Source organism: Sceloporus occidentalis, unplaced genomic scaffold (assembly GCF_023333645.1).
Source record: "Sceloporus occidentalis isolate IW3139 unplaced genomic scaffold, rSceOcc1.0.p SCAF_34, whole genome shotgun sequence".
NCBI classification, from domain to species: domain Eukaryota; kingdom Metazoa; phylum Chordata; class Lepidosauria; order Squamata; family Phrynosomatidae; genus Sceloporus; species Sceloporus occidentalis.
In genome coordinates, this window is record NW_028317014.1 from 6,095,415 (window position 1) to 6,239,593 (window position 144,179).

Sequence of the window (144,179 nt, forward strand, 5' to 3'; positions counted from 1 at the left end):
TGTGTGTATGAACATGAATGTATAATTATGTGTGTGAACATGGATGTGTACTTGTGTGTGTGTGTGAACATGGATGTGTACTTGTGTGTGAGTGAGCATGGAAGTGTACTTCTTTGTGTATGAGTGAGCATGGATATGTAATTCTGTGTGTGTGTGAGTATGGATGTGTACTTGTGTGTGAGCATGGATGTGTACTTCCGTCTGTGTGTGTGTGAGAATGGATGTGTACTTCTGTCCGTGTGTGTGAGCGTGTGTACTTCTGTGTGTGTTTGAGCATAGATGTATATGTGTGTGCGCTTCAGCATGGATGTGTACCTGTGTGTGTGTGTGTATGTGTTTGAGCATAGATGTATATGTGTGTGCGCTTCAGCATGGATGTGTACCTGTGTGTGTGTGTGTATGTGTTTGAGCATGGATGTGTACTTGTGTGTGCATGTATTTGAGCATGGATGTGTACTTGTGTGTATGTGTTTGAGCATGGATGTGTACTTGTGTGTGTATGTGTTTGAGCATGGATGTGTACTTTTGTGTGTGAGTATGGATGTGTATGCATTTAAGCATAGAGGTGTACTTGTGTGTGTATGAGCATGTATATGTACTTGTGTGTGTGAGTATGGATGTGTACTTGTGTGTGTGTGAGTATGGATGTGTACTTGTGTGTGTGAGAGCATGGATGTGTACTTGTGTGTGAGCATGGATGTGTACTTGTGTGTGAGCATGGATGTGTACTTCTGTGTGTGTGTGAGCATGGATGTGTAATTGTATAAGTGGGGTGAGATGGAGTGTGTGTGTTCATGAGTATGAGTGTGTGTAATTTGTGTAAGTGTGCCTACAAATGTTGGAAGTGGGGACAAGGGGCATAGAAGGCACATACTAGTTGTGTGGGGGCAGGCCAGCTGTTGAAGTTGGGGGCTCCATGGGTAATTTCCCCCCCCAGCGCCCAGTGGTTTCTAGTTATGCCCCTGGTCATAAAACCACCAAAAATCTGCTAGATCTCTCCTGAAACTATATAAAAAAAAAAAATGGAAGTGGGAGTTCCACACTATGCATGGTTAATTTAAGGCAAATCATTTTTTCCAGCAATTTAAAAGCCAAGATTTTTGAATAATGAATACTTATCTCCTTGTTATGTAAGTTTAATAACATAATACAAATTGTTGCCATTTTTGTAGAAATCAGTGTGTTTCTTTCTCCTGTTGATTAGTAGGTGAAAATCTTCTGTACTGCCCTATATTGCTTCATAGAGAGTTACAGGTCTTGTAGCACAGCTGTTCCTGACACTAGAGACCATAGACAAATCAATCAAACATTGTCAACCTTAGTAAAGCATTACAAACCTCTATGGTATTTCTCAGCAACGGAAAGCCGAAGGAAGCAGAACCATGTAATAGTTTTATAATATATCTTGTGAAATGTGCCAAATGTACATGGTAATATGATGTATTTAGGAAGATGAATACCCCACCCGTACTTCACCTTTTAACCTGGCTCACACCCAGCCTTTTCTGTGGGGTACTAAATAATACCATGGTGGGTATACAGCCCACATACTGTATAGCCCCTGGCATCCACTGCCATGCATTAGTAAAGCAAACACCCCCAGGGAGGCACATGTTCCATCCTGTACCCCCCAGCTAGTGGAGTGATACGGAACCATCATGTCTTCTTCTTTTCTTTTAGGTAAAGTTAAATCAGTCCACTTCCCCTGGTAACTAGCTTATGGACTGGCACACCTATTTACTTACACTCCCACTCAAACAACTTACACATACACATTCATGCTAACACACACATACTTACCCATACACATTCATGCTAAAAAACAAATACACACTCACACTAACATAATACATATTCCCTCCCTTTCTTACCTCCCAGCGTACAGAGGCCTCATTAACATTTCATATTGACTTACCCATGTACTGGGCAGCAGAGAATCTTACAACAAAAGAACCACAAAGATATGTAATACAGGATCAAATACAATATAAAGAAGAGCATGCGCCTAATTTAGTCAACACAACCAGAACTGTTAGTACAGCACAAAGTTCACACTAGTACCAGATAGTACTTTCTAGAAATTTGGTTTACATGGTGAAACGAGTAAACACTCTTTGCTGCAGGTTAAATACAATGACACCATAACTCTCTAACAGCTGCAGAAGAGCTACTTGATCAATGAAGATGCAGTACTATTTTGCCTAGTTAGCTAGCCATCTAGATAAGGATTTATTATGGGCAGGATGCAGCTGCAGTATCCCCTGTAAGAGAAAAAGAATATTTTATTGTTGTTATAGAATAAAAACATTTGTAATATAGGCGATCTGAACACATAAAGTCCCTCTAAATAAATATGTATATGTAACCTTTAAATAATCCTGCAATAAGTAAAACCCAGAATATTTATTTTCAATTTTCATTTACATACGGACATTGCATGCTTAGTGATATTTACAATTAAATTTACATATAGAACAACTGGATATTTTTAACAAATGTCCGAAAAAAATGTGAGTAAATAGACCATTTGTTGTCTGAACCCGCCAATCATAATAAAATGGCTAAACTCTAATCTGATATAGAAGGTCCTGTTTCGGAAGGTTGAATAATGTATGTTATGCTATGTTGAGAAATTGACAATCCTAAACAAAAGCTCAGGTTATAAAAAACACAGATTGTGGGAGCAGATGATGTGATGGAATTCTGTAAACTGGTAACATATTGTATCCCATCATATAAACATATTGCTAAATGATGAGGAAAAATCTTAAAACTTTAAATCGGTCCATTCTTTTAATTCCAGTGCAATCTCTATAGAAGGAAAGGTCCTTTATAAAACCCAGTTATGACAATGTTTAAGATTTGATATTTAAAACATCGATTCAAGGTGTATATAACATATGGATGGCATAAACGATATGCTGGCTCATGAGAAACATCATCAATACACACACTCAGTAGTTGCGTCAAGTTTCAGCAGTGTCATAGATCAGTCCTCTTGCATCACTTGTGTCGCTAATGGATTCTCCCAGTATGTTAAATACTTAAAAATGATGCTGTTAACTTAATTTCCCTGTAAGTAGGCCAATTTAAAATGTCTCATTGACTTTGTAGCCTATATAGATGGTTACTTAGCACAAGGATCAAAAAATATTAAGGATCCTGATAATGAACTGGCAGTTAAGCCATGGTTACCATCATATATATATGAAACATTTCCAATAGCTCACACTCTCAAGGATTATGAAGAAGGGACCTCTGGGGTCCCAAATGTAACATTAGATTGTTTTATATGTTTCCCTGATAAAATATTTCAACTTCAACTAAAGACTCCAAAGAGTATACATTTTTATTAAGATATAAAAATGCAATATAAATATTATATTGGCCCAAACATAGGCCACTCTTGCTTACAGTTTGTTATAAATAAATTGATACATTTTGTGCAATTTTATACCCTACTACTTAGCTTCTTTTATACCATTACTACCACTTATACGTACACTGTATGTGTAAAGCTATATCTATGTGCAAATCAGACTTATTTTATTTCTCAGTTTTCAGGAACAAAACCTGATTTACGAAAACCTGATATTTGCTTTTTAATTGGAAAGTGAAATATAAGATAAAAAAATAAGAATAGCAATCAGAATTATTTTATACTTCTCAAATATATTTCAAATGCAAGAAATAACTTGATTTTTAAACCTCGGCTTTCGATAATTTGTAAATTGGATTTTTGGTTAACTCTTCAAACTAGCTTGCTTACTCACATTTTTTTTGTCAACTCATAAGCACCCATGGTTTAGTGAATAGACCTCTATGTGTTAGTTTAGGTCAAAAAGTTGAGAATGGGAGGTGTCTTAAAACTGCTATACCAAGGAAAACTGGTGTGGAATTACAAGTTAAAAAACTTAGGAATGGTGGTCTGTACCCTTTACAATAAGGACACTGGACAACCACGTCATGCTGGACATTGTCCACAATTTTATAAACATAAACCTACCCAATACAGTATTTCAGCCGTAACAACCTGTCAGCTGCTGTATCAATATGTCTACCAAAATACTTACAAGAAGTTACCTCCCAACAAGTGGTGGTTCACAGAGGTGCCATAAGATGTGCCAGAAATTATGTCTACAAACCACAACAGCATGTGAAGCGGTACAGAATCCTAATCCAATGCTATCCAACTTCTGCTGTTGTGACATTTAATAAGACAAAATAAAAAAAATATATGTTTTAATATAATAAAAAAAAGAAAAAATGCAATCCACCCATGGAAAAGTCATGTCTGATTTGAAATGTCTATTTTTTTTTATTTTTATTTTTTTAAAGATGCAAAAACCTTCTTTGAGAGTGCCTTAATGTCTAGTCTTAATAGGCTAGGCTGGCCTATTTCTGTCAGGACCATGATTTCCCATAAGAATATTAGACGTTGGTACAACAAATGTTTTCAGCATTCCACGGGAGGTAAGTAGATCAGGCTTAATGTTCACTCCATGGAATCCTGTCCATGATATGCCTTTGTTTCAACTATTTTCATCCACTGTTATCCCTGGTGTATTTACTTTCCTTGCTTCTTGGCTTTTTTCTTTTTTTCTTTTTAGAATTAGGATCATCACTGTTCTTTTGCCTTAATGGACCTTGGGTGTGAACTGCTACTTATAGCAACTCCACTCCACTTTAACATGCAGGATCCCAACAAACAAAAGGGGCAAAGGTACAGAGTAGATAGAGAACAGAATCCTTACCAAACTATCTGTGTCAGGAGCCATGGTTTCCATTGCTATCCTTGCTCTTAAGGACTGGTGATATAAGTTTCATGCTCATATATTCTTTGACTCCTGAGTTGCCCTAACATTTACCCTTTACTGTTCCTTAATTGTTTGTTTCTGTGTAACGTTTCCTGTTATTTCCAGTTTTATTTTCTTCCTTCATTTCTAGTTGGCTAGGCAACTATGTGCATAATACAGAATACCAGAGTATACAGAGACAATTACAGTTTTTGATCTAATTGGACTAGTTGAAACAAGTTGGTTCCAAAAGTAGCCATAGGTAGTAAAAATGTATGTAAACTACAAGTAATAGTCTTCAGTAATCTCCCTTTGCGTTGATAGTATTATCTAGCATGTAGTCTGACGCACATTAAAGGTGTAATAACACATTATCCCGATGCTTTTGGTTTTACAGTGAAACTGTACAATCATAACTAAGACTCTATAAGTCTTAAGTCTAAGTCTATAACACATTTAATGAGCTTGCCATTAGAACACTAAATTTATCATCCACAGTCCCACTAGTAAAGAATTTACAAAATGAAATTTATAAGAGGAATTGTTCCATAATTTTGACACACTGAGAGATTTCATGCACTTTAATTGTGCTTATTCCTGGCTAATAACATGTTTTTTCCCAGCTGAGAATAAAATATTTTTCAAAGACTTAAAATAAGCTCTAGTGTTCCCTAGTATTAATATCATTAAGCTATGTACAATATATACATTTCGTTTGTGAATGGGAATCTAGGTGGGGATCAAGGGAAGGTGGTCTGGGAGTAGGCAGAACATGTGGAGTGGACATGGCCACCTAATGTTCCCATGGCCAGATGAAGAAAAAACTGATTCACAGAACCAGGGAAGCAGGGCTTTTAAAGACTTAATAGGTTGATAGCATTTTCAGTGTATTTTCTGTCTAGTTCTTGGTCAAACCACTAATTTTATAAGTGGTTTCACCACTCCATCCTCATAAATTGTAATGAAGTGAAATGCGGACACTAGATTTCTATTCTTCAATGTTCCAAAGTATGACAGCCATGGTGTTCATTGGCCGCTGACATGTGCTTGTGTGTTTGTCTAGATTCACTGAATATAATAAACAGGTGTGTGTCCCACATGCTAATGGTCCTCAATCCACAGACATGCTTTTAAATACTTGAGAGATTTTACTTGTCAGTTTTAAATACATATGCAGCTAAATTAAATGATTGATAAATAATATGCTAAATTACAAGTGGCGTCAAGAAATGTATTAAACCAATTAAGTTAACTTCATTAATAACTTCTTTGCTTAATAGTCAGCATTTTTTGTAATTAGGAGGACATTTTGAGGTTTATGCATTCATCATTTTGACACACACTAATAAGCAAAACTGTCTCCAAGACCTCTGTGGTTGAATAGTGTCTTTAAAGCTTTATAGTCTGTTTTTATTATTAAACAGCATTTTCAGTTTTAAATAAGTACTAAGTCTTTATTTTTTTTACATACTCTTTTAACATTGATAAACATCTGATTTTTATTTTCATTTTATATAGAATTACAGTATATCAAACATTGATAAGGATGATTTTTGAGGACCTTTTATTTTGCACAAATGTTTGGCCACCTCCACATGTTCCTACTGTGAAATGCAGGGGTATGATGTCATATCCAGCATGTTATAGTTTGGCATAACATAGTCCTCTGTAGTGTAAAAGAATCAGTTGGAGGGATCACAGATCTCCCTTGTAACCAGCTTTTTGATCAGCAGCGCACTGGGGAGCCTGATTCTCCTGTAAGGAACTGCCATAAGGTCTAGGTCTTGTTGACCAAGGCCAGAAAACGCCACTGAGAGACGAAGCTTATGATTGTGATTATCAATCGAATAGGTACAAGGCAGTAAGATTTTTTTTTGCAATATTTTGTTGTCCAGGTAGAGTTGAGAGTTGGGTCAAAACCTTTAGATAATTGGAAGTGTGGAACATAAAGGGCATGTAAACTTCCCAACCTAATTAGCTATATAATCATTTATGTACACAGTCAACTAGCCGTGTGGTTTAGTAAATAAGCACATTTCTGTCATTAAGGCTGCAGGGAAGCTGCTATGCTAATAGAGGTGTTCTAGAACAGCATGAGAGAAAAAGCCTTTGGTATCACAAGTTATGCAAATGTGCCTTTTATTGGCCGACCAAAGACCAGTGGCATCAAACATACAGCTGGTATGGCCTTATTATCTGTGTAAATGATCAAAATATATATTCAAGGCACAGAAACCAAAGTGTTACAGAACCTTTCTGATTTCTAGTCTCTAGAGAACACCTGCAATTGCACAACAGTTGTCCTGGTGTTGTTTTGATCATTAACATTTAATCATTTGCTTGCTAGTTATCTAAGCTTCTGTGTGTATAAGTGAAATAAGCCAGTTCTAGCAGTGTCTTCTTCATACACAATCATACATCATTCCTAAATATACTAATTAGCTTAAAAAATTGGCTAGAATACCTAACATCACATAGATATGTCCAATATGCTGCCAAATATTCGGATAACAATACAGAGGAGACATACAACTCAAAAACCCAAATGCCACCATATTTCTGCATATGTTTGGAGCGGAACCTGTGTGCACAAACATTTCTGGGCGCTCTGCCCCTATGTTAATGCCCCCAGCCTCTTAAAGCATCCTAACAGAGGTTAAGATATTCACACTGGGCATTAGAGTGCACGTCTTCTCTGTATTTTCTTTTGATTTCAAAAGACCCCAACTGAAATCCTAAATGTGGTGGATTATTCATGAGCTTTTACAAAGCTACATGCACAGATTTCACATCAGGCAATGGATGGCGGCGTTGGAGGTATTGGTGGGTTCTAGATCCCAAAAATGACATCTGGTCGAGGGTTACCTTATTTGTTGAACAGTACACCCATAATAAATTCAGTTTTTAAGCTCCAACTGTATAAAGAGAACAATATCAGGCACTTTGCCTTGCACGTAAAGGACAGCACATATAATGATATTGTATCTGTTGAATGTACTGGCTTGATAATGTAATTTATGTTCTATTTTAAAACTTATAAAAATGTTCGACGCATTCCGTCCTTCACAGAATTCTCTAGACATATTTTATCTTTGGTGGATTAGAGGTCATATATACTTTATTTTTCTATTTTATTTTTTTTTTTTTTTCTTTATGACTAGGATTCCAATTAGAGCTCCTGGAGTAGAGGAGAAAGGAGGCACAAGAAGTAAAAAAAGGTTGGCTATATATCAGTGATAACATGATACGCTATGTACTTTAATGGGATAGATGAAGTCTATAGTTCATTGCAAAACATAACCTCAGAAAGATTAGCATATTGAACACGTTTAAGCATGTTTAAGATGTTTTTTTTGTAGAAGAAAACATAATTATGGCAATCGTTATGTTGAAGCTACATAATCTATTCAAAAAGTTGATTAAGGTTTACTTGACTGACCAGCAACTTGCGTATTTACTAATCCATGAATAAGTGCAAGAGTATGCATCTTCAAAGTTTGTGAGTTGCGGAATATACCAAGAAAATCAGCAAAGATAAAAAATAAAAATAGGGCTGCCCTGGGTGACCCTTTTAATGAAGTTCATCAAATTACACCATCAATCAAGCGAGAATATAATAACATTGAGTATATCAGCTGTGACCAGAGTCCCGTGTCATATCAGTAGCAATGTTATCACCTATGAAGAGCGGGTTCTGGAAATAGAAGTAAAGCAGAATCGGCTTTGCTTCACTATCGCTATTCTGGAACATATTGTAAACTGCTTGGTTCCTGGTATTAGACCAAGAAGTTCTGCAATATTAGCATTTTAACAGCTCTGAAGTTTTCCTGATCTTAATAATCTGTCACTATGGCATGTAACTATGTTAACAAATTTGTGTTTTAACAGCTCTTAAAGTGAATTTCCATAGGCTACTCTATGTCTTAAAGTCACACAGCACCTTTTAGTACACTCTATAGAGGTTGTGCACAGCCTCCATTGTATAAATGCTGTGGTCTGGGAGATCAGAAATCTCCCCTGTAACTTTGGGCCTGATCACCCAAGACCTTGACCTGCAGCCTGGAGCTACCTCATGCATTTTCTTTTTAGTGAATAGAACTTAATGTTAAAAAACCCATACATGATAATGAAAGAAAATGAACTATGCCGTTTTGAAACTACGGCTCATGAAGAAATCTCATAGATAAATTGTTTTCTTTTTCCACAGCAGTTATACAACCTAGATTTCCGTAACCTGTTTCATCAATCATATAGCACTCAAAACAAAGTGTTTGGGATTTACAGAACAGATGAGAAATAGAATATGTAACATTCAAGGTCCACTCAAGGTCTTCTTCTGTCCTTCAAAGAAAATCATGCACATTGTGATGCATTCAGTATTGTGAGTGACACAACCTTAATGGGAAGGACACCGCACAGTACTTACAAACAGAAATTAATATACCAAGCAAAATAAATAAACCAACAAAAATTAAATAAAAATACAAATAAGTACCAATAAAGCAGAAATTTGTATCTATGAAGTCAGTGGTAAGATTGGTAGATTGAAGATTCTCAGGTTGTTTTAAGACAGGGAATTAGTCAGTTATTTTTGCACCTGTTAAATGTAGATTTATATTCATATGTGTTTTATGAATGAGTCTACTTTTTATTACATAAATACACTTTTTTTTGCAAACCTCAGGAGAAAAGGATATTGACAAAGATTCCAAAACAAGGAAACGATTGGAAAAGACCAACTGAATAAGGTATAACAAAAGGGACACGGATTTTGGGTGTACCCTTGGCTAGTGCACCTAATCTCTGACTGTGTAAGTACAAATATTTCACTTCATGCATATACCTAGCACAATAATTCCATGTATTCAATAGATTAGCGAGATCACCGGTTCATTTTTAACCCTTTATGGACCATGTAAAAGAAGCATAATATACACGTATCACATGAATATATATGCTGATGCATAAAGTTGAGCATGACATGAGAGTACAATATGTTAATCTATGTGGTTATAATTTTATCTACTGAGTTGGCTAAGCCCTTTATTGGTTATGTTACACTTTTTTGTTTATGATTAAAACAATGACTTTTTATTTGCAAACTTTCATTTTATTTAAAGACTTTCTTGCTAATAGAATGGTGTTATCTAATAACAACTATCTTTGTTGTGACATACGGGACAGGGCTGGCATCTTCTGGACTGTGGGCAAGTAAAGTGGCCGAACAACCTCTCCTCCCTTTCTGTAACTAAAAGAAAGACAGTAACACACATAAACACTGAATAACACACTAATACATATACTAACTCCATACTCTAACGTACTTACACACCTGCTCTAACACCACAGTCTGCAATTGCATGGCACCTGTCTTCAGAGAAGCTTGCTACTACCATGGGGCTGCGTAAAGTGGCATTATGTGACCCTACTAACTCTTGTTTGTAGAATTAGGACAGGCTCGGGTGGCACTTGTTCCCCTGCCCCTGGGGCTAGCCGTCTCTGGTCACATACATAGTTCTAAATCTGATTTCATACTGTTACTTTAATTAGCTTGTAGTAATATAGTATACTGACAGTTTAATGTAGACTAACCCATGTATTTCCAAGACCAAATGAGTCCCAGACCATGAGCATCCTTCCCAAAACATTTCCTTAAATATGTCAAACATCAGACTTAAAAAGCGTTATCTGGTTTGGCAGATTGTATTTCTCATTAATTATGAAAAAATAATTTGCGCTCGCTAATTCTATTTTCCTACTGAAACTCACATTTTGTCATAAAGGTCAAACAAAGTCTAATTTATTTGTGCTGTCATACTGTCATGATGTACTTTATACTTTCAGCTTTAAGAAAAACAATTCTCAGTTGTCTGGTGGTAACTATATTAATAAATATTTCATTTACTGCATGTATCTCGCACATACTGTATAATTACATGTATTTCATAGATTAGGGAGATAATGGGTTTATTTTTAAAGGGCAATTCTGGTGCAATTATTTTAATGGGATTGTATCACTATAGAAACCATTTGAATGTTAAGTCCTTATTAAATCTGTGAGTCAGGATGGCTCAGGCTTACGTCCTCCAATAAGTCACTATACAGAGTATGGAGCTGCACAGTTATAAACACAAGTCAATCTCCGGCTGTTTTAGAGGAAAAGACTGTCAGGTCTGTTCACAAATGTAAGTAGGGTTGAATTAAAAGTTGAATAGAGTTTGCAGGTGCACCTCCCATATTCCACTACTTTACTGTTGAGTTATTGTCGAGTTACAGATGCATATTGTGATGGTGTTCTCCATGAAGTATAGAAAGTAAAAACTTTTAGCTGAAGAGATAACATTTTTAAGGTTTTTTTTTTTTTTTTAGAAGACTGAGTAGCCCTTTAATAATGAAATAACTTTACACAGGTTCTCAGGAGCCCCAGTATTCAGAGTGTTCCTCTATTCTCCTACCCAATTGTACAGCAGAATGGGGAGATTAACAATATTATTTAAAATTATTTATTTAAAATCCCAGGCCAATGCAATGGGGGATTAATTTTAGAGGGATTGAACTCAATATCCAACTTGTATATTTTAAGCTTGAAAGCTTTTGTATTAACTTGAGATCAGTTTAAATGCTAATTAATTATTTGAGTTCATTGTCGGGTTGTGGCATTATAGTGCATGTAAAGGGTGCTGGGTTTGGGTTAAATGATGACTCCAATTTAAGTCAGAAGACACCAGGTCATGTCCTTCAATGTTAAACCTTGCCATTCTGTTGCCAATGGGACCAAACAGTAGTCTTATTATTACCCCTCTGAAAACTAACCATGCTTATACAAGATGGTGGGCAAATGGGGCACCTTAACAAAGCTTGTAATATTCCAGGAGGGCACAAAGTTAATATACAATTTCATTTCTCTGTATACTTGTCAAGGTAACTGTACAATCAAACATGGTTATGGGGAAATGAAATGAAAATCCTAGTGATGTTTTCTTCTTGCTTTCTCACGCCAGTCTTTTCACTCTTGATGAAGATGTTAATAAGTAGAGATATTATCAGTCTAACCTTGTTCTCTGTTGCCTTTTTCATGTTTGTCTGCCTATCTAAGCATCTGTGCACCAACAACAATTAAATCTCATTGGAAGTATTGGCAGGTACTGTGTTTTTGCTAAGCATAATGCATTGCTGATGGCACAATGATTATGCTAGCAAAAACACTGCTTTGATCCAAAAAATCATTTATCAGACTATATGGTTGATAACATTAATCTCAACAGTGGAATAGTTATCTGTGTATTTTAGTGACAGACCTATATTTTAGATTGTTCTCAATCATTAACATTATGTTCTTGACTATGACACAGAATAGTTTATCATGTCTCAGTTACATTTAATTTGGTTGAATGCTCTTGTATCAATGTCTAGACAAAAGTACCGTATTAGTATTTTAAGAATTCCCCTCATTTATAATTTGGACCATGTTATATTATTTAAATAAGCCAGAAGTATATTAACATAGTTAGAGTCTCTTAGGAAAGATAGTTTGTAATGCTCACTCTTGGCATCTAGGCTTGGCACAATACTGTTATAATCTCGTACTCTGGCTGAACAGGACCCGTCACTGCCAAGTGTTGCAGTTTTGTTTTATAAGTTTCCAAAGTTTCCATTTGAGTTGTTAAAAAACGTGATTTAAAACCAGAACGGTGTATATCCATTAAATAGGCTGGACGTATGATGTGGAAGAGGTAAATGTAGGCCTTAGCTTGCCATCGGTCAAATACCTTGAGCCTTCTGGTCTGAAGGAACTTTCTTTCACCGATGGATATAGAAGGATGTAATGGGTACAGATAATGGACAGGCACATTTTAATAAATGATATAGGACAGCATGTATAAACCAGCAAGTGGTTAAGAAAGTATCTAAAAGAGGGAAGAAAAGAAAAATAGGAAGGTTGATACAGTTATTGTATATGCTGAGACAGTCCCCAAGCGTCCCTTGGGAGATAACACAATAATGAATGTAGTAGTATATCTTAAAGCCAGGGATAGGTAGGGATTTCTATATATCCTTTATTATAGTAAAAAAGAAATCAGACATAAAAAACTCATAGAACAATACAATTATTTTACAGAGTTGATCAGTATTCACAGAAATTCTTCAATACAAATATTCATGTGTTGATAGTGGTTGGTCTGATGCGTTTCGCCTTACAGCTTCATCAGAGATATATAAAATGATTATGAAAGAAAGAAAGAAAGAAAGAAAGAGAGAAAGAAAGAAAGAGGGGAGATGAGTCAACTGGAATGCCAGATGTATAACTTAGCATATGATTATATAAAGTATAATTAATATATAAACATTTTAATAAATTATATGTTTTGATCTTTGTTCTGCACTGAAACAATGAGTCGAATTTCTACAGAAGAATCCCATTCCAAATGCTAAATGTGGAGCATACAATTACCAAGTGTCTATGGTTACTTCTCTCCAGTAAGGATTGTGCTTATGAATATGTTATGAGGAAGAGTAAACACGGGGTTTTTTTTTATAATATGTCCTTCTTCCCTATATTTATTATTTATTGTTTAATTTACCATGCAGGTATTTGCAAACTCTATGCATAACTTGACTTCCTCTCTCCTAATGATGATTCCATTGAGACATAATTGGTATTGAGGTGATGATAGAAAACATGGAAGAGGTAACTCAGTCCCTATTCATACATAATCAGTGGGGCTGGGAAGGATAATTGGTCTTCAGAAGTGTCTAAATTAGTGAAGATGACACTATAATAAGGTGATAATGTCTTCTTATAACATAGTGTCCAATATATATACATACACAGAATTTGATGGCAGATAAGAACAATCCAACCAACCTAGTCTGCCCATTTTTCCTGATGTCTGTCTAGTGTCCCTGCTGCCACAGGAAGATAAAGCGGCATTGATCACGGGTCTATTTCATTAATTTTATCTTTGATACCCTATCAAAGTTTGTGTCAGTGTGAAAACATCGGATGTGGGTACACAATTTAGTTTAGTTATCCTAATTTGTTTTACATGACCATGCCCATGATATTTTTGTGTACAAGAACCACACCAAGCTGAGATGTACAGGGTAGACAAACTATAAAATTTATCGAGACACCACAATAAGTGATCACTGTCATTGGTCCAAGAATGGAGGTTAGTGGTTTGCTTGCACTTGCTTTGGGCAAATAGAAAGGAATATAGGTTAGCCGGATTAGTTTGCATTACAAATGAGGATGGTGTGGGTTATACAAAGCTTCCTTCACAGGCCATCTAAACGATAATAACTCCATAACCCATAATGGTGCTTAGCGCTGAGCCTTTACAGAGTTAAACAGAGCTGAAATGTATTATTTGTATGCCTTAGCTCTCCTTGTGTATATGTACTAAAGGGGCCATCTGGAGTCACAGAGAATTTAATTTCCCCTAGGCAAGCGTTAGCATAATCTGCTGTTGTTGTATTTGAGCGTTTCTATAAGAATTGTCCCCAAAATCCAACATATTTAAGCAATGACGCCAGCAAGACAAGCAATCAGAGTGCTTGCCATAAACAGAATGCTGGGTGGTTATATATTAATGCTTTGCAAACTTCTCTCACAAACAGCACAATCTGGAATCAAGACCCTTTAGGCAGAAGTAACAATAAAATGAAGTAGTAACTGCAGTGCAACTTACGTTAGAGCTATTTCTCAACAGAGGCTCTTTGTTAATCATTTCCATTATTGCAGTCTGGGCTGGTTTGTGTCTTGTGCCTTCTCTTGAATAGACCACATCCAAAAAATCATCATATGTTCCGCTTGAGGCATTGCGGTGCTCTAACCAAATGCTCTATGTCACAGCATGTGTCATCCAACCCCGTAAGTCATAGCAGAAAGATTGCATGTCCTTGACACATTGTGCACACTGTGTATTCATTGTGAGACAATCAGAAGACTGAATACAACCACATAAAAATTATCATTGATGCCCAGAGGTAGATAGTACATTTCACTGATGGTGTTTAGACATCTAATAATCAGCACATTACGCATCACGTCCATACAGTAGCAGATAATTCAGCTATGATAGCTAACAGTCTTTGGGCATTGCACACAAACACAACTTAAGACTGTACAAAGTGTATCACCCTAAAATTCTGCATCATTTTTATGTCAGGAAAAAAAAAACCTAGGTATTAACCAATAAAGCCTTCATCTGTGTCTATGTTGCGTTAAAAGATTTACCCCATATGGTAGTTTGCAACGATTGATTTGCCATTAGAGTTTATTAGTCTATCCACAAGGAAGTCTTCTGCCTCTTGCATTTTTAGTGCTTTGTAAATAGTGTAGCAATAGAAGGAGGTCCAGATGTTTTGGCCAAGTGTTTAAACAGATAAACTCATAGGTTTTTAATACATAACTTAAAACATCTATATGAAGCGTTATACATTGTTGCTCCACATAAAGGCAGTTTATTAAAGTTATAATGATTCATAGCAGATGGTTATTTATATATTTATAGAGTGTGCGTTTATTATTTTTATTATTATACGCAGCCTCATTACTGCTGTTAATTGCAGATTGTGAGTTAATTGCGTTACATTTTCCAATTATACCTGAAAGACAAGATGTTCTATATTAGGCCAACCAGACCAAGTCTATCAGATTGGTGAATTACAATGCAGGACATGTCACAGATTTTCAGAAACAGATTTTCTAGGAAACATTAATATATCAGTAATGACATTTGTTATTTCAGTGTTGACAATTATACTGACCATCCAATTTGGGCTATTACATATTCCTGGGGAGTAGATGCTAATAATCCTTTTAACACCTAATTTTTTTTCTTACTTTGTATTTACTTTTCCCAACAATTTGAAGGTATTAAAGAAACAATATTCCAGGCTTTAATAATCTATTTCTTATATTGCAAAAAACACAAAACATTTGTATTATATATATTTATTTTAATAATATATTTATTGAATTAACACATGAAAGATATTTTTCTATAAATGTCTATAGAATGTTAGAGACAAGACCAGTGGTATCAGGGCCGGCCCAAGACAAAATGCCGCCTGGGGCAAAGTTTAAAATGCCGCCCCCCCCATTATCTACCCATCCTCTCCCTGCCCCTCCCCATTATCTACCCTTCCTCTCCCCCCCCGTACTTACCTTTCAGCAGTCCTGCGGTGAGTCTCCCTGCTCGGTCTCGGTGCCGGCTTGTAATGCTGAGCACCGGAAATTACGTCATCTTCCGGCGCTCAACATTACAAGCCGGCACCGAGACTGAGCTAGAGGGCTCGCAGAGGAGAGAGGGGCGCCGAGCGGGTACTGACAACTTGGTAAGTGAAAACCACTCAGCACCTCTCTCTCTCTCTCTCTCTCTCTCTCTCTCTCTCTCTCTCTCTCTCAATAAATAAATAAATAAAATAAAAAATATGCCTTGGAGCGGCAAAGTGCCGCCCCTTCAAAAGTGCCGCCTGGAGCGGTTGCCCCACTCGGCTCCATTGTCGGGCCAGCCCTGAGTGGTATCCCTTATTGTGAGGGTGAATCCCATGAAAAGCCCCTGAAATGACAGAAGGTGTAAATGGAGTTGATGTGTTACCTTATGGTGTAGGAATCCACACATTGAAAAGATGGATCGCAGTTGAGCTCAGGCATGACAGCAACATGACAAGATAAAAACTGATGGTATAGCCTCAAATACAAGTTAATAGACAGCAAATTGTTACAAAGATGCTCAATTTTCTGAAATGTGATCTGCCACTAAATCTTCATCTTACAAAGATTTGTTTTAGCTTGTGGTACATGTTTTCAGTGCAAAAATACGAGCTTGGGTTTCGGGGTTCTGTGGCAATCTTTACCAGACTCCAGGGGATGTTGAACCTAATTTCTTCCCTCCCAGTCAGAAGGTTCATACTTTCAACATTAATAAGTTCTGTACAATAAATAAATGAAAAGGGGAAGGCTAGATGGACCGAATCCATGTTGTATTTTTCTGATTCTAGTAGTAAAGGGAGTGTGTTGACGACACATCACAATCCTCAGCTATGCCCAGACTGCAAAATAAGTGGTTCAAGTTGTGTTAAGATGTTAAGTTTAGCCAATGACCAATGAGATAAAAGCCTTGATGTGGGATGACCCATTTAGAACAAAACTGCAAAACCAAGCTCTCCAAGTTGAGGCATACAGACTCCCCAAGCCAAAGTAAGTTCCTCAAGCAACACTGAATAGACCTTGATGTTGTGGACATATTGACTAACGTAGGAGATGTTTTACTATAGGGTATTCAGAGGAAACCCATCACTAAAGTAAATGTATAGTAAATATAATGTAAATAAAGTGTGTTATGTAGTGTCCAACACAACATATAGAACACAATTATGAAACTCATCTCTCTGAGTTTTCTATCAGTCAATCCAGCATATTCACCTAGTGACTTTAAGTTAAATGATGAGATTAGTGGCTACAAGTAGCTATATTTTTTCAGGTTTTGTATGTTTACTAAAACCGGACAAATAAAAATGTTGAAAATAACTGTTGTTACTTTTTCCTATATGACACATGGTGTTTCTTATCTTAAACTGCCAGTCCAAACATTAAACGAGTGTAACCTTCTGCCCTTTCGACGTTTTTTTCTATCATTATATAGTGGATGGGAAACCCTAAAATTATTTATTATTTTATATAAAAACAGAGAATAGTCGCAGACCATAAGCATATTTTACAGAAGCACTGGCACAAGTACGTACATTTATGTTAATCGTGATTGAGAATAAGACACCAAGGATATAAAAAGAATGATTGTTGTGAATTACTCTATCCAAAAAATAAAGAATCACATAAAATTCATGTATAATACATTAGAGATGTCAGACTTTTTATGGGTTATATTTTTTTAATTTAAACCAAGATGTTGCCGAAGAGTTAAAACATGAAGAAATATCCTCTGGTTTCTTAATAATACAGAAGTGTTACAATACATTAATGAATTTCAATTTATTGTGAAATAAAGAGCAAAGTAGTGAATCTGAACAGACGTTACTTTTTTGTCTCTTCTAAAGAGAGTGCTGATTTGAAGAGATATGCATTGTTAAAAGTAGAAAGAGGCCAGCAAAATTCCCATAAATTAGATTTAAGGCTTTTGTTTAATTCCATTATACATCCATAATACCATTAAAATACCATGCCTTGTCTCATGTTAGTAATCTTTAAACTTTGTAATTATTACCCGCAGCTATTGAAAGAAAACAGCACAACCCGTAATCATGGCTCTAATGCATAATTGCATATACATTGTTTCTTTAAATTTTAATTCAATTTTATTGTCAAAGTTTAAAAGAAAATTTAGTGATATATAGATCTCTCCTTTCTGTATTATTTTAAAAATTACATTACTCAATTTATGAAAACAATAAACTTCTCTCAACAGTTTTTCGATTGGAAATGAGCTTTCAATAACATAAAAGTAGTTGCACAAATGGTATGTAGTACATAATAAAAATTCTATTTATTTATGTTATTTATTAATTCAGCTGGAACTAGCAAAATCCGATTGAACAATCAAAATGATCTGATGGTAAAGATGAAGGTATCACATTATCCCATATTAAGGATGATTGAAATTCCAATATTTGTCTTAAAAGTCGCACAATAACTGCATGCTCATTAGCACATGAAGTAATTGCTATTTATTATATAGATGTGGAACGTTTATTACAAACAACTTGATGTATCACAAAGTAATCCCCTATAATGGCTAAAATCACAAATTTCTTCTACAAAAATGTATTTTTCACAATAATGATTTGTGGATGCTGATTGGGTAACATTGTAGGTGGCTGTTGGAGATTAATTATCAATCTCCCTCAAAAACGTAAACATTTAACGCTAAGGTACTTTCCAGTAATCCATGTCCTTAGTCTGCTTGTCTTCAGCAAACTGTTTGCGGGCTTTCTTGCGCATCTTCTTTAGACGAGGCTTCCTCCTGGGACGACAGCCATGCAGACTAATTTCATGCAGTGTGCGGCGTATGGTCTGAGCACTGACAGGCTGACCCCCCACCCCTTCAACCTCTGCAGCAATGCTGGCAGCACTCATACGTCTATTTCTCAAAGGCAACTTCTGGATATGACGCTGAGCACTTGCACTCAACTTCTTTGGTCGACCATGGCGAGGCCTGTTCTGAGTGGAACCTGTCCTGTGAAACCGCTGTATGGTCTTGCCCACTGTGCTGTAGCTCGGTTTCAGGGTCTTGGCAATCTTCTTATAGCCAAGGCCATCTTTTTGTAGAGCAACATTTTTTTTTTTTTCCAGATCCTCAGAGAGTTCTTTGCCATGAGGTGCCATGTTGGACTTCCACTGACCAGTATGAGAGAGTGTGAGAGCGATACCACCAAATTTAACACACCTGCTCCCCAGTCATACCTGAGACCTTGTAACACTAACGAGTCACATGACACCTGGGAGGGAAAATGGCTAACTGGGCCCAATTTGGACTCACTTTTGTTGCCAAGGTTTAGACATTAATGGCTGTGTGTTGTTATTTTGAGGGGACAGCAAATTTACACAGTTATACAGGCTGTACACTCACTACTTTACATTGTAGCAGAGTGTCAGAGTGTACTCACTTTTGTGAGATACCGTACCTTTATACAGTATATTAATCTTACTTTCCACATCTATCTTATCTGAACTAAGATAGTTCTTAAGTCTTCTTCTTGTTGCATGGGCCAAAGCTGAACACTTACTTATGAGGATGGCAAGACCATTAAATCACTCTGTTCATGTCTATTGCTCCACTTAAACCAATTGGCTGATATGATGACATGTACAGTGCTTAAGTTCATAGCAACTGGTGGCGAGGACGTGGGATAATTACATAGTTACTCATGGTGAAAAAAGACATAAAATCAATCAAGGCTATCCCTTCCATGTACATTTATCTGATGATCCAGAAGAAGCCAACCATAAAAAAAACAAATGACACTTTTATCAAATCTTGTTCCTTTGTATCACTAGAGGCAATCGGAATATATCTAGTACTTTATTGCTTATGCTAAACTGGTATAACCCCCTGGATCTCCCTATTTGCTAAAATTACATCAAACTTTTTTAAAACATATTAATTGAATACTCCAAAACATTTCACTTAGCAATGGGTTCCACATCTTAACTGCCCTAGCTGTAATAAAATGTGACACTGTAATGGCAGTGTCGGCTATCTTATTTTTGTAAATTGTTTGGTGCATGTAAATCCCTCCCCCCAAAAAATTTTACATTTTTTTCAGCATATCATGCCTGAATAAAATAAAAGATCCATCTATTACTATCTTTAATTATCCTGAAAAGGTTTGACTGCTGTTCACCACACACTGTTAAAAATTAAACCGGCTGATTTTACTCTCTAGGAGAAGACGTATTTCCCATTAACAGAACATCAAACAATAACAGAAGATACGTGCAGCCTTCCACAGAGTTAGTTTTACTTAGACAGGGTAAAAAAACATATCTTACAACATAAAATAGATAACAATAATGAATCAGAATCTAGAATTTACAAAACAAATGCCTACATAGTAACATAGTAATTTAGGTTTAAAAAAATTCACCTAGTTGCTGTTGATCCAGAAGAAGGCAAAATGAGAAAAATGACAGAAATATTAATCTGAGTTCTTACTGGATCAACAAGCGATAAGTAATGCTGTCCTCATAGGCAATTGTATCTCTGTATGTTCTTTGATAAAAAAATCATCTAGCCCGGCTTGAAAGGTATTGATGGCACCACCTCGGTGGGTAGTGAATTCTGCATGTTCATCGTTCTTACTGTAAAGAAAGAACTCTGGGCTGTCGAGAGGCCTTGCCAAGGAGAATCCAGACCTCACAACACATTCCCTGGCAGACAAGACACTTAGAAACACATAATTTGGCACACTGGGACCCCACATTGCAGCGGAGTCCTCTGTCCAATGAGAGATCCCAATGTCAGCCTTGCTAAACCTTTCCACCCAGGCCTGGGAAAGCCATTGGGCCAGCAGGCCATGATCCTTCAGTCCCAGCACACTTTCTGAATCTGAGTGCTGGCATTTGACATCATTTCCCAGTATTAAGCGGTAAGCAGCGTGTGAGGGTGTAAGGAAGCAGAAGAGCTCTCAACGGCCAGTGGACGACAACCGCCTGAGTCAACAAAGGCTTCTTAAATGTGCTACTGTATGTGTATTACTGTGTGTGTCTGTGTAAATTACATGTGTATGTTATAATGTGTGTAAGTATGTTAGTGTGTGCAATTAAATATGATAGTGTGTGTAAGAATGCTACTGTCTAAGTATCTTAGTGTGTATGTATTATAATATATGTGTAGGTATGTTAGTCTGTGTTTGTTATTATGTGTGTGTAAGTATGTTAGAATCCTAATGTGAGTGTAAGTATGTTATTTTCATAACACTTACTTGGGCATTTTTCACAATTTATATGTTTGTTCTTTGAGTACATGGAAAACATAACGAAATGTTACTTAGAACACTGTCGGTGTAAAACACAGTTATCAGCTTAAAAAGGCATTATGAATCTAGGAGTACTGTGTACATTTTTCACATCATCACTGGTTTTCGAAACTGAATCTCTGTAATTTTGTATTTAGTCAGATAAGTAAACAGACAGCATTTGGACTTTGGATAAATGACCTGTCTCTTACATTCTCCTAATATGCCATTTACGACTCATAGTAGGAAGAGGATGTCTACCCTCCTTAACATTCTCACTATTTGGCTACTGGGTTATTTCTGCAGTGCTGAGAAGACAGGTTTGTTTTTACCTAATTATGTCAAAACATAATCTTTTTCTAAGGGCACAGTGTTTTCTTTATAGTTACTAAAACATTGTAGTTTTTATCGTCTAATAGGTAAGATTCTCTATATTTTTGATCGGCTTCAGTATCTAGCAATCACAGACTAATAATTCTCGTTGTACAGAGCTGAGGAGTGGAGTAAAGATTTTTACTATTATTAATACTATTATTATCATGTCACTCAGAGCTAGTCATGGGTCATGAATTGTAACCACTAGCTCCAATTTTTTTTAATTTACTTTTATTTTTAAGGGGGGCTCCTCAATACTAGATATCACTGGATAAGCTGTTACTGTCATACAGTGTCATAGAGATTTTCATATTTTTAGAAAAAATGAGATTTGTCTTTTCACCGTGCAGTTTTACCCACAAAGAGTAGAATTTTGCTGATGTGAAAAAAAAAATCCAAGTATAATGCAATGAACTCTATTTTTAACGATAAAGCTCTAGAAATGACAATTTACGTGCATATATGCTTTTATATTTCCATGACCAAGTCAGCAGAAAGAGAAACTACTGTGAGGGTTTCCAAGTAATTATGTGGCTTTTACCCTGTATTGATTTATTTTGGTGTATTATACATAATAGTATTCTTTACAGGCTTCTGTAAATTCTACCAAACTTGATTTGTAGCTTTTTCAGTCTAGGTTTTCTAGGCACTACTGTTTCAAAATCTAAAGCAGGTTAGTATTTAGCATCTGGAATGTATTTTTACTTGTTTCTCTTTTTTTGCCTTAAAGGGATAATCCAATGCCCTGGTGATGTATTTACATTCGACACTGCCCAGATTGTAAGCTTGCGAGCAGGGCTCTCTCCACCTAATGTATCGGTTTGTCTTAGTCTGTCAATTATTGTCTTGTCAGACCCCTTGAATATATGTATTCTATTAAGAGCTGCGTAAACTGTTGGCGCTACATAAATAAAAGATAATAATAATAGGCCTAACCCAAGGCTGTGCCGACTGTCACCCAACCTCGCCACTGTCCTTCCTTCGGGGAGCTGGGCTATGATGTCATATCCTGGAGCTCTACTTTTAAAGGGAGTGCAGTACAAAAAGAAACTATGGATGACTGTGCCGACTCTGTACAGCTCTCTATAGCCGCATCAGTGATCTCCCTTTTAACCAGTCCATTGAGATCGGGCATTGCATGGAGCCTAAGCCGGGTGGACTAGGCCAGAATATACCACTTAGTGTCCTAGACAGGCTTCTGAACAAAGAATGCATATTACATTATTTGTAAGTACTGCAATGTGCATTCATAATAGCTGAAAGAAATAAAAATGAAATGACCTTTAGGAGAAGCTGCAGTTCCAGAGCTGCAGTACACCATCTCCTCTGTGGTCCACTATTTTAGCAAACAGTGGAAGTAAAGAGTTGCCTCTGAAATCAATGGAAGTGTTTTCTGCGCATGTGCACAGGGTCTTGTTAGACGCCCCTGGTACTCTCTCTGAGCGAACACTAAAGGCATCACATCATTTGCAGGAGAAGTGTTTGGCCGGATACATCTCCGACAACGCAAAAAGGTGGGGAGACAAGGACATTCTGCAGATCGCTGTACCGTTTCGGTATAAAAGCTATTCTTTTCACTAACTATGGATCTGTCTATCTAACTAATTTTACGTGTCATTTTTTTCCTAATGACAGTGTTCCTGTCTGGAAAATCTGCAAGCAGTGTTTTGCTGCGACAGAAGAGATACAATACAGGTCGGCTGGAAGAGTTTATTGCTGGAAACCTTGAGCGGGAATGTTTAGAAGAGAGATGTGATTATGAGGAGGCGAGAGAGGTTTTTGAAAATGATGTGAAAACAGTAAGTACGTTTTCCACTGCTTCCCATTTATTTAATTATTTCAACAATCAGCCATGATCAGAGAATAATGGGTTTTGAGAGTTCGTGCATTGTTTTTGAGGAAATAATTTGTGATAGTGAAGTTTAAAACAAATTTAAAGTGTGAAGAGAAATACATTAAGAATTCAGCCCCACCAACAAAGAATTCCTATTAAAAGGACACGCCGGTGTCCTTGACAGCCTTCAGCCTTAATGTACGTTAGTCAAACTTAGAAAAAAGGCCAGTTTTTGAGCCAACTTTAGCTACTTGAAGAAGCCAGTTATTGGCAGAAGAGGGTAAAATGTAAAAGAATGGTACTGTTTACTGTGTGTGTGAACCAGGGGATCTTATTGGCTACGGTTGTAGAAACATATAATTTGATTGGTCCGTTTAGTCTTTCCAGCTGTCAGAAGGAAAGCTACAGAAAAAGATGTACGTCTCAACAGATGCATGTCTTTTTCTGAGAAATTACTTAAGTGAACAGGTCTCCCCAACTTTACGAGTAGGTGAGAGATAACGCACTGATAAGAGTGCAGAGATGAGATATTAACCATACCTCCTGTACTGAATATTATTGGAAATTCCTCAAAATCTTTTACAAAGGATATGTTGACAACTACAGCACATGCATCTGGCTAAATCACCTACTAACCAACAAAAGAAGAACGCGCTTTAAAACACCTTATATATAATATTATATATATATATATATTATATATACTATATAACCCACATTCATTTTTAATGTTTAGTCCACCTAACAGCTGCCATAGGTTGCCCAAGCAGCCCTTATATCTGTGCTTGTATTTTTATAAGTCTCCAAAGAAAATAAATACATTAAAATACAGAAGAATAAAGTTGCAAGCCAGGTATAGCTGTTCTGGATGTGTTAAAATCCAAACACAAAATGATGATTGAAGAAAAAGGTGATTTACTTTAATTTTAACGCTTGCATCAATTACTTTATTAATAGCTGTCGTTTTTCTTCATTTTTGTGGTGAATTAAGCCTTTAGGCCTAATCGCCTGCACACTGTGTCTGATTAAGAATCTTGCTTTAAGTTTAATCGGCATGCTCTTTTGTAATTGTCACAAATGGTATGTATTTGAGTTTGCAGCTTTTTTTTTTAGGTCAACTAAATTCCTGCAGTATATTTTAAGAATAAGTCAGACATTTTGAGTCCTGGGGTAACAATGAGAAATTGCCGCGACCCCAAGTACACAAGATGTTAAGGATCCATCTTTGCTTTTATACCACAAAATAAATTATTCATAACACTTACAAAACTGCTGCAAAGCCTTAGTAAAAACACTCATGTATACAATTATTAAGTATACAATTATCATTTATACAATTATATATACACACACACAATTCCTAACTGGGAAAACTGTGTGTTTGACTGGGAGTCTCTAGGTGACGTCCTGCTTTCAAGGGTCTTTGGGTCAACTTCTCCTTCTGTTTACGGGCAGGGGAATGGGCAGGGGATTTGCATGTGTCCACCCATGTTCTGCATACTCCCAGCCCAGTTTCCTCCCACTAAATACTTTTTTGGGGTTAGCTACTCCTTTTGTGTGTCTAGTTAGTCCTACTCCAAGCCCTACATAAAACCGCTCCCCCAGAAAACGGAGAGCCCCTGCATAGCCTGCCCTAAAACGTAAAAAAAGTGTTAAAAGTGTAAATATATATTTTTAATAAAATCACAACCCAAGGTATCTGTTAAATTAAAGATTGTAAGTGGTACATAATTACAACAGACAATTTAAGACCTTTTCATTTTTGAACACCCAATTTAATTCCTCTAACTCAATTTTGTCCCAACTCAGCACTTTGAGCATTTAAACAGGTTCTTTCAGTCTCTGGAAAACATTAAGGCAGATTATGTATTAGTAGTTCCTGTATAAAACACATGAACCCCAAATTATAAAATAAAAGCATATGCCATCTAGCGGCGAGCAGCTATCTTAATACTTATATTCTAAAAGAAATTTGATGCTGTTTCAAAATTCTCCTTTTTTCACTACTATATTGGAACAAAATTCGCCATGATGAATTTTTTTTTAATTATAAATATACAAAACATATATCTTGTTATGATAATGTATTTTAGAACATAATTATAACAGTGATGATTAGTGCTAAATAAATTACAAATGAACTGACCTTTATTTTTATTTTCATTTTTAGAATGAATTTTGGAAGCAATATGTTGGTAAGATGTTTATTGCGTTAACAAACATATATTGAAGAAGACGTCACTACATTAAGACAGCTCTGTAAAAAGGAAAATATATTAGTGCAAACTTTAGAGGGACAATGTTAAATGTCATTTAGTACCCAAACATATGACATCTACATAATAATATAAATATATTAATGAAGTCACTGTATAGTAGCGTTATGTATTGGTAAATTTTATTTATGTCAATATTAACAGTCCGCTGGTTTAGTGAGAATGAAAATAAAAGAGGCTTTACACCTGAACAATTCCCTGTTGAAGTGTTGACATTTTAGAAAAATAATGACATCATAAATGAAATTTCAGCATAGACAAAAACCATCAATGCATGTCCATAAATCCATTGGGACAACTTTAGGTTGGGCTTCCATACACATATAAGTCTTTAAGGATAAATTATTTTTATAGATAAATCAGCCTTATATGTCTGATACAAACTTAGTAGTCATATTACGAATTAATTAATACGACTATTGCCTTTGTACGACTATGCCTTTTTCTTTGTATGTTGTTTTATGATTTCAAACCACTTCATGTTTGGTCACTATGACCTTATTATCAAGTATACTTGTAACGTTGTTGATCTTAAGCCAACTTCTGCTAAAATATCAACATATCAATCATTTTTGTTAAAATATATCATTGCATATCACATATTTATTGCATAATATAGAACATACTGAATTGGGGATTAGATGATTTTGCCTGAACAGAGGAGAAACTCATTCCCCGCAGCTAAGGAATATATAAATTCTTTATTGCTCTTTAAGTCTCCAACAGAGAGACTAATACAAAAATCTTACACTATAAGAGGACACAGCACCTCTCCTTTGTTCACAATAAAAAGAACTCTCTGATGTCATAAATCATTTTAATAGAAACAAGAAAACATCAAATAAGTACATGCATAAAGGTTTCTGTAATAATTGAACTGCAAAGACATAAAGAACATAAAGAACATGTGATTAAAATCCCTACTAAAACAAAAGGATTCGAACCACATAATTAATTGAAATTTGGCAAAGCCAGAACCTATTCTTATGAGGAAGTTTAACAATGTAAGTATCTCATATACATTCTAATTTCCATGTCATTATATACAAATTCAAATGTTCAGGTAAAGTAGTCATTTGCCTGCTTGAGGGCTATCAGTGATCTTGGAGTTTGCGGATTCTCAGGTGACGCAGTTTGGCGATGACTTCTCAAAATTCTTTCCTGATTTAATGATACCAAAGCTTTCCAACTGGTCTTGAGAGCAGCAGTAGATCAATTCAGACTACAAACACCTGGACGTGATAGATGAAAATATAATTTAGCGATGGGTCACACTCCATTCCAGAGGGTCAACAATTTGAGTTGTTGACAAATTTGTGCCCAAACAACTTGCCGAGCAGTAAGTCGCCCTGTAAAAATAAGGTGACCCTCAATTCTGCACCTTGATATTCCAGGTATCAAAGCTTCAACGTGTCTTGAAAATATGTTTGTGTTTTTGTTTTGATAATTAATACCGTGTAGATGGAGATCAATGCTTATCAAATCCATGTCGAAATGGCGGCGTGTGTAAAGATGACGTCAGCACTTATGTATGCTGGTGTGCGCACGGATACGCGGGAAAGAATTGTGAATTAGGTAAGTGTAAGAAATCATAGTTTAACCTCATAAGGGACAATGAAAAGGACCCTACGGAGAACTCTAAAAACAAAAAGTGGTGGCAACTTTAGAAAATACAAAGAGTAAAACCAAGTTAGTCAGTTATTTGGCAAAGGTTAAAGTACGTTATAACTATGAATGCTTATTCTTAAATGCCTAATGATCAACTTTTCCCATCTTATTCCGAAAATAACTATATATGAAGCTTGATGCAAAAAACCTGCGGCCCTCCAGCTGCTGCAGGACTACATCTCCCATAGTCCTCTGCCAGCCACTTAGCTGAAAGAGTACTATGGGAGATGTAGTCCTGCAGCAGCTGGAGGGCCGCAGGTTGGACACCCCTGATATAGAACTTCCAAGTGAGTCATATAATAATTTTCATCTTGGTATTTTAGTAGTAGGTAATAATGAAATATTTGGAACACACACCTCAATCATTTTTAAAGAAAATACCGTAATGTTATGCGAGGTGCAAGAGCGAAGGGGATAGCCCTGAACGTGCATGAAAACATGCATATAAAATATAAATATATAATAATAACATAATGGCATAATGTCTGATTTTGACATGTGTTAAATATTTATATTGTGCATGTAGCAACCAGATCATTGATACCTGGACACAATGTTTTTCTGCTTTCTTTATAATTTAAGGAAACTGTCATATTAACACTTAAGTCCTATTTGTCATCTAATGTAGCGCTGCCAATTACTTGTTCCATTTCCAATGGGGGTTGTCAACAAATGTGCAAAGACCATCCTGTAAAAAAGGTTATATGTTCATGTGCAAGTGGATACAGATTGGCTGAAGATGGCAAGACATGTGAAGATGCAGGTATTAAAGATTTTGTTATACTTACAATCATGCATATACTGGCCAACCAGTTCACCAGGCAAATGCCCTGTGGGACGCCGGCCGACAGCGCCCCACACTTCTATCTGCTGCTTCGGGCGGCCACCTGCTAGATATGCCCAGCCGCATACTATGTGTGTATTAAAACGTAGCGTCTGCCTATATCCAGCCTATAGCCAGCCCTCAGCCACACTTAAGTCATTAGCTGGCTGCTGGCCTTAAAGTGCCAGCAGCCCAGCCCTGATAACACGGCAAAAGCCCTTTTTTGAATGAAGTGACAATAATAGCATAAATTCCATGTATATCACTTGTTTTTTAAATAAGTTTCAAGAAAATATTTATTAACCCCTTAAAGACAATGAGCGGTCCCTAAACCCATTGAAAACAATCCATTTTGAGCCCGTACATGTACAGGCTTTGTCATTAACGGGTTAATTTCAAATAGTCAACATTTCTTGTGTATTCGATATCAAAAGACAAAAAGATTATTTTAATGTGAAAGACGCCAGGAAATATAGTAAAATTTTTCTTGATAATTTGCTAATCAGTAGGTAATGTTTCTGTAACCATTTTTATTTTTACAGTACCTTTTCCATGCGGAAAGGTTAGTGCACCTGAAGCTCTTCCAAAGCATGTGACCCGTTCTCTTTTGGACCCAGAACAATTTAATGCGACTGAAACTAACACACAAAATTTAACCGAGTCTCTGGGAAATTCCGAAGAGATTGTGCCTGTAACGGAAGATCCTGACGTACGCATTGTTGGGGGAACCGATAGTCTAAGGGGTGAATTTCCATGGCAGGTACGATACTAAATCGTTGAAAAAAATATATGAAAATAAACATTGTAATAACGTTTTACATGACTTATATAATGAGGATTTCATGCTATCTGTATAATATTAAATTCATTAATTGTATATGTATATTTAAGTGCATTAAAATCCACTTTATAGGTTGTATATAAATAAAGGATTCTGGTGCAAAATTTGAAAAATGGTCTTATACAGCAAACTAAAAAAATGACAGAAAATACAAATTGATACTTTAGATAAAGGGGATCCTCCTTGCAAGCAGACTTTTTACTCTTTACCTCCTTAGTGTTGCGTATCATTTACTTTAAATGCTTTACATTTGTATAATTATTATAAAGCAGACTATTTTATATGTATATATAATATAACTATTGTGCAATACTTTTACCAACATTTACAATTCACTGTACACAAGTCCATTTGCCTGTGACAAGTAAGAAAATCAAGTATATGAACGGAAATAGTCACCTTTTAAGGTTTTTTTATTTATGAAATCAGCTCAGCATTGGACAGTACTGAGTCCAGTGACAGCAGTTTTGATGTTTCAGATCATAGTATGCCCCAAAGTTTGATGCTGTCCCAAATATTGCAGCACTTTAAACAGTGCTGCCCTCTGCTGGTTATATACATGTAGTAGCCTTTAAAACTTCTAAGGATCTGGTTCAATGATCTGTCTAAAAGCCAGACTTTTTCAATATAACATTACATATATATATATATATATATATATATATATATATATATATATATAAGTGCGGAAACTTTTCAAACATCCCTCGTGTATATATATATATATATATATATATATATATGTATATGTATATATATGTATATGTGTGTGTGTACTTTAGTTATAATCATATATTTCCAGAACATACTGTGTGTATGCACTTAAATGCATCTTCTCTGTGCCAGTATTCCTTATGTGTTCATGGTATTGCTAATTTTGTATTCTCCCTCCGTTGCAATAACTACAGACACTGAATGGGTCAGTAGTCATAAATCATAAGGCTACTGCTCCACAGTAGAATAACCTGCAAATACAGGAAATTGATCAAATACAAATATCTTAAGACATTTTACACTTAAGAAATATAAAATATTTATTATATCTAATATATATATATATATATATATATATAACTGTTACAAACTGTTTGGAGGTCATAGTTGAAACTGGAATCATCATCAAAAAAACAATTGCCATATCTCTAAATATATTCTTGTAAATTGTTGGCACTATATAAATAATAATAATAATAATAATTAATAACTATTTATTGATTTATATATAGTGCCATCATATTTTGTACAGCTGTAAAATACAAAATGTATTGAATGTGTTTTAAATTCATTACTGCAATAGTTTTACTATAAGGTATAGATAGGTCATACGAAAGGTTTAGAAGATAGTGTACGGGGAAAAGGAAATTCATTAGGAGTTTGCTGGTATAGATATACAGCATTATTAACATTTGTGATATTTTTAAATGTATAATCCCTCTGTTATTCAGGTATAGGAAAAGAATAACTGAGCAAAATGCATTTTTTATTATTAAATACATCTTTCAATGATTTCCTAATTCTGTTGCTTTTTCTCCACAAAATTGGCTAATGAAAGAACAAACCTAGGGTTGTCGATTTTATTCACCAACTGTATTTATAGTCTTTTTAATCGAAATTCACATTGGGAATTATTTGGTGTTTTATATGGATTTGGTATAATAAATACAGAATTCTTATTTCTATATCAGATAAACATCCTGTAGTCTTTTCTGCCTTTGTTCACTAAATCAGAGATTAGAGACATCTAGGAGAGGACTAGGGAAAAAAAGCAGGGTGAATTTAATACGTTATATTATTAGTAAAAAAAAACCCACCCTGTTGACATTAATGAATGTTCTAGTTTTAAGCTGAATTAACTGGAAATCTGCCAGCTCGAAGTTCTGAACTAGTTGAATGAAAGCAACTCTTGCACACTGTTTGCTCAACTTCACTTGAAACCTGTAGTGGTCAGGTTCCCATGACTTTAAATTATTAATCACCGAACCTATCAATAATTCTTCATGATCGCTGTTCCACTTATCTTGAACTTTCTTTCTCATACATAGAAACTTTTGACCTTGTGGTGTAACCTTCAATCTAATATCAGGATACTGTTACTAAACATTAGCTCTCTTGGGACTTTCCAGAAATCCATAAATGCTAAAATATATTACAACGACATGTCATCATGTTTCAATTGCATATTGCTACAGGCGTTCATCAAGGTATCCACCGATCTAATATACTAGCCAAATGGCTTATGTTCTTTTTTTTTTTTTCTCTCTTACACTTTCTCATATACAGGTTCAGTTAGTCAATAAAGAGAAGGTGGGATTCTGTGGTGGAAGCATTGTCAATGAAAAGTGGATAGTGACTGCAGCCCATTGCTTTATTACTGTTGGTGAATTCACTGTAACTGCAGGTAAATCTTATTTCGCTAGTGTATGGTGTATGGAGGGGGTAGCAATGCTAATGAAAATAAAAATAAATAATATTAAATAATAAATTATAGTAAAGGGTTATTTGTTTTATTATTTTACCCCAAGTCAAGGCCAACCAGATGGGGGTGAGTGGTATGCTTGGGCCTAAATCCCCCTAGTGCATGGGATGGAGGCTGAGGACAACATAGTTTTGGAGCAGTTGACCCTTTTGTTCCGCATTTGTCTCTGTGGTGTTTCTAAGGAATATGGATAACCAAGTCAAACACTTCTTTTGTCTGATTATATTTCAACAGGTGAACATAACACTGAGGTTAATGATGGAACTGAACAATATAGGGAAGTAGCAAAAATAATAGTTTACCCCACATATAATGCCTCAAGGAGCAAGTTCAACAATGACATAGCTCTTCTAGAGCTAGAGAAGCCATTGGAGTTAAATGACTATGTAAGACCGATCTGCATTGGAAACAAGGACTTCACAGAAAGCCTGATGAAAAGTCAGCAGTTTAGTATTGTGACTGGCTGGGGAGATGTGAGATACCGCGGACGGCCAGCCATCATTCTCCAGAAACTGGCAGTGCCATACATTAACCGTGCCGCGTGCAAGAGTTCTAGTCGATCTACTGTCAGCATAAACATGTTCTGTGCGGGTTATCCAGACCAAAGCAGAGATGCATGTGAGGGGGACAGCGGCGGCCCCCATGCAACAGAATACAAGACATTTTGGTTTTTGACAGGTATAACCAGCTGGGGAGAAAAATGTGCAGAGAAAGACAGATATGGAGTATACACCAGACTTTCTAGATATACAGACTGGATTCGTGCTATCACAAAACTCTAGTTATTCATACTGCTTCTCTTTTTATAGGTTGATTAAAAATAAAGCTGAAAACCCAATCACTCACTCTTCTAACAACAAATAAGTAAATTCTAAATATCTAATTTGCATTATTTTATTCTTATTTTTATTACGTCTGTAGCGAAATAGAAGTAAAATAGTCAGATTATCAGGTCATCCAGACATTTCCCTAGGCGTATAACACAATAGATAAATTAATAATTGCTTAAACAGTATACCATACAGTAATAAGCATAGCATCAGTAAGTAAAAGTTTTGGCAGCAAACATTTCTAATGTTGAACTGGAAACCCATATACAAAAAAACAATGCCGCACATGGAAAGGGAAATCAGTCTGGCAATAGCTTATATAGCTGTTGGAAACCTGTAGTGATATAGAAATGAACTAATATGTGTACCATATACTGTACAAAGTGAGAAAGAAGAGAGAAAGTTCGGAAGGAGATAAAAAAAATGGTATTAATGATGATATGTTTTCATTTATTATACTTTGTCATGCAAAATGAATGCATACGCATGCCTTAGTTGCCTTCAATAAATGAATAAACCTATTTGTATTACTACATTGGCATTCTAGTGTGATGTAAGTAGTTGAGTCAAATGAAAATTCTATATCCAAATAGTTGCTCCACTACATTAGCCAGCCTTGTCATCTACCTATGGTACTCCTACCAAATATGAATATGGGACTACCCCGTTCAATCAGTGCTAAGTGCCATGTGGGGAGCATTGCTGTTTGTCCTGCCTACTCCGAACTTGGTTCGGATTTATGGAAAGTATACATGACTAGCACCAGAAGAGCTCCAGCCAGCCCTGAGAAGTTCTCAGGTGTATCACCAATACAATATCTACGTACTCTGGTCATTTGAGCTATAGAATAGATTACAGCACAAACCTCAATCAGAGCTTCCACTACTGAAGAAGAACACCAGGATATGGCATCCTCTCCTGGCTGTCTTCCTCAATAGGTCCTGCAGTTAATGGGAACATAATCTGACAACGTCCCATTTTGACTGCAAGCAAGGTTGGGAGGTATGCCAAGTAGACTGTCAAGGGTGCCATATTCGGCAAAGGGCTTAGCAATTTAACAACTGCAGTAACAGGCCACATGGGAGATGAGGTTCTTATTCAATGTTTTACATTTACATTTAAATACAATATTATTATATATTTAGTATTGATATAGAAACATAAATGCTTGATTACACTCAAAATACAGTTCATTTTATTTTCACCAAAATACCTTGTCTTTGCATATAGCACCTTTAATAAATATAACCATCATTTCTGTACAATGTGCAATGTATAAAAATATATAATCCGCACTCACTCCTTCAGTAATAATAATAATTATACACACATTATTATTAGTATTGGAACTAACCTTTACTGCATGTCCTTTGGGTCACAGCAACATTTAGTTTAGTTTACCAGAATATTTAAAATACCTAAAAGGACAGTCAGTGATGCCAAACATGATAAATTTTTTTGAGGGTCCTTGGTTAAAGGGGACATTTGGTCTCTGTGACTTAAATGAACACTGTCACATCTAACACCTTAGTGTCTTCACTTACGATATGGCGTAAGCAAGTGCTGCAGTGTGAACATCTGTGCTGACGTGAATGTCCTGGCATAGATTTCTAAGATGTTTCTTGGTGAACGCTACATGGACTAAATTCAATGGAGGACTGAGAACATTGCATCGTCCCTGCATACGCCTTTGGGACCACAGAGGTCTCACCTTCAGATGGAATGGCAGGCTAAGGAGTGGGGAGTCTTGGATTTGGGTGTTGATATGTGGGCAGATAGAACATCTGGCTGAATGATGGCTACAGGGGTTTATAGGCGATGGGGAACATTCTGAAAATCCTGTTATTAGTAGAGTATGTTAAGTTGTTTTACTTCCACATTCATATTTTAAATATTTTATTGGCTATATTACAAAAGGTCTTGTAGAGGAGCTGTACAGTATTTTGCTGATGGCATTGATCTGCAAGAGGATGAGCATACCCATGATACAAGATAAATTCCAAATGGTTTAAAAGAATTAGAACAGTGGGTATAGTAAATCCAAAGTAATGCATTCATCGCATATTAAGCCAAAGGCAGAATTTTAGGTATGCTAGCTACAACCTCAAGTGCGGAATGATACTACGTAGTCATCGTTTTGGTGACTTAACTGCCTGTGGAACAAAATATAAAGATAATAAAGATAAACAGACAGCATGTTATGTTGTACAAAAAAGTGTTGGTGTATGGTGCCATTTCACAACAACGGCTGCTATGTACAAAGATCACAATGCTTAAAATTATCCCTTTAAGACCTAAAATTTGTAAAAACAGGCAACCTACATATACAAATGTAAGTGTTTTTCAGTTAAAAGGGTTACTAGCATTCCATCCCTTGGGCACAGATGAATTACGCCAAACCTGCAAATACAATTTACCCATCTTTTTGACTGTAGTCGGTTACTGTGCCCGATATTTTCACAGTACTTCAGATTGAGAGAACAAAAAACTATCACAGCACATTCATTTTATGAAAGGAAACATTGTAGTAAACACTCATACCCTGTAATCAATAAGGGTATTCACAAAGGGCTGGTATCAGAAGGCCTTTAGATATGCGTAATATTCCTCATATGTGAATTTTATGTGAAAATGGTGACTTAAATGCTTTAAAACAGCGACAGAAGTTCGTTTATAACCCCATATGTAGCCAGGTTCTATATCTGAAAATTGTAAACTATCAATGGCTTTATGGCACATTATCCCTACGGAAAACAACAGAATTCATGAATAGTAATGATTGACTTCACAACAATACCAATTCTTTCTGCATAATTTCTGATTTACAATATCCACCTCTTGAATTGCTCATGAAATAATGCTGACTCCTATTGTGGAACATTCCTTATTAAAGGGACATTTTCACACCTTGAAGGGCCACCTGGAGAGCTTACTCTCCTGTTCCTTATATTAGCAGGCTACTCTCTATATAGGCTATCCCTTAATCCCTTCGTAAGGGTGAAGAATAGGTGGAAACTTGGCGGAAAGTGGATGTGGCCAAATGCAGATACCCTATCCATTGATTAAACACTCACGCTCAGGCCACATAATCAGCTCTGGTTTCTGAAGCTTATGTCCACACCTTGGAGTTCTCCAGAGTTCCAAGTTATGAGCATAATTGTATTCCACAGCCAAATTACCAAATTACTTTTCTTTTCTCTTGTCATGTTTATAGCTGCAAAGTTCTCCTTACCTTGATATATATTTGGCTTCACTTAAATGTTTGCCTGCTAAACCTGGTGTCATCAAACTAATTGACGGAACTAGTGGTCAGTCCAGTTGAACTGAATCTTGATTTACTTCCGACTGCACAGAAAAAGGAAATAACCTATTCAGAGCCTTCCTGTCAGACCTTCTTTAGCATCCTAGAAAAAGTGCTTATCTATGTTTAATTGGGCTCATCTCACTAAGTAATTAACACCCCAGATGTATATTTGGACAAACTAAGCCCCAACTGATATTTACAGAGAACATAATTTTCTCAAAGATACATTCTTATGCATTTTACATGGTAGTTACTTTACAGTGTGCAAACTTTTCAAACTCTAAAAGCATGGAGATACATTCAACTAAAGGATGACTAACATTTTAATTGTATGTGTCACATTTTACCACAAAGTGCAGGTTGTGGCAATCAACGTGCAATTTTCAAACTGATGTAAGCTTGCTTTAAATAAAAAAGATAAAATTCAAACAGGCCTACGATATGAATCCTCATCAACGGGCACAAAACAGTCACAAAGTTTCAAGTGTGAAGGTTTGACTCTAAAATGGGTAAAACAAGAATTAGGCCTGGAATGAATTCTCTAGGAATGTCTGCATACCTATTTACACGTTGTTAAAAATATTCAGTTTTCCAATATTAAAAAGAAAAGATGAGCCATGAAGCATGGTAAAATTGGTCCAATCCAAACACTGTTTATATTATAAAATGAGGTTGTTAATGGAATTCATGTCATTATGAAAATGTTCTTGGAAGACCATCACAGATGAGTTTGATGTAGTTGCAATTGCTGTAACATTAATTCATTTTTTTAAATATTTCTTGAGAACACGGTGTTAAATCAGTTTTTCCGCCTATGGAGAACTTAGTTTCCGTGAAGTGCACAGGACAGTATCTAAAAGAGGAAGAGAGAAAAAAAATATCAGAAATAAAATACAAAATTATTTTCATAAATTAAAAAAATATATATTCCTACCATCTTTTATGGTAAATAAAATCCTATTGATACAAGGATCTTTTTTGTATTTTTTTTATCTCAAAGTTCTTTCTGAGCTACCAATTATTACGAGGTCTATTTTTAAAATGTCAGTGTGTTGGACTCCGGCATGGTACTTCTATTATGAGAACTGCGTATATAGCAATACACTATAGAAATGAGAAGAAGTAATAACTTTAGCTTTATTACAGTTCTAAAGGTAGCTGAATAAACATACAGAGAATTCATTATTGGCTTAATATTTAGGCAGTTGCCAAGTTAATATTTAATAAAAATAAATGGTGCAAGTTACACAGTTATAAGTAACCAGCAAGTTCATATATAGTAACAATACATCTGTGTGTATACAAACAGTACATACCACTACATAGTGTTCCAAATATAACATGTTAATATAATATAAGCATGTAAACAGATCCCCTATTGAATTTGTGGCTTTTCAAACCCTAGCACTAGCAATGTGGCCAGTAGATAGAGGAGATCAAGATGATCAACTCTTTAAGGTGCACCTAAGCTGTGTTTGCATGAAACATACTTTATAAATTGGATATAGGGTTATCATAGAAACATAGTAGTTTAGGTTGAAAAAAAGATACAATTCCCTGATTTACTTTCCCTTATAATCTGAGGTCAAATTATAAATAAAGTTTATAGATTATAAATTATAAATAAAACTATAGAGGTGTAGTAGCAGATATTTGGAAGGATATTTGGAACAAGTAATGATGGGTTACCTTGGATTTTCTTCTTAAATGTAAATACAAAAGGGCTGAATGAAACAAAACTGTGGTTTTAGAATGGGATGTCCAACAAGCTCATATGGACGTGATGGTCCCATTTTTTTGGTTATATAGTGTATCTCTACATTGTGAGTCAAATATTGGTTCATCGTGGCAAATCCAGGTCTCTGTATACTGTTCTATTTCTTATACCTGACATTTTTGATGCTCGGATTCTGCATTCTCCAATGACGATCTGTAAGTTGTTTCCATGAATCCAGCCTTCTTTTTTTCTGTTCAAATTCTTTACCAACCTGTTACACCAATAAAAGCTGTGTTTCATTGAATGATATTACCTAATTTACCTTGATGGAAATAAATACTATTATAATGTCAGCAATATTTTAAATAATGTAGTTTAAGTGTTGTTTAAGAATGCTGTCTAATACAAATTATTAGGTCACAATAATGAATGAAAACAATCTGCACAATAACAATAAAAGCTTTATGTTTTCATGCTGTTTTGTTATTTGCTAAGTATACTAAACAAATGGAAAAGACAATCTAGAATTCTTAGAGAAACCTCAGAAAAGAATTTGTTTACGGCTGTATGTATGGAGCAGTTCTGGAGTAAATGACTAAATCTGCAGGAACATTCCAGTGGTTTCTAGGGCAATGGCTTCAAATTTAGCTCCTGGCTTAAAAATGGCCATCAATGCCCATTAATGCAAAAGTCTTTTTTAGTGCAATTTAACTTCAGCTCACAATATTTTAATCATTAGCAATTTGATTAAGCTGCACAGGCCAGAGATAAAATATAGCATTTTGTGAATATTTCTTGTATTCTGAAGCAGAAAATGACCCTCATGAGTTTCCATGAAAAGGAGAACTGGACATTCAAACTGCTTCCTCATATCCTGAAAGGCAAATCCCATTCCCGATTTTTTTTGGGCCAACTCAGCTCTCTTCGAATAGACCACTATGTGGGTTCTATCAATATAAAGATTAAATAAAGTGAAAACTTACCACTGCCCCTCAGAGTCTTCCTGCAAAAGCTGAATAACGTCTCCATTTCTGACCAGAATATCTTCTGAGCCTCTTTTCTTGCAGTCAGCAAGTGCTTTGTATTTACCTGGGGACTGCACAAAGGTGTGAAGAAATACAATCCGGTTAAAAACAAATCCAGTATTCAATATGTTAAAACACCAAAAGCAACAAGCATTGAACTAACCAGCTGAAGTGTATCCTCCTCTTCTGTATCGGAACAGGTACATGAACAGTGATTACTTGACCAACCCTCAAGTCCCTCACAGATTTCCAAAGATTGGGACATTCCTGACCAGTCTGTATACACTGGGATGAAAAAGAAAAACATGGCTATTGAGATGCAGACAACAGTTTCATCAAAACACTCCTACCATGTAGGTCTTCAGGATCTTCTTAAACAAGTATACTTGTCAGTATGTCAGATTAAATTTGAGGCCATTAAAATAATCAGTTCAATATTAAGAAATTGGTATACCCTGAGTAGCTCTTAATTTTCTACTATAGTGGCAAATTCTATAAACTTTCAATCTGTGACAGATATAAGTGGGGTTTAAAAATGGATTCAGTCTTTCTGTAATTTTTAATGTTTGAAGGCATGCTGATGTAACAGGGAGGGTAGAATTTCTGAATTGGACCGAATTGGAATTATATTGGTACCTGTAGATCCGCTTGGGATTTTATACTCACCTCTGGACGATTTGTGTTGAGGTGACAGATTTAAACTTTCTAGCATTAAAGGGCTGGTGTTTTCAGAATCATTTTCTTCTGAACTAACAGAAGTTCTCTGGTACTTCCTAGGAAAAAAAAGTTTATGTTAGTGTTTAATAGTTTACTGCAAGTGCACATGACATATGGAGGATCCCATAGGCTTTTAACACCTAAGGGGGCCCTTCTTTGGACTACGATGGTGGTAGATAAGTAGAACTTTCCGGAAGAAGTGATAGAGTTAATAGATTGAGTGGATTTAATCCTGGATGTCATAGATGTAAATGAGCAACTGATGCACACACTTAATTGTAAACTGTGAGCTCCAAAAACAGATAGGCTGGATATTTTATTACCACTTTAAAGGTTAGAAGAAACTAACGCCAACATAATCAATACGTATTCATTTCAAAATAAAAAAATTTTTTCTTAAAGAACACAAACGATCATCTACATTAAACATACCTAATTAAATGAAGTTTGAAACAGTGAGCACAAAAACGTACCTTTCATTAACTTGTGGGGACAGAAGACTCTGGTCCGAGAATGGACTCTGTTTCAGTTTCTCAACTGCAATAAGGACACAGTAGCAGTTAATAGTTATCATGCACTAAATACAGCTTTTCCTGAGGTCAAATATTCACAATTAGAATGTCTAACCTTTGATGAGTTCTTGCTGCTTGGTCAATATTTTTCTGATTTCATTGAGCCAGGCGATCTTCTGTTCTGCTGTCTGGGCCTTGAGCACATGATTAGAGGTTAATAGATTTTCAAACCGCTGAGTTTCTTTTGTTTTTATTTGTATGATTTGTATTTGGATAAAGAGGAGGAGAAAATGGTGAAATAATGGAAAAATAATCATACAGACTCAGGAAGTTAACCAGGAAGGTAAGGTGACTGTACCGATGGTATATCCCTAAGGTAAGTCTAATACATACTTATTGCTTGTTTTATTCTGTTAACATTACCAAAAAGTCTTATTAAATCTACAGAAATGTAAAATATAGGATTTGGGTACATGTGCACAGTTTAGAGCGTTGTTAGTTTAGAATGTGTAAACATAACTGTGGATCTTGATATAGGAAGTCTTAGTGTCTTTCAGCTGATGAATCTTGTTTATGGCTAAGCTTTTCCACATTGTATCAGACATGAATTCAACGTCATCGAGGTGAGATGCGCACCTGTACAACGTAAACCTCTTCTCTTCCGCTATACCAAATTTCAAACTTTCGGTTATCTCCCTTCACGTTTTCCGTAATTCCAACAGCATTCATCTTAGGAGAAACAAGAAAAGCGTTGCATGCTGCAATACTTTGCTACAAAACTCACCTTCCCTTAAATATTCTTTCTGTTTTTTTAAAAAATAAGCATTGCATGGTTGGACAGATAACATTGGTCCATGGTTTCTTAAAAACAAACCAAATAAAGATAGAAAAATAAAAAAATTTGTTTAGGTTATTAATGATATACTGACAATGTGTTAGCAAATAAGTATATAGTCATTTGGTGGGACCTGATGAGTGAAGATATATTATGAAATATTAGTCATATGCACTATGTATCATTAGGTATACAGTATATTAAATAGACAAAATGGGGGAGCACACATTCTAAAAAGCATAAAAGGCATACACAAATACTCAGATTGCTTACTTTGTTTAGTATACAGGATATTACACATTCAATATTGAAATGAATTCATCACATAATTTCTGCCTGATTCAGAGAAAACTCCCATTCTTGACAAATATGTTTTGTCTGTTACTCATCCACCACAAGGAAATTTGTACATACTTTTAAAATGTGCTTGAAACTATATGAAGGAGTTTTATTATGTCCATCTCCAGGGTCTTCTCTTCTTTTACAAAATACAAGAGCTCTCTCGTAGAGAAAGAGATGTCTTTGCATCGGCTTAAAACGAGTGAGTTCTTTCATTTTTGTGGGACCTTTTTTATGAGAGATCCACACGCTAAAGGAGCCTTGCATTAGTATTCGTCCTAAGTCATTAATGTCCCCCTATAAAAAGATAAAGAAAACCAAGAAATAAATAAATACTGATAATAAACAAAACAGTTATAAATTGTAGTATATGATAATACCCCCTTTAGGAAGAGAAGTCAGACATTTGTGGCAGTGTATGGGTCAAGACAAGCCAAACCAATAAGGTACAGATCATCATGTCCTGATGAAAGTCTAATAAACAGACTGAAACGTTGATTAGAAAACTGCAGTTTCTCGAATGATTATTTAAAGAAGTCCCTGGAGTGCCGGTAACTATTTTTGGATGTTTTATGATTTGCTGTTGCAGCTACTTGGCACCGGGCTAAAAAAGTGGTAATTGGTGTGCAATTGTTAATTTTGGACTTTATATATATATATATATATATATATATAATATGTTATAAAATATGTTACAACATGCAATATCTAAACTCTCATTTCCATCTCTAGAAAATAAATGGTCATATCTCTGGGTGTGCTCCTTGAGGTAGCCAGTGTTCTAAAGAGCTGAAGAACAAAAGCCACTCTCTGAAGTAGTAGCCATAGTTTTTTCATAATTAATAATTAATTATTAATTCATTCATAATTTTCTTTAACTTTGCAGTGATGAATATGTACGGGTAATAAAGTGACAGCTGATGATGGGCAGATAGCCATGGGTCATGGACAAGACATTCAAAGTGTAGGAATAATACAGCTTTCCAATGTTGCGTACCAGGTTTCCATTTGTGAAAACGAGAAGACAAAATCTTAACGAAAAGCAAGGAATTTCTGTAGACCCATGCAAAGGTCTATTTTTAAAGGTTGTTATAGCTGATGAATGTTTTTCATCATTTCTAACTGTAAAATACATAAACTTTGACAGAGATGGAAGAGCGTTATTAGAATGAAGCCATTCATATTTTTATGGTCAGGAAATTAACACAAATTATGAAATACTTACGTTGTACCCAGTTATAGAAATCTGATGCATAGAATCATTCACTGATTTTAATAAATCTAACATAGAAACAAGGGCTTCTTGTAATTCTTCAATTCCATCGGAATTCATACTGTACTTCAGCAATTCCTGTAAATGAAACATTTTAATTTTAGAGGCTCAGCGCCAAATGAAATGCAAATATACCGGCATAAGGATGGGTGTACATAACTGTGTTATGAAATTATCACACATTCTGCATTGCTTCACACTACAACATGTGATAGTGATAAATGGATTTGTGCTTAAACAATTGAAAGCATAAATAAAATAAAGGAAATGTAATAAACATTTGAGAGCAAGAGCTACAGGGTTTAAGTTGATATGAGTTCAACCCTGAGATTGTGTTCCAGTTTCTTTTGGCATTCAAAGTCACATTTTGGGGAAAAAAGATTTTGCATTTGGTATTAGAAGTCACATTATTTCTCAAGTGTAGGTTGTATACGGAGGTGCTTTTTGTTGTCTGAAGTTCTAGGCTAATCCAGGTTCTAGGTTGAAATCACAGGCCTGCGCAGAAGAATGCTTTCTGTTTACTGAGTATTCTGTAAGCACCCCAAATTCCACCGTTTGAGGGTTACATACAGATCTATATGCTACTGCTATAAAATGTATCATTAATAAAGTATCTGTTCTATTTTGAAGCACTTCTGGACTGTGACATATTGTCTCCTTGAAAGAGATACCAAACTTAATGTTTAGCCAATAAAACCCACATCAAAAAAAGGCACAGGAACAGCCGGTGAAAGGTGCTCATCATTAATGTGGCATAATACTATGTACACTGAATAAGAGGCCTACAAGCCCAAGTATAAGTTAAGCAGTTATTTGCATGCAATAAAGTAGGTTTATGTAGATGATTTTTGTGTTTGGGTTATATACTATTTGTTTTATCACATACATCAGTTCAGTAAAGTGAAAGTAACCTCTAGACATGTTTTCAAGATGTCCAACTATAACACAGACAGTTTATAATGATTATATGACAAAATTACCTTTAACAGCAGCTGGTATTTAGTTAAGCGTTGAACTGGTTTAAGTAGATATGAGTCCAACCCTAGTTTGTGTTCCAGTTTCTTTTGGCATTCCTGCAATGGGTACAAAGGCTTCTGAAGTCACATAATATTTATTTGTTTGTCATGCTAGATGAACCTTAATTTCATTATCGATTAGTTGAATCGATTTTATTGAATATAAGATGAGTGTTTTTTCAGAGAAAATGCTCTGAAAAATACCCCTCGTCTTATAATCCGACCTCCAAGGTCGAATAATAACACTAAGATCCAGATCCCCAGCAGCGCTGCAGGGGACCCGGATCCTCCTCTCTGACAGTCTACTGTACTCCACTTCCGCCGGGGCTTCTATGATGGAGCACCAGCGTGACATGACCTTCCGGTGTTCCACCATGGAAGCCACGGCGGAAGTACCGGCCAGAAGCAGCGGAGGTTGTCTGCGCGCAGTGCACAACGTTCGCCAGCTCTCAGAGAGGAGGATCAGCCGCAGTGCTGCAGGAGACCTGGATCCTCCTCTCTGGCAGCCGGTGGGCATCTGTGCGATGCGCACAAACAACCTCCACTACTGCCGGCACTTCCACTGGGGCTTCTATGATGGAGCACCGGCATCACAAGACCTAGTTAAACTTGACTGAACATTGGCTTTAGAATGAATGAATGTATAATACAAATATGTCATACCTGAAAAAAAACACTGTCTGAAAACTGCCTCCAGAGGGAATCTGAACGTGGCTTATTTTGACAGTATTTTTCATACATCTGAAAATCCTCCCTCTGTAATTAAAGGGATAAAAAAAAACACTATAGATTACATAGTACAACATTTTATACCAAGCTCTATAAAATCCAGTAATGACTTGTGTATAAACTAGAAGATTTTTTAATATAATTTTCTTACCCTTTCAAGAAAACAGAACCCAACTTTCTCTGGAGCACCAATGCAGTTTTGAAGACTTTGTAGGAATATCCTGTAGGAAAACAAATAACAGCCAGTTATATTAGTTTAACATTATGAATGTCTTCATATAACAAGACATAAAGAAAAATGGTAAAACTTAAGGAATGTGCTAATTTATATCATGCATATTGTAAAGTCTTACAGATTTGCGGATGTTCTCTTACTTATTGTGAAATTCGTATATCTCTGGCATGTTTCCAAAAAGAATGTTTTTGGTATTTCGCAGCGACTGTGGCATGAAATGCGTCATTGCTGGGTTTTCCATTTCAGATCTGTATCCCTAAAAAGTCAAATGAAAATATTTAAATCATGTACTGGCATCTACTTAGGATAAATCCCACATGGCCACTGATACCTTGCACATCTAAATTCGCAGGTTATGGTTCTTTAAATGTTTTATTTAAGTTTTACTGATAACATTTTATTTTAAAATCAATGTTTAATGTAAAATCATAACAATTCGACACGTAATAGAGTTTTTTCAGACTTTTGGACAGGGTTTAGACTAAATTAACTTATTCTGAATGGACCTCATTACCCCTACCTGGAGGACTTAAGAGGTGCAGGCTATTTTTTTCCATTGTGTTTCTACAAAGGATTTAAAGACATTTAACCACCTCAACCCAGTAGGCAGGTGTGGAGAGCAGCAGAGGGCATTGATGCCTCAAAGGTCTTTAATTAGCTTAATTAGTTAGTCAGTTTAGACATAAGACAGCCATATAGTGCGTAAAATTGTTTAGCAGGTGAACGTACCAATAAAACAGTGTAAAGTTCCTCTACATAAATCCGTTCTGTTTCTATTAATTCATGGATTACATGCCTGAAATAAAAAGGAACAAAAATCCACTCTTAAAAATGCGCACGTTTCCTTTACTTTGTCCATTTAGTACATTAATATTCATTCCTATTCATTCCAGTCGGCACAGCCTTGGTGGTTTACTTCCGCTGAGTGCTGCATGTCTTTAAAAGGCGGAGTGCCGCGATATCATATCCTGGCGCTCAGCAGTTCCGCTGCATGGGAGGAGCAGCTGGTGGCGCTAAACATAAACTTTGCAGTGGCAACTAAGAACCAACCAATATTGACATTTCTCTTTCATTTGTGGAAGAGTATTTTTTAGGAAAGAATGCTTTGCATACCCTTTAAGAGTGTCCAGGCTGTCCTCACTTTCTGAAATAAACAATTGTAGAGAGTTTCGTTTTTCCTGGTAATCATGCATTACTTCGATCTGTAAAAAAAAGAACATATTGCTCAAAAACATGTGAGCCAGCTTTACATTTACTATTAACAGTCAATGAGGTAGCTGTCTGACTGTATATGTTTTAGATTCTGCATTTGCAGCAGGTAGGAAACACATTGCATTATTCTTTTTTACCCTGCTTCGTTTTAAATCATACTGATATTATATATATTACATTTATAGATAATTGCTTATTAAACATTTTGCAAAATGAGTCTAAACAGTTTTGAAAGGAAAGCTACCTTAAAGGCAAAGTCCCAATCGATGTCCAATTCAAAGAGTAAAATTTAAAAATGAATAAAAAAAACCCCAAAAAACTATTTGGGTGTATTAATCAGGGAAAGTACTTGTGAGAGGTTTAGTGGCCTACAGAGAACCAGTGCCACCACTTGCAACACATTAATAGAGAAGAAACAATCTTCTGTACGGAAACCCTTGAATTTTTACATGTTGTCTATCAAGAAATTACAGTGCAATAAACTGTATGTAGGTGGACATGTCAAAAAAAATTTAAAAGAAGTATGTTTTAAGATTTCATTCTTATTATAGCTTACCTTGCGAGTTGTTTGCATTTTTCTTGTTGTTTTCTTTCCTGGCAATGTTATGTCAAAAGAGAACTTCAGAGTAGAATTGAAATCCATACCTTTATTACAAAATTTAGAAAAATATACATTTTTACTTTTTACCAAAAGAGAAGATGTACTCATGAATGCACACTCCAGTGAAAGACATCTCTCTGGGCGCTACATTCATCTACAAAGGTTTTATGCCAACTAGGTAGAACACTTGCAAAGGTTCTAGAGAATAGATTATGTCCATTCAATAGAAAGTTAGAAGTACACCTCCAAAATGAGTCAGAAAAAGTCTAATAACTTCAATATGATAGACTCGCATATGCTTTCAAGACTTCATAAAATGTAAGAAATTATGTAAACTACAGAAAAATAGAATAGACTTCCTGGGGTCTTTTAAGCAGATGTCTAGATTTTACTAAATCAATGTTTGTCTATTAACAGGTATTACTTTGAACTACGGTATCTTCTCAGGGGCCAATACAGTCGTATCCAGTGTTCTCTTAGTTATGATTAAAAAAAGACTAGTAACTTTCTCTACTTTCATGTGTATTTCTGTGTGAATACTAACTTTCCATGAAATTGTGAGGATATATGCCCCCATTTACCATGTTTTGGAGAGAAAAGAGGTGATTTTGCCCTAGGAGGGTTTTCGGGGCGAGGAGCTACCAATTGGACTGGCCTTATTTGTTTGTCAGCCAATTTCTTGAGACACGCTTGCCTGTTATCAAACAGTCCTTGAACATTTTCCATCTTGAGATTAACAACTTGAATCTGGTTCTGTTAACGGAATAAATAGCTCTTTGTTAGCAAACAGCACATGTCATAAGAGAACAGGAATTACGAATCTGTAGGAATATTTCAAATGTACCATTCCCACCATTTAGTTCTAAGTATTAAGTAACAAAAAACAAAATAACAAACATTTAACACAATTAAATAAAAATATAGATTGAAGAATCACATTGAATTACAGAAATAACTTGCTAATTTCAATTTACATGTAAATTGATGCTAAACATGTGTCTACATATAAAAATAACCTTTTTACAGATAGCATATTAATATTAAACATTGTTAAAGTAAAAGTAAGATAAGAGCTATATCGACATTTCAATAATCGGTGTTACTGGTAGCTAAAAAATCAATCTACCTATAGAAATTAATCGTCCTTGTAAAATTGACATTTAGAATTTTTTCTCAAGCTTATGAAAAAGGTTTCAATTGATTGATTTTGTCCTTTTATGCGTGTGTTTCTATTACGGGAAATTCGCTAACATGTTGAAAAAATACAGGCTTCTAAATATAAATCCATTCTGGTAGATGCCTGAAATGTTTTTGGATGTATGCCCTAGGAAATTGGGTCACAAATCAACACATATCTCAAGAGTTTTCATTAAAAATGAACAGCTGCAGTTCTTTGCTGGTCCAGCGGCATGGATCTGCCAAAAAAGGTTTAAATTATAAATGACAATTTGTAATGTCAGTGTATACATCACTTCATTGCACCTGTCATATGCTGGTTTGGCATCACTCCACATATTTTTAGTTCTTGGCATTGTCCAAGAAATCTGTACACAAAAAAACTAATTTTAGGCTTGTCCTTCAACATCATCAAAGCCATAAATGAAACATAGAAATCAATGGCAGATACAAAATCTGTCTAATCTGTTCATTTGTTAATGAACTTGATACATTGCTTTATTTAATAAAATGTTTTAGGGGAAACAATATAGGGAAAGGTACTTCTTTCTGTGTTATTTTAGATTAATATCTGCAAGAGAGAACAGAATTGTGCCTCAAGAGGCACAGATGTCTCCTGATCTACTTGCTTATAATCACGAAGACTTAATAGCCAGATATCTTGCTTTTTCCTATATGCAGTGATGAAACAAATTGCAAGGGATCCATGCGGTACATATCTGCAGCATTGGAGAAGCGGCTTTTAAAGCTTTTGACTCTGTCACAGCTGTAGAAAGAGAGGGTTTCATCCTTAATCACTTCCAATTCATAAGAACAGAAAGGGTCTCTGGACTATTTGGAAAGGGGGATACGATTGCTGGCCCAGGTCAAAACTTCAATTGGTTTAATGGATGCAACAAGGGGTTAAAAAGTGAGGAAAGGGTGACTCCTACCACTTTCCTGCCTGAAGCTTAAGCACATGCACTTCCCACCCTCCCTGTTGCTATTTCAATATGACTGGTTCATGTTTTAGTGTTTTTTTGATGTTCTGTGTATTTATGTTACAGCGGTGGAAGATTCCCCCACCTTGGTCAGCGGAGAAGTGGTGGTACCTGGATTTAGCACCCCTATGGGCTTGGGAAGACGGGCCCACTAGGTGGCTGATGGCACCTGCTAGCCCAGAACTCTTGTTGTTAATGGTTTTAGAAACGCCTGTTGGGTTTAGGCCTAGCAGCTGGTGGGTTGTTATTGGTTAGTGTGTCATGTTATTATGATATGTTGTACTGGCATGGGCAGTTAATAAAGCTGTGGCCAATAGTACCCACGTTGATGGCTCCTGTCATTATTTATTGTAGGTGGGATTTGAGGACTCTGGGCGTAACGGTCATGTAAAATCTTAACATAACCCTTCTTGAATAATACACTTTAATAAATTTTTTATGTAAGCATTTCTAACAATGTAGTCACTGCCATTGTCACTTGTTTCCAATATAGCATTAACATAATTTGCATCGCATTTGCATGAAATTATCCATGAAGTTCATTACTATTCTTTCAAGTCAAGGGTTATCTCAACTGCCTAGATCGACTCCAGTCAAAAGCATGCGACTTTGAAGTTTACGAGTTTCAGGTGAAACTTGCAAAATTACATCCAGTGATACATTAAAACAAGATAAAAATATTAGTGAATAATAAATAAAAATACAAAACAGGGGTCCTCAGGAACCATATTAACCCATTGGTGACAGGGCTGTTTTTGAAATGTTGTATTCTTTGTGAAAATGGCTATTTTAACATTTCTGCAGTGTTTGTGTTTAGCAGTAATTTTCTTCTCATTAACTCTACAAAAACAAAATATATATTATTTTTTCCAGTACAAGGGCTTTCTTTAGACGCTATAGAATTATTTTGATCATATCATATTTTGTATTACAAAAAAATAATAAAATATGGTTAAAAAAGGCTTTTTCTAACTTTTACTCATCTACAAAATGTGACATTATAACAGTGATATCTGTAATGAATCCCTGCATCACCACCGCATGTACATATTTTTCAAATGTAGACAACCCAGGGTATTCAACTTGGGGTATTTTGACACTTTTCATGCAACCATTTTACCACAAAACAGGGGTCCTCAGGAACCATATTAACCCATTGGTGACAGGACTGTTATTGAAATGTTGTATTCTTTGTGAAAATGGCTATTTTAACATTTCTGCAGTGTTTCTGTTTAGCAGTAATTTTCTTCTCATTAACTCTACAAATACAAAATATATATTATTTGTTCCAGTACAAGAAGGGCTTTCTTTAGACACTATAGAATTATTTTGATCATATCATATTTTGTATTACAAAAAAATAATAAAATATGGTTAAAAAAGGCTTTTTCTAACTTTTACTCATCTACAAAATGTGACATTATAACAGTGATATCTGTAATGAATCCCTGCATCACCGCCGCATGTACATATTTTTCAAAAGTAGACAACCCTGGGTATTCAACTTGGGGTATTTTGACACTTTTCATGCAACCATTTTACCACCAATCTTTGTTTGCAGAGGTAAATTTCTTTTGTTGATTTTTTTTCACACAGATTGCAATCCAGCTATAAATTTACTGATAATTTAAATGGTTACTAAAAACAAAAGCCCAATATGTTTTCAGTAACATCCCCTGAGTACAGTGATACCACCCATGCATAGGTTTGTTGGATTGTTAGAGGGCTTTAAGGCCACATTTGAGACATGTGCATTTATGTTTTTCAACTAGGAATTTTGACATCTGTTCATCCTGCACCAACGTCCTATTTGGGAAATGTCTTACCCTATAAAACCATATATTTTTGAAAACTAAACACCCCAGGGTATTTCAGCTAGTAATATTTTAACACTTTCCCATGCACTAATTTTACCACCAGCCTTTGTCGATGTTTGTGGTAGTGTTTTTCACACACATTTTACTTCAGGTACTCCTGAAGAAACCAGAATGGCGAAACACGTGTCGGGTTCTTCTAGTCTGGGCATCATCATTTATTTTATTTATGAATGAAGAATGGTACTTTAGATTGAATATTAATTGTTATTAATTGAAACATCAATTGTTTTAAACCCCCTGCACTTTAGGCAGATAGAAATACTATCTTAACAGACAGAGGAAGGCACAAATGTATACAACTTTCAATTAGAAGTTTTATCAATGAGCTCCTACTCTAATATTAGAAACAATTGCAGCTAGGTTATTGTCATTGGTTAGTGTTACAGCTCTAACAGATCACTAGATACACTAGTAAACCAGGCTGCAACATACTTTATAGAGGATAAGGATCTTTAGGATTTAGTTTGGCAGTACAGTCATTTATTTTTATGGCATAAATGAAAGCTATATTTTACATTTATTATCTCTTGTGTAATTTATCTGTTCATTATTATCTAGGGTTACCCTTTTGGGATAATTTAGGGTAATACATCTGGGATTTCTTCCTTAGTTTTACAGTGAAACAGGGTTTACATGCACGCAATGACCAAGACTTAGATTACACGGGAGTGACGGGACATAATATCATGTCAATGTTTAATATGAACAGTGTGTGACATCATGAATAATGTAGAGTAATCTGCAATAAACTGTTTTGTTTAATTCAAGATACCTTTAGCTCATCTGTTAAAATAGGTTCATATTCATGCAGCAAGGTTTGAGGATTGTAATCTAAGTAGGAGCTGGAGTTGTCTAGGAACTTCTCAACATCATACAGAGCTTTCTGGGCCCCCTCCTTTGACTGACACTTGTCCATTTGTTGATTAGCTAGAAAATATGCACCTTTATTACAGCATTCAAGGGCCTGAAAAGAAAAAAAAGAACAGAACATAGGGAGCTAAGCCTGTGACTATAACATTTTGTATGCATTATACATTATTAGCTGTTACCATTTGAGCAGATCACCCTGCTTCAAATATCAACAAACATGAAAGCAATGCTATTTTGGTTTTATATGTTTGTGTATGAACTTGTTATAACATTGCCTCCATTATTTAATCTACCAGTTAGATTTCACCACAAGGATTTTCTCTGCGCACTGATCAGTAGCAAGACATGAATAGCCATTAAAGACTAGGAAAGGTGTACATATAATGACATCATCATGCTTGCCACTTACCTACAATGCCCCCTGAAAGGGGCTCACGGTAAGTCATATTCGTAAAGATACATTTTAGCCCTACATAGTTGTGTTATTGGCTCACCTATCATGCCTGTGGTGTTTACCATAAAGAACAGCCCTAGATTAAGAATGGCTGCAATGGCTGCATGACAAAGAATGGAATGATCATTAAATATATCTAGCCAGTTATAGTTGTAGGGCAAGAGACATTGCAGTATAGCGTACTACTGTATCAGTGCACAGTAGGATAGACAGTTCAGGGAGCAGTTGGGTAATCTGGTGGTGGGAGCTTAAAACAGGCCAGTAAGCATCACTGAAGGGGCATCAGTTTTCACATAAAACCATTATAGTGCATAAAATCAGACAGTTCATTGTTAATGGAATGGAACATGTTTAACCAAAAATGTAATCCCTCCAGCTGCAGGGCTACCAGGAACAAAAAGTAATGTTTTTTGTGTACTTTACAAATAAACTTTAATGATTAGTAGGTGCTTTCAATGTCTACATTTCATTGTTATTTGGAAGGTTTATGGTGGGCTGTATGCATACCTGCTGCAATTGCATGAGGAGATCAAGGGTTGTAGAAAGTCGAACTTGCTTCTTTTTTATCGACTCCAACAAAGTGTCCGACATGTACCTTAATTCATTGCATTGCTGGCATATTAGATTCAGTGCATAATGGTGATTTGCAGCAAGCTGGTGTCCATGTAAAATTACAATTTGACATCTTGCTATTAAATCCTGTTGGAGAAACACAACCAATAATTGTTGAGAAACACATATACATGTTTGCACTCATCGGCACACCTGCACACTCATTTCTTTCCTAGTGTTATGGAAGGCTGTCTGTTGTATTAGTATAGGATTTCATTCAATTTGAATTTTTAACACACTGGTTTAACCTATGTGATAATATATAAAGAACATATTTTACATACTTCCTACTAATCATGACTTTGACCATTAAAAGCAAATTAAAAACATATCATCATTTTGAATTCAGAAATTAAGGTCCAGATCCAGAGCTTATTGAAGTTGTAGTCATTAGTTTCTAATGTCTCACCTTTTGTGTTCTTTTGAAGTATCCATAACATGTCAAACACAAGTCAAACTTCAATTTTAATTTGTATTATGAGCACTGGTGGACCTTGACAACAAGCTTAAGAAATACTTACAGTTAAAGGATAAAGTCACTCTTACCTGTGAGTTTTCCTCTAGAATATTCAAATCCAATAATCTTTGTCTGACTTCTGAAACATTGTCTCCTGTATCTGGAATGTTCACTTGTTGTGCCACCAAATAATCATTTGTGTTTTTCAGCTGCAAACAAAAAAACATATCTCCTGTTGAATTGTCTAGTCTTCTAAATGTAAAGCCTGAGGATCCTAAAATCAATGATGTTCATGTTCTAAAGTAGGACAATTAAGTTTGATCTTTTAGTTTTGACTAAACAGTAACAATTAGACTTCTGCACATGGATCAAAAATTACCCAGATTTTTTTTTTGTTTCGTTTGTGGCCTACCCATTTTCGGACAAAAAGTGTAGTTTCCAGCCCTTTGATTCAGATGAAACTCAGAGGGCAACACACTCAGTTCACTGGGTGTCCTGAATTGATCCATTTATGTTATTTCTTAATGTTTACTGTTTATTTTTTATGTATTCTTATAACTTTTATGGGGTGGTATGATTTAGCAAGGTTCAGGAATGTCAGTTGTCGGTCAATTTGCATGCCCTGCCTGACACCCGCACAATTTAAAGTTGCATTCACTTACAAATAATTCCTATATTAGTGAATATACAAATTGTTTTCTGAGTGTCAGCATACTTGACATGCAACTGAAGTCAAGTCGGATTAATTAACCCTTAATATTAGAACACGAAGGGTGCGTTTTTGTTGTTCAGCCCGAATACCGAAGAAACGAACATGGCGACGGCAAAACGTAAACGAAGACGAAGACACATAACACAAATAATATTTGTGTTTGTTTATTAATCTCCCTTTATGTGAGATATTTGCAAATATCTCACATAAAGTTGACATAAGAAGCAGAAACACTTATAGTTTTACTTTTCAGAAGGAAATTCAAGATTAGAAGTGAAATATCTCATGTTATTAAATAATTAAATGGCTTTGTTTAATGATAACTCTAGTGTTAATTCATAAGCATAAACTGTAACATAGCTGATCTCCATTAATATTCTTTTAATATAACATGCTTTTTAGTGTACCTCTTGGAAATGTTGTTCAAACTTCAGAAGTTCTGAATATTGCTCCATTTTAAGCTGGTGTTTCTCCCAAAACCCATCAAACGCATTTTCCATTTCATGTAACTGGGCAAGCAACCTTAAAGAAAGACAATTTAAACAGATAAGATTATAAGTAACCAAAGGTGTTTAGCCCTTCTGTGTTTCTTTCAAAATGTTGTCCAAAATAATGTTTATTAAGAAAACATAAAATAGGTGACATAGTAAAGGCTTACAGTGTCTAGAGTGCTTTAAGGGGGATTATATAGTTTGCAGAATAAATTTGTCAACACATCTGTAAATTGGTCTATAACACTTTGTGAAACTGTGGTCTGTTGATCAAAAAGTGCATTATTCTCAACTAGAATATTAGGTGTTGTGTTAGATTTAAGTTATTGTTTAAAGGTTGTTTTTAAATTATAAATATCATATGATAAGACGATTCTCTTTGAAACAAAACATTTTGGTAACAATCCTGAGGAACAAAACATGAAAGCCACTGTTCTTATAGAAAATGAAAACATGTAGCGAATTAAAAGTACAATTGTTACAGGTTAAAGAGTCAACTTCACTGACAAATCTTGACACAACCTCCATGCACATGCATGCTTTAACCCAAATATGTATTGCAGTTCTAGGTGATGCTCGTAAACAAAGGTAGCCATAGGTTCCTTCCTTCACGCACATTACATATGTAAGTTTTAGCCCCTTATTCTACCCTGTATATGGTAGGATTGGAGGATAAAATAACAGACCAGGGAAAACTCACTTCTGTAACAAATGAGAAACATTTTGTGTCATCAATGACCTCATTTTATGTCTCCCTAACAATATTTGCCTTTGTTTTATCATTCTGTTAAATGGTAAGTTATAATTTACCTGTTCACAGTTTCCCAGTCTCCATTCTTTTCACACTCCTTTTCGTCAATAAAGCTGGTGTTTGGCCTTTCAAAACTGTTCAGAAGCAGTCTACCTTCCTTCATCACAGCTGTAATACCATCCTTTTGTCATGGAAAGAGAAGAACTCTGTTACATGTATAATCTTTCTGTAGCACTTACTGCGCTATTTAAAATATAGAAACATTTCATGGTGATAAACAGTGGTACATAAGACCTGTACCAAGAGTAAATTGCCAAAAACAAAATAACTACTGTGTACAAGATCCTTACAAGAGGTGGAGTTGTAATGCATCTGGTGCCACTAAGTTCCAGATGATTAAAGACTAAGAAACACAATTCACATACAGATCAGTTAAAGTATGGTATGAAATGTAAATGTAACATTATTAAAGTCTCAGAGGCATATACATAATAAAAATTGTTCAAACATTAGTAATAATAAACATTTTAAAGAAAATCCTACCCCTCATGTATAAATTCCCCATGTGTGCAGATAGGGGTACATCCAAGCACCTTTTGGGTTCCAAGACGATGAAGAGTGAAAATCACTGTCAACCCCTTTGGCACTCAAAGGGTGCAGTCTTGGCTCATCTAGTAATGATCCACAAAGTCATCACAGTCTTCCCCTTTGCCCCAGAGAAAAAAATAAAAAAAGTCCAATGCCAGTGGATTGTAAAATTACGACTGGATACATGGGGATATGTATATACTCCACCAGTGGTCCTATGTGGCTGGAGTGGTCAGGCCCCATTGAATTCTATGTTCCCCTTAAAATATAATAAGCCTATTCAAGACAATAGAGGATGTAATGCATCATTCAACACAACCGCGTGTTCTAATTACACTTACCTTCAGTTGGCAGTATTTTTCAATGCGATTTGCCAGCATACGCTCAATTGAATACACGTCACTAGGTAACTCTGTCTCAGCCAGTTCAGTGCCGAAAGCCTGTAGCCTCTGGGCAATTTCTTTTACTGTCAGTGCAAAACCCTCAATAGCCTGGTCCATAATATAAAAAAATTTAAAATGTTAGACATTTATTAAACAGAAGCTCCAAATAAACGATTGTAGTTTGGTCAAATCAAATGATACATAAAATAACAGGTCAACTACCTTACATTTTGTTTGCAGACTACTTGAGCAACATAAGCTGAAAAAAATGTCTGTAATATGACAATCCCTCTCCAAATTGTTTATACAGGAGTTCTGTCTCTCACTATATTTATCTATACTAGACTGGCATGCTAGTCAATTATCAGTATTCGGCTAGCATAGATGCAATTGCCTACTGCTACTCGCATTGATTTAAAAAGAGAGAAAAGCTCCCATTGACTTTGCTAGGAGTTCTCCTGAGCAATTACAAGAAGAAACCTTAAGTGCACATACTGGAAGCAGTGGAGGGAGGAACAAGGCAGAACCCTAATTTCTAAGTCCAATAACTGAAGAAATTCTGCACTTATTGACACACAGTATAGGCAAAATGGACTCCAGCGCAGGTCTTGCATGCAAAGATGGTTAAAGTGGCCCTTTAAGTCTAAGATAGTAAGAAAGGAAATAAAACATAGTAACATACTGTTCGGAAGACAATCCAGTCACAGTGGCGATATTGCAATGTTCCTCCAAACTCTGGTGTAAGTTGCTTTTCATCTATATAATTTAGCAAGTCAGAAGCAGAGCTCAGCATAACAACCTGAGAGAGTGAGAAAAAAGCACAGGTTTTCAGACCCTGGATATAAAAAATGTCTGAAATCTATAAAGATTTTATTGCCATGCTAAGGACCCACTCGTGACAGTAAGTGGGCTCCCAATACGCCCCAGATCCCTCCATAGAAAGAACCAGCACCACTATTACCAACATCAAGATCATGTTGTATTATAAAATGTTGCTCTTGTATATCCAAATTCTGGCACTAGTAAGCAGTCAAGTGATGTTTTGGGTTCTTTGCCAAGAGGCGAGCTAATGCAGGTATGGCAGGTGGATAGTACCGAGGTGCGTCATAAGAGAGGTACTCAGCGGAGTTGTGTGTTAGTATGTGTGTTAGTTACATGATGGGGGCAAAGAAATCCTGCACTCTAGTAACCCTTGGTTTTCACTAGTCAAAGATCACAAAGGAATAAGGGTTTATAGTAATGTTGTTTTCAAGCAAATTAACTAATTTTCACTTCGATTAGGTGTCTGTGGTTTATGGTAAGACATTCTGGGCTAAAGATTCATGAAGGATACTTGAAGGTGATATTTAGACATTAGCATTGCATTCTCTACAAACATGACAGATAATAGTACCGGCAGTTTGAGTATGAAATCCTCCTGGCTGAACCGAAATCCAATGTCTGTGAAGGTGCGCTGGAAAAATCCTGTGGGCCGTAGAACCAGAACCAGATGCAAGTTCCCAGGAAATGAATGCTGTGATAAACAATAATACGTATGACACAAAATATTATATGATGTATATATATAAAATGTTGAATACTTTATGATTTTCAGAGACAGCTTAATATATAGGTATCCTGTGGGAGGTCCCTTTAAATTTCTATCCCTCAGCTATTTGTCATGCTGACACTTTCCTGACACTGATTGGCCCCCTTAAGCTCTCAGGAACAGCAAATAGGATTGCCACCTTTTCCTCAAAAAACACCAGCCATGGTTGTGGGCTGGTGAAGGTGGAGCCACAAAGGGGGCTGAGCCACTCAAGCGGAGCCACAAGGGGGGCTGAGTTACTCAATGTTACATGACCCAACGAGATTGAGCTTCAGGATCCTCAGTACAGGTACCGAGTCCCCGCAGCTCAGTTCTCCTAAAGCAAGGTGGATATTCTGAAGCACAGTAGACGTACAAACAGAGGTCTAAGCCATACTTATTTATTACTTGTATTTTTTTCTAAGATCTCGAAAAACACACACTCATAGATGCATAACCCCAAAAAACATGGCTTAGTCCATTGGAAAAAATAAATCTGTTTTAATAGAGGGAGTTTTTGTCATGTTAACAAGGTTATTCCACCATATGCCTCTCTTTTGCAGTCCATAAAGATTGTTAACAGAATACATATGTTTAAACTGTCAGTTTTATATATATATATATATATATATATATATATAGTTGGGCAACTGCCTAATTTATATTGGTAAAATATATGTTCTTATCTAAATTTTATCTAAGCATTTTGTTGCTTTTTCACTCTCTCACACCTCACTCACACTCTCACAAGCTTACTTATTCTCACTCTCTCACACTTTCTCACGCTTACTCACTCTCTCTCAAACATTTTCACTCTCTCTCAATGTCTCCCTATCGTTTCCGCATCCGTCTCCTTTCCCACAGCTCCGCTTCTTCTCTTGCCTTTTATTCTTCGGTCTCCTTTCTTTGTCAGCTTCTCCTTGTTATCAGCTCCATTGACAAGGCCTTCGTGGAGTGCTTCTGCATCAGGGGCTCCTCCAATTGTGGCAGAGGGTGTGCCTGGAGGCTTCACCCTTTTGAAGAAGTGGTCTGGGAGGCCTGGCCACCGATGCTGATACTTGGGAGAAGTGGACAAAGAAAGAAAACAGAAAAAGGAAGACAGGAGAACAAGAAGAGGTAAAAGCGGAAAATGCAGGAAAGGAGACAGGGGCGCAGAAAAGGTCAATGGAGATGGTAGGTGAGCCCCTGCTATTCAGAGCATCCGGGTATGGTAAAATACCGTCCGGGTGGCAACCCTAACAGCAAACCAAAAATTGTGTTAACCATCTCACAAATAACCAAATAAAAAAAGGCCTAGCTTTAGACCATGTTACTCTGCTAAACATGTTTGTATTAAAGCAGGTAGCAACTACTAAGTTTATACAAATATCAGATTAGTAACATAACTAAAATGACAAAAGCCGTTTTATGTACTACAAGGTGTTTATGGACTACAGGTGTCTGTGGTACTACGCTTTCCTGGTTTTCACTGTGGCCTTCCCGCTTTTGGAGCACCAACCCACTTTCTACACTATGATGAGACTGAGAAGCACCAGTTCCTTGGCATCACGATAAAACAAAACAAAAAAATAGTTTTGTAGCAGTGTGACATTGTGGACAGAAATGCTTTAAGATTTAGATAGATAGATAGATAGATAGAATCTAACTTTTAAGATTCTTTTGAAGGCAGGCTCTTTTATGTGCTTGTCTGCCTATGGTTAAGCTAGTCTCTCCATTTTGTATTTGCACATATTCGTTACTAAAGAATAAATAAAACAAACAAAAATATATTTATATATGCTCTTTCCAAATATGTGTTTTGTCAAGAAACACTGATCAATTGTAAAATTGATAATTTACAATAATATTTATCAGTAAACCAAGTGAAGTTGTGCTCCTCTGTTTTCACATATTCTCCTCTGCCACCATGCTTTGACTTTGCTGGAACATTAATGCCTTCAGGAAGAATAATAAAGAACACAACACTGACATTGAATTGCAAGAGCCATTGTTAGTAATATTAGTACAATCTGAAGCACCCTAGGCAATGAAACTACATGTCCTTCTAACATAAATAATTGCTTAAAACTAAACAATGAAATGCAAATTGACAAATTAAACTACACTTACATAAGTCCATATATTAGAGATAAGTCATTAGCTGTCAAGAAAGTCTCTTCTGGTGCCTCAGACAATGTTTTTTTTATATACTCTTATTGTCAAGAATAATGTGGATAATATAAATATGTTTAACTCTAGAGTTTTACTGTAAAAAGGTCTACATGTCATTACATTTCATTGAAATGCATGGGAGTGCTTTCTGCGCATGCAAACAGAGGGGTCTTGTTAGATCCTTCAGCACCAGTGGCCGAGCTGGAGCTCACTGATGGTAGGTATATCACGTGCCAGGGAATGTGTTCAGCCAAAATGGCCAGAAGGCAAAGGGGCAAAGGATGGTTCTTCCAGGGTCCCCCTGAAGAGGAGACCCGATGAGGTCTTCAACGAGAGATGGTTGCCAGAAGCCACAACCCCCCCCACCATGAGAAGGCAAATCCCCAGGGACCCGACTCCATTGGGGTGTTTTTGTGTGATAAAACACAAATCAGTGCAGTATATCAAATCACACGAACAAGCACAAGACATTTTTAAGTGAGGGACTGAAAAGCAAAAAAGTTCGGGTCCAAGGTGGATTTTGTGCTCTTATCTGGCCTGGCTATGCTGTGAGAATCTCCCCCTTCACAACCAAATCACGTGCATAGCCTATTGAAGGCCTAAAGGAGCTCCAATATTAAGACATAATTAATATTAAAGTAGCCACTGTGATGTAGACAGGTGTCACCTTGAATACTTCAAACCCTTTGGTGAGATAGCAATGTGATTTAAGGGGCGACGTGTTTCACAGACTCCTCGTCTGAGAAAACATGTACATTGATCCCCATATCTCACACCCACTCAAATAACTCGTACATATACTACGTATACTACGACACATTACTTACCCAGTAATTATAGTTTTAACTTAAAATTTTGGGGACTTTTAATTCTTTATACGATTTTAGTAAAAAAATTAAGTGCAATGTAAGACTCATTGTAACAACACTATATTTTGTGATCATTGCAATGTACATATAATAGATATTACCAATTTACTTTGCGATGGTGTAGCCAAATGTTTCATTTACAATTTCTTTGTACTTCAGTCAAGTAACTTTATGAGTAGGTCGGTAAATGGTCACATTTCTTCTGCATATCAATGACACACAAGTAACATGCACCTTAAACGTAAAATGATCATTAGATTGCAGCATTATATTCATCTAAACAGGCCAAGCTTTGCTAGGTCAGTAAATACGTAGGACGACTGCATTAGCGGATACCAATGAAATGTATATGCAGCTGATTGTGATGTCGGCACAGAGTGCTGTGATTTATTATTATGGCAGGGCAAACTTGGATTCCCTGCAGCGTAACATATTCCGCATGCTTAGAAGATTCCTATTCAGCAATTTTCTTTGCTAGAGCCCCGAACGGTGCTTTTTGCTGCACTGCTCTGCATTTGAACTGGAGATGTGCAGTTAAGACTGCAGACAGTTTCCTTACCGCATTCCTTTGCAGTCTCATTGTGCCTCTTGGGGGATTTGCTTCTGCCATGTCTTGTACAAGCCGAAATAATGATTTTAGTTGTCCTGTCGTTAGGGATGCATTGGTGATGTCTGCTCTGCTTGCTTGCTCGGTGTTTAAAATTTGCTAATGCAGAGGAGAGCAATGACTGGGCTGCAGCCGTCACTTCCATTACCACAGCACTGCGAAAAGGAACTACTGTATACTACCGAACTGCTCAGACAGCGAGCCCTGCATTGATTCGTCAGTGTGCACGTTACTCTACAGCAGACACACATCTACTGGCTCGCATAACCACACGGGGAAGCTTCCTCCGCACAGAACCACCGAATATACACACACCTGGCTATCAAATGTCTGCATGTGATGGGACAAGGCTTATTTTTAACCTACACACTGCCAGCTGTCCTGTTCAGGAGGGCCAGACAAACCTAGCAGGGAAAGTGTTAAATGAACAGATTTTCTAAAGGACATTTAATATATGGGCAATGCTTAAAGACACTGAAAATATGAAGTGATTAAATAAATCAGGAACAGAACTCTATGGGCTTTATTAAAAAATATTGTGGTTTTCGAGCATTGGCACTCAGCAAGAGATTTATATCTGCGGTTCTCTAATAAAAAAAAATGAAGAGCGCAGTTACTTGAAGAGATGAGTGAGACAGCTGCTAAGGAGCACAAGTCAAATCGGGGCTCAGCTAGCCCCCTGCCTCGGCTTCCGAAGACTGCACATGAACTAAGTCAGACTCACCCTTCCAACACCTTAAAATGGAAGGAACATTGAAAAGAAAGCCCTTTCTGTATTTATTTTGATGCACGCCCAGGTCAATCCGCCAGTCATCCACGAGGACACACAAAATCTAACAGCAACATCTCCATCCCCCCGATCTTTTACAGTACCATTCTTGGAGTTATAACAAAGGGATTAACGTGTTAATAAATGGCTCCCACATATCAAACAATTTTGCACCCTTTTACTTTTTATCTTGTAGTGTTAGGGTCCATTTTCACGGGAGAATAGAGAGTTTTTGTCTTCCAGTGTGCCATGGAAGGGGTTTATTCCAATTGTCTAGAATACTCTTAATCTTCAATAGAATGAGAATTTATTTTTTATTTTTTGTTAAATTAACCACCTCCATCCCACAGGGAAAAATGGAGGTGTACAGGATGGGGTCTGCGCCCTCTTAAAAGGGACTCACCACTATAATCGTCTGGCTTTTCTTTAATTTACGTTTAAATTAACAAAATTTGACATAAGATATGGCTGGGAAGTGTGGTTGCTGTAGATTATTTAGATGATCTATTCTTCCCATTCCCACACAAGCTTCTAAGAATATGGTCAATTATGCCGAGACCTGTCTGGGATGTGTCAAATTGTAGTCCAATAGACCCTTGTTTAATATGTCATTAACACTATGTTTCATACAGAATTAACTTACGGATAATTTCTGCAGTGCTAGTTTTATAGACATCCAGGTATCCAGTCTTCTGTCTAACAGGATAATGAATTTAACATCCCTTTCTTGTTTGCTACAAGGGAAAACATTTAAAATATTACAGAAAAATGTTTCCAAGTGAGATTATTACATTTTTTAAAGAACAGCTACAGCGCCCTCCACAAATATCGGCACCCTTGGTAAATATGAGCAAACAAGGCTGTGAAAAATGTAAATTATTGTTTAACCTTTCGATCTTTTCTTCAAACAATACACAAGAATACCCTGCTCTCATGGATATCAAACAATTGCTAACACAACAGAGGTTTATCAAAAAAGGTTAAATATATGTGTGTCACAGCTATTGGCACCCTTTTAGTCAATACTTTGTGCTACCCCCCCCCCCCCTTGCCAAGATAACAGTCGCTCTGATAACAGCTCTATAATGCCTGATGAGGTTGGAGAATACACAGCAAGGGATCTGAGATACTGGTCGACTCTCCTGTTCAGTTCACCCCACAGGTTTTCTATAGGGTTCAAGTCAGGGGACTCGGGTGGCCATGGTAGGACCTTGATTTTATGGTCAGTAAACCATGTTTTTGGATCAGAGTAGAGGCTTTTTTCTTGAAACCCTTCCAAACAACTTGTGTTGATGTAGGTGACGTCAAATTGTAGTTTTGGAGACTTTCTGACCCCAAGTAACTAACTTCTGCAATTCTCAAGCTGTGGTCCTTGGAAATTTTGTGGCCACTCTAACCGTCCTTGAGACAATATAGACACAAGTCCTTTTCCTGGTTAATTCATAACATTTCCGGTTGATTGGAACTTCTTAATATTGCCCTGACAGTGGAAATTGGCATTTTCAAAGGATCAAAAGTTTAAACAATATAGACAATTTTCACAGCTTCAACTTTCTTTGCTCATATTTACCAAGGGTGCCAATATTTGCGAAGGGCACCATAGTATAAGAATTAGTACAGGTCCCTATTAATTACTTTAAATATTCAGGCGGATATACATGGAATTGTAAAACAAGGCTTCTGGCAGTGGCCCACAATTTTTGGAACTGAGCAGGTCATGATGGAAATGACCATGTCTATCTCTTCTCAGCTCAACTTGCATTAATTACCAGATAACACATTCAAATAACTGTGTGCAATAAATATCCAATTTCAAAATGTTTCTGTTTTCTTTTCCGATAATGATTGTAGAATAAACAAGTTTAAGATAAAGGCTAATATTGATTGTGAAGGTACAGAATAAGGACACAAAAGCATAGGTTTCGCTTTCACTTTATTTAAGTTCTGGGCTTTCTGAGATTACTATTGTAACTTTCTTCATACAGCTAATTTCAGTTTTATCTGAAAGCAGCTAGATTTTATGTCCTGCTTATCACTAGCGGTTTGTGCAAAGGTACCATTTAAACAACAGGTTAATGGACTGGTCGTATAAAAACCTTAGTGGCAACAGAAAATGAAACAGGAAAGGCACAAATGGAAGCCAATAACAGTCGGGAGAATAGAACAGTAAAACTGTAATGCAAGCGATAGAATATTTACCTATAATATATTTGTAAAAGAGTAGCAGTAGGGAACAAATAATCCTGACATGACAGTGGTCTCTCCTAGAAGGGCTAAGGCAGGATCAGCAGGGACATTTACTTGGTTTCCATGATGCCTCGATGTTAAGGAGTTAACTATATAGGCAGTCTTTGGTCATAAGTGATACCTTTGTTGCCTCCCTGGGATCTTGAATACTTAAGTAACTCTACATTTTCTTCTTTGTTGGCCCATATAAAGGTATCATCTACATGGCGCTCAGCTCTCTGACACCGAACCCTTCCCGAGGGAGGCTGGTATGTGTTGAGTCCTCGAAGTGATAACATATTTAAAAAAATGTAAGAAAGGATTTTATAGAAAAGGTCATTTTAAGGAGTATTTTTCCTCCTCCTTAGATATAGGTCAGATCTGTGTGTCACACCTATCACTGCAGTTTTTAATGTTACATAATATTATGTTTACATGTCAGCTAGCATTCTTACCCTGTTTGTGGAAAATTCAAATAAAGCATTGTTATATATAATATATATATATATACCTTGGAATGGAAGTTAAGTAAGTCAGTATATTCTGGAGATCACATTCAGGAACGTCATTGAATGTCAAATTTTCTGGAAGAGTTATGATCCAGTCGTTATCTTTTCCTCGACCGCCTAACAAATCGAAATAAAGGATTTATTAAGTTTATTACATTTTCATGCAGATTAAGTTATCAACATAGTATGGTCTATTCATTGGTAGTCCTGGCTGTCAGTTAAGTTACACTCATTAAACCTTCTAGAAACAATAACTTGATTATGCACTAAAAAGCTCAGATGCTGTTGAATGCTCTCATGTTTCCCATTAAGATTCCCATCAAGATTCTAATGCAGTTGAGTTAACAGTCATCTGCCAGTCTGCTTGATTTATCAAGAGTTTGAACTGTTGACTCATGTCCAGAGGAGTCAAGATGATTATCTTGCTCTACTTTCCACTGCAACTCACATCGTAAATTGAGTTTCAGTTGACTCCACTTGAGTTGGAGTGAGTTTAGTAAATATGGGCGTTGCTTTATTTAAGCCAACTCAGCTGAGTTGGTCTCAGCAGCTGGACTTAACTGCCAACCTAATTTAGCTCAACCTTTAGTGAATGTTTATGGAAAAGTCCAGTATACATAAAAAACTGTGAGTCATAATCATATATTAATAAAACAGGAATAAAATGTCACAGAATAAATATTCTGTAAAAGACTGAACTCTTTGTAGCCCTTGAGGCATTTTATCAAAGCATTTTTTCCTGCGAAATTGGAGCATGACAATTAGATTTAATTCAAGAGTCTAATTATTCTGATAACTCCAATGCCTTTTCCTACTTTTACCTATTAATCGGGAATTAGGAAAGTTCAGTGCTCCAAACCTGCTAGCTAAATGATGACATAAACTATGAGACATACTTATTATGAGAAAATCTGGGGCAGGGTTCTACATTTGGGGCTGTTCCCACGGAAACCAATGGACTGTTCCTGCTAAAAGTGCCACATTTGCAGAATTTCTCCTAATAAATAAATATAAACAGCATTTATATTATCTCTCTAACACTATTAGGTTTGCTAAATTTAAGATAGGAGGGAGAATAAATTGAATAAAAAAAAACACTGCAGTGGGGAAACTATATATGTACGGATGTAATGTTTTATTAAGTACACGTCTCATGGCACTAGTCTCTTAAACATAATGCTGGGGGTATCACTTTGCCAAATAGTTTACGAGTTCATCCTGAGTATTCAGTTACACGGGCAAACAGGGAACCTCGCTGTACTCACCAGACAAAAAGGCAAGGTCTTTCATCAAGAGATCCGTGATGTCTTTAGCGCAGATAGGAGCTGTCGTTTCTGTGAAACAAGCAGAACATTATTAGGTTTGTAAAATAAAAATATTTTGTAGATAACAAAAAAGATAGTACTTTATTAGGAATTAAACAATGTGAGTGTATATGTGTATGTATGTATGTGTTACTGTGAGTGTTTATGTGTAAGTATGTGTGTGTGTTTGTTAATGATAGTGCGTATGTGTTATACTGAGTGTAGTGTAAGTGTGTGCGAGAATGTATGTTACAGGGCAGGGCAAGGGGCCGGTGGTGCCATTCAGCTGGCAAGAAGGTGCCAGCCCTCCCCTCCTAATGTAAAATGAAGTCATGGAGCGGTAACACAGCTCTCCAACAAACTCTCCTGACAACTTTTTTGTGGTTGACAACTGAGTTGTGGTTGGATGCATGACTTTATCAATAATTTCCTTTAAATGATTTCATTCATAAACCAAAAGTATGTAATATACACATTACAATTATTTCTAGGAACCATTCCACCAACCACTCTCAGCTTCTAGGAAAGGGAGGCATCAGGAGGAAAGAGAGTTAGAGAGATTTGGGTTATAAACAAGGATCGTTGGAAGGCATGCCCAGATTTATTTATTTCAGTGCCGTAAAAACGAGTTTTCACTACAGGCTCAGTGCTCGGTTTAAGGGTATTTATAAATATCTAATTTATTTTTATATATCTATATTTATAAATATCTAATACCAGCCTGTCAGTGATTAATGTTAGATTACTACGTAAACACACAATGGCATCCACACCCAGGTATTTCTCTTTTTTAACAGACCAGGTTATTATTTTTAAATCAGCCATGGGTAATATTCAGCAAGACACGGATAAAGATAGGGACACTTTGTGAGCACTGTAAACATGTGTAATAAAGAAGAAGAATTAAACTGAAAAAGGTAACTGATATGTTCATGTAGACCTATTTTTCTTTTGGAATCAGGTGGACTACCCTAGCCTTGCCTTAGTTATGATATTAATATTTTCTTGCTATAAATCCCTGTACAGAAAATAACACACTGACTTCAGCAAACCTCTCTATAAAACAACCTTGAATATTGATAATGGCAGTAGTGTGATGGTCTGGGGTTGCTTCGCTGCTTCAGGACCTGGGTGACTTGCCATAATTGATGAAACCATGAATTCCGATCTTTACTTGAAAATCCTGAAGACAAACGTGTGGCCATCAGCTTGTGACCTAAAGCTCAAATGCAGCTGGGTTACGCAGCAGGATAATGATCCAAAGGACACAAACAAGTCCACCTCTGAATGACTTAAAGACACAAAAAGTCCTGAATTAACACAAATTAAGAAAATGTGCCAAAATTCCTCCACAGCGATATAAAAGAATCATTTAAAAGCTGTATTTTGTGTTTACCCTCATTGTCTTTGTTTTATATTAAAATTAGTTAGATGACCTGAAACATTTAAATGTGACAAGTAAGTAAAATTAGAAGGGAAGGAGCAAATATTTTTGAACAGCACTGTATCTGTTAGTGTATAATATTTGTTCACCTTAATGTTAAGTAATCACCCTTATACTTTAGTTTGCATCAACTATTTTATCTAAGGTCATATACACCATATAACCAAAAGTATGTGATCAGTTGATCACACATAGATAGATAATCTTGTTGGACATCCCATATCAAAACCATAGGCATTAATATGGCGTTGGCCCCACTTTGTGGCTATAACAGCCTCTGCTATTCTTGGAAGCCTTTCAACAAAATCTAGTGTGCCCATCCAGCCAAAATAGTATTTGAGAGATCTGGCACTGATGTTGCATTAGAAAGGGTCACAACTGGTATTTTAATTAATCCCAAATGTGTTCAATTGGTCACGGCTCCATTAAGGCCACTCAAGTTCCTCCACACCAAACGCGTCAAACCATGTCTATATGGACCTTGCCTTCTGCATAATGGCACATTCATGATAGAACAAGAAAGGGTCTTCCACAAACTAGTCACAAAAATTTCTTTGTATGTTGTGCCATTAACATTACCCTTCACTGGAACTAAGGGGGCTATCCCAAACCCTGAAAAACAGCCCCAGACCATTATCCCTCCTCCACCAAACTATGCAGAGCTCTATGTATTCCTGGTAGGTAGGGTTCTCCTGGCATCCACCAAACCCAGATTCATCCATTAGACTACCAGATTGAAGTATGATCCACCTCTCCAGAGAACATGTTTCCACTGTTTCAGAGCCACTCTACAGCTGATGCTTGGTCTACCGCTTCGACCCATTCTACTGCCAATGTTTGTTTATGGACATGGCTGTTTACATGCTCTTTCATCTCATAACAAAGTACAATTTATCATAGGTAATATTGTGGTCTGACTTACCATCAGTGATAGCGTTAAGTATGTTGAGTGCAACGAAGGTGGTTTTTAACAATATCATGTGACGGTATAAGTAGAAAACTTGTGCCACAATAATATGTTAAAACTGAAATCACCAACCTTTACACAACAGATACATCGATAGTGACTGAAGAAAAATTTCAAGAATCAAGTGTGCCGATTTTGAATCACTTTTGACTTCCACTTACCTTCAGTGATCATTAGATCATTTTGTCTTGGGGACAAAGTCATGGCACTTTGTTATACCTACAAGGTGCACTGTTATGGCACGAAGGCATGCTGTCTCATTCTTAGATTAACTTTCTTGGTGTGACTCTCGGTTCCTGGAACATGTTTTCCTGATAAATTGTACATTGGCTAATCATTGGTCAAAAGTAGAGCATGAACTTTACGTAACAGAAGAATTTAAAAAGTGAGTTTAAACTGATACGACTTGTCAAGATCGAGAGAAGCCCTTTTAAAGGAGCTGAGTGTTAAGTGAAGGTTAAAAACGATATATGCCTGTTCAGTTTGCATGGCCTCCACCATCGGCAAACAACAGATCTATATAATACACACCTAGAAGCTCCACATAGTAGACATGACAAATAGGTTCAGGGGAAAAAAACAGACCGCAGCTCTGCTTCGTCTGCCAGAATTCAAACCCTAGCATCCATAGCCGGTCAACAGAATAGTCCGGTAATTCCAATTGAGCAGAGCTAAGATATTATAGTTAAATATTATCAGTACTATCCAGCGCTAAACTGTCCATCCAAGTGGGCAAAACATTGCCTTACTGTCACATTTAGCAGTCACTTGCCATAAAGTGCCAGAGCAATTTTTTATGCCCAGTCCAGACCCGGTACTATCAATAGGCACATTGGACCGTGCATGTCTTTTCATATATGCACAGTTGGCTAATTAATACATTTAGGTTGTAAATAAAGGTTGGTATCATGTAAAAAAAAATTGCTAAATATGTATCGTAGTCGTTGAAAAATCATAATTCACCGTAGCAATACAGCAAATGAATTTAATTTTTTTGAATGCCTTTCAAGAGTTAACTTTGCTGATTTGAATGAAAGGCCTATTTAAAGTAGTATTATCGAAAGGAACAGTCACATTAAAACTCTACTACCTTTCCGTTGTTGCCCTGCAAAGAAAACCACTTGTGCGCCCATTTGCATGTCTCGAGCTGGTCTGAAATGAGCTGTGCCAGGATCACGCAATCATCTACAAATTATCTAAGGGCTCCCTATAGCTTTGGAAAGCATAGCTCATTCTGATCAGCCTCTCGGAACATCATTTGTCTACATTTCCATGATGGCATATGGGGAGAAAATAACACCATGCATATTCCATATAACAAATCTGTTCTCTTTCCAGGATGTAGTTCTGTAATGAGAAGAAATTATCTCAATGTGCTTTATTCACTTAAGCGGGAGTTCACAGCTGCGGTTTCATCTCCCTGACTCCCTATGCAGCATGAAGGGCCAACCCGAGTGCGTCCCCCCCGCCCCACTTACCGGTACTTCTGAGTCCCCGGTGTGTAGCCATCACGCAGACCTTCCCCGGCTGTCAGAGATCAGAGTTCCGCACCGGTGCCGGGAACTCTGATCTCTGACAGTCAAGGAAGGTCTGCGCGACGGACGCAGACAACCCCCGTTGCTCGCCACACCTCCATCCGGCTGCAGCGGAAGTTATCTACGCGGATTGCGTAGACGTCTACACACTGCCCCAGCTATACGACAGGGGACTCAGAAGTACCGGTAAGTTTGGAGGAGGGAGGGGGAGGGAGTGTTAAATGGGGGCCATAAGGCATTTCTGGAGGCAGAGTACTCCGTGAAATGCCTTTTAACCCCCTTAATGCCACTCTGCCTCCAGAAATGCCTTTTAACCCTCTCAATGCCAGAGTGGCATATAGGGGTATAAGGCATTTCTGGAGGCAGAGTGGCACATAGGGGGTCAAAAGGCATATCATGGGGCACAGTGTCATATAGGGTTAAAAGGCATATCATGGGGCACAGTGGCATTTAGAGGGTTAAAAGGCATATCATGGGGCACAGTGGCATATAGGGGGTAAAAGGCATTTCTGGGGCAGATGTGCATAACTGGGGGCAGGTTGGAAAATAGAAGGAAATAAAACCAAAATATTTTTTGTCAATCATAGCTTTTATTGAAAAAAAAAATAGTTTACATGAATTAACATTTACTGGTAAAACTTTTTTCCTATAGGGTCGTCTTATATTCAGGTTTTTTCTTTTTTTCCTAAATTAATATTCAGATTTGTGGGGTCGTCTTATAATCGAGCAAATACGGGGTATATATATATATATATATATATATATATATATATATATATATATATATAGTTCTTCCAATGTACCTGGAATTTCTTTGAGGTGCAAAGTTTAATTATATTCATTAACTTGTGAGTTAATGTGCTGGGATTTTAGGTAATGTATAGTCACTATTAGCCTATTTTTATCAATTACACTGAAAGCTGAAGGTCATTTTAATAATGATATCTAATATTTTTAACACATTTCTCTACTATAACACCACTTCTGCTGATGTCATTAACTGCTTTAGGCATTGAGATTTATCATGGCACATTATAGCTATTTTAGACAACTATCACTTTCTTGTCAAATAAATTGCTTTTCCTAAGAAGCTTTAAATTTAACACAAAGATCTAATAAAACAAGATTACCACACAACAGACAATGGATCCTGCTAAAACCTGTTACCAAACAATGCTATATCTGTTAAAACAAGTAAAAAATCTTATGATTACTTAAAATACAAAAATCTATAAAAGATAATTACTTCATTTTTGTTAAATGAGGTTTACTGCGTAGCGCAGTGACAATTAGACAGAAACGCCAACAGAAATGTTAATTTTTTTTTTTATATTTTTGTGTTTTTTTATAAGATCTGCCGGCAGATGCAGGGAGGAGGCAGCCCTTCTGCCGCATTAATGGAAGACAATTGTCCTTTACCCCTATCAGGGTCCCTGGAGTGCCACTGCTCAATGGGCCGATCAATGACCCCCCCCTACCAGCCCACTCACACCCATCTTGTACAATCCTCCATAGTTCATTTCTGCCCAGTGCTGTTCTTCCCCAAATGGCGAAGCCCCGGTATATAATGCCATATCTTAGTGCTCAGCAATAAGGACTGCCCTCGGTTAAGTCTACGGCAGCATCCAAGGTAGATACATCTCTGTGTGTCAGGTGTGAGAAAACACCACACAACCAGATGAAGTCCATACGATTTTGTAGGCACCACAGCCCATGGAATGGTATAAGAGGACCCATCAGTATTTATGTTGGCAATAAATGGCAATAGATGGATTTACAATACAGGCAGGGATTAGATAGAAATTGAATAGCTTTAACTGAATGTGTATTAATTAAAAAAAGAAACAATTGATAGGTTATGTTTGACATAATAAATCTTTGGGCCCCGTGCATGTTTAATACCTGGGCCACCATGCTCCTTCCATCAACCCACCCCATGCCAATCCCACTGTCCCACCGTCCCACCATTCACTCCACCTTAAGATCCTCCTTTAAACACATCTTATGAAAATAAGTGGAAGCCTAGGGTTATTGGCATATGAGTGCAGTTTTTCTTCAAGGCCACCTTAAAACTAACACGCATACATACATACATGCTCACATACACACACATTCTTGTGTATGTATGCTCCTGCTCTCCTGCTCCTCTCCCCCTCCCAGGCGCCACTCCAACACCATACACTGACACCCATAAACACGTTAACACCAATACTAACACACACTCATGCTAACACCATACACTTACACACTCTAACATCATACTTAACAGACACATGAATGCAAACATCATATGCTCACAACTATTAACACCTTACAGAGTAACTCAAACGCTAACACCATCCACTCATGCTCAGGGATGCTAACCTTGTACATGTCTGTGTATATATACAGTATGTATAGTGTTAGAGTCAGCATGTGTATTTTATACAAAATGTACACACTGACAAATAAATACAGAGCACCCTGCGAGACGTATTGTTAAGACCCCCAAGCTGCTCCTACACGCAGTAACACACAAACATATTTAGATGCACAAACATATGTACTTACATACACAGTAACATACTAACATGCTTATTTTCACGCACACTAACATACATACTCACAAATATATACACAACATACTAACATATTTACATGCACAAACTAACATATGTACTTATATACACAGTAACATACTGACATACTTACAAACATACAGTAACATAAATACACACACATTAACATATTTACGCACATATACATACATACATACATACATACATACACGCATTCCCTTTGTGCCACTTTTGTCTTCTGTGGTTGAGAGGAATGGCACGTGGGCCATGCGTACATCTCTCTGCCTGTACCCTGCCATTTAGGCATATTCTCCATTTTAATATTGCCCAGTCACATAAAAGTAGAAAGGAAGAAGTTCAGTGCCACTGGCATCAGTTTAGTCAATATTAGCCATATGGCATATGTAATAAAGTTGATTCGTTAACATGCAATATTATCCATGAACAAATGACATTACGCATTGAAGTCAGACTACAAAATAAATGAAAGAGGTAGAACACGTGGGATTGACAGCATATGATATCGAAATGCTGTTTTGAGCATTAATAACTGTAATTGGAACTGTATGAAAAAGTGCGGATATACCATGTAAATTACGGTTAATTGCCTCTTTAAGGATGCATTCTACACTGAGCAATGGAAAAATGGTTCCACACATGAGACACGCATTGTTCTTTAATCATTTTAGCTGTGACAAAGAACCAGGTGTTGCCTTTTATCCAAAGATGTATGACAGATGTTTCCATGAGCTTTTCAAAAATGAATTTCGAAGCTACGATTTAATATTTGTCCTCTTGTTCTAGCTGCGTTTTCATTCAACAGGTCCTATCATATCTTAAATTATTGCCAACATTAACTTTAATGAGCCTTAAAACAAGACAAAAGATAAAATAAAATATTGATGAGAGAGAGTCTCATTGTCCTGGCGCTCTGTGATCAACGGCTAGTAGATTTCCTAGTATGTGATTCAGACATACAGTACCGGTTGCTCCTGGGATGTAAAATTAGAATTTCGTTGGTGTTAGTGGGGCAATTAAGTTTCTAGAAGTATCAATGAGGGTTGTCAGGGTTTTTTTTTTTGAGTGGCACCCTTTAAAGATGCTGTTCCACTTAAAAAAAACATAGTATTTTCCTTCATGTTAAGATAATTAATAAATCTCAGTAGAGCTTTCATTTTTTTTTTCCATTGAAAGACCGAATCGCATAATAACCATAACCTTGGGGGATATGTATAGGAGGTCCAGCTGAGGTCGGTGGGCGTTCCTGTTGACGATCATCTTAAATAAAGTGTCATTAAAAAAGATAAGGTATCACCTTATAGTTGGTAATGTTTTACCTATATAGCTCATTTATAGGTTAAAAAATAATGATTGATCTGAGATGTCTCCCTCCCTTTATTCCTATGCCAGCAAAAAACCCACATACAGATAAAAACTATAAATATGGCCCACAGGTACACTGCGTACACACACCCGCACTCCCTCAAACCTCTCTTCTATACGGCCATATTGACCTGTTCTGGATGTTTATTCATTTACATTAAGCAATTTCTTTCCATATGTGAAGGTGCTGTCCCTCTCTTGGGGGGGGGGGGTGCAGCTAATCAGACAGGGTTAAAGAAAAGATAATTATATCTGAACACAAGAATGATTTGGATCTCATCTTCCATAACTTAAAATTGCCCCTTACCTTTAAATCAAATATCTCCAAAAACATGTATGGTTAGCAAAGTTGTAGAAATGACTTTTATTATGCTAAAAGCAGTCAAGGTTCCCTTTTAATTTTCTGACCCACAATCATATCTGGGAGCGCTACGGGTTTATCTTCATAAGAATTGCTATACCTGGGACACATTGTTACATTCGGGTTCTGTGTTGTTTATTTATTTTTTATTATTAGATTACACTGAGTGCACTTTATCACTGTTTTTGGATTGTTTGTATTATTTGGTATATGTGGAAAGGGAAACCACATTGACAAGGTGCAGCTGGTGTTGTGGATAGGTGCTGGGAGAGTCACGTTTGGTGATATTGTGTACTATGCTCACATACATGTTATATGCAGAGATTTTTATTACTCCATGCTGGCATGATATGCAGCACGGATATAACTGCAGTTAGAATGTAATTTATTTTCAAACAGTGAATTCAGTGGTGGCTTTTACTGCGTATATATACAAATGATTATTTATGTTCTCAACTAGTATTTCTATTTCCCATCCATTCATTACTGCAGATAACTATTAATTGATTACATTGTGAACACGAGGTACTCTGATCGTCTGGTGAAAAAGAGGTGAATGGTTTTTTAGCAGAAAGGCCACAGTGGCAATCAGGTCCATAATTCTCTCACGGGGGATATGCGGTCCCATGCTTCACCGCGAAGCCAAAGCCTAGGGAGGGTCAGATCCTCTCCAAGAAGAGAACTCACTGAAGTCTTCAAGGTGGGTGGTAGCCCAAAAAACACAACACCCCCTCCTCCACCAAAAGGCTGTCATTGGAGACCTCGAGTGATGCGCCACTTCTCCGGGTCACTAAGGGGAAACTCTGGGTTGTGGAAGCGGCACATCCCAATCATCCCCTCCTTCTCCATTAAAATCTTATCATAACTGACTGATGTCAGCAGGACCTCCTACCCGCATCCTACAAGGAGAGGTCCGCATAGCTGGAGCCTGAGAGTTTCCAGGTATGCCGATGAGGAGGGAGACCACTGAAGTCTTTAAGGGCATGATGGGACACTGTGGCATTTCCAGCAAGTGCAAGTTCTGTTAATAAACAAACCAAAACCATCTACAAAATAATGACACGTGCATATAAAGCAAGGAGGTGCGGGTAGAAAAAAGTGGCTAAAACCTGGGGCCTCCATGAAGATATTGAGCCAGAATACGGCACATAAAATCACACCATTCACAAGCACTATTTTTTGGTTTTGTGCATGTGTGTTTTTCTTTGAGTCACTGACACGGTTTTTCTCCTGAATTGGGACAAGGGGGGACAAAAGGGCTGATTATCCAACCATGAGGATTCCAGCCTCAGAAAATGATTAGAGACCTGATTTCCAGTGCGATCCTAAACCGTGTTCACTTCTTCGCATCGGAACGGCGGGAAGTGTGAGTCCCCTCAGGCTTCAAAGAAAACTAAACCTGTGAGAGAGGGAAGGCTCAGTCCTCTGGCCTTAAGGCTAAACGGGTCGTGGAGCCCAAGGTTCTCTCAGAGCCCCCTCCTCAGTCTGGTCGTCTGCGGTGGTCAGCACCGATGGTGAGTTGTGTAGGAGTTGTGATCAGAGTGCTGTAGACCCTACAATGCATCTTTTTATTTTTTACCTCACTTAAACATGCCCTAGCGTTTGGTTGATGGGTAGACAGATAAAGCTTTAAAAGACCAACCATGAGCTGACACCACATTCTTCACACATTCACTTTGCTTGTTTTTAGTGCACGGTAGTGTTTTTTGATATTGTCAACTTGGTTTTTCGCTAGAAATGCCACAGTGGAGCTGGATCCCTGATGATTGGTGGGGGTGCCTTTTGGCTACCACTCCTCCTTATAGCCTTGAGTGGCTCCTGCCTTCCGAGGGGGGCACTAGAAGATCCTTAGGCTTTAGCCCTGGAGGGAGGAAAAGGGATGCATGCTGCTCCATGGGGAGTGTCTGACCCAGAAGAGGAGACCTGGTTTCCACTGTAACTCTCTCAGTGAGTGGCAGAAAATGCTCCCGTTTACATCAATGGAAGCACTTTGCACGCATGCGCATGTGGGTCTCAAATTTAAAGGGAGCACTCAGCTACCTTGGTATTAAAGATCATACGATGACTGGAGTGTCCCTTTAATACATGCACTCTTTTTGTATATCGAAATAAGATGTACTAGTTTCCGCAAACTATTACTTCCTGGTTCCATTATTATACTGCTTTTGATGAGAAACACTTTTAAATCTCATGCAATTACTGACGCTGTCAATTGTGGACTGCATAATCAGCCAATGGCTTAGTGTTGCAGGAGTTGCAGTTACAAGTAGCTAGACATGGCGTATCTCTGCTTGTGATGCAACTTAATAGGAGCTGACAGGCTCTTAGTATTGGTGATATCTGGTATTTAACCATTCCAAGCTATACAGCAATCATATTAACCCTTTACCTCCTGTCCACACACTTAACAAACATGTTTTTAAACTGCACACAAAGACAAATGAAAAATAGCAGCGACTTTTCAGTTCCTAGCCCATCGCAGCAGCTGTTAACCATGTGAGAGCCAAATTAAAAGTAAGAAACTGTACTGCATCAGTTTTCATTTGGGGTTCAATGATTATGAGCACAACAAACTTTGGAGCAAAACATGAGCATTTATAAAAATCACCCTAGATAAAAGCATACAAAGACACTAACATATTCACCGAGGTTGGGTGGGCACTGATGCAGTAAGGAGGCAGTGAACAGCACCCACTGGGTTTCATGCAGAACTGGTCATTTGAGGTCAGAGTATGACATGATGTCATAACTTCTATACTGGGTCAGAGCTCGATATAGGGAGGAGAGGCGCTATAGGGGAGTTGAATGCAGCACTGCAGCAGTATGCAATCCACAGGGAAACAGGGTGCCTGTAGCTTTAATGCCACTGCAGAGGATTATCAATCTGGGATGATGGGTGAAGGGTAGGAGGCACTTACGTTCCAGAATGGTTTCCAGGAGGGAGGCTGCCTGCTGGAGGCTGAAGTACTTTTCCATTTCCACCGCAGAGATCCGGGTAGTGTCAGGAGCTGCCATGCCTGTCCAGGGTCACTGAGACTGGGCAGGGTCAGGACCGGGCAGCCCTCATGTAATGTGGCAGCAGCTCCTATGGGACAGGGCATAGAGATAGATCCAGAAGGGTCACCTCCACCAGCCTGGACGTGCAGCGCCCAGGAGAAGCGGTGAGCTGTGGGCACAGCAGCTGACTGCAGGAGGGAGGGCTGAAGTATTTTAGGGTAAGGCTGTAATATCTGGAGGGTGAGAGCTTATTCCAGATGATATGTTGTATGGCTGACACTTGTGGAACCCTGGAAGAAACAGCTCCAGAATGAATTAATCCAGCTCCTTGTTTAGGGATTTCCTTTTAAACATCTTCTGGATACATCTTCTGGATACATCCCTAAGGATGCAGTGAGACTGCAGGTCTGAGAGTGCTCCACTTCACCAGTGACTCTCCAATCCCAACTGCTCCTGCAGCAAATGCAACAAGGTCCTAGGGATTCCCTGCTTTCGGGAACCCTGAATTAGTCCAAGAATGATCAATTCACATAGAGCCTGAGAGGAACATCAACACAGGAGAGAGAACGTATCCACTGGAAGCAGAAAATGCCAACAACACCGCTGTAATAGGAGAGCAACACCAGGTCTCAGTGTTCTCCACGCAGATCTCAGCTAATGAGACAAGCAGGGAGCTCAAGTTTGCAGCCCTCACCCCCTCCCAACATGTACTTCTTTATGAATGCAGTCTCTTCCCTACCCCAGCACCTACTCTCATCTAGATGTTGGCAATACACAACTCCACAACCTGTATGCTTCCTCTGATATTACCCATAATATAACAGCTGTTTTAGACCTCCTAGTCCAAGTCAATTCAGATTAAGTAATCAGGATTACAATATGTCAGTCTCTTCTCTTTGATGTAGGTATTTTTGGGGGTCCTTCATTGATATAATCAGTTTAGACCATCTTGCTCTGCTTTATACAGAGATAGCGAATGCCACAGAAATACATTTTTAGTTAAATACTCATCTATTAACCCTTACAAAACTGTCACACTCAAGGATTTCATAATTCTTGCACTTTAACATTTAATTTTTTTGTTTTCTTTGTCATAGTGTTGCCACATCGTACATTATATATCAGGTTCAGATATTTGTGATCATTTTAAAAAGGTATATATATATATATATATATATATATATAAGATTCTAAAGCAATATTGTGGGGGGGGATGGAGATGAAGCGAGAGAAAGCATAGACTTTGGTGGCAGATAAGAACGATTTGGCCTAAAGACTATTTAAAGGGCACGTAGGAGGACAGTTGTGTGTCTTTAAAGTGTAGGAGAGAGCAGGCACATAGAGGGATACTGTATATATTTGGAGTGTAGAAGAAATCATAGAACCAGAATTTGACCACAGATAATCAGTCCTTGATCTCGCCATAGATCCAGGATACCCATATGCCTGTCCAATGCATGTTTAAGTTTATTTATGTTACAAGTAAGCCTCTGACCTTCTAGGTATTTGCACGTTATGTCTACAGTTGAAGATATGATCAAAGCTGAAACACATGAGACATCAGATTTACATACACGTTACAACATTAAACACAAGTGACTTTCAGGATCTGATGTAACAGTTCCACTTTAAACCATCTATAGGTGTTAAACAAGAGGGGGTCTGCCAAATACAGTATAAAGTGGGCTTCTCTATTTCTTATTGATCTCCTTGTATCCAACAGCCCCTCCCTCAAGGATCTTGTTGGGTCCTCACCGCTGTTGCAGCTTCAGACATTGAGTGATAGTAATGAGACTTTTGCTAAATAAACGTTGCTTTCAATAGAAAAGATCCTAGTGCGCTAAAATGATGTGCTGCCGTGGCACTTGATGGTACATCTCAAGACTAATCAGGAACGTCTGTAGTATCATCTGTGGTAGTCTCATGTGATCCTCATTCCAGGTACTTTTTAAATAGTGACATAAATTGTTGGAAAATTAACTGGACACTCAAACAGGCTAAAGTATAAATACATATATGTGTTAATTTATAGAAATGTATGTGTAGGTGTAAAGACCAGGATGCTTTAGGGTCACCTAAATGGTTAATGCCCATAATCATGGATGTCATTTATATTATTACGTTGAAGAAATGTTATGAGTTTACGTGTATCTCGTGTTTCTCGGTGAAGGATGGATAAAAGAATGATGTAATTGCCACTTTATGTGGCTGAGGAGTGGCTGACGAACAGTCAGACTTATAATTACAGTTGGTTTAATTGCTTTGTGTAATTAGATTAGGAATGCTGTACAAACTGTCTCTTGACGTTACAGTTTCGTGTATTTGTTTATAGTTTTGAACGTAAAACATATGATTCTATTCTGTTGTGTAGAAAAGATTCTATAGAAATTATTGAGATATAAGTATATAGCAGGGAATGCAGCAGAGCAATCAGATGCTCCTCGGGTAAGATCCAATGAAACAAAGATCTAGGTCTTTGGGCAATTGGTGACTGGAACTTTCGCAAGGAAGTGATACCCAATGAAGGTGACGCGTCAGTTTACTGAGATGGTATTATCCATTGAAAATTCCTATTATTCTCTTCGGGTGTGCCCTTATGTCAATATATGGACTATTCCGGAAATCTCCATGCCCCAAGCTCTCCTATTGGTTACTCGTGTACAAAATCTCACATTCATTGGTCACCTCTATGTGCCATTGTTAGATTTCCAAAAAGGCTTGATGAAGCTATGTAAAGGGCACATAGGAGAGGCCAGGAACATACAGGGATACTGTATATATTTGAAGCATAAAAGAGGTTGTAGAATCAGAATTTGACCAGATAAGAACATTTCAGCCCATTTAAAAGAGTCAACCCTTAATCAGTCCTTGGTCTGGTCTTTTATCGAGGTCAGTAGGCTACCCACATACCTGGGAATACGGCTACCTGGCGCCCCCCTTGCAGAATGCACACAGGAAGTCCCGCTGACGTCAGTGGGTGTTCCCGCTAATTAAAGGGGAAATGGGCGGGGAGTGGGCCATATAAGAACGCCACTCCCGCAGCCAAAAGTTTTCTGGTGGTACGATGGAGAAGCGCTTCTCGCGGAGAATTCCCTAGTATGGATACCCAGTAAATCCAGCATAAGCCGACCATTTGCCTTTATGTACTCAGGCGTCACGAAAGCTTCCGTGCCATGGGCTCCTGGAGGGCATGGAGTGCCAGTCTCCTTCCTACAGACTATGGGCCCTGGTAAGGAGCGCCACGTTATCCAAATCATAAGAGACTCTAAAGACTGTGAAGCTCGGAACCAGATTTGGGGTTCCTGCATTTTGGGACTGTGACGGTTCCTAGAGTCACCCTACCCCTCAGTTAATTTTACCCAGTGACATGAACCCTTTTTGTGCGTTATTAATAAAAGTGTATTTTATTATTGCCTTAGTTCCTAACCGCTTACACACAGCACACTAAGGTCTGGGAGATAATCTAATCCAGACAATGTGTATTCCTTATTTTAGTGGGGTCTGTGCCCTTTTGTATTGTTAGTCCCTTTACTGCCCCTGTTGTCTCTGGGAGGCAGATTAAGGGGGTGGTTTGTATCCCAGTATCTTGTTTTATGTTTATGTGTGTTTTGCTGGATATATCCAGCCATCTGTGTGTAAAATAAATCAGTTATTCCTTTTGTTGTACCTAAATACTAGTCTTGTCTGGATATTGGGGTACTGGATAGCGATATCCCTTTACTTTGCTTGGGGATATTGCCTACGGATTGTGGGTAATTATTGTCCTGAAGGGAGAAGTCGCTCTTGGCAGAGAGGGACAACCTGAGGCTCCTGGTCGGTCCGTCACATCAGGCACAGCCATAACCCTGATCACAACTTAATAGTCCCTTTCTAGTGCAAAAAAAATAGAAAGACATAGTAAAGACATGAACAGTTGTAAAATTCTGCATTTTTATTGCAACAAACATATATATAAAAAGACCTCAAAGAATGGGATGAAAATTGAAAAAAAAAAAAACCATGTATGAATGGGTGAGCAATTTAAAAAAATAATAACCTGTTGGAAATACACTGTGTGATTGCAGCATATTACAGAGCAACAAAATATTCCATTTTTAACTAACATTAGAATTAACGATTAACGTTGCTTTGCGGGCTACTTGGCATGTAAACAAGTCCAGTGTCAGGCTGATGTTTTCAACAAACTAAAAAAAAAACCAAAAAACACATTTACGCATACAGCAAATATCAGGCATAATTTGGCTTTAGCTATGACATCCCACAAGATTATCAAAGCATCTGATTAACGCAAACATTGTATTAATGATCCCCATGCAGTCTGGAAACGGTCAATTTAAACAGAAACGAGTTCTAACATTAGTTTCACACAAATCCGTTCATGCTTGTTTATTTAGCGGTTTCCAATTTTCAAAGCCAGAAATACAATTTGCAACGGGCAGTTGGGAATAAAAACTCATAATAAAGTGTTGACAATGTGTGAAATGTCTCACTTTGAAAGACGTGAAATAAGAGGTAAAATTGACCATTCTTTATTCCATCACCATCACTCACTAAATACTTACAACAATGACAGGGTACCTACATACGGAGGGTGAATAATTTGGGGTTAAATACTCACGTATCGGGGGAGATGGATAAAGGGACGGCAAGAGCATGTGGCACAACGACATGTATAAATGGAACTACCAGCTTTAATACATACTTTGTTTTTGGATGCAATGCCTCTACTCAGGATGTGGCAGTTCATTTTGCGATGTTCTTTTGGCATAAAAACTCTTTTTGGCATTAAAACTGGTAAAATATACATTAGATGTGCCACTTAACACATTGTGCCCAGATCACAGGTGTACTTTTTTTTGGCGTGACTCTTGCATTCTGGGAAATTTGGGCACTTAATCGTTTATACATTGCTGCGATCGCCGTGTTTTAATAACACGTTTTACATTTGCGGCACCTTTACAAATGTGTCTGTGCACAAGCATACATAGAATCCAACCAGCTTCAACATAAGCTATTCATTTAAATTACTAAGAAAAAAGGTACTATCATTTTATTCCTTGGCTAGCAGAACTTTTTAATCTTTCCCTGCTTTTGGCATAAAGTTCTTGAATGAACAGTTACATTTAGCACAGGTTAGCCATTGCAACATGAAACAACTTGGAACTCAAACATACTGTTCTGTAGAATCTTTGCATCTTTTTGGGGAAATTCAAATATCACTACTACCGGATAATAATTCAATTTTTACACTTTAAATCTAGGTTTAGATTCCGATGCACATATTTTATTCTCTAACAAAGTGCATTAAACTTTGTGCTGGAGTCATTTTTATGCCGCTTAAAACTGTACATAGGCTCGATCTGTACACAGGCTTCATTAAATACAAAATGTATGAAAACACTGTGCTGGTAAACGCATTAAGTAAGGTGCTGCAATTTACCAAAATGGTGTTAGCACCGGATTGGGCACAAACACAAAATATATATATATACAATTTTCAAAAGACCTTTACGGCAATGTTATCACTAAGATCCTGACTATAAACCATACTGGGTTATTGTAGCCTTTACCAACATACGGTATTTGTAATGCCCTTGCCTATACTTTAGAATAGAACTTAAACTGGTAGCTGAAGACAATTTTAGAATTCACATAGGAGGTGTATTTTAAGTTCGCCATTAGATTATGCTTTAAACAAATATGGGTCATTCTGCGAACTTCAATAAAGGTGCAAAAGAATGCACATAAAAAGCATGTCATTTTCTTACAACTAGAAAAGGCAAAAATATACAATAAAATGAATATTTCACATGGAATATTCAAATTGGAATGATTCTGAAGAGTATTCTTTATTCACTTTTTTTGTATTGTGACTGAAAACTGGTGTGCGTTCAATGAAATCAGTGTTTTTTTCCCCCATTGCATATGACACCCGGTAGAAAAATATACCTTGCCATCTTAAATAAATATAATTTACAATTGTGCACAATGTCATCACAATTAACTAAATGCCATCTTTGTTATTAAAGCTCCGGCATAACTTGGCGGAGTCTTGTTTATTCAAACTTAACCCAGGCCACTATCCTTTTTTCCTTCTGTATTCTAAAGCAGAATACTCATGAGAGTAGTAACTTTTTATACAGGTGAAAATATGTATTAACAAATAAAAAGAAAATTGAGCAAACACCCATAGCTTTAAAAATGCAATTTGAACAAAAAAAAAAGAAAAAATTTCAGTAAGAAATGTTTTGCAGAAATTTCTCGTTTCAAAAAAATTTAAGAAATGTATAAATGTTTCAAAGGCAAAAACTTATGGATAAAAAAGAACAAAACCGATTTTAAACAATAACATTTTTGATTTTACAATTTTAGTAAGCCTTTATGAAAATATGCTTATTAAAGTGTATGAAAATGTGTTAAGATCTGTTAGAAAATTATATGCGTTATATGATTTGGTTGTTATGGAACCAGAATATTTTGTTTTGAGAGCTGAATACAGTGATCTTCTAAATTCCAAAGACGTGAAAGTGCCCTGGAAAAGGTTGCTGGACACAGCACATGCACCAAGATATTTATTCTTATAAAGCCTCATTCCTTGCGCATCCATTGCTTTGTTGGCAGCAAGACCACTAAGCTCAATATAAAAGTATATTGTTCTTTTTAAAGTATTGTGTACAATCAGAAGACCATGACTTGTTGGACATATTCATCTGGTTTCACCTTGTCATGCAAACGCGTGTTCTTGGTTTATTTGCCAGGGCAAAGTTAGACTTTTTTTTTCTTGTAAAGGAGTGTTGCAAAGATGTGCTTTGGAACAAGTCTTCTAATAAATCCACTGACGTAACATATCTTTAGTGGTTGAACTTGCACAGCGTAATGATGACGATCATTCATAAAGTTCTAATGATGACAATAGTGGGTTTAGGTTGTATTCTTCACTATTGAGTCCAGAGAGATAACCATTCTCCAACTCTCTGTAGGATATCAGCATTGGTAACTGTAATTGCACCTTCTGAAAAACAAATACATCATTAACAAAGGATAGCCCAAATTAAGTCACAAAACTTTTTTAAACGTTCTAAGATATTTAGCTATTGGGCACCTAGATAGTGTGGATGGCCCATACAAAATCGGCTTGTCGGAGATCAAAGATACTTTGAAGCTCTTTGAAGCTCCCGATAACTGATCATCTGCTGCTTCTGAACATAAAAAAGCTTATAACACAAACAATATAGGAGCTCATATTCAGACTCTGCACAGCCAATATGATTGTTTGAATCACAAAAATAACGTGAAGTATCATGATTTGTTAGAAAAAAAGAGTAGGATATAGAATGTGATACTCAAATAGTGTAACATGACTTGTTTCCAAATGTGTCATTGTATTGTACGTACATAAAAGGTATAGTAAAACCTTGTGATAAATAACACATTAGTGGTGTGGGTAAAATTCTATCGTTAATCTGCATTCAAGGAAGGGATATGCTACGTGGAATTTTTCAAGGATGCCTCTTAAATCCAGATCTGTTCAGATTTTATAAAATCTGTGTACATTTATAGAGCTGCCTTCGCTTTATAGAACACTGGCAGTTTTGAAACTCAGTTAAGGAGATCAGCACAATGAAAATGAGCACTCTTGGGAATGCTCTTGATTTCACCTAGAGGTTGCGGGGGGAGGGGTTGGGGGTTCAAGAGAGAACCGATAACCAGGCATCCATCAATTTGTTTGACAGCATTTGTCTGTGCACACTATCCATTGAGCTTCCTCATTATTGTTCAGTCTTTTGGTATGCACAGCTAGCCCCACCACTTATCCCAGCCACAGCGGTTTCTATAAGGAACAGGAAAGACCGAAGAAGTAGGAGAGGGGTTTCACATCTGGAAAGTATACTAACGGGGAATTATTTGTCATGAGACTTTACTGATCCCTGTATTCGCGTACAACACCAATTGGTATTACATCTCTAGAATTTAAAGTAGGACTGCGAACAACATTGACTTAAGCTACCAAATCCTGGTCCAAATGAGGCACCCCAAGCAAAAATGATCTAAAGGATTAAAAAGTCTTCAACAACTTCACAAAACATCGGCTTGATAAAATATTGGCTAGCAAGGCATATTAAAAATTTGGTTATGCTTTAAAATGTACTTAATTGAACCCGATGTTATGTTGACATTACTGGAATCACAACAATCGGGGTTTTCCCAAGTCAGGTCTATTATTTATTCCATTTACGATCTTTATATCAGTTCAACACTGCCAAAGGATGTAAAGATACATAAGATTTCTGGACCTCTGATCTGGAGAAGAAGCACCTGAGGCCCCTAAAGCTTTAGTAACTCTACACCTTTTTCTATGTTGGCCACCAAAAAAGGCATCAAGTTCAACTACAGCCCTGTTTAGTGTTGAGTAGTGTAATGTTGACTTACAACACACATCTTATCTTATCCTGTGCCAAATATTTGTCTTTTGAATATCTACTTTTAGATTTGCAACTCAGTCATTTGGTAGCTTTAGTCTACTGTACAGATCACAAACTGGTCTAAAAACTACCATTATAGAGTTTCAGCATAAAATAAATTTGAAACCAGTTAGTGATTTCCCTTTGCCCAGAATCAAATGAAGCATGAGTCAGTAATAGCGGGTGATTTGATCTAATTTGATCTCTTTAATGACAGCATTGGCTTTACAACTTTGTACCTCTTATACTACATTAGCCTCGTCTGAGAATGTTCTTAAAAGTAGCGGCCTGATAGTCGAACGGGAAGACTCTGAAACCCCTGTACTGGTGTTCATTTTCTTCTGTAACAGCGAGGCAAACGAGAAATATTAAAAGTTCACAAAATGATGAGTGCTCCTACACATGTACAACCCAGACTCTATTTATCAACACTTTTTTTGTTCAGAAGTGATATCGAAATAATTATAAGATTTAGAAGGTACCACACAGAAACCATTTGAATTGTAGTAATCTTCTACTGTGAGAAGGCAATTTGTCTGCTGAAGGGTTTCAGCGTGCCAATAGTTTTAGCTTAAGAGAGAAAATATTTGAAATTCATACATAAAGACTTATGCACATCAAGACAAGATCCCAATGCTTGACACATTATTACCACAAATAGCATGATGGCTGTGTTAATTGGACAAAACAAAGAAATAATGCTGTGATGGCATAATATACATAGAAAAAAAAAATGGACCCAGATGTGGGGTAAAGAAGGTCTACCATACCCAAAGACACACATCAGCGTTTAAAGCTAGAATCCAAATAAATGTTAACAAATAACATCTGCATTCAAATCTGACGGCAAAGATGTAATTAGTGTTCACCCAAAAAAACACTCTCTGGGGGAATTTGCTAAAAACCCATCATACCGACACATTGTATTAGTACAAATGGCAATTGATTAAATTTATATAATTATATTTAACATTATTTATTTTTTTTTTTTTTTACACAAAGTAGGGTGACTATGGCTCATGGGTTGTTGGGGACGCACCACCCATGACGCTCTGGAGGATTGCGTTTAAGTTATAAGTAAATTCCCCCTTGAGTGCTTAACTTTGAGAACCAAGGTGACTGCAAGGAGCAGAGGTAAAGGCATTTCAGTCACCTTAATCACTCCAAGGGAAAGTGTGATGGCTGGAGGTTTGAGAGAGCATGAAGATAGTGGATGTTCCTGAGGAAGGGAGGCGATTCGTTACCTGTTTTACGACAGCAGAAAAGGCCAGGACAGGTTAGCAGAAATTAAGGGGAGAAAGAAGAGAGAGAGGTTTAGGAAGCACAGTGAGGAGAGAACATTAAGTCAACGAAAAAGAAATCACCAAGACAAATGAACCAATGCATACAGAGTTCCTAAAGCAAAGGGCTTAGAAGTTACTTTTGTGCGGCCGGCTAATAAGGCTGGCCATTTCAACCTAGACATATATTTAATGCATGTGTTGGAAGCCTTCAGAAAATAACATAACAGCATACTACACTTTAAAGAGGATCAAAGCTCGTTTGCATATTATTAGTGCCCCTGGGCATCAGTCAAAGGATTAAAGTGTATACACTTTAACGTGATATGATTTAAGAACATACACAGAATGCTTTGCAGTCATGCTGTTAAAGGGAAGATGCTTCTTACCTTTTGGTTTGCAGCCTTAATGTTTTTTGTAAGTCTCAGCAGGATTTCGGGATAAAGGCTGACAAGTATCAGAAGGATTATCGCAAGCCAGACAGATACGGAAGTCAGCATATGAGAAAATACAAAATACATTCGTTGCTGTTTGAGAAATGGCCTAAAACAGATTAAAAAGAGGGAGATTAAAGGTCAGCAATACATCATGTCTTCTCATAATGCAGATACAAGTCTATCAAGGTAACAGTTTGGACTACTTACCAATACCTGTGGGATAAGCTATTAGTTATGTTTCACATGTTACTGCACTATAACTCCCATGATCCTTAAAGCCTCTTAAAAAATGTACAGCCCATATCACTTAGAGAGATGAGTGACATATGGCGGTCATTTAAAGCAGCACGCCATTCTTTAAAGAAAAAAAGGTGAATTTTGGAACTACTATTTTTATGTGTTTCACTTTTTTATATTAACAATGCAATATATCAGGACAGGTAACACCAGGAGCGAGGGTGCTATGGCGTCTCAAAATTCTAAGGTCTGACTGTACCGAATGCGTTATGTGCCTCTTTCCTGGTTTTCTATTAATACAGAGTTCAATCCTATGCTATATAAAGAATATTTTCCTTCCAGCAGATGCCACTTTATAAAATATGTAGATCCTGACCTGTTTCTGACTTGGACTGAGGATCTGTCAGCAGAGAACGCAGACACACTAGCAATTGTCTGTTATTGCCAAATCAAGACAGTTTTCACTAAATAATGAGTTTCACCGAGTACAGCTCCAAAGTCAATGCCCCTGGAGACTCAGTTCTGGGTTCCGTGTTAAAGAATCGCTGTATAAGGGATATAGCTCTTTGTAGGTTTGGCAATATAACGTTTATTAGAGACTTTGAGCAAGCATAACTTTTATAACATTTCTGTGGTATTGTAACATTATTTACTACCTTCAAACCCCACAAGCACTGCACAATGGCACCATTACATAAGCCACAACCTTTCGTATGAAGTCTCGGACCCATCACAACATCCTTAACTAACTCACATTATTTAAATGTAAATGATATTTAAACAGGAATCCCCTTAAAATCCTATAAATAAGCCCACATATGTAAATATGCATAGTTGATATACTCACCAAATTATTCCCCCCCAGAAGATTGAGAATATAACATAGAATGCCAAGGAGCCCCAGATAACCAAATGGTTCAGCCAAGTCCAGTAGCGAGTATCCAGGGCAAGCTGTAGAGAAAAAGGTGTCCACCTTCGTTACTGAGATCATAATGACCGAAGAATAAGCCATAAGTTATTATAATATTGGACATTTTCAGCACATGTACACATATCCAACTACTTTTACATTTGATTCATCTCCATCTGTAAGATAAGCAACTTGCGAGCAAAAGCCACAACTACATCTTATTGCCTCTCCATGCATGCCAAATGCCCTGCCTAACTTTTAGTTGCCATCATAAAACCCTTCTTTATCAGAATTGTAGGCAGAGAGAACGTCTGTAAAGGATCGGAATGGCACGCGTTCCTCCATGTAACATTGCTTGAGTACAAATAAATGAAGTCGTCTAAACTAAAACATTCCATTTAATAAAAACACTACTATTTACTTAATATATTTTTATTTAATGTGGTAATTCCAAATCCATCACATCAGACCAAATTATGGTCTTTATATGATATTACGTAACATGTAATTTACACAATAGTAATTTTGGTATGAAAGCTTAGTTTCAGTATGTCAAAAATGCACAACCTTAAAAACGCTCTCAAACCAACAAACTTCTGTCAAGGAAAAAAAAAAGTATAAAGAGTATAAGAAGGTGGGTGACAATAAATTTGTTTCTCAGTGGAAAAAGCCCTCGTAATTTTGTCTGAACCAAAACGGCAGGAAACAATTTGTCAGAAAATAAAAACGAAATGATAAAATTTGTCCGAATTGTCAACGTTTCAACTTCATGTTTAGGGAAGAAAAGGATATTTGAGAAGTCTAAATTGGAAGCACGTCTCTTACCTTCAAGGTAACTGTAAACACTAGTGTAGTGAAGACTATTGTTCCAAAGGACCAGTTTCCATACACCTGAAATAATACATTTACACAAGGTTACCAGTTACACATAGATATACTTTGGGGCCTACAAGACTGGAACATATAAGGTCCTTGTGCAGGCTTCGTTAACAAGAGCTTATATTATACTTTGGATTAAATTCTTTTAAAGGACCCAATAAAGGAAGGAAAAAGACCAGGGGGTCAATCAATGGAATAAAACACAAGGACAGAAGCGACAATATATGACTGATCGTAAAGTTCCAACACAGGTTGACGTGTCATATAAATAAACGCACCCTCTTACGCACGCCACTAGTATATATTACATATATTACAATACATTACCTGTCCATTGCCTTCCAGTGCTGGGTTTTGAAAGAGAAGGTAAACGCCAAAGAAAAATACCAGTCCTTCGAAGGCACCCAGCAAGGTCCAGTATAAGAAAGGCCACCACTGTAACATTGCGTTATCAGATATCCTCCTAAAATAAGACCAGATTTTAATGAGAAGAATTATCACACACAATCTTTATGAAAGCTTACAGAACTAAGTTTAGCTACCCGAAGCCAGCTAGCATAGTAAATACAGCTCATACACCACTCAGTGTGATTATTGTTGTCTAACCCTTCTCCAAGACCTAAGTCCTATTCACCGACTCTACCTAACTTTTGACTAGATTGACCCCATAAACCTAATGTCCTCCTAACAGTTATTGTACTGTTATTACATCTCTCAGATGCTCTATAGATAGAGTTTGTCACCAATATCTCATCATACTTACATGTATAATTTAGGATTTGCCATTAAGGTTTCTATGTTGATGTGCTGCTCCAAAAGGCTGTATGCCAGAATAGGTAGAGACGTAAAGCAAATGTTGTACATGGTCAGATAAGCAGCATCGTAAAGTGGCTGGAAAACAAAGGATCCATATGACATTTATACATGCGAGAAGAACCTCGATATTCCATAAAACAGATGACATGGAGTAGGTTTGGGGGTTCTAGGTAAAGTGTCCACCCGATGGCATTTTCGCTGGTTCTAATACATTGAGCTACTGAAGAAGTCCCATGAAATGTAAGCAGATATCGATAATAAGGGCGGACATTTTTCTCAGGTCCACTGAATTCCGTTCAGAATGCTCAGATCTAATGGAATTTTGAGGTTGGGTCCTGGATTATAAATTCTAAAAGCCCATTAAACACAAAGCAACAGACTATTTCATCTAATAATTAATAAGTAATTTAAAAGTACAGGGGGTCAAGAGAAAATCTGGTGCTAAATGCGGAGCAATCGCCATCATCGAGAAACCGCTAACTATAATTACGCTCGATACATAACTCCGGATGTCCTTAATCTGAGTGCTTTAATAAACTAAAACCTATGACTATGAAATAAGGAGAGCTGGTGCATAATTATAAATAAATCATCTTTAAAAAGCAGTTTTCATTAAGAATTATTGGGAAATGTTATTTTGCCTAACAGTGAATCAGGATGTTTAGTATTTCAGAACGGAGTTTGATCTGGAAACACGGCCCATGGAAACACCCATGTTTCCCCGTCAATCTTTGCTTACATTAAAGCAAATCCACGCGGCGACAGATTAAACCGTTCACACCCTCCCCTTTGGTGCTGTGATGTTTAAGGCTTGCAATGTGCAGCTGTGAGTAAGTACACCCCACCCTATTACACAAGGCACATTTTATGCTTTCAAAGGAGAGTTCAAGGTCTAATTTTCACTAAATTATTCACTAAAAACAGAAAGGATTGTATTTAAATGCATCTGGTTTTTAGAAGAAAAAAACCCAACAAGTTTTGGTAATTATATATAGAATAAAAACTAATTTTGGACCAATTCGACGGTGCCTTGGAGACATTGCCAATCAGTGTGAAGAGCTACAACCGATGATATTTGCTCTAGAACTATTTCTGGGGACATTGCAATAAGGCATCAGAAAGAAGCAAGCAGGGTTCTGGGCTGTATAGTTAGAGGCATTAATTGCAGAAAGAGAGGTGGTTCTGCTGCTTTAGGTGAGGTCTGACCAGAGATCCGTTGAGTATTGTGTACAGTCGTGGAGACCCCATCTCCAGAAGTATATTGACATAATAGCGTTCAGAGGAGGGCTATTAAAATGGTAAATGGTTTGCAGGATAAAAACTGTCAGAAAAGACTAAAGGATCTTAGAGAGAAGAGAAGTGATACAGACATGAAAATCTATTATGGGATTTAAAGTAAAGGAGAAGAACGCCAGAGGGTGGCAGATAAGTGGAGCAGTCTCTATGCCAGGGGTTCTCAAACTGCGGCCCTCCAGCTGCTGCAGGACTACATCTCCCATAATGCTCCTTCAGCTAAGAGGGCCACAGTTTGAGAACCCCTGCTCTATGCAGAAGTGGTGGAGGTTAATAGAGCGAGAGGACCTAGACGTTTATGGGACAGACATAAAGCTATCCTGAATCTAAGGATATTAAGGACCGATTAAGGTTTGACTCTTTACATCAGGAAAAAATGGGCGGACTAGATGGGCTGAATGGTTCTAATCCGCCAACAAATTCTACATCTCCATATACAAACGTACTACAGCACTGTAGAATGTGTCGGCACTGCGGCCGACTACTGAATAAACCACTAAATATCAGTAACTACCATGCTGTGCAAAATAACTTTACATACCTGCTGCGAAAATCCACAAAAGAACTGATATAAAAACTGTGGCAGAATGAAGCACAGGTTCTGGAAGACAGAAGATGGGAAAGTGAGTAATGTAACAAGACCCTGTTTGGTCTTCAGATGGCCCTGTAAACATTTCCGCAACGAATAATGTAGATGACAGATCAGCAGTAAAAGCTAAAGTCGTTTCAAGTGAAAAACACAAGCATTTTCCTGCAGAGTGAAGGACAAGGAAGGCAAGAAGAAGCTTAAATTTCGAGATGTTCACATATTGCCTTCACAGGGGTCTCGAAAAAGTCCCTCTAGTTTTTTCGCAGCAGACAACAATAGGTAGCAAACCTTACAATGATAACTAGCATAGGCTTCAATAATAACAGTGTTATAAAACGACACGTAGGTATAGTGAGTTTTTACCTTATAAAAGAAATACTGTACAAGCTGCGCTATTCTGACGTAATACAAATGTCCGTGCACTAAAAGGAGTTTTTTCAAGTGCTTAAATTTTGGCACTGCGTAATCGCTGTTCCTTGCAGCCTGGCGACCTTCTCTTCCTTTAATACCTAGTGATTCAAGCAAAAAGATAATAAAAGTTATCTGTTTAATATTCCCTTTTTTTTAGGAAGCATTATTTTTTTTTTTGAGTCTGTCTCCCATCATTAGGTGTCAAGTTCTACGCAACAGTTTGCGTTTTCAATACATTTTCTGATTTGCATGGAGAGATTGACTAGATGTAACAGCCTTTAAAAACTTCATGCAACATTAACCCTATTTCTACTGTCACTCAATATGGATGTGCCCAGCATGCTATATGGGGAGTGTGGGAGCTGCAAAAAGATATTCCCCATATCCTTGCATTAAAGCTTTACAGCACGTATGTTATTAGTGTTTAAGGGATTTAAAAAAAACTTTTTTTCGCTTCTTCGTATAAGAAACGTGCTGACCCAAGAATAAAGTTTTTAACCTTGTAAATCTTTATACAAAAAACTTCACAAGTGCATTTAAAATAAGGGCTGACTGTTTTTGTGTAATGTACATGCAACATTTACATAGGTTACGATAATACTTTGAGGTTCAGCACAGATATCTAAAAAAAAAAAAAAAATAATGAAAATGCATTTAAGCTTGGTTTGGGAGAAACTGTGGGAATTTCCGCAGGCATAAACACCACATTGACTTTTTAGTTTCATTGTGTCGGGACAACATGCATATCCTCACCTATCCCAACATGTGCTTCCAGTATCATACTGACATCATTGGCACCATCTCCGACAGATAAAGTGATGGGGTTCCCCTTTATGTTCTTAACCATTTTGACAATCTAAGAAGAGAAAAAGACCATGTTTTCAGGTCTCCACTGGATGCACATACCCGTCATCCTCACAACCTTACTTACTGAGTTCACCAAGCTATTCCCCACCCTTGGTAGAAGCCTTAAAATAAATATACGTATGTATTGGGTTAATATGTGATGGCTTACTAAACATAAAGGTGTGGAGAGATACAAACACTCATATCACTGCATTAACTACGCATTAGGAAGGGACAGCGTTTGAGCTGGGCTCTCGTAGTAAATAGACACATTTGATCAAAACAAAAACAAGTCATCTGCAACTTTTGGCCCAGAGGTTGTTAGAGTTGAAGCATAAAGAAAGTCCTCACGTACAGATACCAGTGAGGACCAAAATAAAACGTAGTGGATAAGGAGTTTGGGTTGGTTTGTCTCTAGCTTTTCACAAGCTACGTTGAGCCAGAAGATGGGCTGAAGCTCCCCGGGCTATACGCTTTTCCTCAGCAGGGAGACATGGATACTAGAATTATGGATATTAGAATTAAAGCTTAAAAGTTACTGCCCTGTTAATCACAGAAAAAAAGATCCAAACACATTTTACTTCTTTCCGAATAACAAAACAATGCTTTATAAATATGATAATATAGCAATACATTTTTTAGACACGCAATTATAGCACAGTATCTCCCACATGTAGATTTGTTTAATTAAAAAACATTTACAAGCGATGTTTAAAACCACATATATCATTATCTCTATGGGGTGTTATTACCGTTTCCTATTTTTTACGCACCTGTGCTTTCTGCAGTGGGGCCATTCGGCAACACAGTACCGCCGTACATTTCTGACATATCTGAAGGAAGATGTTTTTATAATGGCTGGAACTGCAACCGGAACTTAAAATAAGCGACAGCGAGGAGCCATCAATGATCAGACCATAATCTTGGCTTCCCGACCAGCTTCTAACAGAAGACAAAAAACAAATGATTTGTCATTCTTGTATGTGCTTCTATCCTATAGAAAATACAAAGCAATATTATAAAGGTATATGTTGCAACAGAAATGGTCTCAAGACGCTTCAGGTACCATACTAAAGCAGCCGGACAGTTATGTGCATCCTGATGGAATCCCGGTCTGTCTCAGTATTGATGGGCTAATGGAGAAACTTTGTGCCTCCATTGTCACATCTATCGTCACCTGCTTTCCCATCAGGTCTATATACAGCCCAAAGAAGCCATATATGATATCAGCCCCCTGCTTCCCTACTCGAAAGCTCATACATCTTCCGTACTGGTATAAAAATGGAATGGAAACCCAATGGGCGGCAGTGATTCCCATATTTACAGAGCACAGGTTCCCCTGCAGTGCAGATACCTTACTGGCTGTAGACATGACAATCTAACCACATGATGTATCTTTAAAGACAAAGTGGGCGCTAAACATGGGAAGTAAGACTTTGCTCATATAAAGTGTAGATAAGCATTGCGCAACATATTTAGTACAATATTGATTGCAGCAGTTCATGGTAAGAACACAGATAAATGCATCCTTGGTATGGCAGTCATCAAAGCAATCAGAAAATCCCGTCAAGTACTGCTGCCAGAGGACAATAATACAATGTTAGGTAAAATGTAAGGCTTTTAACTATATCAATGTTCTTGACAATACTATTTCTTTGAGCAAGCAAGTTTAATTCTAACCTCTTGCTAAATCATTGTAGAGTTTTATGCCATTATTTGTAACCGACACAGCCTTGTGTTATACAGAAGGCTCTGTGTACACAATATGTTATCAATGACACATGTGTTTAAGTGTGTGTCTGTCAACACAAAGCAACTAACAATCATCCCATTTCCTGGAAAGCGTGTAAAGGTGCCCTTACAAAAAATTACTGCAGTTTTTCTGAAGTAATACTGCAGTTTTTTGGACATGAAAAAAACTGCAATACTGCACTTTTACTGCATTTGTACTTCACTGTACTGCACATTTACTGCATTTTGTTTTTTTTTATATTGCAAACCTACAGTTGTGCTTCAATGTACTGCAGCTTTATTGCATTTGTACTTCCGCACAAAAATAACTGCAGTAAAACTGCAGTACAAGAAAGTACAAATGCAGTAATACTGCAGTAAAAGTGCAGTATTGCAGTTTTTTCATGTCCAAAAAACTGCAGTATTACTTCAGAAAAACTGCAGTAATTTTTTCGTAAGGGTGTGGCTTTTAATAAACCAAAAATATCAACAAAGTTCTTCATATTAAACTGTATCTGAGAAACGAGCAAACCTACAACCAGAGGCGTATATAGGGTATGGCAGCCATGGCACGTGCCATGGGCGCCATCCCAAGGGGGGGCGCCGGTGAGCGGCTTTTTAAATGCCGCTCACCGGCATTTTTTTATTTTTTTTTTGATGCGGAGGAGAGAGAGGGGCGCCTAGCAACCGCTCGGCGCCCCTCATTCTCCTCCACGAGCCCTCTACCCCCATCCCGGTGCCGGCATTTCATGCAGAGCGCCGCAATATGCCGGCATATTGCGGCGCTCTGCATGAAATGCCGGCACCAGCGAGCGGCTTTTAAACACTGATGCGGAGGAGATAGAGGGGCGCCGAGCGGTTGCTAGGCGCCCCTCTATCTCCTCCGCATCAGTGTTTAAAAGCCGCTCGCTGGTGCCCGCTGCTTCACTGCTGGGTGCCGAAATATGACGTCACATTACGGCGCTCAGCAGTGAAGCAGCGGGCACCAGCGAGCGGTGCAGGAAGACCGCAACATGGTGCTCCCGTCGCTGGACTTCAAGGTGAGAGGGGGGGGTTAAAAAGTGATAAGGGGGGGTTAAAAAGTGATCAGGGGGGGTTAAAAAGTGATGAGGGAGGGGGTTAAAAAGTGGTAAGGGAGGGAGGGAGGGGGGTTAAAAAGTGGTAAGGGAGGGAGGGAGGGGGGTTAAAAAGTGGTAAGGGAGGGAGGGAGGGGGGTTAAAAAGTGGTGAGGGAGGGAGTTAAAAAGTGATAAGGGGGGGTTAAAAAGTGATAAGGGGGGGTTAAAAAGTGATAAGCGGGGGGTTAAAAAGTGGTAAGGGAGGGAGGGAGGGGGTTAAAAAGTGGTGAGGGAGGGAGGGGGTTAAAAAGTGGTGAGGGAGGGAGGGGGTTAAAAAGTGGTAAGGGAGGGAGGGAGGGAGGGGGTTAAAAAGTGGTAAGGGAGGGAGGGAGGGAGGGGGTTAAAAAGTGGTAAGGGAGGGAGGGAGGGAGGGGGTTAAAAAGTGGTGAGGGAGGGAGGGGGTTAAAAAGTGGTAAGGGAGGGGGTTAAAAAGTGGTAAGGGAGGGGGTTAAAAAGTGGTAAGGGAGGGAGGGAGGGAGGGAGGGGGTTAAAAAGTGGTAAGGGAGGGAGGGAGGGGGTTAAAAAGTGGTAAGGGAGGGAGGGGGTTAAAAAGTGGTAAGGGAGGGAGGGAGGGGGTTAAAAAGTGGTAAGGGAGGGAGGGAGGGGGTTAAAAAGTGGTAAGGGAGGGAGGGAGGGGGTTAAAAAGTGGTAAGGGAGGGAGGGAGGGGGTTAAAAAGTGGTAAGGGAGGGAGGGGGTTAAAAAGTGGTAAGGGGGTGGGTTAAAAAGTGATGAGGGAGGGGGCTAAAAAGTGATGAGGGAGGGAGGGAGGGGGCTAAAAAGTGATGAGGGAGGGGGTAGATATAAGTAAAGAGTGTGCATTAATGTGTGGATGCATTGAGTGAAAGAGAGAGCATGAGTTAATGTGTGGATGAGTTGTCTGAATGAGGGCGAGCATGAGTTAATGTGTGGATGAATTGTCTGAATGAGGGAGAGCATGAGTTAATGTGTGGATGAGTTCTCTGAATTAAAGTGTGAATTAGTGAGTGACTGTAAAAGTGTTTGTGTGTATCATAGATGTATAATTGTGGAAGGGCAAAGATGGCACTAGCAGGAGGTTTGAGCCTTGGGGACCGAGATGGCACAGGCAGGGTGTATATGGGACAAAGATGGCACTGGCCGGACTGTTTGGGGACAAAGTTGACTTGTGGTGGGCTATTTGGGGACAAAGATGGCAAATCTTATGTGTGTAATCTGGGTGCTGGCCAGGTTCTATGTCGGCAGTGTGGACGCCAGGGCTGGCTTTGCGGTGTGCAACCTGTGATATATGCCTGTAATTTAGGGGGTTTTAAATATACCTTTAATGCCGTGTTTTTATGTGAATTCCAATTGATCTTTACCTGCAAAGCTGGGTTTTTGTGTTATGCTGTAGATCCATATCTGCTATGCTATGTTTCCATACATTATTTATGTGTACCTGCAAATACAGGGTTAATATGTCTTATTCAGTTGATCTATACCTGCGATGCTACGTTTCATATATTATTATTGTATACCTGCAAATACAGGACTTGTATGTCTGATTCTGTTTATTTGATATATACCTTCAGTGCTGAGATCACAAGTGAATTTCAATTGATCTGGGTTTGCGTGTTGATCTATACCCGCTATCGGCAGCAGGGACTAATATATATATATATATATATATATATATATATATATATATATATATATATATATATATATATATATATATATATATATATATATATATATATATATATAGGCAGCAGGGGCTAGTAAATGGGTTTTTATTTGGACAGGGGCGCAATTTCAGTGCTTGCCATAGGCGCTATTTTCAGTAGATACGCCTCTGCCTACAACAGCGATTTCATGTTAATGTTAACAATTGTCTTTGTAATCAATGTCTTCATTTTCGAGCAGCAGTTAAAGTGAGCTATGTCAGATGCAAAATAACAAAACAAGTTGGTGTTTACACCAAAGAGCAAGGTGAAAAACAATGATCAATTCATTGTCTAACAACCCGAGATTTAAATTTAGATGGGGACAGAGGTCCATTACCACTAAAAGATCAAAGGAATTTCATGAGATATCCTGTAGAAGAAAAAGAAACAGCCCATATTCGATAGAATCTAGTCTTTCCTACCATACAGATAATTTACCTTTTCAAGCCCCCTTTAGGTTTGGGAGCCTCTTGCACCAGCCTTCGATGGTATTCTAGTAGCAGCTCTTGCAGGCGGTCCTCTTTCCTCTGATACTCTTCCAGAGTTTTGGTGGTTAGCTCTAGCAGCTCCGTGTTGTTTTGAAAAAGCCTGCAGGCATAGCAAGTGGACTTGGCGGTCTCCAACTTGTCACCTGTGAGAACCCAGACCTTCATTCCCGCTGCATGGAGAGCTTCAATGGTTTCTGCTGCCTGCTCTTGGAGTCTGACAACAAATCGAGTAAACATTACATTGTCTATATTCTTTGCTTGCTTGATAACATCGAACAATCTCCTTAAGTAGCCTTGACTTATCACACATACAATTGTCAGTAGTGTTTTTCCACAAACCACTTGATACAGAGGTGTAATTTTGATGGGCTTTTCATAGTTCACCTTTAACACCGCACGTTCAGCAAGGCTGCCCTTAAGCAAACTCATCATCTTACAAGATGAAACATTTGAGGACCATTTATTCTAACAAGGGCCGTCCAAACATGTCTTTAAGCAAACTTCAATAAAAAAAATAAAGCCAAGCTGAAAACACCGAGTGAAAGGCTCCACGCTACTGACAGCTTTATAGATATATTTTTGTTAAAAAAAAGGAGACGCCTCTGCTAATATTTTCCATATTTCAAGTAAAGAAAATTGATTTTACCAGAGGTGTCCATGTTAGACATACAAAACTGTTTGATTTATCAGGCCTTTAAAGGATGTCTAGATAAGAGCTATAACTACTACTACTACTACTAATCTCTTTCTGCTCCATTAGGAATAAGGGTCAACCATCATTGGCCAAGAAGATGTTTCCATCTCTGATATTGTATACCGGCTTGGACATCCCTGACATGTTCGAGGACTCAGCCCTTTACAATATTTAAATGCTCTAAAAGCTTATTAGAGATGGAGGTAGTTGAATAGAAACAAAACTAGAAGAAGTTGGAACAATTATTGCTGTGACACTCAGCCTTACATTCCTTTATTGTTGTTTTAAGGTAGAGGGATGGCAGGTAAGGAAGTATATTCATAGAAAATACAGCTAATCCTATTAGCGTTGATCTGACATCTTTGGTAAAGCAAGGTTTCCGAGGATGTTTCATTGGGTCCAACAGAGGACAGTACTTTAATGCAAAGCCTCTAATGAATGATTACCTGTCTTCCACAGCAGTAGCTCCCAGCAAATGCATGTCAGCTTCTATGTCATCAAAAGCTTTGGAGAGCTTTTCTTCTCTGTCCTGCAAAGCCATTTTGGCCTCATCCAGCTGCTTATTCATTTGGTCATACTCGTCTTGGCTTAGTTCTTTGAAAGCCACGCACAGGGTTCGATACCCATCCTAGAATCAAAAAGAACACATTTTAAAAAGAAATATATAAAACAGCTCAAAAATGTTTTCCTATGTAACCACCCAGCGTTTTCTTTTTTTTTTTAAAACTTGAAACGGAAGCTTCAGGTTCAGATATGCATAACCAATTTCCCAGAAAGCAGTGGAAGAAATGTGATATTTCACTGCTTTGTGACTGTTCTCATACTAATTATGTATATTTCAGTGTCTGCATGTTGAGACGTACCAAAGCATTCTGCTCGACGTGCACTTTAATCCTTTCAATCTCTTCAAGGGCGACTCGAGGAAACATAGACGAATCTGCTCCTTTGCAGAACAGGAACATTTTTCCTTAAACGAAACAATGGGAAGTAAACAACTAATATCACTGAAACGTGGAATGTTCCACACGACCGATATATGTAAACACGGCATTTAACAAGAAATATGTTCCGTAAACATGGCTAAATACGGAGAGAGGTAGGATAGGTCTTCCCATTAGCAGCAATTATCTGCTAACTCCTAGCAGCAGGGGCCAGCAGAGTAAGGATTTAGAGGTTTATGGAAGGCTGACGGAGGTCTTTTTATAGTCACAGAAACTCAAAAAAATGCATTTCATGAAGTAAAAATACGTCTATAACTGAATTCACAACGGGTAAAACAAAATCTTATACAAGCAGTCATATCTCACTTTGATTTGCGAGTTATTGGTTTTGGGTAATGCCAACATGCAAAGCATAATTACATTTATCATATAAAGGTCCTAATATTAATTTAACACAAAGCACAAACTGTTTTGGAATCAAGATAAATATCCTAACGTTGCACTAGTTACCCTTCTGTATTATACACACACATTATGTACACTTGTGCATTTTACACATATAGGTATATACATGTATCTAATTTTTTTTCTAAATGTTAGGAAAAAATAGGCGGAAATTAAAGTGTAGATGAGTATTAGCTTAACTTTGACACGGCGAGTTTGCCACCTAGTGGACTGGCATCGCTTTACAGTTTGACGTTCGCTCCTTTACTACCCAAAACATTTTGGCAGAATCAAGACAGCTAAGTGGATCAATTAGTGGTTTAGCAATAGTGGCCACTATGAACGCAGCTGCCAAAGTCTTAAGGTGTCTGGTGATCCCAACACCCATTTCTATGTGGCTTTTTAAGTAGAAAACCACTGTAGATGTTAAAAATTTAGGTAAGAACATTTGAATAGGAAGTGGAATCATCAGTTATTGGTACAAGCACAACAATGGGAATGGAGCATGTGGGGCCACATAATGTTTATCATCTCCTGCTATAACATGCGGTGGTGGCATAGAGGTAGGATGTAAAGGACACCAGTAATGGATGAGGGACACAAACATATTCTAATATGGGATTATTTGACTTAAATTTGTCTTGATCATTCTGGTAACATCATACACGCTAAAGGATGGTACTAAACACACTGTATGTCTGTACTTGTCTGTCAGTCTTTAAACACTACCTGTGTGGCTTTTAACAAGTACACTCATACGTCGTCTATCAGGATCAAAGTTCAGGACATGAAGGAGCTGGTATCTGTAAGGGAATTCCATAAATGTTAAAACAAAATATTTGAAAAATATGAAATAAGGGAATAAGAAAGAAGAATAGCCATAATACTTTGATTTAGTACTAAAACATAGCATCTACATATGTAAAAAAATAACTGAAGAACAGAATTACATTCAAGTTGAAGACAAGGCAAGATCGGCTTTGATTTTCTATGAATCCGCTAGTAAACAAAGCTACCATCTGCACCAAATAACCACTACAGCTCTGGGGGCCTACTCACTGGCCCTAGGTACTTGCCACCCTATATATATATATATATTTTTTTTTATTATTATTATTATTGAACAGCTGTCCCAAAGCAGAAGGATGGGGTAAACTGTAGACCTAAAAGTGTGATGAAGAAAAAAAGGGAGGATGAAAAAGCGGTAACAGAAACACCAGGGATGAGGAGGCTGAAAAAGAGCAGTGCAATGAGGTCAGAAAAAAACAACAAGGCTAAAAGGAGAAACTGAGACATTAGGCACGGAAAACATGGTCAAAAAATAAAAAATAAAAAAAAAAAAAAGACAAAAAACAGACATGGGAAACTAGATGAGAACAGTAGACAATGGCAGAAAGGGGAGTCCCTGTGATATACAACCCAAAATATGGAGAAACCAGAGGTAGAATGGGGCATAAATAGACAGGGAGATTAAATTAAGTGGGGAAGGGGACGTTAACTGTATATTTAGCCATATCAATCCCTTTCGTGAAGGGAACTCTGAAATTTCACACATACTGTTCAGTACTCACGTTTCCAATTCATTCCTTTGGTTTTTAATTTTCATGATGTCGTTTTCAATTCCCATGTATGTGAAACCATATCTGTAGATATTAAATTAGAGACATTGAGTTATTTAATGTTGAAATAGAGCCAACAAAAGGAAAAGAACAAGTAGGAGAATATCCCACAAAGGGGCTATTTGTGATGAAACCTCCTGAGACCCAGTGAGGTCTTTATCTAGAGAATCCTTAACATCTAATGCTGACTTGTGGATGATAATCAGTCACCTGACTAGTAAATAAATGTCTATGGCATGATGGCTTTGTCCAAAACCAGTGTCTCTTTCTAAAAAGTAACTTGAGAGAGAGTTACTTTATCTTTAAGGTGCTATGAAAGAACGGATAATAAAGTAAAAACCTTATTTCTTTCTAATGAGGTGAGCCATCAATGCATGGTTTCCATAGTCGTTCATACAATGTTGCTCTGTAACACCATGGAAAGCCACCCGATTTTACAATACCAGACATGACCACAAGAGAGAACCACATCCCTACTGTGAAGACACGGCTCAGCATTAAGTTTCAAGTCAGGTTTCTATCCTCATGTGAACTGGATTAAACTCGAATGCCATGAAAGAAAACAAACTTAAGAGCCAAGCATTCCTGAGTAGCGTGTTAGATGAAGTCATCTGGATGCTAGGAAAAGAAAGACCCTCTAAAACGCTTAACGGGAAAGGACTGTGCTACTAAAAACGATGGTATCTACATTGACAGCTACACTAAAACATAAATAAAAGAAATACATAATTCTAGTTTGATTCTAGGGCATTGCAATGAACATGCAATGTGCATACCAACACCTTGCTGAAATGAAGACAATATCAACAAAGTCTGATTACTTCTTTGGGCTTGGACTGTTTGCTTCTTTGGTCTCTAACCCTTCTGGCACGTTGGTATGGAAAACATTACAGATTAACACCTAGAAGAACATCTGATCCAACAAAAGGTCATGGAGTATCCACGTGAGGTTCACTAGATCAGTTAATGTGTGGTCAGAGTGCTTAGCTACAATATTTCAGGAACATATTAACCATGACTACTGAAGAATAGCACTTTAATTTGAAGAAGACAGCTTTCAAAGACCTTCTCTCGTCTTATTTTAAGGTAGACCTACAAGAACCACATAAACTGAATGTTGAATATAACACCTGTATTTAACGTAAATCTATAAGTTATATACAAATGCTAGTCTTACTTTTTTGCCCCGTTCACCAACGCGATTTCATCAGGGGAAGCGGAAACATAAGTACATTTATTATCTGGTGATGAAACCGGCCCATCGGTTTGGCACTCTTTTTTAATTTGTACGGTGTGGCACAAGCACAAAGCCCGTAAAAACAGCTCCTCTTTCTCCTAAATAAAACAGGTAAATATACAGAGTTAATATACATTATATACACATATGCATGTGTATGATACCGAACAACATGGACCTTCCCAATCGAAACAAAGAGTTGTTTTAAACCAGTCTTTTATCATCTGCTACCAAGTACAAGGCCTCTTGTAGGTTCCGTGAACATATTAAGAGAGATGCCAATATTAAGCTAAAACATGTACAGCATAATTTATAAAAACATTGTTTTAAAGGGCTAGAGAATATTTAAAACTTCCAGAGGAAGTGAGAACACAGAATTGTAGAAGAGGGAAACTTTACCTTTGCAGCTTTCCCAAATGATCCACCACAGCCATCAATCACAGACAGACCGTCCACAGTGTCGTCGTATTTGTGTCCATCGATGCAACACTCAATGAACTCCATTGTGTTTTCTGTTAGTGTCCCTGTTTTATCTGTAAACACATACTCTACCTGAAAGAGGAAAGAAAACTTAACACAAATAGAAGGTGTTTTCTTTAATCAGCATTTTATGTAATCCAAGAATTTCCAGAAGTTGGGCAACAGCCGTCAGAAGAAAAGACGAGCTGCATCTACGTGAAACAACGTTCTTTTGGGTTCCTGAAGGATAGCACTGAGGCAAATACGACAGGATTAAAAAATCCATGCAATATCCTTTAGCACTATCTCCTGGAAGACCAGCCCTATCCTTTTCCTATAACAATAGATCTACTTAATGCTCTTTGTTTAGTGTTCATGTTGTTCTCTGTTGGACATCAAACAGGAAAAGCTCATCCTGTCAAACATACAATTTCTCCTCTCACCTGCCCGAGCTCCTCATTAAGATCAGAAGTATTGACCAGAGCCCCCTCTTTTATTTCTTCATCATACATTTCCTTATCCCATGAAATGAAAAAAGATCCTAGGAACTTCTGCATTTCCACCGTGACGTACATAGACACCGGAATGATAAAGTTGAATAGAACCATAAAGGACAGGAAATCTGTGAATATTTTTAATATCTGGTGGGGGAAAAAAACAGGTCATCGATAAAAATAAGGTACCATTTGTTTTATGTTAATGCTGTCAATCATTACAAGGGACAAAACAATAACATTATCAATGGCACCATGACTAATGACTGGATAAGCTTCCTGTTCTCGTGCTCATTCCTTCCTCTTAATGTTGCCTCTCGCTTATTGTTGAGCGCACATAGTTTTTTTTGACTGGTTCAGGCATTTAGGAAAAAACATTTAAAAAAGAGTGAGATAGGGGGAGAAGTTTGGGGCAGGAAAATGATTAGATGATGCGAGTTGTGCTTGTTATTATACGTGAATTTAGTTATGCTTAAATAACCGGTTTACCCCCAAATCACTCATTGCTTTTGTATTAAATACATGAAGAGGTCACCCCAAGTTGTCGGTGGTCCCCTTTAAAGAAAGGCAAATTGTTCAGCATATATTGTGGTTTCAACAGCGCAATGGAAGGTTTTAGTTCAGTGCCCCTAAAACCAACGCCTAGATTATTTGGTTAGTATGGATTGCGTTTAAATGCATTTTAGGTCAAATAAATATACCTATAAATCAACAGATTTCTACACTGATGTAAGCATGGATTTGAACCACCTTTTTAATCAGCATTTGTGATGTAGTCATACTAACTTTGTTATGTCTAAGAGGTGAGCTTGATAAAGCCTGAATATTTGGGTGAAGTTCCTGAATATTTCTTGTGGGTGAGATTTAAGAAATCTACTATATTAACTTTGCATTATGTAGCACGAAAGGATCACTGTGGTTGGCCATTCTTAATGTAGAGTAAGGTCAGTAAGGGGAACTGGTCAACCCAAATATAACATCAGCTTAGTAAGTAAACTATGAGTTCTGGTGTCTTTTCTAAAGGGGATAACCAATTTAAAAGGACATTCCAGTCACTCAAATGCATATGACAACCGAGTAATCCCTGTAAATTAAGGTGGTGTCCTCCTTGCAAATGCATGGTGGTGTTTTGCCGAATCCCCCATATGCATTCGCTCCTCTGCCTGCCCCACAGCTATTTCCCATGCAGAAGATGTGTTTGGCTTAACACATCTCCTGGTTCACGATGCGTTTACCTCTAGTTAGCTCCAACCTTGGCTCTGAGGAGAGAAGGGGGGCTGTCTAACAAATACACCCGTGTAAATGCATGGAAAGCGTTCCCATTAATTTCATACTTTAATATGCATTCTTCTTTGTGAGGCTATTGGGGACATTTAACTGCCGATTTAATATTACAGACCATAACTAATTCAGGTCTAACAAATGCATCAATGGAAACTACCATACCTTGAACGACTCCTTTTCCTTGCGGGTTTTCAAATTGTACCAAGGCTCGTCATTGGCTGGATTACTCTGCCATACATACTTCAAAGTGGTACAGATGGTTGCTTTGGAGACCAGGATGCATAAATATACTATTAGAAAGGCATTGATAGACCTGAAAACAAAAAGAACAAAAATAGTATAAGCAATATAATTGTAATTTTATAATTACATGGGCAAAAAATCACTGGGATTCATATCATTTGTTATTTTTCTTTCATACATATACTTTTTTTCTTGTAATTGGGTGAAAAGGCAATGACTAGGTTTTTAAACGAGGGTCATCAGTTTTCGAACAAGGGAAGTCTTTATCTTGTGAGTCTGCACACCAGACAGCAAAAATGCATAGGCATAGAAGATTTTGGGAGCTTAGTGTGAGAAAGGTGCATTATGCAAGTGTTGGCCGTCCTCCAACGCACAACAACTAGAAGAGTAAAAAGAGGAAACCCTTGACATAAATAAAATGTGCAAAAAAATGAAATAATGGGTCTGAAAAAAGGTTCATGTATGAAATCTTGGCTGGGAGAGGAAACAGTAAAAATAGGTTGTATGACCAGAAATACACGAGAAGCAAATGTCACTGAACACAAGAACAGTATAAAGGAGCAGACATACTTCTCTACCGCAGAGCGCTTTTGAGACTTTCCTTGGTAGTTCAAAGCCATTTTGGTTTCCATGCCAGTGTAGACTGCAACGCCTGCACAAAAAGTAAAGGACATTTAATTCACCAGGTGATTTATTAGTGTTGTTAATGTATGCAACATTTTGGGTGTAGACCTTAAAGAATACTTTTAATTACCATAAATTTTCCTGGTGTTCTTTAAAGTTGCTCCTTTTAGCAGCAAATTTTCAGGACCTAAAGATCTAAAAATAAATACACTGTCTCACGGATAAAGCTAAATCAGTTTCCATCTTGGGTTTTTTTGTTTTTTTCTCTATTTTAGTAAAACAGTTATTGATTAAAAATCCAGTTATTCTTTGTTTATTAGAACTAACACCATTATCAATATATAAAAATCAGTGGGTTTTTTTTTTTTATTATTGCAATTGGATTTTCTTTTAACTATTTTATATATTCCGACTACTTGGGTGTCCCTGATCATGATAACAATCAGAAATACAGATCAAAGAATAAATCCACATTATCATGTGAAGATTGAATTATAGCTACGATAGAATTATACCTTGCGTTAATGTCCTGGTTAGTGTATATATTCATTCTTCCAACAAACCTGAAAAACACACATAAGCCTTGGGTGTCACGGATAACATTTGAGTGTCCAGGTGCGGTTGAAAGACGGTTATGCAAAAAGGCCACTTCAAGTGAATACACACACACACACACACTAACATTCAAAAGATTGGGGTCACTTAGAAATGTCCTTGTTTTTTAAAGAAACACAAATTGTTTCCATTAAATTAACATCAAACGTTTCAAAAATACAGCACAGAGACGTTGTTAATGTTGTTTTAGAACAGCAATTGAACTGCAAGACTTTATTACTGAGATGGCGGACACATTGAATACGGCGACGCTGTAGCGGGTGTAGTAATCCGCAAGTCCACAGGTTTATAAATATTTGAGTTCTATCTGTAAAAAAAAAAAAAGCCCGGCCATGCAAATTCACAACCTCGCCGGATAACATGTATAACAAGGACATTGGTGACAGAAAAGAAAATCTAGCTCACTGACTAAATACCAAATATTGCCTGCAGAATCCGCCAAGACCTGACTACAAACACGGATAAAAGACTTTAATGTAAAAAAAAAAAAAATAAAAATCCAAGATCTGCAGACCACAAAAAGGAAAAGAAATCACATATAGGTTAGTAAATATAAGAAATGGATTGTGACCTAATCTGATAAAGGCCAATGTCCTACCTGTCCTGAATTTTCAAAGACAGTCCTTAGTTCTGGCTGCTCAATGTTTGACTTTTAGGGTACGTGCTGCTCTTTACAATGCGCTCAGATCACCTTGTTGGATTTATATAGGATTTTATGGAGTATGTTGACATGCAAGCACTTCATGTTCATCATCGGTTAAATCTGAAGAAGTGACCTCTGAGGTCCCGGAAATTGTTTCTGTTGTTGGCCTAATACATCACCTTGGACCACACAGTAAGTCACACAAGATGGGAAGTAATATGGTGAGACATACATGACACAGTACCCAAGGGGTTCCCTTAAACAATTCTAGATGCAGCTATTTTGTTTATTTTTTAACATTTTTGTCTGTATTTACTAAGCGACCACACTCCTACACACATTTGTACAGCCACTAAAACCAGGTGAATACGTTCCACCCTGTGGAGAAACCTCACCCGACCATCACAAGTCACCTGAGACAGAATGGGCCTTCAATGTTACGCTTCTGGTTCACAAAGAATAACAAAGAAAGGCTTTAAAATAACCCACAATGAACAAACACCATGTCGCCCTTTTGTTTACTTGCAGCTGCATTTCTGAACAAAAACAGCAGAAAATCTGGCAAGCGTGAAGACAACCGTGTCCCTGACCTTAAGGAGACTATTCAACGCATCCTTCATTTCTATAGATAACACTTTCCAAGGACTCCAAGTCTCCAAACTTCCAACCTTGAATTCAAATCACACTTGAGACTGTCTGGAAATGGCACAATTAAAAATCCCTGCAACACTTTAATTGAATACTAGTTATTTTAATTAAGGCAGTGCTTGTAATTGAATGTTTAAAGCCAAAAGCACGGAACTTCCTTGGGAAACTATTCATTAAGACCCAAGAATAATTAGCCGCTGAAATCACGACTAAGCTATGTTTAATGGCACAGCTTCTATATACTCTAGCTCACGGAATCCGCATACAATAATATGCATTTATTTCCTGAAATACAGATGGAACTTCTTTCTAGATACATAGCTGTAAAGAGATATCTATCGACAGGACATACGTGATACATGGCATGGATCTCACAGCAGGTTTTATATATGCCGACGTTGTCCACATTGGTGATATGGTTGGGACACGTTCTGGAGCAGCAGTCAGTTAATTCCTTAAATTCTACATGTTGCTGCTAGAGTCGAGGGATCGGCCATCTTAACTCCAACAAACTTTGAAAGCCGTTTAGTGTCCGACAAGTGCACCCGTGCACCGTTTAACAATCAAACACTGGCATAACTAACTGTATTAAGGAGATTATATGTGTTAGGTCAACCCACCCCTGTCACCATTCCCAAAATATTACTGTTTTATATACACACACACCCTAATCCATTGTAAATTTAAAAAAAAACCAGAGCACTATTCCCCTTTATACCAGTATGTCTTAAAGCATGTTAGCGTTATTATTTTGTATATTATCAATATGTTGACAGTTTGTTAATTTTATTGTTAATTTTCAATGTCCTTCATTGTAGAGTCAAGTTGATGCCCTTTTTGCAATAGTGCTGCAGAACCTGCGGGCGCCAAATCAATTAAGTGTACCAAGCATTTAGATGATATAATTTCAATCTTTGTGTACCATACATTTCTCAGTATAATAGTATAACACGTTCCATTTTCCTCTACAACTTGTGTTCTTCGGTGTCCCACTTTAAATGGCTTATCTGCAGTCACTAGTTTTGCTGGAAATCTCCTTTGTGTGTCTAGCCCCAAGACATAGAAGGAGCATCCCTATGTCTGAAAAAGTCTCAATATTCATTCTGTTATATCACTTACTTGTAAAGGTCAGGCTGGGGTTGTTCACATTCGATTGTGGCTGTGAGGGAATCAATGGCTTCATCGGTGCACAATGAGGCGGTTTCTCGCACAGCAAAGTAGGTCTAGATAAGAGGGTACACAATGTGCATGAATTATTATTTCTATGTTGGGCTATTATGAATTCTCATTTGTTATTAATTAGTAATTAGTTATTAATTCTCAAAGCACCTCATTCACGCATGGAGCTGCTCTTCTCCTTGTTTCTGCTCTACATACACAATTTGAACATTTCAGATGATACAGGGGTGTGTTCAACTGGTAGATGAAAAATCTGACTCTCCCGCAAACGCTTAGGTTAATTAATATATTAGAAAATATTTTTGTTAGACGGAGAAGAGTGCACTTCAGGAATATTATGAGTCAAACAAAAAAATATAGATAAATATAGAGATGTATATATCACATGTGCATCGCCCCATATACCGTATTTGCTCGATTATAAGACGACCCTGATTATAAGACGACCCCTCAAATTTTGGATCTTATTGGGGAAAAAAAGAAAAGGCCTGAATATAAGACGACCCTAATGGGAAAAAAATCAAAACCACTGTTTTTGTGTTTTTTTCTTTCTCACCTGTCAGTGGGAATAGCAGATCTATATGTCCCATCAACATGTCCCATCAACATGTCCCATGCTCCTCAGTCACGCTTAAAGGGGTCTGGGAATCATGGGAAATGTAGTTCACTAGGTTGTGCCCCTAATTGAACCAGCTATGCAAATCATTCCTACCTGACAGTCTATGCTCCTCTTCACAAATTGTGAACAGGAGCACAGACTGTCAGGTAGGACTGATTTGCATAGAATCATAGGCACAAAACGTAAAAAACGAAGCTGGGTCAGGTGAGAACAGCGCGACCCACGTGACCCGCGCATCTGTTATGGTCACAGCTTCCGATTCGGCCGCATCGGAGGATGCTGAAGCCGCGGATTACGGAGGCGGCGGCTGCTGCCGCGGATTACGGAGGCGGAGGCTGCCGCGGATACGGAGTCGGCGGCTCCCGCGAATACAGAAACGGCGACGGCTGCCGCGAATACAGAAGCGGCGGCGGCTGCCGTGAATACAGAAGCGGCGGCGGCGGCGGCAGCTGCCGCGAATACAGAAGCAGTGGCGGTGGCTGCAGCTGATACGGCGGCGGCGGCTGCCGATGGAATTGTGAGGTATCGTGGGGGATGATCTGAGGCCTGATTACAAGACGACCTCGATTATAAGACGAGGTCGGTTTTTCAGAAGTTTTTTTCTGGAAAAAACCTCGTCTTATAATCGAGCAAATACGGTATTTAGTGGTACTTCTGCTTGCTCTATTTAACAGAACAAAAATAAAACACCAGACTGGCTGAAATTTGCGTATTTGGATATGCCCAAATTTTAATAAAAAAAATAAATTGGACCCCAACAAAACAAACAAAAAAGGAAAAGTTCTCAATGTTTCTTTGCATTTTGTTGTTTTTTCACTCACGCTCTCTCACGTAGTCTCCCTACATTCTCCGCAGACCACTTACGTGCCTCTGTCTGGAAACAGCTCCATTAACAAGGCCTCCTGAAGCACTTCCACAAAAGGGCGAGGAGGGGCTACCCCAGAGAGGCCAGAATAATGCACATGGTTTCTCTGAGAAAGAGAGACACAGAAAATCTCCTCCTCAGCGGATCCAACTGCATTATTATGGCCTCTTGGAATACTTCTGTAAAAGGGCAGAGCCACAGCATGCCATATGGAGACAGCTTCTTCTTCCTCCAATCGGGGTAGAGAGTGTGTCCGAAGATGCCGCCATTTTGTGGAAGCGCTCTGGGAGGCCTGGTTAAGAGCTGATACAAGGGAGAAACGGAGGAAGTAAGAAGATGGAAGAACAAGAGAGAAGAGAAGAAGTAAAGGTGCCAAAAAAAAAAAAAAAAAAAAAAAAGAGAGACAGGGACATAGATTAGGTCACCAGAGAAGACCGAAAGAGAGCATGATATTATTATTTATAAAGCGCCGACAGATTCCGCAGCGCTGTACAAAGAAGAAAATTATATAGATAACAACAAGTACAATACAGCAATTGACATACAGATAGAAGAGGAACGAAGGGCCCTGTTCCCGCAGGAACGATAGAGAATGAATGAGAATGTGTGTGTGTGTGTGTGTGTGTGTGTGTGTGTGTGTGTGTGTGTGTGTGTGTGTGTGTGTGTGTGTGTGTGTGTGTGTGTGTGTGTGTGTGTGTGTGTGTGTGAGCGCGAGTGATGGTGAATGACATTGAATTTCATTTCTGAAAGTAAAAAGCCCTCCGAATTTCGTACACAAAAACAGTGCAGGAAACTAAATTTATTGTATGAAAACGAATGGACCAAAAACAAAACAAAAAAGTGTTTTTTAGCCAATTTTGCACGAGTTTAGCATCAATCATGTTAACTGGGTCTCTTGTTTAAAAGCAGATACATTGCTTTTTGATATATGGATTCTATATTTGAGCAGCCCATCTTTTTTTATGATGCAGAACTATATTTAGAATCCAATGCTTCAATTTCCATCGCTGATTGGAAACACCCCGGACATTCATGCGGCTTTTTTTTTTTTAGTCTATTTATAAAACAGTCTTGAGCTCCAAATGACTATGGTTGCCAAGCTGTATATTTAAGGTAAAATTAGCCAGGCTCCTGCCAGAGAGATTCTGAAAGCTTTGCACAAAGCAAGCAAACTACAAAGCTCATTGAACCGGCCGCACATAATAACTTAGACAAAATGGAAATTATGTGACATGAAAATCCATTACTCGGTGTGTGCTTGCTGATACAGTCGGAAACATTCTGTGGTTCTATGTAATGGTGCGATACAAAAAAAGAAACGATCAACACTGCGATTGCCTAACTGTATAAAAGGTCTTGAAGAATAATTTACCATAACCCAAGTCACGCCAAAAAATCTGTAAACCTAATGCCTGTTCTGAATGGCTTTCATTTGTGACCATGGGGTCATTCAGAGAGTTTTTGCAGGATACAATGAAAATAATTCTGGAAGAACTACCCTTAGGACCATGTTTGTGTTGGAGAGAAAACCAAAGTAATGACAAATCTGAGATGTGGATACTTTTTTGTACTTTACCGAGAGGGTGGTAAATAAGTGGAATAGTCTGCCAGGAGAAGTGGTAGCGGTTAATACAGTATGAGAATTTCAACACAAATGGTATAGGCTCATGGCTATCCTGAATCTGAGACAAGGACTAATTATGGTCTGAGTTTTTACATTAGGAAAAACGGGCAGGTGGGCAGACAAGATGGGCCAAATGGTTCTTTTGTCTGCCAAATTCTGTGTGTCCACAATACTGGAAACTTTTTTTTTTTTTTTTTAAACAATGTATAAAATAAAAAACCCTAAATAGAACAAAAAACAGATTAGATTTGGGTTCTAATCTAAGACTGTCTTAACTTTAGCTTTTCAGTTGCAGCTTGACCAAATTTCCCATATTGCTCTGCAAGGCTCAGAAAATGATCAAGGATGGTCCAACACTACACTCCAACATCTTGAAGGAAGCCTTTGGACAACCCTGTCCTAAACTGTGTAGTGGCACGTGAAAGGTGCATAACCGTACGTAAACAGCAGATTAGACAAAACATTGTCCTGGCTTCAGGTGTGCTGTACTTTGCAGACTTCAGGGTTACAGGTGGTGGGATCTGACCCATAAAATAAAGTCTCTGCTGGCGTGCATAGAAACCGAGGCACCTCAACTAAAATTTATCAGAAACAAATAACCACAAAAGTTGTGTGGAGCAATAAAAACAGGAATCTGATATATAAAAACAAGCATGAAACATGAAAATTGGTGGGAGTACCCTTTAAAGCATTTATGTCTGACTAGTTTCAGGTTAAAGCATCCTTAAAACTTCCAGAAAACTCCTGAGTAAATACAATATCCCTGTGCTGGGATTATGGTTTATGTCCTATGCAAGCATTACGAGCGTTAAGAGAACATGAATCATCTCAAACAGGGATTATTTATAATTTTGTTATACAAGCGTTTGATACCTCAGCAGGTTTCCATTACAGCTGAACCTTTTACGCTTACTAAGGTGAATCAGCCATAAAAGAGCAAAACTAAGTAGATAAACAAAGTAGTCAAAATAGGATGTATCAAAACTCCTTATAATTAACAGCTGGAGGACCCCTAAAATTTATATATTTATACACACACACACACACACACACACACGTGTCACTTTCCACTGGCTTCTTCTTGAGGTATTTGAGCAGAGAAGCATTCTAGACTTTTCATGAAGATCTAATGTGTTTATTCAAAAACTAGTTTTACTACTCACTGAAATAAGTACTTTTATGTGATCACGTGTGCCTTACGTGTATCATAAATTATGTATAGAGATGTTAATTACATTGATCTAGCAATCATAAATCGTAAAAAGTCTTCTCTAAAGAAAAATATAGGGTGAGAATTAGTCACTAAGCAGATACGTAGATAAAATCTGTATAAGCTTTTATTTAAAAATTCACTAGGCATAACTTCTGAGAAAGGTTACTCTTTATGTTTATTTGGATGTAAGGTAACTGCTGGCTTTATGGATGAGCTTGGGAAGCACTTTGTAGTACTGACACAGCAGTGATTGAATGAATTCGGAGTATATTAATGAAGTAGAATACGCATACCTTAGAGTTGGACTCTCCATCCAGGCTTGCAGTAGTAGCTGTACATATCCCATCACCACAGCTCGTGGAAAGTAAGATAAGGTCACATGGGAAGGTTTCATTGTCTCGCACTTCCACTATATCACCGACCTGCATGGAGTAGGAAGAGACCATATAGATTATCCTTGTCTGCATAATACGAATACGCAAAATTCCCACTAGAAAGCTAAACATTTGAACACTAAAACCCTAAGACAACACGCCATCTTTTTCTACCCCAAAGTCTTCTTTATCCTAACAACCAAGCACAAAATCTGCAGACACCCAACAAATACTATTTAGAAGCAACTACCCAAGGCTAGATTGTAAACTCATTTGAGCCGGGAACTCCTCACCTGTGGTTCCTGTATGCCAAGTTGTTATGTTATATACTGATTGTTATATTATATACTAATTGTTACGCCCCGTCTACCCTTTGTACAGAACCGCAGAATCTGATGGTGCTCCATAAGACAAATAATTCTAATAAATATTGGGGGTTCTGTCACATTATATTGCCATATATTGCTCTTGGCAGCACCTCAAATGCTGAATGTTTATGCTTTTTAGGGTTTACTTTTCTTGTATTTGTGTGTATATTTGTAGGTCCTACAGCACCGCACATAATAAACCAGTGCCGTATTAATGGTGTTCAGAGAGGGCTTTAAATTGCTGGAGAGTCTCTGTGAGTTAAAAGACAATACAGTCCCACCGTGCAATTTGTTGAGTTAAACAGCACAGCACAGTTTATAAAGGTTTTACACCAATGAATCGGGGAATTTTTTATTAATTTAATCACCTTTTATAAAATAAGGATTTCTAATGAAGACAAACATAGCAGCGTACTGCAGAATTTGGTGGTGGAAGTCATAAAAAAAATATCAAAAGTGAAAAGGTTACTGTAACTGCAGAAGTCTCTAAGTAGACTATATATTGTCATTTAGAAGCCATGCATAGACGCCTCTAGGGTGACATGGGAATGAATCTGCTTTGGCACATTACGGTAATATGAAAAATCTCTATTTGGAGCCATGATATTAATGAGTCCATCCGTGAAGGTCACAAGACCACTTAAATGTATCCTGAATTTTAAATTAAAAGACCTACAGTGACAGGCATTCATTCAGTGCACGGACTTCTTCAACCAAAGGTTATGCTAACTGGTTGGAAAGGCACAGGACATCTTGGCTGAGTTTTGCAGTTAATTTGCTGTAAGCAGAATCCTTGTTGATGCCGATGTGAATGTTCTATTGTATTTACAACTCAGTTAATGTAGAGAACAAAGATTTAACACTATGGAGTGAGTTGACCGCAGAGTTTGCAGTTCTTGACTTTACTCTACATTACAAAGAGCCAACCCCAGTGATCTTCTGCTACAGGAAACACTCGGTTGGCCCTGTATAATGTATATTAGATCAGCGAGATGCCTTAAAAGTCTCCTTACACATTGAATCATGCATTATATGGGGCCCCAGCTTAGCACTTCTTGGACTTTCATAATGAATACTGAAACGAGGCAGTAAAAAAACACAACTCTTCATTTAGTGAATAAACCTCACTATACATTATGAATGGCCAAACCCAGTGAGCTTTTCCTGCCAGAACAGCTTTGACGGAACTGTATAATGCGTTCTTAAATCAGTGAAATTTCTTCAAAGCCTCCTCACCCATTGAACCATATTATGAAACTTGTTGGCATTTGTAATGAGTGGTGAAGTGACGTTGAAAACACAACTTGACTGCAAACTCTCCCTTTAGTGAATAAACCCCTTTGAGTGATCACAATTGCTAAGAACTACAATCTATGTACACAAAAGTTGTTTTTTTTGCAAAACAAAGCCAGTCTACCTTAACGTTTTAAGATGCTGTTAAATTACGTGTATTATTATTATTATATTTTATTTATATGGCCTCAACAATATCCACAGCACTTCTTACAGTACCTACACTGAAAGGGTAGGACGAAACTAGAATTGACAGACTAAGACAAAGCGATACATTAGGTAAAGAGGGCGCTGCTCATTTAGCAATGTGATGTATTAATATAAACGCACAAAGGAAATGTTTATCACCGTTACACATACTGTTCCCACCAAATCTTCGATAAAATACCTTTTTTTGGGGTACAGTTTTTTTTGGTATTTAAAACTTTTTCTTTAAACCTCAAAGTTTCCAAAAGTGTTGCAGAAGCTATGTACTTTTACTTGTGTTACCTTTATTTTTTCACACTCCTTTTTGACACATTTCGAATTTTCAATAATGGAAACAGTACTCTTGTTGACTTCTCTGTCGGCTCGATGTCGCAGCCAGTCTTCATAACCCTGCAGTTAAAAGGCATATAAGATAAATAGCATACAGACTATACTCGTGCATGCTAGTTGCATACATTTTCTTGTGCTAGAGTTGATCAGTCACAGTACCTGCTTAATTGCAGTGACGGTGATAACAAAGAATAGAGGAAGGCCACTTGTCACTGGGCTAGTCGGAGTATCTACAATCGCCTATAATGAAAATCGGGGGGGGGGGGGGGCACAAAAACATCACTTTTAGGAAAGAAATAGCACATTGGAATAACATTAAAGGGACAGTCTCGTCTTCAAAGTAATTTTCAAATGCACTAAGAATCCACTTATTTTCAAAATTATTATTATATTATTTTCGTCAGTGTATATACATATATTTAGCGGCACTCGTTTAAACAAAACTTCCCGTAGATCTAACTATGTCCATTTTTAAATCTGTTTCCTTTGTATTATTTTGAAAGCATGAAGATGAAAGGATACCACAAAGCTTTTGTAAAGTCCTGTATTTATTCTTCGACATCCTTTTATTTAACTAAATGTTAGTCAATTAGAACATGGTTTATTGTTCTGATGATAAGTCCTTGGTCTTGTCTTATGTGTGGGATAGACCTAAAACTGTCCCGAATCTGTTTAAATTCCCTCATTGGGTTAGCCTCCACCACTTCTGATGGGAGGCTGTTCCATTTATTTACCACTCTCTCAGCAAAGTCAAATGTCCTTAAATTACATCTAAGTGTCTGATCCCCTAGCTTTAGATTATGACCTCTAACATTTTCCTCCCTTTGAAATAAACTTCCTTCCTCTACTTTGTCAATTCCCCTTATGTATTTTAGCATCACATCTCTTCTTTCCCTTCTTTCCTCCAAGCTATACATATAGAACTGTTGAATACCGAACTATTGAATATCCAAATTTTACATTCATCATATTTACCATATGATATTTATTGCAAATAAAATTGTAATTTTATAACCTGTGTTTGGCGCCGATACCTACTGTACCAATAATTGCATTATACTCCTTGGGACACAGGAACAGCCCCAGCTGGTATTTAGCTGCCTTTTACCTCCCCACTTTCCTTTTTCTTTATTTCTATACCCATTCCTGGCCCAGGTCTACACACGTTACATCATTTAGTATACTCAACATAAAAATGTAAGATTTCAGAAAATGAAAAGATGAAAAGCGAATAAACTTACCTGAACCAGAAAAATTATAAGAAAATAAAAATTTGCTATTCTTCTGAACTGCTCAAACAAGTTCTTGGGGATAAAGTTCCACACAGTGTACTGCAAGGGGAAGAAAAAACAATTTCACTTCAGGAGTAAAGCTTACGTTTTTTTGATCACATACCCTGAAGGTCAACGTGTAACTTACACAGGGGAAACATTATCAAATTTCCTATGGTATGTTGGTATAGTAAGTGTGTGTTGCTGTATGATATTAGCAAGTGTGTGTTAGTATTTAATAGAGTGTGCGTATGTTTAAGAAGCTTTCTGAATGACAGCAAGGCACTAATTGAGTTCATGGAGTATTATTTTCTGATTTTTGTATGGTTTAGATATAGTTTAGATATAAAGGGTTTCTCCTTCATAATGCAAAATGAAGCAGAAATTAGCTGAAATGCCCCACTACGGCTTAAATAAACATATAAAACAGAGTAATAAAGCTAAGAGTCAAGTGTTCAAAAAGCATTGAAACAGAGTTAAAATGTAAGCAGCTGCCTACTGTCCACACAGCTGAATTATTAACTGAAAAGGTTAAATGATGACCCCATCCAAGGTCAAGTGATCCTTTTTTTTTTTTTTTAAATAAATGTAAAAAATGTATACATAGTGAACTCTTATGTTATGCATAAAGCTGATGAGATTTGCAAAGTGCTAAATGTAGAGCAGTAAGCAGGAAAATTCTATACATGGCGACTGTTCCACGGTTAGTCATTCTGCCTTAGAATCCTGTAAATATATAACATGGTATAATAGTCTAAAAATAAATAAATAATTTGAAACTGAGCCTCTGACGGTATGTTACCCATCATTCAAACTCAAATGGTTTGCTGTGTGTATCCTAGAGGAACGGTGTCCAAAGGTGTCCTAATTTGTGTGGAGCAATGTTCTAGAATGGCATGCATATCTAGAACAATATAAAAGATACTGTGGATTTCACGTATCACATGAATGGTCCAACCTACAAGCGAATATTCATTTTAGCGTAATGGGATGTACATACCTTCGATGAGACAATTCTGTTATCACAGTATTTCTGCGCAATGAAGGCATCTGTTTCTGAAGTTGGCCGGTTGCCAACATACACAGTACGAGTTCCAACTCGTTTCTCTTCTCCAGGACACTGTCAAACACGAGAAAACGTAACTGAATTAAGTGAGGTTATGGTAACGTTAATGCAATCCACCATTAGAGAACACTTATGTAATATAAACGTCTATGCCAAAAGTCCATTTTACTGTATTTCCAATTATCCCAATATAGCAGGCATTATGATGACTACAGCATTACGACATTCAGAAAAAAACAACTCTCCTAAAAATAAGTTTCTCTGCCTTTTGCAAAACTTACACCTTCATGGGAACTTGTACCTCAAATATATTAGTTGTACTCTTTGTCTAAAACCACAAACCAACGGTACATAGCCATATGTGTTATTAGAAAACGATGCCTAGAATAAAAATGGCACACGTAATTCAGAAGAAGTTATATGCAGAAATTACCCTACTGTAAAACCGTAGATAACTGGCGTGAAAAAGATATAAAATACATAAAAATAAATCATGAGATATGAACATGTGTATCATATTCGTATTCTCCAACTTTCCTGTACAAAAGAAAAATATGGGATCATGTGCATAAGAAATTTCAGTATATATTGAATGAAAATTCAATATATAAAATCACAACTACCAGAAAGCTAGCTACTAAAAAAATAAAAAGTGGGTTCATTTTAGTGAAACAAAGGCATTTTTTTTAATATAATCCTTTAACATAAACCCGTCAATCCACTCAAGAGGTTCTTCGCTTTCAAGGGAGGATTAAGTCTTGAGCTCCAAGTTGGGAGTTGGTCAAAGCAATACAGGGTCAAATCTGGCTATGGCAGCTTGAGACCAGGGCCATCATCATGGGGTACAACCAGTACCAGACTCCCTGCTCTCTCATGGGCCCCTAATTGGTTGAAAATAATATGTATCATTGGTAAAGACGGGGGCCTACAGCCCATATGGAACTATGAGAGCAGAGGATTGCTTCCATGCGGAGGTGAGAAATGCGAGGGAGCAGCCGGGAGGTATGTACACCTAGTTCTCCTTTTCTGTATAATTGTCTGTCTTTTCCTCTTCTTATCTCCTTGTTCTTTGTGGGGTATACACCCCATGTGGCTCATCTGGGAGCGGACAGGGCCCATGAAACTAAATTCAGGGATAAGTTTAGGAATAACAGCCCCTGGCGCCCAGTATGAAGATGACAGAACACTTGCGCTTTTCTATTTAGGCCTGTACACTATTTCATACTGGCCATTCTTGGTCTGCTAGCGAGGATCGGGCAGTGTTCTTGAAAAAGAAAAAAGGGCTAAAAAAAAAAAGGAAGATATGCAGAAATAAGCTGGAAGAATAAAAAGGAAGAAGCAGAGGATGAAAAAGATAGGACAGGGGGACACCTCGGCTTCGAAAGGACATTGCTTCATAGGCGCAAAGCAGAAGACGTATTGGAGTATTCTGAGTAGGTGTTTATCCAGGGGTGCCAAGTTGCCTCGAATTGAGCAGTTTGGCCTTGCAGCTTGGCTGTAATTTTGTACATGTGGATAAGATTCTATTTATTCGCTTTTAAAGGATATTGTAAGACACAAGAACCTTTAACATAAGCCTAAAGTTACAAAGATTTCTCTAAATGTTCAAAGTAACCTAATGACGCTAAATTTCCAGAAGCATCAAAACTGTTGCCACCACTACTAAATATTTTGCCTATTAACACATGGGAGAACAAGATGACTGACATAAAAATGGAGGTGGATAATCTGTCAATATGTGAATAAAAAAGAGCAATTTAAAACACCACATTATTAATTCAAGACAGGATGTAACAATGATAGATGGGGATTGTCTAGCAATGTAAATGTTTTTTCCCCTTTGGATACTCCAGACTAAGTATGTGATGGAAACAAATTTTGCTCAGCAAAATCGTCCTCCATTAATCCATCATAAACAAAGGATGCATTTGTCAAACGGTATGTTTTAAAGTATATTTAGCTGGAGAGAAAGAAAAACAATCTCCCCCTACCCACAGCTAGTGAGTATAAGATCTATCGATATGATTTGAGACTCTTGGGTGCATTAGGCACTTCTTTTTAAGTGCTTAGCCAAAATTAATAAAAAAAAAAAAAGTATACAGTTTTGGCAAACATACTTCGATGTTACGGACAAGGCAATTAGAATACTAAAAACATATTTTCAAGTTAATGCCAATTAACTGTTAACCCTATCCACGAGTCCGACCCTGCTTTATAAAGTGTATTTAAATAATGTATTAAACCAGCATCTAAGTAACTTACATATTTCTTGAATTTGAATTGTAATGTTTCTCTTGTGTAATTTACATAACAAAGGTAAATACAAAATGTGGATTTGTACAAAACAAGTGTATAATTATTAGACATAATCAGACAATTTTTTGGTGCATTTTTAGTCCATTCTTTTTCAGGAGATGAATTTCACTCCCTGCCCGTTTGGTTCGGACACAAATTGAGCATTTTCAATTGGGGAACAAAATGTGTTGCCCGGTGCCTACATTCATCCTCATACATTCTCGTGTGTGTGTGTATATCAAATATATATCATACATACACATATATATATACATATATATATATATATATATATATATACACACACACACACACACACACACACACATATATATATACACACACACACACATATATATATACACACATATATATATATACACACACATATATATATATATACACACACACACACACATATATATATACACACACACACACACATATATATATACACACACGCACACAACTAATCCACTCCCTTGTAATCTCCTGTCTAGGCTACTGCAACAACCTACTTACCGGCCTCCTCCTCTCCCGACTATCCCCCCTCCAATCTGTCCTCAATGCATCTGCCAGACTAATCTATCTAACCCGACGCTCTGCATCTGCCGCACCTCTCTGCGAGTCCATCCACTGGCTCCCCATCCATGGCAGAATTAAATTCAAAATACTCACGCTATCCTACAGAGCTCTCACTAACACCGCTCCCCTCTACCTATCCTCCATCAGCAAATATACTCCAGCCCGCCATCTAAGACCCAACAATGACCTGCTCCTTGCATCTTCACCTCCTCCCATGCCCGCCTACAGGATTTCTCTCGTGCAGCACCAACCCTCTGGAACTCTCTTCCCCGTGCTGTCCGACTCGCACCAACTCTACCCTCCTTCAAACGCTCGCTAAAAACTTTTCTCTTCAGGGAAGCCTACACCTGATATAAACATCAAAACTTCTCTCTCACCCACTTACAGCCCTTATCTCGCCCCACATTAACGCAATTCACTACCACACAATCCTCACCTCCTGTTTCTCACCCCTTATCCACCTAGATTGTACGTTCCTGCAGGAACAGGGCCCTCCATTCCGCTTATATCTGTATGTCAATTGCTTGTCATTTTGTACTTGTCGTAATCTGTAACATTTTCATCTTTGTACAGTGCTGCAGAATCTGTCGGCGCTTTATAAATAAAGTATAATAATAATAATAATATACACACACACACACTAAAGGATGCAACCGCTAAAACATGATAGGCCACCATTTTTCCATGGAAGTTCAATGGCTACATCCAGCGGTTACATTACAGTCAATACATTCTGAATTCATATGATGATTGCCACGGCAACAAATCTGCCACAGGGTAGTTCCCAGGGTGATCTGTAGGGGACAGCAATCTCAATGGCTGACAGAGCATGCTACTTAAAGGTATCTGGATTGCTGGTTTCTGGTTACAACCTAAGGGGAAGAATAACTTAATGAATAGTTATTCAGAGTTAAATGAACAGGGTGTTGTCTTTTTAGCCAACAAGTTAAATACTTCCAGCAGTTAAATGACTTCTTCCAAAAAGCTGCACCCTTCACATAAACACTTAAAGAAGGAGTAGCTGGTTTATAAAAATAAAAAAAAAGACAAGAAATCCGAGGCCTGATAGATATTCCCGCAGAGCTGCAGTAACATTGCAGGATGTTCTTCGATCTATAAACCGGCTACGGAATGTCACAAATAATCTGGCAATTGTAGACCATTATGGATTTGTTCCTACAAAACTTTTATAGTTATTTTACTTGCTATTGATCCATTGCTTGATATCCAGTGAGGTTATATAATTCCAGGCTTCATGTTAAGACAACAAATTCCATAGAATTTGTGACATCATCAAGATACAACAGGTAAACCCACTCTATACTGATGAAAGGTATTCCAAGGCTAGTTATTAAGCAGGAGAAAATCCTAAGAAGCCATATAAACCGGTATACATCCTCAGCAACCAAACCTCCAAAGACTGGCATAAACTCCTCACCAAATCTTAATAATCCAAACATGTGGGCTCTGGAAGAAACTATGTGTAGGGCAAAGGTTTGACATACACCTCTCAATGACCTGAGATGGTGGTAGAAAAGTGGAACAGCCTCCAAGCAGAAGTGGTAGAGGGTAACACAGTAGAGGAATGTAAACATGCATGGGATGGGCACATGGTTATCTTAAATCTAAGATAAAATCAAAGACAGCTGGAAAAAACAGCTGATGTCCAAAGGGACACTTCTAAAGATCGCAAGTTACCTCAATTTGTGTGAGGGCTGGTCGCCCCAGGCCAGATCAGGACCCGTGCCACATTATGGCTAACGTGACCACCTCTTTTTTGGAGTCGGATTATTGTGTATATTCAAGCCTGACAATCTCATTGGCTCCCTTTGCTTGAAAAGAACTGGAAATAAGGCTGATATCTCACATTAAGTTTTCTCTCTGTGGCTGGTCTGATGTTGATCTGATAAATTGTTAATCAGCAACTCAGATGAGTTGTTTATAAGAGTGCAGATGAGTAACATTTCAAATGCACTCAAACTTCTATGTTTATCTTTCCACTGAATTTTTCCTATTTAACTACCTGTCCAAACCTGAATGAACGTCTAGGCTCCAGTAGTTCGAGTTGACATTGCCATGGACATTTAGACAAGATTTTTTCCTTAATTGAGCTAACTGACTAAAAAAGAAGTACTTAGGACAGGGATCGACACAACCAGAGTCTCAAGTTGTATATACTTCTCCTAACATCAAGTTGTATACCTTGTCTCTTCTACAGAAGCTGACTGGTTTCAGCGATGGTTCTGCTAAAGTTGAGAGAACATTTAATCAGACCTTTCGGCCGGAAGCAAGGGGCTCATTAAAATCATGGAATATTTTTCCTAATTTCTGTATGGTTTAGATATGGTTTCAGACAGATTTCAGAATACCTAGAATCTTATAGATTAAGCAGATCGAATTTGTGCAAATGGACCAGTGGCAAACCAGAGCATAGAAGGAATTAGTGAGTGATTTATACGTTATGGCTTAAGCAGACAAATACGTCATTTAGAGCAGTAAAAAAGAGCTAATCCACACATATAGAAAAAGCTATTTATAAAGACTTACCAGTAGGGACCACAATGAAAACCAGGATTCATAATCCCCCAGAAGTTCCATTTTCACAAACACAATGCCTGCTTTTAAAGCTCTTTCAGCTGCTCTAGAGCTAGTTTGATGCAAATATTGAAACCTGCCTTCCAAAAAGCTAAGTGAACAAAGGTTACTAACACAATTTGTACAAACTTAACCTTAGCCCAAAACCAACAGAATCAGCATCAAAAAAATGGTGAACGGTCATAGAAGAGATGTTTCAATGGAAAGTACATCAAAGATAAAGGGTAAACGATTAATTTGCAAATTTAACAGGGAGATTTACTTTAGTTTGGCCTGTTCTTTACTTGGAAAGAGTTTGCTAAAACACAATAAGCGTATCTACCTTTCAATTAAAATGAATACACATTTTCAAATATAATTTATATCCATATATATACTCGCACATGTGCCACCTAAACTAAATTACATAGATTGATTAAAATGATTTCCCACAAAACCTTATTTTTTCTCCTTTTTTGTCTGTCTCAAAATTTGCTTACTCAGCACACTCCTCCCTATGATTTTTTCTCCACCTATAAGTAAGATGAATCCCACTGACTTAAGTCAACTATTTCACTATAACTGCACCAATACAGTACAGCCATGCACTAAAAGATAAATATACCCATACTTCCACTGGTCATACACCTAACATTGTGTCCCACATGCTCAGCTACTACTTACAAGATACACACAGCCGTGACATCAGTTTCTTTGTGGTTAGTGAAATGAGACATAGCGTGAAGTTCTATTGATTCCAGACAAGATAAGATCTATAACATCTTTGTAACCTAACACAGTGCAAGATGTGATCTTGGGAACATCAATGCCAAGTGGGACCTTGCCTTTAAGCTCCAACCATCTTGACCATTGATGTGCCTTTTATATGTATAAAGATTGCACACAGATGCAGATAAATATTTGTGTAAATAAGAGTTTGTTCACTCACAGGGAAGCAGATAAGCGATCCAAGAAAGGGGAGGTTGGCACATTGAAGAAATGTATGCCTGCACAGAATGGGTATAAGGTAATCCAGAGACAAGATCAAGGACCAAGTAAGGTTTGTGGTCTCAGATCAGGTACGTAAAATTGACTGATTAGGGGGGCTAAATAACTGGTATCTGCAGTCAATAAAAGAAAGAAGAAACAACAGAAACCGATGGTAATTAGAGTTTAGGGTGTAGGGATTGGGTTTTTAGTTTTACCCGGAGTCATTAACTTGTGGCACAGGTGGAATACAGACCATTAAAAAAAACAAGTTCAGCTCCCTCAACATCCTATTTCTGGATAATTTGGATAATAAGAGGAATAAATACTCTTTGACTGTGTAAATACAGATATCAACAGGAAACCTGGTGTTTATTTACTGATAAACAAACCTTGGAAACCCAATACATTTGTAAACCTTGATGGCTAAAGATGTAACGACATGTTTCCTAGCATTTATTTTTCAAAACACTACAGGAAGACGGTTTCTTATTTGATGCAACGAAGGCTATTAATGTCTCGTAGGCAGGTTTTAGTGACCGGATAGGAACATTATTAGAGTAATTTGGTGCAAATGAGTATTGGTCCTGTATTCACCACACAGCCAACAGAATGTACCAGCTGATCACTCACTTTTTCCACTTTGCACCAGAACAGACATTCATATAAAACATTCTTTGAAGAATTCTTTGCACATCACTGTATATGAAGGAGTTATGTCAAGCGTGACTTATTACTTTCACACAAATCATATTCTGATTATGACAGTGTCTGAGTAGATCATGCCTGTAAATACCTAAATAAAGTCCACTCAAATGCGATATTTACGAAAACCTTAATTTTAATGCCACCAAATTACAAACTGTGTAATTTCACCAAAGTAGCATCTAGAGATTCAAAAAATGACAAATCCCTAACTTCATTATGCATTATGAAGAACTGTAAAAAAAAAAAAAATGTCTAGTAAACATTAAGCTGGTCTTGGAGTAATAACATGACTTTCATTAACTCCCGCGTATGAATTGCACATTGCTCTTTATACTACATGGCAATATCCATGTTCAACTGTCCTTAAAAACCACACTGACAAAATAATCTATATCAGGGGATATTTCACTTGACCTTGCTCTACTTCCTCCCCATGCTACAGGGGCATTATATAAAACATCAACTACTACTGCAATAGAACAAACCCCACTTTAGAATAGACAAGGAGGCTTCTTCTTTTAACATACTTATATGTAACTCCGTGGGGGTTTACTAACAATGATCTTCAAACCTTTTGAAGAAACCATGACACATGACAGAAGGGAGTTGGGTAACATAAGTCAGGGGTTCTCAAACTGCGGCCCTCCAGCTGCTGCAGGACTACATCTCCCATACTCCTCAGCCAGCCCCTTAGCTGAAGGAGCATTATGGGAGATGTAGTCCTGCAGCAGCTGGAGGGCCGCAGTTTGAGAACCCCTGACATAAGTCAAGCCTGTGTAACCAACATGTGATGAAACAACACTCCGTAGATCGGTGAACCCAACGTGTTGCACAGCTCAAGTTTGTCACGTAAGAAGTCGAAAAGTAATATTCTACTTTGGTTGACTATAATAGTGTTAAAAAAAAAATCCAGCAGTTTGTGGAATAATGATCATTTGGTAATTAGCACTGTGTAAAATTCACAACATTCTAGAACATAATGCTTTGTCATCTGGTGCTAATTAGGCTGATTGTGATTTTGTAAATGTGGTAACATCTACCAATAGTGTAATTCAGTTTAATATCTTTAGTCAACAAAAGACCAGATACAGTAAGACACACATCAAAAGCTAATGCAGTAGTAATTACAACGGCCGTGTTATGCAAAGCTGTGCCCTTTTGAGTACTATTCAACATCACATCAGGATAAGGTGGACCATTCCATCGTAAAATAACTCCAAAAATCAAACAAATCAGGATTCATGAGCTGAACAGAGAGTCTCCCCAAAGACAGCTACATATTTAGACATTTACATGCCAATGGTTTTAGAAGTTAGGCTGGAATCAGGGCAATTGTGGGTTTCCCCGCCTTGATATACAGCTGAATTTTAGGGGTGTATTATTGTAATACTATTGTATGCTATGTCTACGAGTCAACTATGCTACAATGTGTTTGGTGAGGCTACTCAACAAATGCCGACAATGATTGTCCTGTGGGTGGCCAAATGAATCCAACACTTTTCCCATAGCTCAGGTTGCCAGGTAACCTCTCTTGGGCTTGAAAGACCAGAAGATTATGATCTGCATCATAAAGCTAGGTCATCAAAGTTACTGAGACTTGGTTACATGTTTTATGTGCTCAATATACAGATTTGCTGATATGTAACAGGCTATAAAATTGAATCCATATTTCTCCCCAACAGACTCGCACACAAAGGGTAACTATTCCTGGGTAATAACAATACATTCTGCGTTAAACATTATAGTCATATCTGAAGTGATAAATGGGCAATAACGCCATTACTTGATGGATGTCAATTATAGGTTTATTATAGTTCACTTTGTTTCGTTGAAATGTTCACAAACATATCTCCTTTTTAAATAAATGTCTCCAAGACGGAAGCGGAGTGATTTCTTGCCAAAGGATGGTTTGAAATTTCAATAAACAGCATTTCATTTTTATGGCGGCAATATTTTTTTCATTCTTTCATCAATATGTTTGCTCTGACATAAAACAGTTGCAGAGAAATACAACTAGAAAAAAAAAAAAGTCCAGTGAAACAATTCCAGAACATAAGAAAGGCGAGGTAATGAGAAAAGTGAAAAGGAAAAATTTTGGAGATTGGTTGAACTGGATTGAGTTGGTTTATGCTAAATTATTTTTAATCGAATAGAGAGATACTTTCCAGATGGTTCATTTAATGGTCAGTCAAGGGAGCCAAGACCCGTATGTGGTTAATAAACATGAGATTTTTAAATGAAACTTGAAAGAGCGCACCTGTCATGTAGGCACCTGTCTGTGAGGACCCTCATTGTGGATCCATACATTGTATAGTATAATTGTATTACCGTATTTGCTCGATTATAAGACGACCCCCCAAAATCTGAATATTAACTTAGAAAAAAAATTAAAAAGCCTGAATATAAGACGACCCTAAAGGAAAAAAGTTTTACCAGTAAATGTTAATTCATGTAAACTATTTTTTTAAATAAAAGCTATGATTGAGAAAAATATTTTTTTTGTTTTTATTTCCTTGTATTTTCCAACCTGTCCCCCAGTTACGCACATCTGCCCCCAGGCTTGCCACACCAATATGGCACTGTGGCCCATGATATGCCTTTTGACCCCCTATGTGCCACTCTGCCTCCAGAAATGCCTTATACCCCTATATCCCATTCTGGCATTTAGGGGGTTAAAATGCATATTATGGGGCAGAGTGGCATATAGGAAGGTATAAGGCATTCCAGGAGGCAGAGTGGCATTAAGGGAGTTAAAAGGCATTGTATAGAGCACTCTGCCTCCAGAAATGCCTTATACCCCTATATGCCATTCTGGCATTTAGGGGGTTAAAAGGCATATTATGGGGCAGAGTGGCATATAGGGAGGTATAAGGCATTTCAGGAGGCAGAGTGCTCTATTAAATGCCCCCTTAACGCCACTCTGCCTCCTGAAATGCCTTATACCGCCCTATATGCCACTCTACCCCATAATATGCCTTTTAACCCCCTAAGTGCCAGAGTGGCATATAGGGGTATAAGGCATTCCAGAAATGCCCTATGCCCCCATTTAACACACACACACTTACCGGTGCTTCCAATTTCCTGCTGTATTGCCGGGGCAGTGGGTTGACGTCTCCTTCGGCTGCAGCCGGAAGGAGGTGGAGTTGGCAGCGGGGGTTTGTCTGCGTCCGTCGCTTATACCTTCCCCGGCTGTCAGAGATCAGAGTTGCGGCACCGGTGCGGGGAACTCTGATCTCTGACAGTCGGGGAAGGTATGCGCGACGGACGCAGACAACCCCCGCTGCTAGCCACACCTCCTTCCGGCTGCAGCGGACGTTGTCTACGCGAATCGCGTAGACGTCAACCCGCTGCCCCGGCAATACAGCAGGAAGCACCGGTAAGTGTGTGTGTGGGGGGTGTTAAATGGGATGGGGACGGGGACAGGAGGATCCAGGTCCCCTGCAGCGGTGCGGGGGATCTGGATCTTCGTCTCATAATCAGACCTCTATTTGAGGTCTGATTTGAAGACGACCCCGATTAGAAGACGAGGGGTATTTTTCAGAGCATTTCCTCTGAAAAAAACCTCGTCTTATAATCGAGCAAATACGGTAATTTACTGGTCTCATAGCAGAAAACAAAGGTTTCTCGGCCACGGTTATACAAACACAAGGTTATTTTGTTTTAATTATAGAGAGCTAATTAGTAGCAAAAGAAACATTTGATAAGATACTAAAAAAAATATATTACATTGCTGGTTATAAAGTAAAGTTATAAACGTGGTTACTCAAGGAGCTTTATATTTACTCACGACTTCTAGATATCCTTGGGAAGTGTGCTCTGGCTCTCAAGTGATTTATCAAAGTTACCTGAAGCATAATCCTTGGCAATAAAAGTGAGTAATCGCAACATTAAAACGTGCCACATGAGTGATTTACAATTGGCATTATATGTCTGTATTAGAAACTGAAGAAGGGGGTCAATTACAGGCAAATTACCACAATCTAAAAATATCAGATGCCTGAACACCATGCCTGCAGAACTGTATTAGGGTACATAATGCTCACAAACCTACAATATCAGGGTATACGTTCCAAGAGACGTTACAAAAAATGTTAAAAAAAGAATCAGCTGTTGGCCACTTTGCTATCTTATTTTTAAAAATGGCATTTTGTTTTCAAATGTTATACTGGCATTTAATTGGTGTGCAGATACAAATGCGTAATAAGACTTTGAAATATTACCAAAAAAATGTAAGGTATTTCTTTATTATTTAAGACCTAAAGATGTCTCATAATCACACGTGTATGCGAAGAATAACACTAAAACGTAGCCCTAACGTCTTAACTTCCTGCTTTCAGAATCTGTATGACTAGTCCTTCCGACTAAGTTATCCCCCATGGTCAAGTTGCTGATTGTTGCTGATTGGTTAAGGCTGCCTTTGTAAGGGTAGAGCGGGGAGGTGGGAGATAACTTCAGGAAACCGATTTATTTATGCTAGCGGATGCATGTTGAGACACAGATACGAGCTTCCCCTGTAGTAAACTTTTACATCAACTTCTTCAAAATGGTACAGGAGGCATTAATAAATGAATACATTAACTTACGGCAAATAAGTCTTGTTAACATTGTAGCTCGGAGAAAAGATGGTGACTTTTCTTACCGTTGAAGATGAATGTGCTTTAAAGCTACGGGATGGTGACTATTCAGAACTTACTTCCCATGTAAAAAGAAACGGGTAAGCAACTCGTATACATTCCCATATTAGAAGAGTTAACATCAAATGAGTACAAAAGAAATCTCATTTAGTAAACCTGTATTTTTAGGAGGTGTAATGTTGAAATTGTACGTTTGCCTTGCATGTAAATATTCTATTTTAAGCTTATCCAAACATTTAAATCAATACACGTGTGCACAAAGTCAATTTGCTGTCTAAGTTTTTGCAAAGCCCTTGATAAAGATCTGTCACTTTTCTCAACTATTCTATGGTTCTACATTCTAAATAAACCCACCATGCTTACAGATTAAAATATGCAATACACAAATTAGACCATGACAAATTTGGGACCAGCATTCTATTGTCTAACACAGGCAGTATTATAAGGAGTCTGGGCGTTTATACAAAAACAAACCTTTTTAAAGACAAGAGTACAACGTTTTTAAAAATGCCTTTTTTAATACTGCTTTTAGTTGGATGAAGTGTACGATATCGTAAACATTCAGGAAGATTGTCCTTCAATACTAAATTGTTTTTACGTGTTATTTGGTTTGTAAGATACTTATTTCTGCTTTTTCTTCAAGAAATAGAGACAGAGGGATGTTCTCTGATAACATCTGGTGAAAATCTTGGCTGTTATTTAATAAGAATTACATCACAGCCTTCAGTTGTTTTGGCCATCCTTCTGCAATTTGGATACTGTCCTCCATAAAATCAGCACAATAAAATACATGAAATGGTAAATGTGTCTGTACAGTATGTAGTAGTAGGATGGGAAATATAATAAAAATACCTGTTATTTTCTAAAAAGACTATCATGTCTTACTGTTCACATTCTTAGCTAGCAGCCAAAAGTCTTAAATGAAAGCCTTCTTTCTGTAATATAATTGCTTAAGGACATGGTTGGGCTGGTGTAGTCTGGAGCCAGTTGGCCTAGCTCGGCTCAGCTCGGCTTTAGGTGGTTGAGGCGTTTAGTCCCTCTTGAAGTCAACTCAACATCCTTCAAGTTGCTCTGCTCTGCTCTACCCTACCCACTCTGCTAAATTAAAAACCAACGGCAGCATTAAAAACATTATCCGTAGTACCGCAGTCTAAACGACTTATAGAAATAATTTTTTACATTTTGCTTCGTTTATACTTTTTATAACACTTGATATGAGACAAAAGGAGTCGGCTTTACAGAACAATTACCCAACAACATAACTTAAATACTATCTTACTCCATTCTGTAACTTCCACATACTTTGAAATTGACGTAACAGGTTATGGGTAAAAACTACGCTTTTCATATTTGTTTATTATGAAATAAATGTTAAAAGGTACCTGTAGCCGAGCCATGTAACTGGCAGTTTTTTGCGTGAAAATCATTAACAAAACGATGCATCATGCAGGAAATCTACTTTGTGATTTACAGGAGAAGGTTATTATGTTGATGGTTGCATTTAACAGCTGTCCATCTATATAGGACTATTTTACTGCCTGTCCAAGATGACCAAGGTTTGTGAAAAGCATCTGTACAAAGGACCTTCAGTTGATGGAGTCAAGTAATTCAAGAAATAATCAGATAAAGTACAGCATAAGGAGAAACGGAGAACAGATATGAATACTGGCAACCCTGAGCCCAGGAGACAAGGCCATTTACATTAAATTCTTGTTATTGCGGGGGCTTCATGGACACCATAAAACAAACACTGAACACATCCAGTACAAAAGTACTGTCTAAGGGACTTTTTAGACTGGACACTTCAGTGGCTATATGTGGAAAACTAAGGGAAAAAAGGTTTTTGCTAGTTGCTCAATATTTTCTTCAAAAATTAGTATTCTTCATGGGTATCCCCACTGTGTTCCCTGCCACCTTGCCCTGGCATGGGCATTGAGAGTGCTGAGAAATGCCCAACACGCTTTAATACAAATAAGCACAACAATGTGTGTGATGAGTAGATATTGTGTTTACCCAAACAGGGTATGATAAATGCACAATGGGCCGCGTGATGTAGCTGGCTGAGGACACTGCTGCAGTGCAGGCATCTACACTGGATGTCAGCCAATCCATTGTGGTTCACGTACTCCACGTTAATATAATTGGGAGTCTGAGAGAGGCTCACATCGGATCCTAAGCACAGGAGTCACCTGGCCAACATACCTAATGCAACTCAATATCAAATTAAAGCCAGGAGATAATATAAATTTAACTTTGCTTCTGTACAATTCCAGATAAATGCTAAAAACTTGGAAGAAAATGATGTTTAACTGAGCCTAAACCAGTGGGTGGTGACTTGGTCCAAGACCTCAAGGTAGCCTGTTGCAATTTCTATTCAGTATTGTCTTGTTTAAGAGCTAGTCACCCATGCTCTAAACAATTATATAGCAAACTTTTTTTTAAAAAATATGACCTAAATGCAGTTATCTTTCTGTGTTTGTCAGACACCTTATTGATGTCCAGCAACATCGCCAGAGTAATTATCCTACATGTATAGTTTTTTTTAATTATTTTATTAGGGAGCAAAATATCCCCTTGCATACTACATTATTTTACTTAATTAACTTTGTATTAGGGGCAAAGAGGGGGTCATTTTTAATGTATATTTCTAATGGAAGGGGCAAGAGGCGTTTGGGTGCTTGTTAAATAAATAAACAAGATTTATTCATTTATTTATTATTATTTTAATATTCATATTTTTCTGACTGGAGATCCCTTCAAGGTCCTTAAAGACCTCAGGGATCTCTCCTGGAACTGGTGAAGTAATTGCGACATTATTGGAGTCTGTTTAATTATTTATTCATTTTTAATTTGATTTCTTTTGATTTTTCTTTTAACTATTTGTATTTATTTTTTATATTTTTTTTGAAGAGGGAGAAAACATAGTATTATGTAAAATAGCGGCAATAAAAACATGTTGGCTAGTTCTAGCAAAAAATCAGTACCTTGACCAGTACTTTGAAATAGATTACGGATTAAGAGTTTGTTTTTTTCACACCGATTAAAGTTCTAACCAGACACAAAAAAAACAATGTGGTAAACTAAGGCTGAACAAATATAGGAGTCAGATAGAAACTTTTAGCTGCACAAAGGAACGTGTACATAGATATCATGATTTTATCACACAGTTAGGCGTCGGCAGTATAATTTTACTAGCCACGATTTAAAGTATCAGTATGATGGAAATTTACTAATATCCAAGGCAAAAAAGATTAGTCATTATTATACCTCCTAGCTAATTTCTGAACAGAATGAACACACTACCATTCAAAAGTTTGGGGTCACCTTTTCTCGGCAAACAAGAACATTTCTAGCTGTACTAACATAATTGCAAAAGGGTTTTCTACAGATCAATTAGCCTTTTAAATGTAAATTTGGATTAGCGAACCCAATGTGCCATTGGAACACAGGAGTGATGGGAGTGATAAAGGGTCTCTGTACGTCTGTGAAGATATTCCATTAAAAATCATTAAAAATATAAGCATTATTTTGATTTTCTAAATCAGTTGGCTTCTACCAACTCCTTTCAGGCCAACAAATTTGGGATATTATTGGCCCTTTTAAAAGCTAAATAGAAAAAGTCTGTCTCAGCATTACGACTACTTCTTTGTGTTGTGAAACACATAAAAATGTAAGGGTTATTCTCGCACAAAGGGAAGATAAGAATTACAAAACAGTCGTGCTTATGCTATAGTGCCCTACAAGTCCTAAAGTAAACCTGCCTTTGGTAAATGGCAGATCTGCCCTACTTAGACAATGCATTCAGACCTAGGTTCCATAAACCTATGCTAGCTAAATGTAAAGATCAAAAGCGTGTTTTCTAAAAGGCAAGCTTGGAGCATAGTCAAAGAGCCGGTTATAGACGCACAAAGTTACAGTATATAGAGATTATGCTTCCCCAAAGAAGTGGAAATTACAAATACATCCTACGCGGTGTCAACTGTTTCACCAAGGTTGATTTTGATGTAGCTTCCTCGTTTGTGAGATTTCACAGCAGAACGCCCCTGGAAATGTGTTTTCTACAGTATTCCCTATCGTATCAATTCTACGTGTCATTCAAATGCCAACATTGCATAGGCCGCACCAAAGCAATATTATAAAACAAAGTGGACCTAGGAGAAACGTGGCCTTCAGCAAAATGAGATCCCTTTCCAGACAGAGACTAAAGATGACGAAAACAAATTAATAACGCAGAAAACATAGCACCCCCTATTTAATGGTTTAGATAGCAAACTCTTTATTTAGGTGTCTGTGGTCCACATCAGCCACTTCTTCTAGGACATATATATCTAGTGAGCATGCTACCCTGCAGTTTGTGGGTGTATAACCTTATATAAAAAAAACAGGAATTACTGACTTATACATCCCACACACAGCAACTAACGCAGGCAACTCATGAGACAATGATGTGACGACAAAAATGGCTGATGGACTGCAAACTACTTGCTGAGGGATTTCAGTTAATTCATCTCAAAGTACCCAAAGCAGGAATTTATGGAGATGCTTGGTTCTGGGAAACGATGACTACGAAGGTGCCGCCTGAGTTGCGCATATAACACAACATCTTGTGATCTTAGGTGAGCAATAATCAAAAGACTGTAAAAACTGCTTTTAAATTTGATCATTTTAAATTAAAAAATTAAGTTCACTTGCGAAATCCTGTTTTTACTAAAATCATGTAATAGTGTTTTAGTGGAGATGCAAAATGATTTATAATGACAATAAGTTGATTAGATAGATGATACTTGCCTTTCTTGATGGCTGTTTTTCATCTCCCACACCTTGAGCCAGATTCATTAGTAGTAAAGATTCACTACAGCTGCTACCTGTTAAGATTGCCTACTTTAACCCCAGTGAAGCTTCCGTGCTCAGTTCCTCCGGCGTTCTGCTGTAGGCAGCATGTTGTTTCTGGCCTTGTATCTGCCCAGGATCCTGCCTCCAGCTTCCCCCCTCATAGCTGTCTCCCTTGGCTTCATGACCTCTTGGCTTGCTGCCTGGACTCTGCTTGTTGCTGCTGGCCTCAAGGCTTGGATCGCCTTCCAACTTAGAACCTTTCTGCCTGTCTTACCGTACGGATTGTTTGCTGATCACAGTTTCTCGATCTCTCTGAGGTGAACTACAAAATCAGTGTCAACATTCACCTCCTTGGTTACTCATTTTGGCCCAGCTGCCCCAAGTATGCATAAACCCAACACCAGAATCAGTAATGGACAGTCTCACTGCTCAGAGTAATGCACAGGTGTTTGGAACAAGGAAGACAAAAGCATCAACTCAATGTCTGGCAACTTTACCAGAGCTTTGGGTTATTTGCTTGTAGTCCAGATAAGGCTGCTGACTATTTTTCAAAATGTACTACAACTACATAGTATTAAGAAGGCAGACATATTTAGTGTAGATCTAGTGTTGTAAATGGGCAAAACCATGTAATACATCACATAAAAGTATATCTATCTCAATGTAAATACTGTATAAATAAATGATATTACCAGACATATGCATAGAATAACTGAATAGTAAGAAGCTAAGTGGGAGCCGTTCGGCAGCAGGAGCGAGACAAGGTAAGGTGAAACAATGGTTGGTTGGAGGAGGGGAGCTCTGCCCATAGAGCTCTCAATCAAATACCCAATATATGCACCAGCAGTAACATTTACAAGCCATGGCTCCCTGGATCCCTGAATTTGTCAGATCTAAAGAGCCAGCTATCCAATTTCTATTGTATGCAAAACATATGTACTGAGGGAAGGCGTTATCCACCACAAAGAAGAATTCCCAGAAAATGACCAAACTCTTTGAACTTTACATTGTGAATGATTCCAAATAGTTTCTAAGCACGCCAGTAAGAAATCAGCCTGTATATATTCTGAGAGGTAAAGATAGGATTTAACTGTACATATGTGAAAAAGGCCAGACCTGAAGTAGGCAGATTAATTAAAAAGGGCAGACACACCTGTAAGAGACCTCTTCGGACAAAATTAGCACAGTAACAATGATCTGAGGGCCACCATAATTAGTGGGGGACTTGAGGACACAGAGGGAAGGGAAGACATGGGAGGACAAACTTATCCCCATGAATTCAGTTCTAAACTTGTATTAATATCACACTATCCCCACAATCAGTCATATACAAAGACACACAGTATGGGGCAGTCTACAACACCAAGAGACTACTCATGCCAAATGCTACATTTCACACCAACATACGACTTTGCATTTCCTTGTCTGTATGTTGTCTATAAATGTATGAGCAATTTCTGCTACAGATGTATAATATGCCTAAAGACGAGACTTTGCTTTGATTACTTTTAATGGCCAACATGGTACAGCTCTATACCTTTATCTATATGTTTTATTAAAATGTTTAAAAAAATAACTTACCATATAGACAGGAAACAAGGCTTTTCTTTATCGTTACAATAGGAATTTTTTTTTTTATTTATTTTTTTTTTTTTTACAGCCCTACACTTATCTTTCTATAAGTCATACAAAAAGTAAACATGTTTTACATAATAGATTTCATTTGATGGAATAATCATGTCAAATATATAGATATATAAATAACTAGCACAATGTATGTATGACATGGAAAATGTCATTTTACTAAAATTATTGTGGGTATAAACGAATATTTTGTGGTCAGTCCAGCGGGGCCAAATAGGGCCAATTTTTGGAATTGAGGTTTTGCATAAGAAGCCCTTCACCGTTAAACATTTCTAAGGCTAAACAACCATTTTAGTCTAAGTTATGCCGTTGGTAAGAGGCTAGAATTATTTAGAAGGATACAGGCTACAGCAGCAGAATCAGAAATGTGTAATTAAATAAATCCTATTTTACGCTAAAGATGAAATACAGAGGGAAAAAAAAAGAAGGGCAAATGTTTCATTTAATACAGTTGGCATGAAAGATTTGCTATGAGATCCATGATAGAACCATGTCAAATAGTGACAGCCAGACCATGTGCCTACACCAGGAAGAACAATAGAACGCAGGAAGAATTATACTCCATTGATGACTTCATAGAGGAACTCACCACCCTTTAAGACTCATAAGATATAAATTGCACCATGTTAGCTGGAGAAAGAAAAAGAGCAAATCTGGGACATTATACCTCTACTGGTTAACAGGGGTATAATAGACTGCAAGCTTTTGAGGCTGTCTAGGACCCCTTTGCTATTATATGGCTGAAGAAGAGACCTACATATTCTCTAAAGCTTGCAATCCATTATATTTCAGGGCGCCTGCTAGGGTTATCATTGTTACTAAATTAAGACTCAGGATTAATCAACGTATTTATTAAATGTATCAACGCATTGGCGCCAACAAACACCCCTAACAAAAACACTTTCTTCTTTAATGCAATATTATCCAGGGTTTAACCACCAGAGCCATATAACCAGCAGGGTTGCGCTTCAAACCGCACATCAAAGCCGTTCTCCGTGATCCACCTTAGAATGTTAATGTCTGAAGAGGTGACAACATCTCAATTGAATGTACAAAGAAAAGCCAAATCGAGACTGTCCCCCCCCGGCCAATTCAGTATACACCGCTGCAATGCATGGATGGGGGGGGCAGGTTATTATATTCATGTAATGATTGTAATGATTGTAATGCAGCACATAAATGCGTGTAAGCGTGTATTCGCGTATGTATATGCGGAAATAGCCTCGGACATATCAACGACTTATCCCAGGGAAGACATGCTTTCTGCACTAATTATTTTCTGGTAAAAGGCTGCAGTGAAAGCTACATATGACACCAGCAACAGATCCTTTATACGACAGGCTGCAATCTACACATCTGTGATGAGAAACGTGCACGATTAACCCCTTCTTGGCAGCCAGGTCTGCATGGAATCGCTGTCATTCAAGGGCTAAACAATTACAAATAATTATTATTATGGTTTATATAGCACCAACAATTTATGCAGCGCTGCAATGTAACATTTGCACATGTAACAATGCTGTTAAACAATGTAACACGATGTCAAACAATATAACGTTTGCACATTAATTTCCAAGTCCGAAGGCGCACGCGTTACCGGGGATATCTACTTACCAGTCGACTGCAAACCATGCGAAACATTGCGGGCAGATCACGGCTAAAGTCACATGGCAAGGTTCAGGATGTGGTCAGCCTTGTGAAGCTCGGAAGGGTGGGCAGCAGGGCACTGAACGAGGGGCAACCCCAAAGCATCAGGGCAGCCTGATCTTCCCTTTACATATACTAGATGACCTAGCCTGCACCTCCTATGTTACATACACAAGCTCCCACTCTAATCACGCCCACCAGTATACTCTAAATGTACACCTGAACCCCGTAATAAGGCCCACTGGTTCTACTGGTCTGAACACCCCCCACCCAGTATAATAAGTGACAAAGGCTTGTGCAGGAGCCACGATGCCAAAGGATCCCCGGGATCTGCGTGGGGATCAGTGATCTCTGTAGGCTGCCATCTCCAGGTCCCCCTGACCCCAGCCCGCTGGGAATGATTGATGGGAGCCGTAGTAGAAGCGACTGCAGCGTGCAAGACAACCCCCTGCTCGGCTAGATCACTATCATCCCTTCCTCTCTCCGCCCCGAGAGGAGGAGGCCACACAACATGCACCTAGCCCTTGGGTCTCAGACCTGGAAGCCAGGGCTCTGTCTGAAGCTCGTCACTACGAGAGACAATGCAAGGGATTCCTCCCTCCCCCGGGTGTCCGACACAGTAACAAACACACCCGTCAAGTATTCCCCCCGCCAAACTCAATTCATAAACTCATTCCTTTACTTCCACTGTTCTACGCCTGCCCCTCCTCTCTGTTTTTGGGTGGGTGACTGTTGCTCTCCTCCTCTCTGGGGAATGCTGGGAATTGTAGTTTTATTATTCATTTTTTTTCTCTTTTGCAGAGTCTCTGCACAACCCGGAAATGCAGCTCTATCAATCAGCCCTGTCCAGGGAAATGCATCATGGGTACATCTGCTAATTTGCATACGGGGTGGGCTTTCCCCCTCACAGTCAGATTCACCATTCTGCTTCACACAGTATCAAAACCGAATCTGCTGTATTTATTATATAAATATCATAGTTATACAATTTAACACTTTTTCTAAAATGACTAAATGTATGACCCTGTGACATGAATATTATTATCATTATTATTATAAATATGTTTTCATATTATTAGTAGTAATTTATATAGCGCCGCCATATTCCACAGCGCTGTACAATGGGTAAATACAACATAAACAAGTTGTGCATAACAATTTGCTTAAATATTTAATCAGCATAAACTCTAATAATAAACTCTAAATAATTTTAAAATGATTTTTTTTGGTGACGGGAATAAATTTATTAGTCCTTTATTACACTTGCAAAAGGATATTTTTTATATTGTAATTCTAGGAATCCAGGCTAAGGGATCCAGACATGGTGAAGCTCGGGAGGGTGGGCAGCAGGGCAATCCCAGGGGCAACATGATCTTCCCTTTAGCCTTTAGACGTACTTAATTTCATAGCCTGTGCCCACTCTAATCACCCCTTTTCACAATAAGAGCACACCCAAAATAATGGCAATTCAGATGACTTCTTTGTCGTTGTGATAAAATCTTTAAGAAAGTGTATGCTTATGGCGGGGACTGTAGTTAAACAAGCATTTCCAGTTCCCCAGCTTGCTAAGACCTTGAGCATAAATGTTTCATTGTACCTAACAAAATACTTATCAGTCTTTGATAACGTTGCCATATCGCCGCTTACAAAAATGCACATGATATTTCCTGGTTAGCCTGATTTCTCTTATTCCATAAAGACAAGCTGGCATTTCTAACCTTGGATCTGTTATTATACTGTTACAATGGGCCCCATTATTTTAATTTGGGGCACAGGAAAGGTCATCACACACACATCTGTGCTTTTTGTTTTTTCAAGCAGCGCACATGTGCCATGCCTACTGGGCCAGGACAATGCCAGGTGTGATGGGCAAGCTGGCAGGGTATGCGGCGGTAACCCCACAGGGGAATGGTCCCCGCACTTGGAGATCAATGATGCCTCAAAGACATGACAATCAGCTTCTCATAGGCAGCAGCTAGTGGCAAACCAAAAAAGTTTTTTGGTGCTAAGGGAATGATGATAACACAGTGAAGCTCGGGAGGGTGGGCAACAGGGCATTAAACCAGGGGCAACCCCAAAGACAAAATGATCTTCCCTTTAGAAGTACCGTATTCCTGTATATCTGTCAGGCAGGGGGGCCCGAGAGTTGCCGAGCGGTTGTCTTCAGCAACCGCTCGGCACCCCTTGGGCCCCCCTGACTGGCAGAAATCCAGGACTCCTCTGCTGGCGGCCGCCGCCGCCGCCGCCTGCCTCAGTTGCGACCCCGGATTTATCGGCGTATAACACGCAGGTAGGGTTTAAGCTCCGGATTTTAGTTAAAAAAGTGCGTGTTATACGCCGATAAATACGGTATATCGTTGCCCCCCCCCCCTCCCTGCCTGCATCTTCGCTCCATAAGACGCGGCTGATTTTTCATCCTACTTTGGGAGGAAAAAAACTGCGTCTTATGGAGCGAAAAATACGGTACTTAATTTCATAGCCTGTGCCTCCTCTAATCACCCTAAGTCATGTTCTTACAATAAGAGCACACCAAAAATAAAAAAGTATCCCTAGATTTACAGATAAAACATACAGATCTGATTCCTGCCCTGGGGTGTTAGCTCCACCTGCTGCCTGCAACACAAGAATGAACTTCGTGATTTGTTATTGGCCATCAAAATGTCAGCAAAAAAAACAAGTTTGAGGAAAATTTCTTAAACTTGGATTTTAATTCAACCTACACAAACAAAAATCAAACTAACAAAATTTATTATATATAGCTTGGGAGGTTTGACGGGCCAACCCAATATAGCAACAAGAGTTACCATCTCTCACTCACTGACCCCCTCAGGCTGACACTTTGTAGGGAAATTATTCGAAAATTATTGAAGAAGCTGCCCCCCCTGTGGGTATTTTTTTCCACCATGATCTGGTCAGAATGTTCTCTGACTCTGCTGTTCTAGGGTTCCAAATGCTTTTACTGCGTTGTATTACTGGAACACCTGGGTGGAGTGCTCTATTTTGACCTAGAGCTGGAGGACATCAAAGAAGAAAGATAAACATAATGTCATTTCCCATCATGCCACACAGGGCAGCCACTAGAGGGAGCACGTTATAGTATTTATTGTTTTATATAGCGCCATAGCCATAGTGCTGTACAAAGGGTAAACAGGACATAACAATTGGTATACAACATAGCAAGAGGACATACGGAAACAGTAGGTGAGCTCCTTTTACTCTCTACTGTCATGTAGGAGCTTAGAGGATGAGGTACAAGGGAAGGCTGACGAAAAAGGGAAGGGGTACGATCGCCTCCTCCCTATAGACTGCTCTAATTATAGGCTGTTAATTGTGTTTTTGTTGTCTACAAACTAGGCAACATAGCCAGCCTTGCCCCTGGGCTTAATGTAGCCAGCCCTCTCCTAATGGCAAATAAAAGGAGTGCTTTCAAGCCTAGGGCTGAACCCTATAGATACATCACAGAAAATTGTTCTTCCTGCCAGGTATATAGTAGAGAGAGGGTGAGACCCCCCCAACCACCATACTGTATGGTTTTAATGGAAAGGCTTAATTGTATCCATGCTTGGTAAATGTAGTGCATGGCTAAGCTTTGTAACAATATTTTAAGAGGTTAATTTCTTCTGTAGAGTTTGAACCTTTATTTTAACAAATCAGCATATTTTTTTTCTTGGCTACTGCAATGGTAAATTATTGAGTTGGATTTCAAATCAATATCTGCTCTGGTTCTTTGCCAAGAGACAGTTCTGGAATACAAATCACCATCTCTGGTCAGCTGCACTGGGTATAAATTAGCCTTTACTGTTCAGGCTCATAAATCAATATATGCACTCAATTGCATCGAGTTTTCATAAACACTTCAGCCATCTCTTTCAAAACGTGTCATCACTTCTTCAATAAGTCATGGGGTATCAATCAACTACTCTCAGCATACGGCAATTCTCTGCGTTTGGGGGACTTGATGAAATACGACGCTTGCACAAATAGGCAGATAAACACCAATTACGTCTATTGTGTACTATTTGTATTAATATAAAAACACAAATACAGAAACACGAGGCACCAATTTACACACTGAGCCTCATCTATTAATCAACTGAAAGAAAGGGAGAACAGAAGTCCAAATTGGTGGTTGTGTCTCTGTAACAGACTGGATGAAGGACATTGGGTGGCCATGTGTGTAGCATGTACCTCTGCAGCGGATGCTTTCTAATTTCTAACCCTTATTTTTAATATAATCCTGCTATTAATAGGGAAACAGCAAAAAGATCATTACTGAATAATGATATTCTCCTGGTTGGGACCAAAAACACATCAAGCAATATTTATTGATTAGCACTAAAATGTAATACTCTTTCAGATCTTATTGTTAAATATGACATTCTATCTTGACTTAACAAATGACATCATGCGCTGTTTTCGATTCATTCTTACTGTCACCATGCTCTGTAAAATATGCTGCAAAGAATTTTTACACATTCAGAATTTCAGCTAAGAGTTTCAAGAAAACACATCACAAATGGGGTCTTTATAGTTACAATTAGGAGTGATGGCAAGAGCAGAGATGATAAATTTCACTTCTTTTATATAGATTCCAAAAATGCAAAATAGCTGGAGATTAGCTCCAAGAAGAATTAATAGCCGGCCCGAATCCTTCCTATGGTTACCACCTTCTGCTGATTTGTTGTGTAGACACTTTTTGAGTGGTTGAAGGGGTGGGTGTGGTTGTGGGTGTGGTCATGGGTAGAGTTCTGGGTGGAGTTTAGAGGTAATGACAAAAATGTTTGGTTTAGTATTTTTTAGTGCAATGAGGTTAGATGACTTTGTTTCGTGAAGATTTCGTAGAAATACAACATGACACTTAATTGCAAACAAAATAAATCTGGTTTTCCTGTACATTGCAGTATTGGTTGATCCGTTGTTTTATATAGCGCCATCATAGTGTATCGTGGGCAAATGGGACATAACAAGTTGTACATCAACTGAATGCAAAAATTAACACAGTCTTTATGCTCTACAAATGATAAGAAACAGAATATGACGACAGATAAGAACCATTCTGCCCATTTATTCTGCCCATTGTTTCTACTGTAAAGAGTCCAATCTTATTTGATCCTTGGTCGTATGTTCAGGATAATTATATACCTATCCCATACATATAATCATTTCCTTGCTGCATTAACATGTATGACATCTGCTGGAAGACGCACTTCTATCGCTCCACCAGTAACCTGAAAAGAGTAAGAAAAAAAGTAACTGTGTTATTGCCAGGTGCGCATTTTGTGGATCATAAATAACTGTAAATGTACTGTGATGGAGGCTCATTTTTTCCTAAAGTGGTTTTTACTAGTACTCTTTACAGCATTAATCTGTTTCATTCCTATTTCTTGATTGATGAGGGCTGGCAATTGAGAGCATGATTGATCAATATCCAGTCTAATTTGTAGCTCAGCTTTCCCCAAGTCCATGGTCATTCAGTTACTGTCTTTCTTCTAAACTTAAAGGACTAAAATGTTTCTCAGTATAGTTTTTTTTTTTAAAGTTTTTATTTTTAAATAAACATACTAACCATATCATAAAATATATAATGTACTTCGATGCAGTGCAGGAGCAGAAACATTATCAGTACAAACACGCATTACATTATAAATCTGATATTAGTGTCACGTCCTACCCAGGCTGTGAAGCTGCATTTCTCGCTCTTGCTTCAGTTTCCCTGTTTTGCTTCGATCCATTCCTGGATTTCCTTTTGCTCTGTTCTGATCTTCCATTCCTTGCTTCTGCTTCAGCTCTTTGCTTCAGCTCTGTTTCCTTTATAAGGTGAGCTCCACCCGTGTTTTCTGTTTGTCTCAGTCTGCAGTCTACAGGTATGTTTCAGTGCTATGTGTTTGGATTACATGTTTGGTTTGTTTCGTACCACTGTCAGCAGGGATTAGCCTTAGGACCCACCGTCATTGGAGTACTTTGACGTAGTGGTGGGCTAAGCATACTATGGCCATATGATGTGACGGAATCTCCAATTGTTATCACATAGTTCTAGGCTAGTTCCTGTATTCATGTTTGTCTGTCTCTTATGTACCTTTGCCCTTCTTCCTTGTATCATCTGAGGATTCTAGTTCCTCTCTCCTCTCCCCGTGTCCTAGTCAATATGGCCTATCCTTGCTTAAAGGAGAAGTGTCCGAGGATTCCGGCTCCTCACTCCTTCACCTGTGTTCCTTGCCTCGTTCC

General features: G+C 37.7%; 3 protein-coding genes across 3 annotated transcripts; 1 reads left to right on the plus strand and 2 right to left on the minus strand.

Annotated features, from left to right (window-relative positions):
- The first annotated feature begins 21,531 nt into the window (after positions 1 to 21,531).
- On the plus strand, positions 21,532 to 32,353 carry LOC149298192 (coagulation factor IX-like). The gene is made up of 8 exons (XM_089487753.1): positions 21,532 to 21,598; positions 23,289 to 23,452; positions 25,658 to 25,682; positions 27,225 to 27,338; positions 28,060 to 28,194; positions 28,797 to 29,014; positions 31,376 to 31,493; positions 31,806 to 32,353. The coding sequence occupies exons 1-8, from the start codon at positions 21,532 to 21,534 to the stop codon at positions 32,351 to 32,353; spliced, it is 1,389 nt and encodes a 462-aa protein (XP_089343879.1).
- Positions 32,354 to 36,517: 4,164 nt separating this feature from the next.
- On the minus strand, positions 36,518 to 65,291 carry LOC149298193 (proto-oncogene DBL-like). The gene is made up of 29 exons (XM_089487658.1): positions 65,231 to 65,291; positions 63,968 to 64,082; positions 61,874 to 61,964; positions 56,661 to 56,780; positions 55,950 to 56,066; positions 55,226 to 55,375; positions 54,356 to 54,477; positions 53,462 to 53,576; positions 52,432 to 52,551; positions 51,781 to 51,972; positions 50,722 to 50,913; positions 46,498 to 46,669; positions 45,872 to 45,960; positions 45,217 to 45,305; positions 44,833 to 44,899; positions 44,244 to 44,359; positions 44,020 to 44,089; positions 43,803 to 43,895; positions 43,104 to 43,196; positions 42,076 to 42,201; positions 40,926 to 41,147; positions 40,313 to 40,405; positions 39,792 to 39,870; positions 39,638 to 39,701; positions 39,114 to 39,220; positions 38,611 to 38,723; positions 38,406 to 38,518; positions 37,593 to 37,693; positions 36,518 to 36,558 (listed from the first exon to the last, which is right to left on the minus strand). Exons 1-29 carry the CDS (start codon positions 65,253 to 65,255, stop codon positions 36,518 to 36,520), a joined length of 3,207 nt encoding a protein of 1,068 aa, XP_089343784.1. The 5' UTR covers positions 65,256 to 65,291.
- An 18,109-nt stretch (positions 65,292 to 83,400) lies between these two features.
- On the minus strand, positions 83,401 to 121,143 carry ATP11C (ATPase phospholipid transporting 11C (ATP11C blood group)). The gene is made up of 30 exons (XM_089487659.1): positions 121,061 to 121,143; positions 119,273 to 119,330; positions 117,982 to 118,101; positions 116,952 to 117,041; positions 115,870 to 115,950; positions 115,663 to 115,770; positions 113,432 to 113,560; positions 108,758 to 108,861; positions 106,248 to 106,295; positions 105,863 to 105,927; positions 105,679 to 105,760; positions 105,028 to 105,178; positions 103,531 to 103,728; positions 103,028 to 103,180; positions 102,569 to 102,726; positions 101,344 to 101,415; positions 100,502 to 100,575; positions 99,251 to 99,354; positions 98,834 to 99,015; positions 97,644 to 97,907; positions 93,448 to 93,616; positions 92,582 to 92,684; positions 91,781 to 91,926; positions 91,370 to 91,429; positions 89,483 to 89,610; positions 89,047 to 89,182; positions 88,666 to 88,731; positions 87,778 to 87,881; positions 86,646 to 86,799; positions 83,401 to 83,526 (listed from the first exon to the last, which is right to left on the minus strand). The coding sequence occupies exons 1-30, from the start codon at positions 121,141 to 121,143 to the stop codon at positions 83,401 to 83,403; spliced, it is 3,516 nt and encodes a 1,171-aa protein (XP_089343785.1).
- Positions 121,144 to 144,179: the final 23,036 nt, after the last annotated feature.

Bases quoted from the DNA above. Each gene is read 5' to 3' on its own strand.
- LOC149298192 (XM_089487753.1), top strand. From the start codon at position 21,532: ATGTCTACCCTCCTTAACATTCTCACTATTTGGCTACTGGGTTATTTC. The intron at 23,453-25,657 runs GTAAGTACGTTT...TTTCATTTTTAG, and splicing joins TTGAAAATGATGTGAAAACA to AATGAATTTTGGAAGCAATA. The intron at 27,339-28,059 runs GTAAGTGTAAGA...CATCTAATGTAG, and splicing joins GGGAAAGAATTGTGAATTAG to CGCTGCCAATTACTTGTTCC.
- ATP11C (XM_089487659.1), bottom strand. From the start codon at position 121,143: ATGGGAGGAGGTGAAGATGCAAGGAGCAGGTCATTGTTGGGTCTTAGA. The intron at 118,102-119,272 runs GTATGAAATAGT...CGTGTTTGACAG, and splicing joins TAGCAGACCAAGAATGGCCA to TGTCCTGGAGAAGAGAAACG. The intron at 100,576-101,343 runs GTGAGTACTGAA...ATTCCCTTACAG, and splicing joins CAAAGGAATGAATTGGAAAC to ATACCAGCTCCTTCATGTCC.
- LOC149298193 (XM_089487658.1), bottom strand. From the start codon at position 65,255: ATGAAAGACCTTGCCTTTTTGTCTG. The intron at 46,670-50,721 runs GTATCTTGAATT...TTCCGTTAACAG, and splicing joins TTTTAACAGATGAGCTAAAG to AACCAGATTCAAGTTGTTAA. The intron at 39,221-39,637 runs GTACGTTTTTGT...TTTTTTTCCTAG, and splicing joins TCCCCACAAGTTAATGAAAG to GAAGTACCAGAGAACTTCTG.